Here is a 143551-nt window from a genome sequence, read left to right on the forward strand (position 1 = left end):
CACCGTTATTATTGTAACTGCAGCTTGAAATTTCCGTTCTTATTGGCAACAAGACTCAATTATTAAAAAAAACAAAAAAAAAAACCTTCTCTCTTTTAAAGTTATCTGAGAATCTAGTTATGTAGCAGTGACTCTAAACCAGTAACCCTGTTGTTTTTCTCTGCTGGTTTTGTATGTAGTTTTGTGAACAGTTAATAACTTGCTAAAACAGCTCGACTTGATTTTTAACAACCAACCAGTGACCATAACTTCCCAGGCCAGACAGCTTTAGACGTCTAATACTGTTACCAATATTATTATGTATTTTTGTCCTTTACAGTGTTGCACTTTTTAATAATGAGCTCACTCTCCTCATCATTTGTTACAATGGCGCCATAATAAAATGTTAGTGCTTTGTTTGGGGCGTCGCTTCACCCAAATCTGCCCTCTGGTGGTCATTAAAAGAAATGCAGAGTTTTAAACTGGCTTGTAAGCTGCATATTGAGTAAGAATGGACCAGATGTTTGACAAGAAGCTAAAAATATGGCAGACTTCCACAACGGCTGTACGTTCAGGTATTATATTAAACTTTTTTGTTTTTTCAATATATGTTTTTAAGAGCTGAAGCGCTTCTCAGTGTAGTTAATTTGATAGCATTCATCAGTGGAGTAAACCGAGAGAGAGAGAGAAACTGAGGGAGGTTAGCAACCATTATTTTTCTCTTCCTACTGCTGCTGCTCTATCGTTCACTCAAAGTGATCGCTAAAAGTTACAAACAGCTGGGACTCTAAGCACCATCGTATTCAATAAAGTGTCACTAAAACAAAACAAACAAAAAAACAGATCAATACAACTAATTGGTGGCAGTATGTGTTTAAAACACATGGCATACCCAGAGGAAGCACAGATATACCAGAAAAAAAAAAAAGATAATTAAAAATGAAAGATAAAACAAAAATAGGAAGATGATGTAATTCACATGATTATTTGACACATCTGATGCGCCTTTTTGATTAGCACGTCTCTTTTGTTTAGAGCCATCCGTAACTATAACACACGTCAAAAATACACCGATAACAAAACTCAATACTTTGGCTAATGTTCCACGCACCTTTCACCGACAACACTCACTCGGGCTGATAGTTCCTCTCGATAGATGCTTATATGTTTATATATTGTTACATAAAGTATACCATATGGGTGGATGCGTGTGTGTGTGTACGAGCACACACCTACTTACACGGTTTGTGTACGTTTTCAGCTCACTTTTCGTTTGTAGCTTCTAAAACGGGCTGAATCCATCCCAACCGACTCGTCTACGTCGAAGGCAGATCTCACAGTGATCAATCATTCTCGGACACAAAAATGAATAAATAATAACCGATCCAACTTCAAAAGTCGCTTTACACGGCTATATTATATACAAACGTCTGTAGTTTTGGCTTTCTTTGAGTCGCAATAAAATCTAAGAAGTGAATACTGAGTCTTTTTTTTTTATATCTACTGAATACCACGTTCATAAATATCGCTTAAATTTATAGCCTTAAAATACTCTGAGCAGCTGTTTTTAATGCAGCTTAAATTCCTATTTAGTTTCTGACGGGCATGTGGAAGCAGTGCATTAAAAGAAAAAATAAAGTCTCTCAGATCAGCTGAAGAAAATATTAAAAAAAAAATCTGAAAGTAGTGAACCTGAAGTTAGACTCTAAAAAAGAAAAACCGCTTTCATGTTTTAAAGTCAGCGAAAAAATGTTTAAACTATATTTAGCGTTAGATTTTATGCGTTGCCTTGCAAAAGTATTCACATCCCGAGATCTTTTTCTTTTCTTTTACATTGTGTTGGTTGCCGCCACAAATGGCAGAGTATTTATGGGGAATTTTATGTGATAGACCAACAAATTGTAGTGTTATGAGCAACTCTGATCGACTTTCCTGTTTCTGGAGGATATATAAGAAAAAACATCCAGAGCATGACACTGCCACTACCCTGTTCTGATATTGGGGGAGGGGGTAAATAAATAAAAAAAATCAGGATATCCGTGACGATGTGCCTCATCCATAAGGGTAGACCTATTCAGTCCATTTCCATGCTCCGGGCTCAGAGCGATGTCATGAAATACAGGGTTTCCCTCAGTGTATTATAAGCCTGGCGGGCCACCAGGCTTTCCTTATGCCCCCACCAGGCTGAGCATTGTTCATTTATTTGAGGTTTTTTTCCTTCTTTTTTTTTCTCCGAAGAGTTTTTGCGGCGCTAGTGGCTCGTATTTTTTTGACAGTAGGCAGACAGGAAGGAGGGTGAAGAGAGGGGGGAAGACATGCGGCAAAGGTCGTCGGGACCGGGAGTGGAACCCGCGACGTCCGCGACGAGGACTAAGGCCTCCAAGCGTGGGGCGTGCTAACCCCCTGCGCCACCACAGCACGCCCCATTTGAGTTTTTTTTTAATGATTGCCTTTTTTTAAAGACTTTATAGTTGGTGTTTAGGTATTAATTTTTCAGTCTTCCAATAACGCATAACTATAAAGTTATACTTTCAAATTTCCTGTCAACCACAAACATGTTTTACCCTAACAATATGCCGGGGTGACTGCAGGATGACTGCCCTAGCGCCCCGAGCGTAGCAAGTTTTCTGGGGGAAACCCTGACATATAAATATTGGCTAATATCATTTATCGGCCATAGCAGCATTATTAATATATCAGACATCAATATTGGCACAAATTTGTAAATCGGTGCATTAACACCCCAATAAAACAACATTAAATATAGTGGTTGTAATCTGACTAAACGGGAAAAGCTTCAAGGGTTGTGAATATATTGCAAAGACATGTCAACCAAGACACTCCTTAAATGTGTCTATATTTTATAGCCATTTTAGTTATTATATACTAAGCTTAATCTGCGGGGTTGGGGGGGATTATTCTGCTTCTGCCTCTCTGAAGATAATTACTTTTCATTATCATAAAAACTGCTGCGACCTCAAGCTTGTTCTGTGCCTACAAGGATTCATCTGCCAGAAATCTGGCGTGAAATGTGACGACGATCAAAATAAAAGATTCAGTAAAAATAAGAAAAGGAAAAAAAAAAGAAAACCATGAAGCTCATTTTTATATTCCTATACACTGAGGCTGTTCAGTTGAAATCACAGTGCAAGACCCCTGAAAGCGTTTGATTCCCAAGCCAAATACAGCGTAGCCCTGCTGTGAGTGATGCAGTCTTCTCTGCGGACGCGAGGCTTCGTGTCCCGCTGGACGGCCATCCGGGGAAGATTTAAACCGATCCCCAATCGAAAACAACCCAGCAAAGAAATCGCCCGGGACCATTCGGGCCCTTTCCCTGGAAGCGTCGGAGAAACCGACTTTTCTTTGCAGGATCTGATCTGAGACGCACGTTTGAATCTCCCGCGGATGGCCAGAGACGGCTAAAGTATAAAGGTTCGTCGTTATCATCATATTACACTATTAACAGCTATACGAGTGTAGAAGAGTAGGTTGGTGGTTGGAGGTAGGGTTGGGAGGTATCTCAGGGTTGGAGTTTTACACAACGTTTGGTCTTTTTGTTCACTTATAACATTCCTATAAAATCTGCTTGCATATAATGGACACCTGTTCTGACGGCTCCAGCGTGTGACGGGTTTCCCCCTCCGTCAGTCGTCATCCACGCTTTCCGTCTTGATCTGATTCCCCGCGTCCGCCTGATTGGCTGAGGCCGGGCTGCCGCGGCCGGCCGCCGTCTTCTCCGACGTCGCCGGGTCCTGCGGTTCGGAGAGCACGACGTGGAGGCCGGGGTCGTCCTGGAGGGACGGGGACGGGGGGGACCAGGACGCGCCCGTCATTCTGGATCCTTCTGCCTGAGAGCCCGCCCCCGACAGGAGGGAGCGACCGATCAGCGAGGCGCCCCGCTGGCCTCCCCTGGCCAGGGCGGAGAACCAGCTGGGCAGCTGCGGCGGAACCTGATGAAGGGGAAACGTTAGGAAGACGGTCAGCAGATGTCGGGATTGTTTGGTTACCAGGGCTGTAACTAACGATTCTTTCACTAAAGCAATTAATCGTATAAAATTTTTTTTAAAAAGCACTTTCTGCAAATTTTTTCCGCTTAGCCACTTCACAATGTTAGAAGATGCAAATAAGAAAACAATTCAACTCTTTTTTAAAATAAGAAAAACATTTTATTGCCTAAAATATAACACACATTCCTTCAGTGTACACTAGATCATTTGTAGCTAAGGATGCATCTGCAGCTACAAAAATACTTGTTACATTAACATGTGAAAAGCTCAACTTAACACCAATACAGTGTAGTGTTGCTCTGTTTATGTATTTAATCATTACAAAAAGTGCTCAATTTTATTAATTTTTTTACAGAATTGGAATCAGGCGAAGCTCACACTGTGCCACTCGAGTTCTAGGTGGAACGTATTTACAAAGATTTCTCTTTTCATCTTGAACGCAAAACATATACATTTTTGTACAGTTTTGTTGGTGGTTACTGCTCTGTGTGTTATTCTTGTAGAAAATTGCTCTTCTTTTATTTTTTTAAAGAGTCTTTATACTCCAGTTAACGATTAATCGACTACTAAATTAGTCAACAATTAATCACGACCAGTCGTTCAGCCCTAACAGTTACCTGGGTGGGAGAGGACAGGTCAGCTCGACTAAAGCCAAACTGCCTGGCCGAAGCTCTCTTGTCAAACAGGGACACGTCGCAACCCTGAAACACGCAACAGGTTAATTACACGCTGCATTAAACATGGCGGAGCCGTGGATTGTGCGTGAAGTTGACTCGCTGTGCAGGTCCAGCTCACCTGGTCAGGGAAGTCGTTGCCGTCCACCTCGTCACCGTTGGACTGGCCTCCTGGACTTTCGACCTCGATGCCATGGCTCTCTAAGATGGCTGCTTCTTCAAAAACACAAACCTTATCATAGCATATCAAAGCTGAACGAGCGGCAAGAGTAAACGGCGGGCGCGCAGGCGAGGGGAGGGCCGGCTCTAAAAGACCAACCAGGGTTTCGAGAATGTTCAGTCAGCTTCTCAAATATTACACATGCATGTAAGTTACACAAAAGATGACATTTTCCTAACTTTATAGTAGAATAAAGTTAAATACAACCTAAATTGAGGATTTCCAGCTCTGGCTTGTGACTTGAGTGTTTTTCTAGCTTTCAACACCTCCCGTCAGTATATAACGAGCTTTAGATGTTAATGGCATGTTTTAAACAACTATTGGATTTAATTGCTTACGTTCACATTTTTATAAGGGGGCAGAATTATTTCACAGGTCTGTGGGGAAGGAGGAATGTTTGAGGGGGCTAATTGCTTTGGCGTTTGGTCACAGTGTATTAGTGTAATGCCCAAAATATTCAGCACAGATCTAAATCACATCTAAACCTGATTTAAGACGGAGTACAAAAATGAACCCCGTTCATTTTTGAACGGGGTTTAAGATTTTATGACACGTGGAGTTAAGATTTTTATACTTGAGGTTTTTCTAGAATTGCGCTGGTGTTGGTGGCAGTCGTTGCACATTTGGACAATTATCCCCTCTGGTTTTGGATGCTGTGCAGCTGGAAAACCAAAGGGGATAATTGTTGTTTTTTTTTACAACTGGGAGAAGGTGATTAGCTTCTAAAAAGCTTAAATAATACCTGAACTATGACCCCAGAACCCAGGGGAGTTGAAAAGCAGGCTGCATGGATGCAGAGCAGGGCCAAAGAGATGCTCGGCTTTCTAACCAAACAGCCAGACAGAGGTTTCAAGAGGAACGGCACAAGCAAATGAGGCAGGTTAGCAGAGCTACATAACTGATGTTGTCATCCAGAACATGATACTGTGGAATATTGTCTCTGCTGCCCTGAAATTGAGCTGCTGGCATATCATGATGGTCATCAGGCTGCCATACAGGCTTCAGTCAGAGGCTTCTTCAGATTTGTTGCAAGACTGACTGCTACCAGAAATCCTTCCTGCCCACAGCATCACCATCCACAGTGACATTTTGAATATACTTAGATGATGGTTTATGTCAATATTTAATCAAATGGTATTTTTGAACTGATGTATACATTTGTTCACAGATTGCTATTTTAAAATGGATGAAGGAATTATTAAACATAAGATTTCACACATTTTATTGTCATTTGTAGAAAGTTAAAAAATGATATATGATATAACAATAATATAAAATAATATAATATTGTATAATTTTGATTAGCTTACATTTAGACCTGCTCTTGCTCCCCTCTGCTGTCATCTTGCCTCGTAGTTTGTCTATGTGTTTTCTATGTGCATTCTAGTTTTTAGTATTTTTACTAAGTGCATTGTAGTTGTTATTTTGTTTATGTAACTATGTAGTTTTACTTTTATTTCTTTAGGGTGACTTTTACCAGATGTTTGAGGACCTTCGGTGAAAAATAGCCTTCTGGCTAACTCTGGTAAATGTCAATAACATGCACTGTCTCTAAAATAACTAAATAAATTCAAATTTAAATAAAATTATTAGTATTGTTATAAAAATATTTAAATAAAAATAGTAAAATCTCAACAGTTGGACAACTAGATAACATCTAAAATGTAGTGTACTCCAGTATAAATGCATGAGCATCTAATACAAACACAGAAGTAAACATTACCTATGTTGGCACGCCTCTTGATGTCTTTACGGCGGTTGGCGAACCAGTTGTAGACCTTGAGAGACGTAACTCTCTCCAAATCAGACAGCTTCTTTCCTGCCACACACACACACACACACACACCCACACACCCACACACACACACACACAGACACGTGACCTCTGGACTGCCTGCTTCATTGTCTCCATGATTACAATACAAAGTATGATGCAGTCGAACAGTTTGTGGTAAATAAAAGTTGGCGAACATAATACCTGGTTTTTGAATGACAGCATTGCAGGCAGTGGCAATCTCCTCCCTCTTTGCTTCGTCGGGATACTGGTTATCACTGAAGTAGCTGTTTATACATAATCACATTCATTACAGGCAAGTCCTTTTACTGTACCTGCAATCAGTGAACGTTCTCGCATGTCACAGCACAGCCACAGACTTGAATATATAGACACGTTTGCATGTTAAAGTTTATAGCTGGAAACAGGCCATCCACAGCCGCGCTGCTGCAGTAGATCAATGCTGTTAACAAAATGAAACCTGGAGATGTAAGTATTATTAATTCAGTGCGGTGTGCCTCAGCAAAGCAGAAAGAAACGCAGAAAACCCTTGAATCACTCAAAACCACTCCTATTCTTTGTTTATCATGCTCTCTGCATTGGCTATGCTACACACAAACCTGTTGTCATAGCGACTGACTGACAACACCTCCACAGGATTCAACACCAAAAAACATGCAAACGTTTCCCACACAAAGAACATTCAGTGCAACATTATAGGCTCGATGTTCATTTTGTGATTATTAAGAAGAGATCATATGAACACCGCGGTGGTTGATTAGCTCATTTAAACACCTGCTCTACTGAAGATGTGTGGATCGCCTTTTTTTTTTATGAACCAAAACAAACCGAGTTCCACAGCACATCTACATGTTAAGGTTGTCAAAGTCAAGCTAGCATAGTTGACTTACCTCTCTCACCCAAGCCATTTTTCTTTTTTATTAAAACTTTTCACTGACCTGTGACATGTGATACCCTTGGTCCTTTTTATCTGGTTGTTGATATGTTGATAATTAGTAGCAATGCCCTGCGTCCTTTTTTCTTTTACATCAGCCGTACATTTAAGATTAAGCGCATTATGCTGACAACTCGACAGCTAAAACCAACGGTGGTCATCAGTGGCTAGCAGTTTTGTTGATCTTGTGTGAGTTACTTCACACTGCAACATGTCTATAGATCCATTCGATAAATTAGAATATTATTGAAAAGTTATTTTATTGCAGGAACTTTATCACTCAGTGAAACACATTACATAGAGTAATTACACACAGACGGAGCTTGATTTATTTCTGTTAATTATGATTATTTTTTGTTTAGAGTTAATAAAGACGTGACATTAAAATTAGAATATTACCAAAAGACAGTTTTAATACAAAACTGTAGCCTTCATGAAAATTAAGTTTAATACCTGCTGAACTTGACAGGTTTAAATGTGCTTCACTGGGTCCCATATTCTAATTTATTGACTATGGCTGTACGTTTATATGAACACTCAAAGTTTCCAACAGGAAGCACAAGCTACTGTAAAATCTTGTTTTTGTTGCCCACCTCTCCATGACAGCCAGACACTCCTTCCTCCAGGTGAATCTGCTGCCCCGTCTCAGCCGGAAGCCCCCAGGGGCCGAGGCGAACGGTGGGGGGGTCTGGTGCCAGTCCATCATATCCTCCAGAGCCAGCGGGGCCGCCCGCATGGCCAGAGTGGCGCCTGTTGTTACGCAGATTGTTAGCTTGCAGAAGTTTAACCCGAACCCACATTAAGGAGGTTCTTGTTCACACATGGTTACCGGGGTTCGTCTTCTCCAGCTGATACCAGCGAAAGAAGGCCCGTTTCTTCTGCTCGCTGAGGTCCGACCCCTGCTGGAGGAGCCAGTGGGAGATCCGACTCTGACTGATCCCTGGAGGATGACGACTTCGTGTCACTCGGTAGGGCTTGTCAAGCACTTTTTTTGTTTTTTGTTTTATTCTAGTGTTTCGTCAGACCAACACTCACCTGTTACCTGAGCAACCACGGCCTGGGAGATCCGTCTGTTCGCCAGGAAGGACTTGATCTCCTCTTTGATCACACTGCTGTCCCTCCTACAATACATAGCCACAAAGTACAAAACCTATCTAAATCTACAACATCAGAGGAGAACATTAGTTCACACTTATAGCATGCAGGTAGCAGAAACAGTGTCTAAAAATGTGTGTAGGTGTGAGGATGTCTGAAGGTAATGTTGTTTGCTCTGCCTCTAGTTTGAATTCATCTTCACACATTTTCAAATCAATACTACTGAGATGCTGCGGCCCGGCTGCAGACTGCAGATGAGACGCATCAGAGTACGTGTGTGTGTGTGTGTACATGTGTGTGTGTTTGTGATTCAGACTGATATGATCCTCTGACTGAATGCAGCTTTATCTACCAGGGCTGGGCGATACTGCTTAAAAATAACATCTCAAATTTTTTTTTAACCAGATCTGATTTTAATTTATTTTTTTCTCGCTTTCTTTTCTAAAAAAAAAAAAAAACAAATTCAAAAAGTGGCTTTTATTTCAATCATTGCTTTCTGTAAGTATCAGAAAGCGATGCTACGATGGAGTATCAGAGTTAGGCTCTGGATATTTTTGTGTAATTATAAAAAATTGTTTATATGATATTAGCAGATTAAGGACACCATTATACAAGTAAAATTGTCTTAAAAGTTGACCTGAATTCAAAGTCCAACAAATAGATAGAATCTGACAAACAAGATGGCTGCCCTGGGCGTGCTGACATGACTCTGAATTATGGAAACTCAAGGAGTGCATTAATGGAAAAAAAATCCAGATTTTCTAAAAATTAAATCTTCAACAATCAAAAATTCAATTAAAATCAATCAAATTAATTTATCACCCAGCCCTAATGTACTTTAAAAGTGTTCATCTCTTTCAGACTGCATTTAACCCTTTCATGCATGAATTATGATCCTTTGTGTCAGAATTTTTTTTCCATTTTTAAAAAATTTTTTCTTAAGGCATAAAAAAAGGTAGGAAAATTTTTTTGTAAAAATAATTTTTTTATTTTTTTTATTTTTATGTGATCAATTGTAATTTTGTCCAAATACAAAGTTGTTATTTGAAAAATACATCAGTAGTATTGTTCCTTAGGGGTTATCTGATGTCACAATATTTTTTTTACCTGCAAGAGTCGTCTACAGTAGAAGGAGGGACCGGGTCGGTTCTCATGCTTTTTTTGTCTGTCGGCCATATTGTATTTAACAAAAATAATTTCTTGCATTTGCAGCTGATGGCCAGTAGTTGATGGTATATTTTATGATGCATTAGTGTCCACTTCAGTGGTCTGTGTGCATTTATAACATAAAAATCCACAGGAAGCACAAGAAAATGGCTTTTAGATAGCTGTCCACTGTAGTGACCGCTATGCATGAAAGGGTTAAAAACTTTATTTTTATCAAAGACTTTTGCATTTGGTCCTTCTTAGAACAATACTATGTAAATGACTACGTTTGGTTTTCTTTTGATCTGAATCTTTTTTGATATTGGTTCATCTTCTTCTAAGTCTGGTCACATCTTACCTCATCAAGAACTCCACTTTATCATCCAGATCCAAGTCTTCCTCACTGGCCTCAAACCCAAAGGCCGGTGCAGTCACGCTGCCTCCGACCAGAGGAAACCGCGGCGGAGAAAGCTTCCCGTTGGCGACGGCGCCAAGTCCATTCTGGACAACAACCGGCGAGGCTGTCGGGACCGGCAGAGGCGGGGAGGAGGTGTCCAAGTTGTTGCCAGGTGACAGGGAGAGTCGGTTGTCCGGAAAAACCGTCTGAGTGGAGGCGCAAGTGGTGGACGAAGAGGCAGAGACGGAGTTGGAGGAAGACAAGGAAGACGAGGGCGGCAGGTAGGAAGCTTTGCGGGCCTGCTTGTGGCCATTCTGTTGGTCCAGGTGATCGAGCGTGTCCAGGGCGTGGAGGACCTCCACCTGAGTAATGCCGGTCCGTCGGAGCCTCTGGAGGAGATCGATCTGTTCGATGGTGAAGCGAGGCTCCTCACTCTGCTGGAACATCCTGGAAAACATCAAGATTAGAACGAGTTCAAAGTTGGAGTGCGCAGCAATTGCAATATTCTGTGCAATCACCAACGTTTAAAAAACCTGACCTGCCGATTCAGATATTTTTTAAACAACCTGTCATATGTTATAAGGTCACAATTAGGGATGCACGATATATCGGCAGTAACATAGTATCTGCCTATATGAGTAATTTTAACAGATCAGTATCAGCCCACAACAACTGCCAATATTAACGACCTGTATTTATTTCCATCTTGTTGCTGTCTGTTACTTTGAGTTGTTTTTTTCCCAAATGTGTCAAAACGGTGAGGAAATCTATACGATATAGGTAAATATCGGTTATGGGTCATAAAATCAGTATTAATATTGGATCTCGATACTGGCCCAAATTTTCATATTGGCCTAGTTAAATTATTGACTAGGCGCATCCCTAGTCAATAAAGACTTTCGATGTTCCATGAAACAATAAAAAAAACTTATTTTAACTGCACATGAGGCAATGCTGTCAAATGTAAATGAAAAGTTTAGAGTGTTTTTGTCCAAACTGCTAATTAGCTAAACTGGAAAAAAAAATCAATTCCTTGAAAAACAAAACTTCCACAACAAACTAACTACAGACAAACTCACAAGCTTTTCCAAAATAGCTTAAACCATTAATATAGTATACTGGGTTTTAGGTTTTCTTGTAGTGCAAAACATAAGCAGCTAAATGCAGCAGCTTTGTAGCCATTTAAATGTACATAAGATTGGTGGATAAAATCGGTTTCACATTCAAGTATCGGCCTATCGCTGAATCACCCAAAAGTATGAAAATCGGGGCCGATCGACTGGCCGACAGATCAATTGGTGCACCCCGAGGTAAAAGGTAAAAAAGGAATTAAGATCCGCGCCCATATCATAGTAAAACTAGCCGAAGCTGATCAGTGTTCCCATGTTCTCATGGCCACCTCCAGCAGCATAATGTTGAGACAACCGCTAACTTCTCAGGCAATTTGGAGCAATCAGTTAAATCTACAAGACTAACACCAGGTATGTAGGCGTGTTGGTTTATACCAGTCAACCATTAAATCCAAATAAATCCAGGAGATTAAAGATGTATTATATTAAGCTGAAAAGTTTCAACTAACTACATACAAGTATCAAGGTATTCCCTTATTGGGTCAGAGCAGAACAAATGCTGTATACAAGTGTTGGGTACATAAAGGAGGCTCCTCTCTAGAAGGTACCACAGACAGCGGATAAGGCCATCAGTAGCAGAGCATTGTGTTACAAGTAGGGCTATGTGATATATCACTAAGATATATGAAATATTAGTATCTCAAAAGACTGTCTGGAATGTATTATTTCTTATTTGTTGGCTTTTATATTTGAAGAGTCAGGAAATTGCAGCATATAGTGAATCCTTAATGTCTGATGACCTCTATTCACTGTTTAGAGTGGCGGTCAGACACTCCACCAACTGGCTGATGATATTACTGCTTTTGTGATTTGAGATGACCAAGTCAGCATTTTACTGCAGGGCTTGTTATACTATATGTTTTGCAGAAACTGACTTGTGTCGGTTTTATTTCAATTTAACAATAAAAAGTAACCAGAAAAATTCCTGGAAGAAATTTTGGCCCGAAAACTGGGAGTAGTGATGGACTCAGACCTGAACTTTCAGAGACACATAAAGAACATTTCCAGGAATAAAGGACTAATGTCTCAGTGAGATCTAGAGAAAATCATCCATGTGTTTATCTTTAGTGGCATTGATTACTGCAACAGTGTCTTCACAGATCTGCCTAAAAAAAATAAAAAAATTAAGACAGCTGCAGCTGATCCAGAACGTGGCTGCTGGCGTTCTGACTAAAACCAGGAAAATGGAGCACATCACCCCAGGTCTGAAGTCTTCCACTGCTCACTGTAGCTCAGAGGACGGATTTTAAACTACTGTAGTTAGTTTATAAATCACTGAATGATTTAGTACCAAAATACATTAAAGATTTGTTGTCATATCAGCCTTCCAGACTTGTTTGTATGTTAACATCAGTATTTGAGCTTCAAATCCTGTCAAAAATCTTGAACCTGGGGTTACAATCAATGGTCCACGAAAAAGTAAAGCTTTTATTTTGAAATGAAAAATCACAATATGATAGTATTAGCAATTTGCTATAAAGAACAACCTACTTTCCTAAATGTAGGCCTTATGCTCATATCAATGGTATTAACTAACAGTCTAACAGTATACCTTATTAGCTAAAAGTAGGCAACATTATGTCTCATGCTGACTTCAACTAATATGCTACTTTTTAGTGAAAATGCTAAAATCGGTTAACCTGCTAACTTAGCAGGTTAGACAAAAACAGCAAGTTGACAGTTGGAGGTGAAAGCACTATGATGTGGGGATACTTCTGTCAAGCTGGGAGAAAGTAGATGGTCAGAGTTGATGTAAAAAAGAAATTGATGGACAAAACACAGGACAATACTAGAAAGAAATCTGTTAAATGGTTGAAAACCAGCCCCCAAGACTCAGCCAAGGGTTTACGTCTAGCAACCCAAAACATATAGCCATAGCTGTAGTGGAATGGCTTAGATCTTTTCATGACTTACAATGGTCAGAGTCAATCTTTAGAAAAAACTTTAAAGCATATGTCCACAGACTCCCTCTGTTCAATCGGACTGAAACATAATATACAGCATGTAACGATTAAAAAACAATCTCAACTCTTGAGGAGTTAAGACTAATAAAACAAACCAAAGAATGACTGCTTTAAATTTACATGTCAGCTTCTTAACTGCAGCATTACAAACTAAAACACACACACACGCACACACAGCAGCCCCTTGAACAGCGCTCTGCAGCTGCTATCCAGATATGAAGTGCATTCCTCCAGATTCAATCAGGCTTTTATTTGAGCAGAGACGTTTTCAACCCCAGTAATCATATAACGTTATGCAAATGGCCCCAGTTCTGCGTGTGCTTATTGTGTTGTGTTCCATGATTTCAAAAGGAAAATGAACCCCGAGTTCGATGCAGCTTCAGCCTGGAAAATGTACATTCTAATCATTGGTTGTATTTTTGTTGCGCCTCGACTCTTAAAGCATACAGTCACTGAATTAAACTGAAAAAAAAGAAAAGCTGCCCTGATAATAACAACAAAGCCGGTCTGTGCTAGAGGTGGGGCGGGAGGGGGAGGGAGCAGAGTAAGATAAACAGAAATAAGAGATAACGCATCCGTCTTAATGCGTTTCTTTCTGGAGCAAAGAGAGAGACAAGAAACAGGCAACAGAAGAAAATTAAAGTCAGCAGGCAGATCGACGCATATAAAAAGAAATGGAGATAGAGGGTGTGTGAGTGTGTGCGTGTGTGCGCGTGTGTCTTAGGAAAAATGCCAAGAAAATTTTACATCTCTGGCAGCCAAGCTACATAGTTTCTCTTCCTGCTGCAGAGGATGACTCATGGTATATCAAATCAGACTGAAACAAATAACAGAGAGCTGCAGAATTACAGCAAAATGGGCTTGTGTTGGTAAATTATTTATGAGGGAATATGCACGTTGTCAATCTGCATTAAATTACTTCCAGGTCTGATTTAAAAGGTGATACGGCTCAACAGATATGCACTAAAAATAGCAGCTGCAACGTCGTGCAAAAGAACAGAGTCCTTAGAACCTCTTCGCATTGTGTCGCAGTACAATGGACAAACTTTTAAAGATTTTATTGGGATCTTATATGCCAGACTGACACAATGTAGTGCATAACTGTGAGGAGGATGGAAAATATGTTATTTTCAAACTTTTTTTTACTTTTATTTCATTTTACAAAACAAACCAATATGGCCGTTATGGAAGAGTCATAAGAAGGAAACCATTACTGAAATAAGTCCAATTCACAGTTTGCCACAAGACATATAAATGACACAGTAAAAAACTGATTATCTTAGGCAACATGTAAACATTATCACAAAACAGTGCCACAGTGTAACAAGGTGGTGGCAGCATTATGCTGTGGGGATGCTAGTCAGAGTTGATGAGAAGAGGAACTAACAGAGCTAAAAACAAGAGAATCCTGTGTTAGGGGTGAAAAAGAGTTCAGACTGCAATGTTACACTTTAACTAGGACAGCGAGTCTGAACATACAAAGTTACAATGGAGTGGTTTAGATCAAATCATATTCATGCGTTAGAATGGCCATGTCAAAGTCCAATCTTAAATCCGACTGGGAATCTGACAAGACATGAAAATTCATAGTCAACCTAACCTGCAAAAGATGGTTTTACAGAATATTCTGGGTAATTAAATAGATCCAAATGCATGCCACACTTTACAGATTTTTACATGTAAAAAAATAAATAAATAAAATCATGCATTCCTTTTCTTACTCTTCACAATACTTTCTGTTTGTCTATGGCATAGGATTCAAATAGAACACATTGTGGTTGACCTGTGACAAGCTAAAGGAGTACAAATACTTTTGAAAAGTTCTGCAACACTGGAAAGCTTATATTTTCCTTATTATAATCTTTTTTCTCTGGTTTATTCTACTGTATTTACAGCTCATCTGAGATTGATGTTTTAAAAACCACGTGTGGCTTTGTGACTTGCACGATGTAGATCTGACATTGAGAGAGAGTGTGAGGAACATGTTTCGTCATCTTCCTTTGTGCAGATGTTTCCAGGCTGCACGAGTCCGAGCCTCAGAAACCCCTCAAGACGGCGGCCTGAAACCGACTGGGAGGCTCAGATGCCAAAGCGTGCGGAGAACGACGGGGTCAATCCTATAAAGCTGACAAGACGCTGGTAGCTTCTTGTAAAGTGTGTCCAAAGCAGCGTGGGGATTACATGAAAGTGCACGCGCTGCCAGAATATTTTGACCCGGCGGCTCAAAACTCTGCATTTCAAAACGACAAGCGAGATGATCGGGAGACGAAGCTTTAGTGGTGATTCCAGTTAATGAGGTTGACCTCTGTCTGAGGATTACACAATAATCAAGACTAAAATAAAAATAAAATAAATAACTTTGTAGCACTGTCTGATAAGTTCTCAGTCCTGCACACACAAACCTTCCACACTATTCTGACCTCAGCCTTCCTACACACTTTTCCTCTCAAAATTAAGTAGTTTTCCAGACTCAATTTCCCAGCGTGCTTTCCTTTTTAGTCCATTCTTAACATAAGTGGGTCGATAAATAGATGATGGGTGGTTAGGGGTGGGCAATATGGGCTTAGAATTTTATCACAATATTTTGTGATACTATTGTAAGAATAAAAATGATAATTAAAAAAACTATTCATTGTTTTTAGGCACCTATATGGCTGTGACTGCAATAGCGCCACAAATACTTTTCTTGAAAAATGTTACCATTTGAATAGGCTTCTTTAGGATGCCACTAACTTAAAGTGTGATTTAAATTGCACAGAGACTACTTTTAATCACATTTTTTAAAGTACTGATATTTATTTCTGCTCGTTTGAAACAGTCAGTCGATAAAATAGCAAGAATAAAATTTCTGGTAACACTGTCAGTTTAGGAGAGGTTTTTATTAGACATCGTTAATTGAAATTTATCGAGACAACGATAAATCGAAATTCTCATCATGATGATTTTTTTTTTTAAAGATAAATGCTCACCGCTACACGGAACGATGGAAAAAATATAACTTTTAAAGAATTAGAAGCACAAATATTCACCATCCCATACTACATTTTACCATCTTTAATAAGCCCTGGAAAACATTTAAACCATCTTCCAGAGTTTCCCGGAGACTGTGTGGGACATTTGGATCCTGTGTGCTTTTCTCCCAAAATAACTCGATGCCCGCTGAACTCGATCTCTCCACCGAAAGAAGAGCATAAACTTGTTAAACAATAACTGTACAGCAGGGGCTGAACCCAGTGAACTGGCCGTCCAGGCTTCTTACCCAGACGTGGCATGGGGAGCGTGTTCTGCTGCACACATGTGGAAGCAAAGATCGGCTTTACGACAGGACTGGCGGCTGAAACCGCATCAAGAAAAACACCAACCGCTGCTTAAAGTGGCCAGAGGTTACACTGTGGGTGTCTCTAGGAGGTGCGGGGTTTATTATGATCAATTTCATGACCAATTGCGTAAAAGTACCCTGGGTTACAGTCCTTAAGCCTTGCTTAAACATAAACGTGTGCGCAAAAAAAAAAAAAAAAAAAAAAAAATGTCCTCGCGCATATATTTTTGTTTAATTACGCATAAAACACGCGCCTGAACGGTGTTATTAGCGTTTACCAACGGTTAGGAAAAGTTGACTTTGCGTTAGGCTACCGACAAACTGTATGTATACCGATAATAAGTCAAAATGTCCCGTTTTATTCAGCTGAAACCGTATAGGAGGCGTGAAACTAACCAGCCGAGGAAAACCCCGCGGCTCTGGGGGTTTTTTAAGGAGTTTGCAGTTATCACCTTACTGGGAGAGAGAGAAAAAAAAAGGGGGAAATGCATCGGGGCTAGCAGCCGCAGCTGGAGCGTTTGAAGACAGCAGTTGTTAGAGCTGAAACACTCACCTTATTCCAGTCCGAGAGCCTCCACAGATGTTAGTTTGAGCATATATCTGCCGCCTCGGAGCGCAGAGACTCGGGGACTGTCACAGTTTTCCCAAAATGTCTCCCCCCTGCTTCTAATTGGGTTTCAATCCGCCGTCAGACAGATTCGCCTTTTGTCCGGCAGACAGACGCCATATTGACACTGTGACGCGAAGGCCGACGGGAGTGGTAGTTCAAAGGGTTTACTGTACCAGAAGTCCATACGGCGGGTAGTTTATTATGGACAAGGTGATCAGTACCGCAAAAAAGTTTTTTGTTTTTAATATTCAGTATAGATATCTCCTGATTTTTTTTCCCTTCAGGAAGTAAAGTATGTAAATATATTTCACCGAGTTATCACTTAGCGAACTTCAGTAAAACTACACCTGCATAGTATTTGGAAAACACATAACTGAGATATTACTATCAAATTAAATTTATTTAATTTAATTTTTTTTGCCATTTAAACATCTTGTCTAATTATCTTTTTATTCAATGTCCCACCATCCGCAAGTTAAGAATAAATTATTTCATTGCCCTTACATCAAATCCATCCAACTTATATATTGGCATGAAGCGAGCATCAATACATCACACTTCAAAGATAACAATCTACTGCATCAGTGATATTGGAAGCAATGATTGCAATATAGTGTGTCGCACTATATTGTAACACTATATTGTACTCCACAATATAGTGTATGTCTATATTGTGACAATATAGACTGTATGTCTTTATTGTAAGACATACAAAAACTGAATACAGCTTTTTTTTTTGTGGTAACATGCCCATATAAAAGATCTCAATACGCTTCCTTCAAAATCAACTTAATGACAAAAAGAGTGAGTACACAGGAAATGGTGTAATTTGGAAGTAATTCAGCACAGATTTGTTAATCGTTTGCTTCTAAAGGAACCTAGCACATTTAAAATCGACTCGCTGCAGGAAAGGATAAAACGGCTGTCGAGCGTGAAACCTCACCAACAGAACCATCTGCCAACTCCATTGCCCAGTTTGTCTGGTATTCTAATTATTGCAATAAAGTCAGATGATCTGTCTGCGTTTCATTACCGTCTCCTTAACTGGGTGGTTACCCGTTTTGACTGGGACTCTCGTGAAAAAGGGAGCTGAACTCCTCTGTGTCTTCTGTTGCGGCAGCTGTTTTTAACTCCAGAATGCCACTAAGGAGGCCGGAAAACAACAACTAAGGAGAAAAGCATTAATTTCGGGGAACAACACATGGTCAAAAGAGATGATCATAAAATCTGGAGAATGCATGAAGTGTGGCTTCTACAAATGGAAAACAATGCTTTATGTAACGTAAAACTTTCAGAAGCAAAAACAACCTGAACATTCATACAATGAAATTCACCTGGATTCAGCCTCACATTAACTGGATTCTTTTTTTTAAATTTATTTAAGTAATGAAATACAATACTATATTGATATAAAATCATTACTTATGTCCTTTCAAACATAAATCTCATCACAACATTTAACAACACAACTAGGCAGTGAAAGCGGTGTAATTTATTTATTGAAAATTGTCTACAGTACAGTATAAAAATAGCTTAATTTCACTAATGGCTACAGAGTCGGCTGACAGTTTCTAAGAGGGGACCCAGATGTTGCCGTGAGTGTCCGGTTCCTGGCTGTATGGGATATTCCAGATCCATGGCTGGTCTGCAGAGAACAGAGGGAAAAGTAGATGAGAACATGTTGTGAAACAACAACTTTGACTTATAAAACCAAACGTTATCCCAAGTTGCACTGTTTGTCTTAGATTGTTTTTAATATGCTCACATATTAGTTTAATTGTATGCTGCTGTCTAGATTGAAGATAACATTCACTACAGTGAGAAAACTGAAGAGCGCAGCAATTCCTGCTTTTATTAGAGGTCTCCTCTCATGTGCATGCATACAAATTCAACATAGAGTTTGAAAACATTTGTAGTGACTACAGAGTTTGGACTATGTTTGATTAGTTTAAAGTTTATCTAAAGAAACCACAAAAAAAAAATTTTTGTGTGTGTTTTGATGAAGAAATCGCTGCTTTAGGGGTGCACCGATTGCATTTTTCTCTCTGATTACCCATCTTTAAAAAAAACACAGATTGTTTTGTCTGAAAAGTCGTAACGCTGACAACAGTGGGGTGACTATTGTTAACCACACATGTGCAGATGTCAGCTGGTGGGCGGGCCAGTAGGTGAGATCTCTCTCACGGCAGAGCAAAAACGAATAGTGAATGATTTTCAGACCTTCGTACAGATAGATATGATCAGTGAATAAAATCGGTTTCTCATATAACCGATATCGCCATCTCACAAAATGAAGCAAATTGGGGCTGATATATTGCTGCACCCCTACAATACATGTTTGCAAAGTTAAAGGATTCACAAATCTTTAATTGTGTTTTCATAAATGTACCTTAAAAAGGTCAAATAAAGCCCAGACTCTTTAAATAGAAGTAGTCCATTAATATAGAACTAAATCATGGATTTCAAATCAGACACCAACTTCAGCATCATCAACCACCTTTGACATATAATTTGTTCACCACACGGGGGCGCCCACGCCAGCTGACTGTATATGGAAAAAAGCAACAGAAAAGTCCTTCAGGGCCCAAATGACTATTTATTTTTTTAACCATTTTTGCGCCCCACCGACTCTGCCACCCTGAGTGGAAAGCCAATATGGCCAATATCAAAACCCATTAATGTTGGAATTAGAGACAGTATGTCTGTTCAAAACACTTTTCGCATGCAGTTACAAAATTTTGTTAATACACCCAGAGCAAATATCTGTACCTGTTGGCGAGTAGCTGGTAGGCGGAAGGTCAAAGGGCACCGGGAATCCAAGTGTAGATGAGGAGGAGGCAGGAAATGGATTGGTATCGATGGGGAATGTCTTCATGCTCTGTAAAAACACAACCTGGAGTTAACTCCATGTAACGTGGCTTCTCTGCACTCTATTTATCATTTGCACAGCAGGATTATCATGGTGGATTAAAGCTGTTCTTTATTCCTACTTACGAACGCTGACGGAACGTAGAGGACCCCCAGCTCATAGGAACGCACCATTATCTGCGTGTTGTTCTTCTCCATGCCTCCCCATGCCGCCTTGGACAGGTTGGCACTGCAGCACACGTCCATACGGTCACGCAAGAGGGGACAGATCGATGCAAAACGTGGATCCATGCATATCTGATCAGAGGTAATGAAAACGAGGAGCGGCGGCGGCGGCGTGAGCCTGCAGATCTGCACACGCACCTGGTGACGAGGAACCAGAGGAGCTGAGTGGAATCCGGTGAAACCCTCATGTACGTCTTGATGTGTGGCATGGCGTGAGTCCTCCCTGTCCTCCTCGCCTTCCAGCAGCTACAGAACAACACACACACACACACACACAGAATTATAAGATTTCAATGTTGGAATCAGAGAAAAGAAAGGCGCACAGCTTGTTACCAGAAATATGAGCTTTTTAAAGCACAAAAAGAATATTTAGTTTCATTTTTTTTATTTACTTGAACTTTAATTGAAATGTAGTTTGTTTGACTAGAAAGTCCAGTTTATTTAGGGGGGTGTGAATGCGCAAACAAACTCTGTTTTCGGTACGGTTGAAGTGAACTCTGGTGCGGGTTAAATGTATATGTGGACACAAAGCGGACCGGAGAGAGCTCCAAAAGGAGGAAGTGGACGGTAGAGCAGTGCATTCTGGGTGAATAGAGCCAAAAGAAGTGCATGAGTCTCAAGTTACAAGAAGAAATGACTCATGGTCTTTAAAAAAAAGAGAAATCCTACAAACGGTAACACCTGATGCCTCTCCATTTTAGTTTACATTTTGTGAAGAAGGAAGATGTGCTGTTCTTCTTTTGAGGTTTTTGTGTCGTTTCGTTTCCTTCTGTTGTTCTGGGTGCAGCGCCACCATAGGCGAGGAGGTGAACAAGCTTTTCAATTTGTTTAAATCGTTTGTTACATTTTCAGCTGCTCTGGTTTGCTTTCACACTGCACTGTGTCAAACGTCATCATTTTGATCCCCAATCGAACAGAGTCTACCGGACTATCAGGTGTGGAAACACCCTTAGTCTGATGTGAGACTGTTGTGATCACCAAAAACGGAGAATAAAAATAAAAAATGAGTCAAATCCATATTAGTTCACCAGAAATGACTGACAGCTGTGAGCTTGCACCAGGAGAAGTCGGCTTACTGGAAGTAGGAATGGAGCCAGATCTGTTTCTGAGCCGTCTGGATGCTGTAAGGAAGAGAACCTCCAGCTGGAAACAAAACATGAGGATCCGTCCGTCAGAAACCCACGTCAAACATAGACACTGAAACAATACTATTTTATGCTGCTTTGAGACCATTTTCAAGTAAAATATTGATAAAGGCATAATAACAATGCAAGTTATTAAAGACCATTAAACTTTATTATTTTTAAAGAATTCTTAATGCTGGAGGTGGAAGATATTTTAAATATCCAAAATAAAGCATGACAACCAAAAACAATAGAATCATGACGTCTCCATAAACAAAACTGTCTTTCAAAAAAAATATTAATCATGAAAAATGGAAATTATTGAGCTCATTTCAATTTATCGTGCAATTAATTGAGTCATTGCTTATTGCAACAAGCATACTGCAGTGACATCATTTATGACTAATCAAGAAATCTGACACTAATCTGTACCATGGCAAGAAATAAAATGAAAAATATCCAGAACTTCAAAGTGCGAGCAGAACATTTATTTTCTCATTTTACACAAAATGCTACATTTTTTTTTTAAAGAACGAATCTCAACTCCATCTAGTTTAAGCATCACATCAATGTTTCAACATTTCACAGGAAAGGACTCACCTGGGTAACCTTCCAAACTCGTCCTCACATCTTCTACTGACGGATAGAGCTGCAAAGTGGCATCACATCGAATTATTCCTAAAGAAATTTAAAGCTGACCTTCATGTATGTAGGATCAGATAAACTTTTTTTTTTTTTTTTTTTTTAAAGCCTTTTTAACATTAAACAGAAGAGTTAACACTTCAGGAACGAACCAAATGAACGGGAGGGTCTGATCGGAGGGAGGATTTTCCGAGTGTGGTCAGTGTGCGCTGAAATTCCCCCGACAGCCATTTGGTCTTATCCATCCCCATGGAGCCGATGCTGGAGAACTGGCCAATCACAGGCCACTGTTCCTCGTCTGGAATTGGATTTGTGTGATCATACAGCAGCTAACGGGGGGAAAAAGAAGAAGAACAAAGGAAACCAAAGGCTTGTTGGGCGAAAAAATGTGGGAGTAAACAGCTAAAAAAAGATACACTAAATCAAAGTAGGGTGGGGTGTGAGAGGAGGTTAGTGGGATGTAGCAGAAGAAAGGGAGGACAGTCTCCACCTTCCTGAGCCTCAGGTGGCCCCAGCGCTCCATGTCTGCGCCGACGTATCTCCCTGGCATGGAGGCGACCAAATAAACTCTGAAAACAGAATGAGAGAGGAACGTTTCTGCCCCGCCATCGACTGCAGCATCATCTTACAGTAAAAACCCTGCTGTGGATCAAAACATTCATCCCTCCGCGCGGCTTTACCTGGTCTCTGACAGGTCGTGCTCTTTGATCCGCTGGATCCACTCGTCCAGTTCTGGTGCGCGGTACGACGCCAGGTACTCCAGCAGGTCCCGCTTGAAGAAGGTGGGCGACTCCCCTGAACTCTCGCTGCTCCCCTCTGGTAACCGTGGAAACAGAGGACTCATCCACATCCTAAGGCCCAAAAAAACCCAACCAAACAAAAAACAAAACAGATTTAGCAGCAAACTTAATAAATGTTAACCAAGATCTTTCCTTCCCAACAACCCCTAAAACACCTACCCTTGCGTCTTCTGATACCAGTCCGCTCTGATGAGGTTGGAGGTGAGGATGATGACTCTGAAGCCTTCCTCATACCACAGCAGCATCATCTTCCTGCACGATAAAAACGCGGAAGTTTACAAAAGTTTCGTTTCAAATCTCAACCAACACCAGACCAGTGGAGTCCAAACAGCAACGGCAATGATTTGCTCCGACAGCTGCAGGAGTTGATATGGATGGGAAGGTTTTTATTTAATTTTTCAGGGTGAGATATTCACACACAGATTAAAATTCTCTCATATCGTAGGTGAAACACATAGCATGCCTCCTTTTTTTTAACCTGGTTATTTTGCCTTTAATCTTATAGCAAGTATAACCACAAACATCCCAGGATTTTGAGAAAAAAAAATCTGAAAAGAAATATATAAAAAATAAAAATATTCCTTAATTTGTTGTTGAAAATGTTGATTATTATTTTTTCCACGTGTTCAATCTGCTGCCCCATTTTACAGCACAATCCACAGCAGGAGATCCATCCTGCTCACAGCCATGACCAAGAAACTGAAACTTTTAATTCCCTGTAGAATTAGTATAGGATTTTTGTATTTACCTGAACTAAGTTTATTGTGGAGTGGGTAAAAATAACACAAAAAACACAATAAAATAAAATGTCCTATTTTTAATTTTTTTTTTTTAAATTGGTCTTCATCAAAACTTGACCTGTTTTTGGGCCAAGTTTGCAAAAAGGTTTAGAGAGAATTGGACTGGATCTATTTAAAAAAGCCATGCAGGAAGAGAGAGATTCTTACGTGTGGTGAGTTCCAAAAGCAATGTCCAGTTTAGCCTGAAACATGAACAATTTTCACCTTAAGATGAAGACGTCACTCAGAAATCTGTCTCTACGGCCGCTGGCGTCGCTGCGGGGTTCGTACCTGGCAGAAGCGAACGTGTGGGAAAGGCTGGCCCTGCTGAAGGAGCCGTGCCTTGGCCTCCCGCTTGTCTCCATGGACGATCAGAACCGGACAACGTCTGAAAACCAAAACAGAGCCGTAAAATCACAGCTGCAAATAACACATCACTTTTTACTAGATAAACAATTGCCAAAAAAAAACCCAAAAAGAAAACGGGCTAATTTTCAACCAAGAGCTTGTATTTGCTCATTAATCATATCCTAAGTAGAATGTGGGCTTCATGAAACACTCTAAAAAAAGAATTAAACCTGAATATGTTGATGAGACAAATAAGAAGTGGAAGTTACCTGAACTCTGATGGGAACTGCTTCACCATCCAGGGAATATCGAAACAGTAGTTGAACTACAAAAGACAAGAGCAGAGGTATGGTAAAGCCTGGAAATTTATTAAACAAGAAAAAGCTTTGGTGAATTAAGTAAACCAAATTTTCATTTAAAAAAAGAAAAGTCTAAATTGCATCATAAACAAATGAGTTACTCACCTGGACAGACTCTTTCAGGGTCCCGAATAATGGGGACAGGATGTCTGCAGAAAGGATGTTATATTTGTTAGATAAATAAGGGACTGTATATAGTGGAGAAATATTCAGACCCTTAAAGTTTTCCCATGTTACGACCAGATTATTGTTTTGTGATTTTATGTGATTGGCCAACAGAAAACAGCACATAAATGCAAAGTAGATGGAAAACGTTACATGGTTTTCTACATTATGTAGTTTGGTTTATTCGTTTAGTTTCAAACGTATGCACATTCACAATTCAAATAGCTTAATATAAATGTTATTTTTGTTTGAAAAGGAGGTAGGAAGAAGTATAAATTTAGTTAATCCTGCTTAATCCATATATGCTCTTTACTCACCTCATAAGGACTGATGTATTTATAGATGATAAAGAATAGTAATAATCCGTTGACAATTAATCCGTAACATATTTTGTGACAGACACGTGATAAACATCAATGGACAATAAATTTGATATAATATTCACTGAACCCAGGTCCAGAGCTGCACAGGATTCTGGGAGATGTAAGCTTGGATAGGCTTTAGCTGCTCAACCAGCTAAGCTAGGTTGGTGGCATCAACTAACTTACTTACTATTTTGTTGCATAGCAACAACCTCACAACTGCTTAATAATAATAATAATAATAATAATAATAATAATAAACAAAAAAACAGCTTGGAGAGAAAACTCGGAATAAAACAAGAAAAGCCGCGACACCGGTTTGGCGGTATTTCAGATATTGCAAACAAAAAAATCTAATAAATAATTATCGACTGATATAAAACGCTGATATCACGATAAGATTTTCACCCGTATCGTTCAGCCCTGCGACTGCAACTGGAGAGAAAAAGTTTGACCGAAGGAATAGAAACAAGGTTATAGGTTTTACTTTTCTAACTCTGATTCAGTCGAGCCAGCAGCCACACAATGAGGCAGCTAGAGGAATGATGAGTGAACTCCTTCCTGTCAGATTTGCTCTCAGCAGCCTCACCTCTGATGTGCAGCGCTCCGCTGTTGAACTTCCTGTCCAGCCCTGTGACTTTGTTCAGGTAGAATCTGTAGGTGTCATTAAGGCAGGGAAAGGACGCCTCAAAGAAGTCGTCCGGCTCGTCTGTGTAGTAGAGTCGGCCGTGGGGACTTGGCGGACGCTCGCTCTCCTTCTTCGGCTTTTTCGCCTCGCCGTTTGGCGCCGCCCGGTTCGGCAGCTTACTCCGGCTGTTCCTTTTCCCTTCTGCGTCGTCTTCGTCGTCGCTGTCTGAGAGAGCCCAGCCGGAGCCGTCCGAGGGCTCTTTCTTCCGCTTCCCGCTCAGCGACGGGCTGGTTTGGAACTTGACTGGGTTCCTCTGGTTCCTCGCTGCCGACTGTCTGGCCTCAGAACCAACAGCGAGAGCGGACACAGGGGCGCTGTCCGGTTCTGCTTTCACCTCCGGGGGAGCTGGTCCTGGTACCGGAGAGGGAGACCCGCTGGAGACGTGACTGGACTCGGCTGGTCGACGGGACTTTGGTGTTGCGGTTCCCGAAGGAGGAAGAACTTCATCGTCGTCGTCGCTGCTGGAGACGGTCCACTTGCCATGCAGACTGTCCTGAGACATCCCTGAAGAGACACAGTGAGGAGGAGAAACATTTCATTCATTTATTTTATTTTATTTCACGCTGGTTTTTAAAAACAAGTAACCAGTAGGACAAGAGAAAACATACAGTGCATACAGAACCAGGAACAAAATAATAAGCTTACCACTTTTTCATAATCTGTGTCATATGGCTGCAAATAAATAATAAAAAAAATATTTAAAAAAAAAAAGATTATAACAGTAAAATAACAATAATAATCTGGTGGTAATAGTAACATAGAAGAAAGGAAGAAACTTTTTTGTTAATTCCTTTAATTTTGTATTTATTTTTAAACTGGTTGATGCTTGTGAACACGGACTATTTATATTATTATTACTAATATATCTATAGTGTTTGCAGAAGAATAATTACTTGCATTTTTAGACATACTTTTTTTCAATTTATCCTAGACTTATTTGTATATAATGGAGGTTAATATTAATATTTCTACTTGAAATTCTCTTTTCTCTTCTTCTATATGTAATGTCCCTCTGTTTTCACTACTGTATGTTTATTGATCATATGTATTTGTTCAATATAAATAAATAAAAATCCTGCAGTAAACAAAGCGTTTGACGCAAGTAACACCAATATTATTTGCACATGAAGAACCAACAATAACAAACAAATTTCTGTCTAATTATTGCATGTAGCTTTATGTTTGAACACAAAGCTACAGTACATGCAAGCTATGGAATGGACGACGAGCAAAAACGGAAAACAACAAAAATCTAAGTAATGTTACGTTAATCTTCGGAGTTCAGTGTTTTTCTTACCAAGTCAGAAAAATGAGAACGGGCACAGGTCCACCACGCCGCACAAAAACGAACTGCTCTGCCAAACTTTGCTTTACTGTTTAAGAAGCTCTCTGCAGAAAAACGGGACGTACTTGAAACGACTCCGGTCGGAAATAGCAGTGTTTGTCTTGAGTTCCGCCTCAATTTTGAACACTAGAAGATGAAATGGAGGCGTGAATATATATATATAAAAAAACGGCTTTATTTATTTATGTATCGACTTGTTTGTTAATTTTCTTGCAATTTCAATTTAATTGATTAATGTAAGATTTCAAGGAATATGCGAGTTTACCTTGCAAAAGTGGAAAGAAAACTCTTCATATTTGGTCGTTGTGTACAGTTACAATATGATGCTGTGAGTTTAATATTTCCTTTGATATTTAAGCCAGGCTTCTTCATGAATAGGTCAAAAAGTCGAGTCTGACAGAGCCCAAACTATACAGCCTTGCAAAGCTGGTAGAGACATGCCCTAAAATACTTCAAAAGTATACCTGCAATGATTCTACGAAGCACTGTCTGAGAGCTCTGAATATAAATATATGCCACATTTTTCAGATACTTAGCTGTTATCAGTTTTGAAATGTATTTGTCATTTTCCTTTCGCTTAACTGCAACAAATTGTGAAAGAGCAAGAGGAGTCATCTCACTGGAGGCACTTGCGTATCTTCCAGTACAGCAGGGGGCAGTGTTGCCTCCACATGCACCTTGTTGTTCGTCACAGAAGAACTCTCGCTCTCGTTTTCCGGACTGTCGCGGCTGGTGCGGCGTGTGGAGAGAGGCTTCTGTGTGTCTTTTGACTTCTCTGGTTTCTGTTCATCGCTGTGAAGACTGTACAGGCTGCGCGCAGGAAGAATCCCGACAGTATGGCGTTAAACCTGACCATTGACAGCAACAACCCGCCTCTAGGTGAGCTCCAGCTGCGGTCGGTTTGTTGTCCCAGCTTCAATAAGCCCGTGAGCCTGCACGCGCCCCGGGTGACAGCTCAGCAGCTAGCAAAACAAAACGCCGCTCTAAAATTTCCTCTGTATTTATATTCGTGTTATGTTTACTTTTGCAGCGACATGAAAGTACTTAAGTCGTACAATATAAAATAAAAATAAACCCTCAAAAAGTTTCCGTCTATATCAGAAAAAAAGTGTCTAAATCGGCAGTAAGTGTCCATGATGTATCCTATTCTATCCTGCTCATCTAGTCGGTCTGCAGGAGCTCCGCCACCGCAGCTCACTTGCAGTCGTGGCGCTCTAAAAAGCCACAGATGTAGCCGGTTCCTGTCATTTTTCCCGGTTCTAAAAATAGTAATGTTACACATAATACGCACACTGGCATTGTAGCTCCACATGCCATTTTGTTATTTACTGTAATCAGCTCTTTGAACTTGAAAGTAACACATCAGTAAGCGCAGATTTCACTGGGACTCGCACCGAGGGTCGGATGTCACTCTGAGCCTTGTAGTGGCGTTGAAGTCATAGTTATTGTATATGCCGTGATATCCTGTTAAGGTAATCTGTTATCTTGATTCTACTTGATAATATTACATTTCCAGTGGTTGTTAATCCAGCGTTGCACTTGGATTATCTAATGTAGTGACTATCAAAGCCAGTAGGTCAAACAGCGCCCTCTTTTGTACCTCAGAGGGAATACAGCAGGCTGATGCAAGCACAGTGAAACGTGTGACATTTGTTGAACTTTCATTTTTTGTTTTAACTGATGCCATCTCTGTTTCTGGGAACTGGAGAAACTTGTTGTCCAGAGTTACAAAAAAATCTTTGATATGCAGAGATGACAGCAAAAGATAAAAGATAATTAGACTATTGGTAGCACTGGTTCTTTCAGCAAGAAGCTTTGAATCCCAACCTAAGGTTCTCCTTGTGTATGCGTGGGTTCTTTCCATTATATCTATGTTTTTAAACGTTTAGTTGGTTCTTTGTCCTTTGTTAGTAAGTGAAAAGAGCTGCAAGTTTGACTCCAGATCTAGATTATTGTTTCTGATATCATTTATGAAGTGAGTCTCTTGTTTTGCAGAGAGAAAATAATAAAAAAATTACTGGTTCTACAGGAGCACTTTTGACTGCAGAGCATGTGAAGAACACTGTGCAGGTGTCTGTGGAGGAAGGAAGAGACAACAGCCTTCACATCGCAGAGTAAGTGACATGTTTGGCCTGTTTTACGATTGTTCTTCATGGAAACTTGGTAACAAACACATAAAAACATTCCTACTCCTGTAGGAAAGTTTAAACTGTACGGATATCATTTTAAAGCACTCTATCCGGACATGCACGATTTGACCGAACGGACAATGAACTGATTTGATCAGCTAATGAAATTTTCTGTTTTTGAAGATTTAATTTTTGAACAATCTGGATATTTTTTTTTTCCACCAATGCAATACTTAGGTTTTCACAGTGATGACAATCGACTCTACACCGATCTTATTTGACAAGTCTGTTTTATTTCTTCTCTTTATTTCAACTTCAAATTCAGGTCAACTCACACAAGAAATTATTGAAATAAGTCATTTTAAAAAAATGATATTTTCTGTCATTTGTACCTTTAAAAAAAAAACAAAGATTGTATTTTTAAGCCTTAAAATCAATACGTTGTTTCTTTTTTTTCCCAGTTCAATCCGGTTCAACGATACCAACTCCATCAGCCGCTACCTGGCCCGGGTTGCTCCCGCCCTCGGCCTCTACGGAGCCAACACGATGGAGCAGACCGAGGTCGGTACATTCTGACTGGGTGGAGTTGTTTCACACTCACTCTGAATTGACGACCTTTTAATGTGATCGGTGACTTCAGGTTGACCATTGGCTGGAGTTCAGCGCTCGCCGGCTGTGCGATCAGCCTGACCTGACGCTGACGCTGGGCGACCTGGACAAGGCCCTGTCTTTGCGGACCTTCCTGGTGGGACACGCCCTCACCCTGGCTGATCTGTCTGTGTGGGCCGCCCTGAAAGGTAGCTGACATGCAGCCTCCATGGAAACTAATCAGATGAAAACTTTAAGAGTGTTACCCATTACAGGCAAGATGGCAATTGTTCACAACTTTCCCACAGAAACCCGATTTCAGAAATTGTGTTTCTGTAATCGCGATTACAGAAAAACCCTATATGTATATCTTTTCCCCGATATACATGTAGACTGCAGCAGCTCAGCTTGTGAATTTCTTTTCTCCATAGATCACAGCAGTTGGCCAAGTCAGGGCAAAGCTTTCCCTCACGTCTGCCGCTGGTTCTTCTTCCTGAACTCGCAGGTTCCCTTCTCTTCTGTGGGCAGCAAGTACGCCAGCAAGAAACCTGTAAAGAACAACTCCAATGTAAGACTTTAAAAAAAAATAATTTTTTAATTAACCAGGAAACCCCATTGAGATCTAGATCTCATTTTCAAGACTTAATTCTGTTCTCTCTTAACCATGAATTGGTTATGTTTTCAGGTTGTACCCTTGCACACACTGCAAAAACACACAATCTCACCAACTATTTTTGTCTTAGTACAGTTGAAATAAGACAATACTAACTTACAAGTAAACTTTTAAGGTGATATAGGAGCTTGTTTTAAGTAAATAATTTCTAAATATTGATTTTAAAAGTATTAGTTCCACAGCAAGATGTTTTCACTTTTAAAATGGGAAAAATGTCTTGTTATAAATGAAGTAGTCTGCCAGTGGATCTTAAAAAAGATCCTGCAACTTGCTGAAAAGTTACTTGTGAGTTAGTTCTGTTTTATTTAAACTGTACTAAGATATTTTCACTAGAAACCAGACTACAAATTCTTGGTAAGATTTTGTGATTTTTGCAGTGCAGAAACCAACAAAACAAACCATGACGATGCCATTTATTCTGACTGGTTCTATTGGGTAATTTACCTTTAATTAACATGTTCCAGTCAGGTGAGAAGAAGCCGGATGTTGGGAAGTTTGTGGATTTGCCTGGAGCTGAGATGGGGAAGGTGGTAGTTCGATTCCCTCCTGAGGCCAGCGGGTAGGGCTGCACTTTTAATCTGCTCTGTTCTGATGAAGGTTGATTTGCGTGTCTCCTGACTCGAACTGCCTCGGTGTGTCTCTGTGAGCAGGTACCTGCACATCGGCCACGCCAAAGCGGCCCTGCTGAACCAGCACTACCAGGTGACGTTTAAAGGCAAGCTCATCATGCGCTTCGACGACACCAACCCGGAGAAGGAGAAGGAGGACTTTGAGAAGGTCTGGTATTGTCAGAATGTGAAACGATTGAGAATTAGTGACATCGTTTCTAATCAGTTTGTACAGTACGTGGCATAGCAAAACAGAGAATTTACCTCTGTGTGCGTCACCTCAGGTTATCCTGGAAGACGTCGCCATGCTCCAGATCCATCCAGACCAGTTCACCTACACCAGCGACCATTTTCCCGTCATCATGCGGCTGGGGGAGAAGCTTCTCGCCGAGGGCAAAGCCTACATCGACGACACCCCTCCTGAGCAGATGAAGCAGGAGAGGGAGCAGCGCACCGAGTCCCGATGCAGAAACAACAGTACGGCATGCGGAGCTATCGCTGCGTTGTTTCAAATCAAAAAGCTTGCAAACTAACCGGCATGTTGATCGTCCACTCGTAGCCGTGGAGCGGAACATGGAGATGTGGGCCGAGATGAAAGCCGGGACCGAATTCGGTCAGAGGTGCTGCATGAGAGCCAAGATCGACATGAGCTCCAACAACGGCTGCTTGAGAGACCCCACCCTGTACCGCTGCAAGAACGCCCCCCACCCGCGCACCGGAACGACCTACAAGTACGAGTCTTTCGTTTGAGAAACCGGTTTGACTTTTTAGCTGCTTTTTGCACAGATTCACATCATGAATGCTAAATAATGTAGGTTGTATAAACAAGCAAACTTCAGAAGTAACTAAAAGAAGCTTATAGATGGCTTTAAAAAACAAACAAAAAAGAACAGGGTGTCCATGCATCCTTGAAAAGTCTGAAAGTCGCATATCTAAAATCAAGTTCATCTTCGCCGCTGGCTCACTTCTGTTGCTACCCATACGAGGTGAGGTGCATTCTGGGAAGGAAGAAAAAAAAAAAATTAAGTTTGGCAGTATGAGAGAGCCAAAAGCAGTGTGAGAAGCACAAAGCTTTGCTGTGCTTGTTAGTTTTTGTTTTTGGTTTATTTCAAGGTGGCATTAAATTGTCTTGCTGAAACCTCCAGATGCTCTGCTCGTATTGCGTCTTTAAGCATTTGTTTCAACATATTCATCAAGCAGTCACTCCCACTTCCCTTTTCTTCCAGAGTCTACCCAACGTACGACTTTGCCTGCCCCATTGTGGACAGTCTGGAGGGGGTCACTCATGCTCTCAGGACCACCGAGTACCATGACCGTGACGAGCAGTTCTACTGGTTTATTGAAGCTCTTGGCATCAGGAAGCCCTACATCTGGGAGTATGCCAGGCTCAACCTCAACAACACAGTGCTGTCCAAACGGAAACTCACCTGGTTTGTCGATCAGGGATATGTGGACGGGTGGTAAGCTTATTCTGGTTAATATATCAAGACCTGTGTGTTGTTTTCCCCCTCTATATCTTTAGTTGTTTTTGACCTTTGCACCATCTTGTTTTCCAGGGACGATCCTCGCTTCCCTACTGTCAGAGGAGTGTTGAGGAGAGGAATGACTGTGGACGGTCTGAAGCAGTTCATAGCAGCCCAGGTATGTCCCAGCTGTTACTGAAGGGAGAGACTGCTTCATCATAGCACGGAAGGCCAGATCATAATACATTACTGCTGCGTTTCTAAAAGTATTGGTCTTGGTTTAATAGTCACCAGTTTGTAAAGTTTTGAACTGCAGATACCAATTTTATCCCATTGCAAGTTCTCTTTCTGAACTATAATATTTAGGGGTGCACTGATTAATCCTTACTTTTAGAAACGCTGCGATTGGCCGATATTTACATGCAAAACCAATCTTATCCACTGATCTTATCTACCTCTGCAAAGGTCTGAAAGCCAGAATACAAATTACAGAAAATATCTTTAAAAAAACCTAGATTTTATTTTAATCATTCCTTCTGAGTTAGCTTGAATTCAAAGTGGAAATAAGTAGAAGCTGCAAAACATGCTTGTGGTGGGTTAACATCACTCTGAACTACGGAAACCCAGAGGAGTGCAATGGTGGGGGGGAAAAAAAAATTAAATATTTCAAAAATGAAATCAGAAAGTTTGATTAGTGAATAAAATCATTATATTATATTATATTATATTATATTATATTATATTATATTATATTATATTATATTATATTATATTATATTATATTAACAGCATTAGGTTTTGCTTTCCTAATCCATGAGCGGTCATTAATTATTCATATAGGAAGTGAGGTAATCTCATGTTGCTGTGTGAGAGAGGAAAAACTGTGAAGCCTTTTGAAAACTAGCTGTAGCATCTTATGTCAAAGATTAGAGGGAAATATTATTCACTTCACTGTTATAGAAATTGACTAATCAAAATGTTTTTCCCCATCTTTTGTCCTCTCAGGGTGGATCGAGGTCAGTGGTGAACATGGAGTGGGACAAGATCTGGTCCTTCAATAAGAAGGTATTTCTATTCATATTCATCTTATCTCAGTTTGTGTTGAAGCCTGTTCAGCTTTTCCACGTCGCCTCAAACAAATACTGAAAATAGACTCCCATAATTACACTAAGAAAGTTATTTGTCAGTCATTATTTTATGATCATGTATTAATGTTTTACATGGACTGTATGCTGCTCACTGTGTGGTTGCAGTCTGTCAGTCCTTCAGTTTGCCATTGGCTGGAATATTTGAGTAAAACTTATTATTGATATGGTGAAACCTAAACGCTTTAGCTAAATAAAAATTCAATTATTGTTCTTTTTTGAACTTGGCAACCTTTTTTGCATTATGATGAAGCAAGCTGATGTTAAAAGCTAAACTGAAACTACCACACAGCCTGTTTGCAGATCACTTATTAGCCTGTGTGTAAGGTAAAAAACTTTATTTTTAGGAGACGAACCTTCTGTCAGGTTTGTCCACCAACCATGAACGTACCTGGTTCTGACAGCCTCGGCCTTTACTCTCCATAAATCGCCCCCTGATGTTTTACAACCAGCATGGCTTCTAGCTGCTTAGCTGTGCTTTTTCTGTTTCATGCTTTCAGCGTCCTACATGTCTTTTTCTCCTGCCTGCTCTTCAGCCTCTTCCTCATCTCTTTTATGTGCAGTATCACCTGCATCATTTCACTTCACACGTCATCTTAAATATTTTTAACCCTGTTGCTCCCCTTTGTTAGCACTTGCAGCATGATCTTAAAACCGGGTAGGAAGAAAAAAGGGCGCTGTGCCTTTAAAAAATTTCGACTGATAAATTTTAAGCTCAGTTTAAATAAAATTACGTAAAAATTCTGAACGCACACCGCAAACATGAAGCTCTACTTATTGTTTAAAGATGGCGGTTCTAGCATAGATTGCTTAAAATAAACGCATACACTCGGCTAAACGCATCATGTCTGGTGCACATGCTCCACCTCTGCACTCTCCAGACATTTCATTCATTTATTTAGAAAAAAAAAGGTTGCAAAATGCAAAACACACCTTCAGAAATCTGCTTTTCTGTGGGGACTCTTCATATTTTCATGTCAGTTCCATTCATATTATTTATTAAAGTGCTAATTTGCTACAAGCTGCATCTCAAAAGACTTTACAGGAACATCAGATCCAATGCAAATCACGTCATACAATATAATCCAGTCATTTCAGATTCAGATCCATTAAAGAACAGCACAATGTAATTAAAACTTGGGAAAACTTCATTTAATCACTAACCCTGCAGGAATCCCTCATCTTAACCAAGAACATGGTGATGGTGGGAGGGAATACTCAGTTTTTTGTTGTTTTTAAAGAAAAATTTATCCCGTTGTGTAAATTTTAGAGAGTTGTGTGGTAAATATGAGATGATTGTGATCACTATTGTAGTAATGTGGCACTGTGAGGGTTCCTGTTATCATTCAGCACCAGGGCAGTCTGCCGCCTCTTGCTGGTGTGTGTTTTTTTGGAGTTGTGCATCTGTTTCTCTGGGATTTTTGCTGCTCAGCTGATATTATTTCACTCTTCACCTCAGCCGCTTTCTCTCTTTTAGTTTCTACCATACGCTCTGGCTGCTCTTGTTGGGTTTTTTTCAAATTATTTTACTTTGACAATTTGCTGTCGTGTTGCTGAAGAAAAATTAAAAGCTTCATCAACATCATAGCATGTTTTCTTCTTTTTTTTTTTAATGATGTTTGTAGAGGAGTAAAAGGCACAAAATCCAGAAAACGAAAACAGGAACCCGCAAAACCAAGTGAAAAGTACATTATGTACCAATGTGTCTGCCTCTTTTCCTTTCTCTGTTCCTCCCTCTTTGTACCTGACATTCAACAAACATCTCACTCTTCTGTTTCCAAGCTGCCCGTTAGCTGTCTGAAGGTACTCCTCCACCACGTCCTCCTCTTCCTCCTCTTCTTCCTCATTCTGACCCACCCTGCTTTTGTCATGCGCTGCAGTCGTTCACCAGCCAAGCCAGCGCTTAGGAGCATCGACAAGCAAAACTTTAGATTCATGTTATGAGCTCCTCCTAGAGATTAATAGTAACAATTATTTACAGCTTTATTGTTTGTCTCAGTTAAACTAAATGGCCTCCCAAACTACTCCTCCCTTTGTCGTTCTCCCCATCATTGTTCATCTTTCACCCTTTGTTCTCAGCTGATTTGATTTTTCTGCTTTGATTGACCCTGACCTGTGGGCAAAAAAAAAAGCTAACACGCTACACCCTAGTGGTCCTAAATTATATTGACAACGACCCTCTTCAGTGTGAAAGTTGTTACTGACTGAAGATTTCAAGATAGCCATCTTTGCTCTGACAACAGAGAGTTACAAAGGAGGCTGAATAGAGTGAAGGGCTTAGAAATGCTAACTGTGCCATTTGCTAACTGTGCTAATTGCTAATGCAAGATTCTAAGAGCAATTAACTTTTCAACTTTAAAATGACGTTTTCTTTACCGTACTTAAAAGTTTAAGTCAAAGATTTCTTTTAACTATAATAAACCATTTTTAGCATTTCTTAAATGGAAACCAAAATTGCCTAAAATTGGTCTTGGTGGGTCAAATCTTAAACACCAGAGATGAAGAATCAGTTGCAGTCTCTGATTGCTGCTTCTTTAGCGTCTTTTTCATTAAGATCACTTCAGCTTCTTTGTCACGTGGTGTGCCTGCCACATTGTTACAGCTAGATTGTTGGCTGTTTGTGTAAACTTAACCTGGCTGGTTAAATAGGAAAATTTGAACTGACTCTTAAGTGAACATGATCGACTCATAAAATCAGTTTTTCTTTATTTTTCTGTTTAGTTGCTCAGACTCTGCATTTTGTTTCTTTCTGAGCTGGGCAGGCTTTTCTTTGGGTTTATTTTACAAATAAACTTTAAGTTCCACTATTTGCTTCTTTGCCCTTTTTGTTTGTCAAATTTTCTTTTTATGTCAATATGTTCATGTTGTTCTTACTGACCGTGGATCTCTTCTCTGTGTTGCCATGTCAGGTTATTGACCCTGTAGCTCCCAGGTACACAGCTCTGTCCAGTTCCTATGTGGTTCCGGTTTCAGTCCCAGAGGCAACAGAGGAGATGAAGGAGGTGGCCAAGCATCCCAAGGTTAGTTGGTTTATTGTCCTTAATTTTCCGTAATTTTGGGAGATGAGCAATCGACCAATATATACATGAGAAACCAATCTTATCTACATCTGCAAAGGTCTTGCTTAGCAAATGTTGTTGCAAAATATAGCGACATTCACACACAAAAAAATCTGTATCGGGTGGAATTGGCAGGTTGCGTTTTATTTGATTTACTATTTGATATTTATAGTTATATAAGGGATGGGCATTTATAATTATTGCGAAAAATGTCTTGTCATAATACAAATTTTGATTTATTGTTGTCGATAAACTATAATTAATGTTTAAAAAAAAAAAACCTGACAGTATTTTTTACTATTTATTTCTACTATTTATTGAGAGCATCAACAAATATCAGTGAATTTGAAAATATGGTTAAATGTACTTTGTGCAGTTGAGTGACATAAATCACACTTTGTGGCATTTCGAAAGGAACTACTTTTCATGATCAGTACTTGCTGCACCAAACAGTTACCTAAAAAAATAAGTAATAAATAGCTTATATAATCATAATTAAGAGTATCACAAAATATCATGATACCATTCTATGTCCATATCGCCCAGTCCTAATTTGTAGTTTTTATTTATTAATTTTTTTGTAACCTTTTTGGACGGGACTTTGGCCACTTATTTTCAGTTCAGTACTTGACTATTTAAGGCGTCCACTGACTTATAGCAAACCTCACAGAGCTCAATATTAACTCTGCCTACAGAACGAAGAGGTCGGCTTGAAGGAAGTTTGGTACGGACCTCGCGTTCTGATCGAAGGAGCCGACGCCGAGACTTTTACAGAAGGAGAGACGGTCACTTTCATCAACTGGGGCAACCTCGTCATCACGAAGATCAACAAGTACGAAAGGCTGGTTCATGATAACCCCGCATATCCCTGCACGAAAACTGTGTGTCCTTGTCCTCACCTCCTCTCCCGTCACTCAGAGCATCGGACGGTAAGGTGGCGTCCATCGAGGCTCGCCTGGACCTGGACAACAAGGACTACAAGAAGACGACAAAGATCACCTGGCTGGCTGAAACCAGCAGCGCCCCTGTGCTGCCTGTCGTCTGCGTCAACTACCAGCCTCTCATCACTAAGGCCGTCATCACCAAAGACGACGACTTCAAAGAGTACATCAACAAAAACAGCAAGGTGGGTGTGCAGTGTATGGAGTTCCCCGTTTCTGTTTCCGTTTCTGCAAGCTCTTCTTCTTGACCGCCTCTCTCTCTCAGCTGGAGGAGAAGATGCTGGGAGATCCGTGTCTGAAGAGCCTGAAGAAAGGAGACATCATCCAGCTCCAGAGGCGGGGCTTCTACATCTGCGACCAGCCGTACGAGCCAATCAGGTGAAAGATCGTTACTGTGTCGCTTTGCCACCCTGCTATGACATCCTGCTGTTCTTTTGCGGAGATAACTGTGTTTCTGTATAAAGTCCCAACAGCTGCAAGGAGAGTCCCTGTGTTCTCCTCTACATCCCTGATGGACACACCAAGGAGATGCCGACGGCCGGGTCAAAGGACAAAAACAAGAGCCAGGCCTCCAGCAACACAGTGAGTGTTTTAGGAGAAGAATCTTCAGGTTCTCATTTAAACTCTGCTTGATGTGTAGGGAAGAAAAAAAACATCGCCAGGCACTAGCAGGAACTTTGTAAAACTGGACCAACCAGTTCTTCCGAGGCTGGATAAGCAGGAAAGGCTGAAACTTATAGACTTCATTCACATATCTTTGACGTCACTCTGAGTAAACATTGTGAAATGAAACTGTAGAATAGAAAATAACAAACAGCCGTTATTGGTCCACAAAGAGGAAATTCAGGTGTAACGTCACCAACGGATATAGAAAGGTTCACACAAAATGTTCGTAGTGTTTAAAGAAATAATTAAAAAAACAACATTACTGTAACAACAATAATGGTATACTGTACAAGAAATACTATGCAGTTTTTAGAAATAGGCATATTGAACATATACATGTGTATTAAAGATTTTAAAAAAGTGAGACTATTCTCACTTTTTGTTTTTCTTCACAGCCGCAGAAAAACATATGTGAAACAGTGGAAATGTTATTTTAAAACGAGTAAGAAGTGAAGCAGAAAGACGTGCATGAATAAATATAGATAAAATGCCGTGAATAAACAAATGTTGTGTATTCCTTTCCCAAGCAACCGTTCAGATCGGTCAGTGATGAAAACGTAGCCTCACTGCCACTGGCAACACTCAGAAGAAGCTCTGAACCTGTTCATGTGTCAGAAAACTGATTTTTTTTAAAAAATTCATTCATTCATCAAGCTTTTTGAGTTCAGAAAAATATGTAATTTCTGTGCTAGGCTTTTTATTTTAAACATGTCGTCTGACCAATTTGTACAAAAAAACAGAACCTCGTAATTTCTCGGAAAAAAGTATGGTGAATTAATTTCCTGTTTTATGTCTTGGTTTCTTAGCCTGCTAAGGTTACCAAAGCTCCTTCCAGCTCTGTCTCTGCTCCTTCCCCGACTCCTGCCTCAGCCTCAGCAGCTGACCTTTTGTCAAGCATCGTAACTCAAGGCGAAGCTGTCCGCAACCTAAAGGCTGCCAAAGCCTCCAAGGAGGAAGTCGATAAGGCCGTCCAGCAGCTCCTCTCTCTGAAGGTTGGAAGTTCTGCTTTGCCTGAAAGAACTGGAAATGATGGAGTCAGATAAAATGGCTACATCTCAACTTTCTAACCAACTCTGATGCAGGCTCAGTTTAAACAGCAGACAGGTGTAGACTACAAGCCAGGAATGGCTCCGCCCACCTCCGCTCCAGCCACACCCGCTGCATCTGCCCCAACAGCACCGGCGCCAGAGGCCACCTCCTGTCCGTACACCCGTGTTTCCCAGCAGGGGGAGCTGGTGAGGAAACTGAAAGCAGAGAAAGCACCGAAGGTACGAAACATTAATTATTAACCCACGATAATCTGTCTGTCTGTCACCGCTCACACCACCGATCATTTATTCCACCCAGACGGATTTGTCCTACGTTTTCCTCATTGCATGTTCAGCCGTCAAGTCACTGGTTTCATCTTTTTCTGCTCATTCCTCATCGCTTCCGCCCCCGTTCATCTCTCTGTCACGTTTGCATGAGAGTGAAGTTGAGTCGTGAACAGCCATAACTCTAAATCCCATTATCGATGGTACCAGGACCAGATTGATGCTGCAGTGAAGCAGCTCCTGGCTCTCAAGGCGGAGTTCAAAGCGATCACTGGTCAGGATTACAAACCGGGGATGGGTGCGCCCACTTCCTTCGTCACCCCAACTATGACCTCCTCTTCTTCCTCCTCTTCATCATCCTCCTCTTCATCTACTGGCCTGTATGAGCGTGTCGCACTTCAGGGGGAAGTTGTGAGGAAACTGAAGTCTGAAAAGGCCCCTAAGGTATTCAGAGAGACGGTACTGAATTTTGTATCAAAATAACATGGATGAAGCATGGTTCAGAAACGTTTCCATAGGAACAAAAACAAACATCACTTGCATCCAACGATTTTTCTTTTTTACAGGCAGAATCAACAATCCATGTATTCATGCTGTCTGAAGTTGATTCTATAACTTCTAAGATGGGATTAGAGAATAAATGTCTATCATTATAGTTTCTCATGAGAAGCGGCTTTGTTTTTAGTATGTTCAGGTTTTTGCTTCATCTTAGTAAAATCCCAGTCCCAATGGATACAAATGTGTGACACAGGGAGTCGGTGCATCCTTACATTGTCTTAAATTCATTACGGAAATGTAAGTTGGCTTTAAATACGGTAATGACAGATCCTAACCTTTGTTGTGACAGGACTATTTAATCTTAGATTCTCAGGTAAGTAGTTTTTTTCTCGCAGGACTTTTCTGTCAGGCATTGGTTTGAGTCCCATGCAAACATCTTCAGTGCGTTCTGTGAATCGAGGCAGTTAAAGCTGCCACTAACTAGCTGATAATATGCCCTTGCTAGCTAGCTTTTTGCATCGAAGTGCAAATTTATCACCAGTTAGCTGGACGACGCATGTAAATGACTTCCAATGCACATGTGTGTCTGTTGATATCACGATATTTGGTATGAATTGGTTATAGAAACTCAATTGAAATGGATAACAACTCAGTAAGGATCAGTTTCCAAATAATATCCCTGAGCCAGACACTCCGTTTGAGACAGACAAATATGTGGAACTGAGGTTTGCTCATTGGCGTTGCTGCAGGACAAGATCGATGCAGCAGTGAAACAGCTGCTCGCCCTGAAAGAAGAGTACAAACAGGCCACAGGGCAGGACTACAAGCCAGGAGCAGGCCCCGCCCCGAGCCCCTGCCAGAAGACCGCTGCCCCGACCCAGAACAGCACCAGCCCCGCTCCCGCTGCCGCCGCTGGCCTCTATGGGAAGGTAGCTGACCAAGGAGAGCTGGTCAGGAAGCTGAAGACAGAAAAAGCCCCTAAAGTAAGATTCACCCTCCTTTACTCAACGCAGACAATAACGCTTGAACTGTTTTACATTTTGTGACGTCAAAACCACAAACGCAAATCAGTGAAGATTTTGTTTGATTAGCAATGACCAAGACGAAGTGATGAGGAATTAAAGGGGAATGAGGATGATGCATGCTTTTAAAAATGTTGAGAAATAAATAAAAAAAAACCTGACACATTCTGCAGAATTCTCACGTTAAGTCTATCAGAATATTAGAAATGCATTAAAAGATACAAATAAAATAAAAATTATATTGCTTAAAGTACAATAAAAGCATTTCATTGGTGTACGCTTAATCATTTGTAGCAACAGATTCATCTGCAGCTAAAAAAATATTTAAAATCTCAGCCCTTTCTGCTTGACTTAACATCAATACAGTGAGGAGTTAATCTGTCTATTTTTTGGATTATCCAATTAATTGGATAACAAAAGGTACTTAGTAGGTGCCTTTTTTTCTTTTTACAGAATAGGAAGCATTTATTGCATTTTTTTTAGTACATCTGGTAGATGCAGATTGAAACTTTCTTCCAGTCAGGCAAAAACTAAGACCCACAAAATTAAAAACTTCTCATAAAAACATTAGAAACAACACAAAGTATTTATCTTTTAGTTCTACATACAAATAAAGAGTGACCTGAATCATGTGGGGGATGTTTTGTGAGAACAGACTAATCCCAAAATGCACAAATTTTTTTTTAAACTTTTGGATCTACACTTATTTACATAATCATTTCTTCCAAAAAAATTAATATTTTATTTGTTTAAACTAAATATTTCAGGACAAAAATTCAAATGAAAGTTTCTTGTAATTGTAGTCTTTAATGTTTTTGGCCCGCGAGAAATGTCGAGTCGACTTTGACCCAAGTTGCTAGAAGTTTGGACAGCGCTGGTAAGCCTGTAATGTTTCGTCAGGATCAGGTGGATGCTGCTGTGAAGCAGCTGCTGGCTCTGAAGGCAGAGTACAAGCAGCAGACTGGGCAGGAGTATAAGCCGGGCTTGCAGGCCCCAGCCAGCGCGGCTCAGACTCAGGCCAGTGCTGCCTCCACCCAGTCCAGCACGCCACCGCAGGCTCAGGAACTCTACACACAGGTGGCCCAGCAGGGGGAGCTGGTGAGGAAATTGAAGACGGAGAAGGCCGCTAAGGTAAGACAGCCACCGGTTGTTTTCACAACCAAATTATAGGAAATGAGAAAATGTAACGCTGCTGCCACGTTTTAGGAGCAGGTGGATGAAGCCGTGAAGACTCTACTGGACCTGAAGGGGAAGTACAAGTCTCTGACCGGAGAGGACTACAAACCAGTGGCTGCTGCTGGAGCCAGCGGAGGAGAGGACAAGAACCGCAAGGAGAGGGAGAACAAGTCGGAGAAACAGGGAGGAGGAGGAGGAGGAGGGAAGAAGGGAAAAGGAGACAGGGGAGGTCAAGGAAAGGAGTCATCAGGAGGTGGAGAGGGTGGAGGAGAGGGCCAAGGCCCCAAGAAGCAGACACGGTGAGAGGCCAAACGACGACGGGAGGAAGGCGAAGCTGTAGCAGCCGTCTTCTGTTTCAGCTTTCAAAACGCGTTTGAGATAAACCTGAACTTCACACTGGAGAGCTTTGATCTGAGTTTAGTTACAGTTTAGTTTTAAATATGTTACTTTTTAGGAAAACGAGGAACAAAATGTTCTTTTTACTTTTCATATCTGCTGGTGCTACCGCCTCGCTGTTTTCAACAGAAATCATTGTGGTTTAGGGAAATGGACATGCGCCAGACGGGTCGGCACACACTGCTAGCTCAAAGCTGCTTGTTCTTCTGGCTTGTCTGTAATTATGCGGCGGTGAAGTTGGAAGGTCTCGGCCAATAAAAAGCCTGAACGCTGAGTCACTTTGTCGGTCCTGAGTGTGGTGTTGGTATGAATGGACTCTGATGGGTTTAGAGCACTGCTGTAGAGCAGTGCTAGTGTGGAAACGATGACAAGACGGATCTGTTGAGAAAAGCGCACGCCGCTGTGAGTCAGCCACTCTGGAGGGATTTTCTGTTGGTGGTGAGTCAGAACGGTTTCAGCCCAAACCTGCATCGTCCTTGCTTGCTGTCTGCTGTCAGCCTCCAGATTACAGGCTTTGTTGTCTTCCTGCGCTACTAATTCTGGATTGTCTCAGTGCAGTTTCACCGATCAGATTTTGATTTCCCATCTTTTTTTAAGTTCCAACCTGCAGCCGGATCCAATTTCTCCTAAAGAACTACGATGGTCAACAGCAGTCAAAGCTCCATTTTTCAGCTTTCTTACCATGAGTTGTCATTATTTATATTACAAGCAGAGGCAACGTCACACTGTGTGAGAGAACACTCTGTTTCACAGTGGGTTTCACTATTATTTAAAGACAAAATTATTACAGAGGTAATATTTTTAAATTAGCGTTACCATGCTATGCTAATAATTCAGTTCCTACAGAACTTTGCAGTTTTTGTTATTTAAAAAATTCTAAATCACTGATTTTGTGGTGCTTCTTTAGAAATACTTTCAAGAAACCTAGCATGAAATCTAATGAACAAAAGAGTGTGGTGTAGGGTGGTAACGGTTTTAGGATGAAAAAACTGTTTTTAAGATGTGACAAGTAAAAAAACAACAATTTGTTCCTCAAAAACTACCAAAAAAAATGACAGACTGGTTTTATTTAGTCAGTTTGCTGTGGATGACTAACTTGCTTTGAGTGGCATTGGACTGAAAAGTGCATCATGGGGTTGCTTAATGTAATTCACATGTAAAAGTGTGTGTGTGTTTAACCCAGTAATCACAGCCTTTAATCTAACAAATAAACTATTCCTTAAAAATGTAATAATCGACAGAAAGTACTGTGTATAATTTTTTAAAAGCTTTTTTTTTTTTCCCTCTCAGGTTGGGTTTGGAAGCCAAGAAAGAGGAAAACCTTGCAGATTGGTACTCTCAGGTGAGTCATTCTCACTCCACATTACTTTCAATCTGCTTGAATAAAAGTCCAAGATATCCAAAATGAATGTCTTTATTTTCTTTTGGTTGCCCTTTCAGGTCATCACCAAGGCGGAGATGATCGAGTATTACGATGTGAGCGGCTGCTACGTGCTGCGGCCGTGGGCCTACTCCATCTGGGAGGCAATTAAAGACTTCTTTGACAGGGAAATTAAGAAGCTGGGCGTAGAGAACTGCTACTTCCCCATGTTTGTCTCCCAAGCTGCCTTGGAGAAGGAAAAGTCTCACATTGCAGATTTCGCTCCCGAGGTAAGTCAACACGCCGAGGGAACGGAAATCAGAAGCACAACCAGTATTCTTACTTGAAACGGACTCCGTGAAGATGATTGGTAAATGTAACATGGATTAGGATTGTTGGATTGTTGTAGTGTCCCTTTAGTGCAGTTATGATGTGCCTTTAATCACTGTGGTTGGTTGGTTTGTTGTCAGGTTGCCTGGGTAACCCGTTCAGGAAAAACCGAGCTGGCTGAGCCCATCGCTGTCAGACCCACCAGTGAGACAGGTTTGTCCAACCACCTTCTGTTTGACTTGTTACAGATTTTTACATTTACATTTCTTACGCTAAATTAAATAAATTCAGAATTATAGATGCAACTTAAGTAAAAAAAAAGAAAATGAAGAATATAAACACAAGTATAAAAGAAGATGAACTGGAAAAGGTGTTGCGTTAGGTGGAACTGTAGCTTGACATTTCAATAGATTGAGCCAATGAATCTTGGTAATAAGATACAAACTAGAATCGAGTGGCGTTGTTTCGAAATGTTTGATTTTTGTTCATTTCACACAAACATTCTAAATTATATCCTGTCATATATTGTTTGTTATATTTTTCTCCCAGTTACTCAAGTGTTTGAAAAATAAGTTTATCCGTAAAGTTGCAGTTTTATGTAGAATTGACTTTTTTTGCACTTTACATCATGTTATAATGTCATTTAGCCCTCTCCTGCCAGTCTCCCACTCAGCTCCTTCAGACTAGCCAGCAGTAACTAGCAACACCTGGTGGAACTGCACATCTGCTGATGTAGCTAGGAAGTAGCTCATTATAGGAGCTACTTCCTATAATAAACTCAACGTTCTCAGTGAAACGTTGGTAAAAACGTTGTTAAAGGGTTAATAGAGGAGCCATGTTGTGTTGACTTCCTGAAGGCGGAGTTTGAGAAAGAGTAGGAGCTCCTTAAAGAAACAGAGGCTCAATTTCAAGGCATTAAATTACAACGTCAAATTTCTGCATATATAGCATTTTTATTTTACTGTGCTATAAAATGACACTATGTGCCTGAAAAACACATAATAATGCCCCTTTAATTAGTTATTTTCCGATTTTGCAAATATCTACAAATTTCTACAATGCTGATTCTGAAGAAGTTCCATGTTTTTAATGAACCTGCTGCTGTGTTTATACTGGATTTATGTTTTTTTTTTCCATATCAGTGATGTATCCTGCCTACGCTAAATGGGTCCAGTCCCACAGGGATCTGCCGATCAAACTAAACCAGTGGTGTAACGTTGTGGTTAGTAAATAAAATTCACCCTCCTCCCGTTCCCCTTCTTTACATAAATATTAGAAGTTGATTAGTGCACAGATCTTTTTTTTATGTTTTTTTTTTTAACTCTTCATCATGTCTCATCATTTCAGAGGTGGGAGTTCAAACACCCGCAGCCCTTCCTCAGGACACGAGAGTTCCTGTGGCAAGAGGGACACACGGCGTTTGCTACAAAGGAGGAGGCAGCTGAGGAGGTACCACACCTGCACACCTCCTTATCCACTCCACCCTGTAGAGATTGGTTGATTGATTGTTTGTTTTTTCCTTGGTTGTCCATGCATAGGTTTTGCAGATCCTGGATCTGTATGCCAGGGTGTATGAAGAGCTGATGGCCATCCCAGTGGTGAAGGGGAGGAAGACCGAGAAGGAGAAGTTTGCCGGAGGAGATTACACCACCACGGTGGAGGCGTTCATCTCCGCCAGCCACCGAGCCATTCAGGTAGCGATAATATTAATAATACACCTATCTGATTGCCACCTTTCAAAACCGCTCTTTACATTACAGAGAAAACTCCAAATCCATGAAATACACAGCACAAATAAAAATGTAATCAAACATCAGGAAACACAGTGGGGTGTTTGTCTGACCCTTTCATTCCATCTCATTAAGAATAAAAATGTAAAATTATTCATACAAATATAAAACGACACATTTCCCAGGAAACGTCAGATTATAAATACATGACATTTTTAGTTTTATGGCAGCTGAATGAGCTTCGCGAAACCCCAGGATCAGATCATATTGATAAATACGACACATTTTGGGTGACGGGAAGGACAGAAATAAGGAGCATAAGAACAACAGTTTAAGCTGTTTATTTCCTCAGTTGCCTTGGGGAATGTCTCTGGGAAATAAATAATGATGGGAATAGACTGCTGACAGGGACACAGTGGGGAATATCAGGAGTGGATAATGCGTTTCCCAGACACACGGCTCATTCCTGTCCTACTGCGTATTTATGCATTCTGGAAACCATTTCAACTCCCCATGGTGAATCCTAAAGTATTTATCAATATTTTTCTAATCTCCACAGGGTGCTACATCCCACCATCTGGGTCAGAACTTCTCCAAGATGTTTGAGATTGAGTTCGAGGACCCCAAGAAGCCGGGCGAGAAGCAGCTGGCCTTCCAGAACTCCTGGGGCATCACAACCAGGACCATCGGAGTGCTCACCATGGTTCACGGGGACAACATGGGACTCATCCTTCCACCCAGGGTGGCCTGCCTGCAGGTACGCTCACACGGATCCAAAACGCACTCAAGACATCTACATATTTAGCAACTGTTCAGGTAAAACAAACCAAAAAAAATCTGAATCGACCTGAAAACTGCCATCAGCGACCCCCTTCGCTCACATGGACACAAAATGCACTCGAGACGTCAACTGTTTTAGACTCCTAAAATAAAATATGCTAAATGTTCTCCTGTTTTCAGGTTGTCATCATTCCATGTGGGATCACTGCGTCCATGTCGGAGCAGGATAAGGAGGCCCTGTTGGCTCAGTGCTCCAAATACCTGAGCAGGCTGCTGGACGCCGGCGTCAGGGTGAAGAGTGACACACGAGACAACTACTCTCCAGGATGGAAGTTCAACCACTGGGAGCTAAAGGTCTTCCTTCCTTCTGTGTAGATTTTAACTCGAGGGTGAACACCCCTTTCTCCCATAAAATCAAGTATACATTCTGGAAAGTGTAAATGATCGAGTCGTTGAATATTTTACAAGGTGAACCACTTCTAATTGCGTTCTGCTGGTGTTTAATTTTTTATTTTTTTCCCTGTTTGTTTCATGTAGGGAGTCCCCATCCGTCTGGAAGTGGGGCCCAAAGACATGCAGCAGAAGCAGTGTGTCGCAGTGAGGAGAGACACGGGCGCCAAGGTGACGCTCCCAGAGGCTGAGGTGGAGAAAAGACTGCTGGGCATGTTGGAGGACATCCAGAACAACCTGTTTAAGAAGTAAGCAGCACGGTGCAGCTTTCACCTGTTCATGACGGCACTGTGTTGTTGTAGTGTTAATCTGTGCTCTGGGCTCAAAAAATGAATAACTCTGCCTGCTAGGAGTGAAATATTTCAACAGTAGAAGATGATTAATATTCATAAAAATGTCTTCAATGTGACTGTCAGAGCTTCAGACGACCTGAAGTCTCACATGGTGGCTGTAGACACGATGGAGGCCTTCCAGAAAGAGTTGGACCAGGGCAAGGTCAGTTCCTCTGTTCATACCACAGGTTCTGCTTTAGCTCCACGGCTTTTAGGCTGCATGGACTAAATGAGTTCTACTTAGGCTTTTTCTAAGAAGACTGTGCATTCTCAGATATTATTTCCTGTCTATCCATCTATTCCATTCACCATCCTTCCATTTGTCTTTCCATTGTCTTTGCATTTATCCACTCCTTTTTTTTCTTCCCTTCCCACCCTAGCCTTACTTTTTCAGGTTACAAAATCAAGCATTTTAAAATCCCTTGAAAATGCTTGAATTTCCATTAGGTGTTTGAAAGCTTTGGAAAGTGCTTTTTCTGTGTAGACCTCTTGATATTCAAACTCTGCAGTTTTGTAATAAAGTGCGACCTAATGCTTGATTAAATGCCTTGATTTGGAAAACGTTTTTTAGTTGAAACCAGATATTTTCATACACCAAATAAAAATATGTCTCTTTTTTTTACTGTGTGACGTTAAATCAGACTAAACTTTTCTTCTTTTCTACATCAGTTAGAATGACGAAAATTATTTCTATTTGCTAATGCTAAATGCCAGAAAATTTAGCGAGGACATTTTTTTAGATTTAGATTTTTTTTGTAACCTCCAAGATTAATTATTATTGGAATAGACTAATTCTTTGACAACAGAAATTTCCACAACAGTGTATTGTGTTTAAGCATTTAATTTGAGCAGAAGCTCAAGATGCTTAAGATGATTTGTTTCGATTGTTTTAATATGATGAATATTTTTCATTCCTAATGTCTCAATCACTCATTAATCTGTGTAATTGAAATGAAGGTTGTCTTATTTTTTATGTGATGGTTTTTTTAGTGTTTTGTTCTTGGACCGGTCAGGTTTATACTGTATATCCCACATCAGAGCAAACAATCAGGGATGCGTCTGTTTTTTTCTGTAGATTGTTCAGATTCCTTTCTGTGGAGGAATTGAGTGTGAGGACTGGATCAAGAAGACCACTGCCAAGTACGGCCGACATATTTAAAACATTCCGTATGTATATCAAGAACTGCTGGATCATTTACTGATTATTATGAGTTATTTTTTCAACAGGGACCAGGACCTGGAGCCCGGAGCTCCGTCAATGGGAGCTAAAAGCCTGTGCATCCCCTTCTCTCCCATTAAAACCCTTCAGCCAGGTCAGATGTGCGTCAGCGGCAAGGAGCCTGCACAGTTCTACACTTTGTTCGGACGCAGCTACTAAACATCTGCTCCTTCAAAATGGCTTCCTGCTAGAAAAAGGGCTGCCCCACGTTCTCTAACATGTCTGACCTAAGTGAGGAGGCTGACTTATGTGTTTCAAATTTAAAATATGTATGTTTATTTTATTATTATTTTTTCTACATGTTGTGAGATGGTCAAAGGGAAATTAGGGGTCCAGGAATTGTTTAGTAGTAGAATTTGGTTATAATCCTTTAAGGCAAAGGCAGTCCTGGTCACGGCCCAGGCTTTCTAACAGGCAGAATGCTTGCTCTCTCTGAGGTATTTTCTAGAATTAAACTGTAATCGGTGTCATAGTTTTGATCACAACTTCTCTGTCTATTTGGTTTGGGGTTTTCGAAATCTGGAAAACACTAAAAATGGCAAGTAGCAATGAAATTATACTCTCTACATCTATCAGAGGAAAGTCTGCCAATTCTCACTCACAGATGAACTGCCTCAGGAACTTGGTGAGTATTAAGACTTGCAGTGGGTGTGTAATTCTCACAGGTGTGTCAGCTTTGCTGTTTGTCCAGTTCCATCATGTTGGCTCATTGTGATCTTCTGAAGCCTACAGAATGTGTAACTATGGTGAAATAGCGATATGGTGTAAAGTCAATGAAGTCGCTGTCTACCACTTTTATCCCACAAAATATCTTTGCAGTCTGTACAATAAACCAATTTCCACTGAAAACTGGCCTGTTGGGGTTCATTTTAGTGGGACCTATACTTGTATTAGAAAACCAAAACAGATTAAATAGCTGATTATAATAATCTAAGATTTTGAAAATATTAACTTGTACAAAATGCCATTAAATTGGGAAAGAGAAGAGTCCTGAATCTGGAAAAATACAACATCTAAATAAATGTACAATATTTGTGCTGTGTATTAAGTGGCACTGATGGTTTTTGATGTAGACAATGGCTTCTTAACCAGGGCTGCACAAAAGCAAAGTTACCAGGTGTGCACTTAAAGTAACTTCTCTATGACTTGTTGGATATGTAGAAGTGCAGTTTGAATGCCTTGTTTGCATTAGCCTACCTTCAGTTTTAGACAATATGAAAACAAATTGGCTATACATGGCAAATACTCCACCCTGATTAAGAATGCTGTATCTATCAATCAATGTCTTTAAGTCGTTAATATTAATGTCAGTGTTTTTTTGTTTTTTTTATAGAATTTTTCCATTTTTCTTTTTTACAAATTTAGTTACGTATACATATATTTTAGAAGAAAAGTGTAATTCGGCATTTAAAAATTAGCATGGTTACTGCGTCTTTTATTTTAAAAAGCCTACACCGGAAGTTATTCTCGTACAAACTTCCAGTTGGACAGCTCTCCTTTCCCTGTCGCTGTCAGTCCAATAAAGCTGCACTGAGGTCTTGGTTGTAAAGATGGGCGACACCGGTTTGTCAGACGAGGCAGCGGCCGCAGCTTGTAAAGATGGAGACCCTTTAACTAAGGTAAGCAGCCGGCGGGCCCGGTGAGCGGTAGAATGAGCCAGAAACACTGACGGCCAAACCCAAAAGGCCGAACGCTTCCTGGCAGGTTAATCTGCTGTTTTCGCTGCTCCCTTTATCGGACAGATTTCCTTTTATGACTTTTGAAGGCGGGTAATTCTCGAAGATTGAAATTGAATTTGGTTTATTTGAATATGATTGGCAAAGCTTCCAGTATCTGCTGTAAATCATCACCTGTCTAACTACTAAAGTTCCTAGCAGAGGCTGCTACAGGCTAACTCGGTGGTGAAACGGCAACATTTTTGGAAGTCTTGACATCTGTGAGCGCGTGCGCGTCAGGGGAGAAACAGCACGAGAGAGTTACCTGAGCAGCGCGACGACACAATGTTCGGTCCTGGACTGGTTTTAGTAAGCATGGAGTCCTGCTGAAGAGAGTAGACTTGACTCTGCACAAGAACAAGTCTGTACACGCTGAATCACTGGCGTGGAGGCTGCACTTTATTCACCCCTCCATTTTAATCCGTGGAAGTAGTGTTGCATATTTAAAATATCTTCAAAACCAATGAGTGGAAACACTAGCAATTGCACAATTTTGAGGTGTCACTTATTTTCAAAATGAAACTTTCCCTTTAGCTTAGCTCATTCTATTCTAAACTTTGAGCTGTCTGAATAAGATGCAGCTGTAAATAGTTACTTTACCCATTAAAAGTATTTCATTTTGTCGCATTGCAGCCATGCATTTTATATGATTGGTCCACACACAGTGGCGCATAATTATAAAGAAGAGTGCAACATTTTAAAATAGTTTTGCAAAGAAAAATCTGAAGTGTGATGGGTAAGTATTTTGAGAATTGTCTCCACCAATTTTGTTCATGTAGCTTTTATTATTTTATTGATATAATCTGTGAATGACATTTCTAACGTCTTGCCTACAATCCCTAATTGAATTTAGGTCTGTACTTTGACTGGGCCATTCAAACAAGTGAGATTTTCAAACATTGGAATATTGCTTTATAACCAAGAGGCTGAAAACAAATTAAAGTCACACTTGCAGAGGGGAAAAAAGGAAAATCCTTTAACCTTGGTGTTTGGTCTATCACTGACAGATTATATTTAATTTTATTAGGCTTTGGTACATTTATGACCAAGTCTGGCTTATGTGTATCTGAAGCGTGCTCATTTATCCAGAGGACTTTGATCTGCAACACAAGCAGCATTCGTGTGGTGGTATTATCTGTTGATGGCCAGAAGGTGGCTTTAGCCACTTGACCACTTACCACCGTCCAAACCAGAATTTGGACACAAATTGTTACCCTGAAGGCAGTCAGTGCCTGAAAAAGCAACATATAAACTTATATTATCTCCGGATCTTAAAAACCGTTTGATAGAGTAAATTTTTATAATATATTTTATTAGAGGTGGAGAAAAAAAATCTATTCTATAAAGAATCACAATTCCCAGGCCTGGGAATTCCGAATTGACTCAAAATTAAAATGTTATTTTTTTATTTAAGAAAAAGCCAGGCAGCTAACCTAACCTAATCCAGGTAATTTAAATTGCAGAATTTTATGCACCTATTATTATAAACTGATGGACTTTGATACAGTATGGAGCCTAAGATAATTGTTTTAAATAAATGTTTTATTTATTTACATTGTCTTCTCCTTTTGTCTGTCACATAATTTGAACAGAATCTCTAGACCGTTTGAATTAAAAATTGTTTTTGAATCGAATCACTAGACACTGAAAGACTCACATCTCTAATTTTTATTCAGATTGATGTCCAGTGATTATAGCAGACATTTAAAAAAAGGAAATAAATTTAAAAATTGAATGTTAGCCAAATAGTGCAGTGTTGATATTCCTTGTATTTGTCTTGCATTTTGTCACTCTAAAAGCACAAACAGTGCATTTTATTGCCGTTTGTAGTTGTTGCAGTGATGTATTTCTGTGTTTAAAGTTGTGTTGTTTTGTGTCTGTGTTCAGGACTTTATGATGCAGCAAACCATGTTGAGGGTGAAGGATCCGGCTAAATCCCTGGCTTTCTACACCAGGATCCTAGGCATGACGTGAGTTTGAGTTTGTAAGCTGCTGAATTTGAACGTTACAGAAAGTGAATGATAAAACTACTCTGCAAAGAGAAAACAGATGATCCTCACTGAACTTTGCTAAAAGCTTAGTAGTTTTGGGTTTTTTTGTACCGGTTTTGGTTTATGAACTGTGACTACCAGACATGAAGCTCTGAAAAGTTTCCCTCTGCTGTGCCGTATGTTGCAGGCTACTGCAGAAGTTTGACTTTCCCTCCATGCGTTTCACTCTCTTCTTCCTGGGCTACGAGGACAAGAAGGAGATTCCTGCCGACGTGAAGGAAAGGACAGCCTGGACTTTTTCAAGGAGAGCCACCATCGAGCTGACACAGTAAGGAAGGACGCTGTGCAGGTGATGCCTGTCAGCAGCCATCAACACTGGCTCCTGGTTCACTGCCCTCTAATATGTGGCTCTTATTATACTGTTTTAGTTTTTTTTCATACTTTGGCAAATTTTTAAGTGCAGAATTCAAAAAGGTCTAAATTCAAAACGGTCTAAGTGTCATATTGTGATTATGTATACTTGATTGGGTAATGAAAACTCAACAGAAGATTATTTTTGACCAACCAACTGACTCTGGTGTTTTCTCCCAGCTTTTGCTGTCGCCATTTTGTGGATTAATGTAAATGGAGGGCCGTAAATTGACGACAGCTAAACACAGAAACTAAGAATATTATATCTACAATTTAAGTATTTTTTAGTTCGTTTTTAGGAATGTGCGAGATAGTTGCAATTAATTATACATTTTTTCTCATTACCGTTTTTATTTATTTCAGTTAACAAAAATGTTTCTCAATTTCAGTTTTCGTCAGTTTTTGTTAACTATAATGACCTTGGTCTGTCAGTCAGCTGTCTCTCCTGGCACAAAGGGAATTGACTAATTTTTCAGACCCTTGTTGAGATAGATTGCATCGGTTTCACATCCACGTCTGTAAATTTGCATATTGCAAATTTGTAAAAAAAAAAAAAAAAAAAAAAAAAAAAACTGTTGACAACCAGGTATTATTTTCCTTTCACTTCCCAATTCTGCACTTACAAAATCTTACCAAGTATTTTTTGGTCTAGTTTCTAGTGCAAACATCTTAGTCCACTTGAAATAAGACAAAAGTAATTTATAAGTAACTTCAGCAGGACATAGCAGCTTGTTTTAAGTTAGTAATTCCTTAACATTCCTTAAAAGTCCAGTTCCATTGGCAGATAAATTCTCTTATAGCAAAACATTTTTCCCATGTTATCTTGTTGAAACGTTAATTATAAGTTAATTTAGTCTTATTTCATGTGTACTAATATACTTCTACTAGAAACTAGAGCATAAATACTTGGTAGTTGGTTTACTTGTGGTGTATTTTCTCTCTCTTGTCTTCCCTCATGGACTTGTCCTCTTGTCCTCTTATGTCTCTCAGTAACTGGGGTTCAGAGTCTGATGACAGCCAGTCTTATCACAATGGAAACTCTGACCCACGTGGATATGGTAAATTTATTTCCTGTTTTTACAAGAAGTGTAGTATTAATTAAATATATGCATTCCTGTCAGTTCACTTTTATTAAGGCAGCTATATTTCTATTAGTTATTAGCTAAGATTTGCATACATTTCTAACTTCCCTGTACATTAGAAATGAATGGTCTCTCTTTGAATTGCTAATAGGACACATTGGCATCGCAGTTCCTGATGTTCATGCAGCTTGTAAGATGTTTGAGGAGCAAGGAGTAACATTTGTCAAGAAGCCAGATGACGGTAAGATGGGTTGGGAGGAAGAAAAATCTGTGTAGTCTTCATGGACCTACAGTAAATATTTAAAGCTTTCATTCATTTTTTTCTGAGGTGCAGATTTTTGAAGTCAACTCCCTGCTCCCCATGTTTCTCCCTCAGGTAAAATGAAAGGCTTGGCCTTCATCCAGGACCCTGACGGATACTGGATTGAGATCCTGAGTCCCAACAACATGGTGTCCATCACCTCCTAAAAGCCCAACCGCATCCCTCCTGCTGCGCTGCATAAGGCCTGGCCTGCTGTGGCTTCACTAGGAGAGCACAATGCCATTAAGCAACAGAGGTGGAAGAGCTGTGAGCCAGTGGGAACATTTGCTCTTTGTCAATAAGAATAAGGGTATCCTAGCATGGCCTGGGCTAATAATGGACACCTGACATGCAGACACACAACTTACTGCAACAAATAGTTCTCTACTTTGTATAGTTGTTGCTTTTGTTTGTCACCATCATTATGTCTGATGCTGAAACAGTTGATTTACTGTGAAATAAATTTGAAAGCCACAGCTTAAACCATAGATTTCTACAATTATGTCTGTGATTTAGAAGCCAAAAAGTAATGTGTGTGTGTCCTAGTCTTACGTCACACTAAAATTACTTTTTGTTGAGCTTCAACATGTTGAGAAATGACATGTAGCTCATACTCAAGGGCATTCATAATTAAGAAAAAAAGTATAGTTGGGTAATGTAAATTATTTCACTTCTCAAAACCACATACACAAAAAAAACTCGTAAAAACACACACAGGGTCAGCGAGGCCCCGCCAGACCGCGGACAGAGTAAAAAGATGAGAAAAGTTCAGAAATTGATTAGAAATTGATGCTAATTTTGTGCATTCTGAGCTTTGAAGATTAAAATACTACACTTCACTAGACATCAGTACAAACCTCAGAAGATGAACTTTTCTTTTTGATGAAACCATTGATGTTTTCCAGTTTCTACTGAAGTAGAGCAAACTTGATTCTTCCCACAGTTCCAGACGTTACACGGTTTAATCTTCATTTTAAGGTAATTCTTTAAAAACAAAGGGTTTTGCTCAAAAACTGCATCTTTCTCCACCTCTATGCCACTAGAGGGTGCTCTTAACCAGGTTGTGGCTCAGTAAACCGTGATCAGCCAAAGTTTTATCCATCCATCCTTTTACACTGATTGTTGCAGGTTTTCTATTTAAAGCCTGTAGAAATATCTGCGGTATCTATAGATCCCAAATGGTTTAAGAGCTCTGGATAATAAGAACATTTTGCAGAAGGAACCCTGATTACCTGACTGCTGATAATTGTATCAAATTGGAACATGCACCAGGCCATTTCCTTTTCTTGAGACCTCTTGTCTCACAAGAACCTTCATCTTGTCAGCAGCATCACTGGCTAGTTAAAATTAAAACTATTGGCATTCACATGAGCTATAGTTGTTCTAGTCAGCAGTTCACAGCTCATCAGCATTCTGAGCTAAAGTGACTCAGCACTGCTAACTCAGCTGCAGGCTAGATTACTAAGTGGGTTTGGAACTGCAGGATTATGCGCTTCTTGACATTAAGTCAAGCAAACAGTGAAACGGGACAAAAGGTGAAAGTAATTCCATTGAAACCATTGAAAGATGAAGTGAGTATAATTGCTTACCTTGTTACAAAAGTGATGTTCTGATCCTAGTTTATGTCAACGTTCTCTCAAAGGAACCGTATAGCTAAACCAGGTTAGCTTTATTGGAAGTTGGGGCAAAACTGCATGGAAATGGAGAACTCTGATTGCAATCTGTGTAATTATCAGAGAGAACGCCTGAGGGCAGAAATGCTCTGCAGTGCCTGCCTGGAGGTAAACGTTTGAACAGACTGCACCCTGGATCTGTGGGGCCTGCCGAGATGTTAGCCGCATTTTTCTTGATCCTGGATGTGTACAGATCCCACATGGAGGGCAGGTCAGCACCGCTGACCTTTTCTGACCAACATCTCCTACAACATCTTGAACTGCCGTAGGAAATATGTCCGCACGCATCCGCTCACATCCGGGAAGCAAACTGCAGGGGGCCCAGCAGGGGGCTGTGATGTCCTTCACGAGGCTCAACACCATTCAAGCAAGGGATTTCAATATCACAGCCATCAGGACAGGGGTCAAGATCAACCAAAAGTAAAAACGAGTTGTCAGATGAATCTCTGATACTTCTCTGATAAATAGTTCTGATATTTACATACCTTGTGTTAAAAGAGGCATCACACTGAATATTTCCTGTTTCGGGTCAGTCAGGATTTTCAAAATTACTATTTGATAAATGCAGTCTGATCCTCAGTTCTTTCCGTAGGTTTCTAGCGCAGTTTGACTTTTGTTCTCTGAAACCAGTGAAGAGTTTCCTTGGTTGTGTTTTTGGGACTGTCTCATCAGCACACGTCTCATCTTAAGAGATACATTTCTCTGCCAGAACCATGTGCAGCATGGCGTGATGTTTTTGGAAGATGAACCATTTTTCAATGGTATACACCAGGGGTCTCAAACTCCAGTCCTCGAGGGCCACAGACCTACAGTTTTTAGATGTGCCACAGGTACAAAACACTGGAATGAAATGGCTTAATGACCTCCTCCTTGTGTAGATCAGTTCTCCAGAGCCTTGCTAATGACCTAATTATTCTATTCAGGTGTGGTGCAGCAGAGGCACATCTAAAAGTTGCAGGACTGCGGCCCTCGAGGACTGGAGTTTGACACCCCTGGTATACACACTTTAAACAAGCTTAAAGTGACCTTTTCTTCAGCAGTACAGTGCTGTGCAGTGAATGCATGCAGAGGCAAATGCGGTTGAGAGTGTTTCTCATTGTTTTCATGGGAAAACTACTTTCTACTTCCAGGATTTTTTTTTGAAACTCTCTGAGTGTTCCTTGGTTCTTGCTCAAGTCTTTTGATTATTCTTTTGTCAGGAATCTAACATAGGGATGCCTGGCTGTGGCTTGTCTTTGGTCAAATTATGTGCCTTACACTTCTGGACTCCAGGGGTCTTTACTGAAACATTCAGAAGGTTAGATATGCAGCTATTACCAGTATTATTATTTTGCAACACTAGGATGCACCCCACTGCTTTACACTTAGTTTGTGGACTAATTTGTGGTTTGCTTCGATTGTTACTGACGTCTCTGGTGTGAATTTCATGTCAACTGAAATATATCTACATAGAAAAACTAAACTAAAGCTTGTTTAATACTTATTTATGCAAGCGTTTGTAAAATATTCCCTGCATGACAGAATGTAAGAATTTTATTTCTAAGACTGAACATTGCATTACTCCTCTTTTCATTTTTACACTATGCTTTCCATTGCCTTACTTGCACTGCGGTGGCCTGGTTCTGCTTTTAGATTAAGATTTCTGATGGAAAAGGGACCATGACTGACCATGACCAGGATCCTGGCATAACTGGACTACGGTGTAATTGAACTGACAACACAGAGGGAAACAAAAAGTGGAGCCAAATAGCAAGTGTCAGCACTGTATCACTTTCTCTCCTCCTCTGGCTTATGATGGAGCCGCTGCCTGGCCAAGGATCAACAACATTCGTCACTCATGCCAGGGCTGACTTTGTTGTGTCACAGGCCTGGATGGCTAAATGAAGAGGTGGACCAAGGCTTCAAACATGGTGACTCATCTGTGACATTAACCATCCAGCTCAGCTTTGAGTTTCCTGCCTAAGAGAGAGCAGAGGAGCTCAGTCGGGCAGAACTGCTCCCTTCCTCCGAGCCCAGACGGAACATGAGCATCGACTCCCTGGAGACCAAAGTGTTACGCGTTATTCACCCTCCTCACTGGAACGTGGAACGATTTTTTTTTACGTGAGACAGTTCTTTATGGAAGCCCATTTCTGCCACGAATGAAGAAAAATAAGAGCTCAACAGTAAGTCATAATTATAAGCTTTAAAGTCATAATTATGAGAATAAAAGTCATAGATTTAAGTTTTAAAGTCACAATTACAAAAATAAGTCATAATTTGAGCTTTAAAGTCATAATTAGAGGAATGTCATGATTTTAAGATAGAAAATCACGTTGTCTTTCTTGCTCCGCTATCTTGTAGTTATGACTTCGAATGTCAAAATTCTAACTTTGTATCTCAAAATTATGACTATATGTTGATTTTTTATTTTTATTTTCATTATGCAAATGGTCTTCCATAGTTCTTTTTGGGGGGGGGGGGTTTCTCCAGTAAAATGTAATTAGTCTTATTACATCAAGCAGACCTTCTCTTCAGTGATGGTTCAGATTCTTGTGTGATTTATTGGACCTACAATTTTATTTCGCTTTCGAAACGTTCCATAAACACTGTGACCCCTTCATGTTGTGCAAACTGCATTCTGCGTCTTCACTCCCTGGCCTTTACAGCTCCGCACAATCAAATGGCAGCCATTAATTTGCAGGATGCTGCAGTTGCCGGGTTTTGCATTTTGTATGACAATTTGCGATTTCATCTGCACGACTTTCTCTCCAATGACCTTTTCCATCAGAGCTGCAAAAAGATCCACTCCACTAAGCACCGCCGTTGCTTTATGCCGATTTCAATCCACAATGTCGCAGAACGAACACGACGGTTTCCTTGTTGCCTGTTTCCATGTAGATGCATTAAGTCGATTTCTAATGGCTTTTCAGTATTGAAACATTTTCTGCAACCTGTTTCAATTCAGACTTGACAGGTAATGGTAAACAAAAGTTTCAATATGTGATCCAGAATGTAAATAATGTAGATTAAAAATGCAGCTCCCTCTAGTTTTTATTGATAAAGACCGGAGAAGATGGGATGAATATTTTCTGATGTTGACGATGTTTATGGTCTAGTCTTCTTAAAAGCTGGCTTCATGTTCAGTAGGTTTCAACATATTAACTCATCTAACCTGCTCGTCCTTATTTGTTCTCTCAGTTTTTGTTTGTTTTTGTTAAAAACACAAATTTCAATGTATTTTGTTGCGATTTCATGTGGTACACATGCCAAAACGAACTTAAGCAAGTAAGCGGAAGGACTTTATTTTGCCCCGTTTTCCCACCAATCTTTAAAAAAATCTACTAAGTGTTATATGTATTTGATTCAGTAAATCAAAATTAAATTTAGCTCACCTGAATAAGGCACTCAGGTCAGATCAGACCAAAATAGAATATAATATTTTGCCCAACATGCAATCATGCGATTTGAAGGGATTTATTGATACTTTCATTCACCTGTCACTGAAAACAAGTGAGGACGTTCTCCTGTCAGCCAGGCCTGTCACCATCACAAATTTTTCTGGACAAAAGAAATTATCCCAGAATTTATTGCGATAAACGATAATATTGCTGTTTTAAAACTTGGTCTTAAATTAATGAACTTAAATATCCAATAGAAAACATGACAACCAAAAAAACAATAAATACGAAGGAAATAAAATTTTAAAAAAATTACACACACAACCGAAAACATAAATAAAATGGACTGTGAAGTTTCTGTAAACGAAATTGCTCTTCAAAAAATATTTAATCATCACAATAGAAATTATGGAGCGATTAATTGATTACTGAGACAGGATTACTATAAGCCCAACAACACCACCAGAGATTTAGCAAAGAGCTACAATGGTATCAGTAAGATCAAAGCATATCCATATATCACAATGACCCAGTCAAAGCCCAGGCAGAAGAATTAAAAGCAATGTTTACAGACCCCCTGTGTAATCTGGCAAAGGTTTAGATTTGCAACACAGGTATAGATTTATCAAATAAAAATTGTTTTCCTTCTACTTCATCATTATACATCGTTCTGTTTTGGTCCATTATTGAAAATCCCAGTGAAATTCATTGAAGTTTGTGATTATAATGTGATAAAATGTGATGAAATGAAGGGATGACTGCTTAGCAAGCTAACTCATACAATGATATCATCCTATGTCCCTTTGACTTTGTGTTGTGACTCAACTGACTCATTTTCGTGTTACAAACATGCCAACAAAGCACAAACGAAAGCAACATTTTAATACATGTATCCTCATCTTCACTGTACATGTCGCTGCCACTCCGAAGTGTCTGTTTTTGGTACCGTCACGTATCGCATGCTAATTTTAATCAACATTGTGGCCTCCTGTGCCCGCCGGCGGAGACAGGAAAACAAAATCCTCTCCTTGGAGAGTCTTCTTGTGCTCCAGGCTTTGGTCTAATCCTTTTCCATGTGAAAGTGAGCCTGTTTACGCTTGCAGTTAGGAGTGTGTGTGAATTATTTCTGCCACTCTGCATCCCGGGGCAATTGCAGTGACGGGTGACAAGCTTAGGTCTTTCCTTGGAGACGAAATGTGACCGACTGCACATGGTAGCTGCAGAGGCAGAGCCGAGGTCAATCGATTAGCCAGACGAGGCAGAATGCTCTGATGAGTGACTCTCAGACTTCTACTAGTTTACATGGGCGATCAGTGCAAACTAAATTAAAAGTCCTTTCACTTATTCCCTTTTTTTACAGCTTTTTTGTTCATATATACAGGCATAAATCATGTGTACTTTGGCAACACAAAAAATGTTGTTTAACTTATGAGGCAGCAGAATGAACACAGGTTTATCCCAACTCCACAGGGGTGTGATGTAAACGATGTAGGTCATACAATGTTTGTGCTGAACTCAGCATTATTTTTTTTTATTCACATTGTTTCTCAGCAATATTTAAACATTATTTGCACAACTAAAGCTGTGAAAGCAATGTGGCGTTCCAGGTGAGCTGAACTGAAACAGACAAAAGCAGTTTTAGTTTGGATTTGATCTAACAGCCTGGCCTAGTTAAAGCCTGAACTCCCAACTCTGTTTTTGACACAGTGAACTGTGTCCTTATCGACATGTGTCTGCGAGTTTTCATTGCAAGTGTGCACAAAACTTTGTTGATATTCAGCTACTGTGGAAAAAACTATTTCACAATCACAGTATGTCCATTTAATAAGAAATGCAATTAAAATCACATGTGAATAAGTTTGCTCACCAAAAAATACACCGCGCCATCGTCTTAATACCACATCCCGTCGTCGTCTTCTTCTTCTTCTCCGCCAGTAGTAACACTCGGTTGTTGATCACAACTCTTGTAATGCAAAAAAAGTGTTTCCATTGCAGTTTTGAAAAACGTTCTAATTTTGACTCAGCTAAAAACCCGTCTCATCCTAGCGCTAAAACTTTTGATCAAAAAACATGAGTTTTTTTTCCCCAAAATTGCTTGAAAGAATTCCCATCAAGCAAATTTATTTTCATAATTCCAAACTGCGCAATCATATGGCAGCATCATGACAAACACAAAAGATTATTTTACCATTTAATAAATACTTTTTCTCATAAACAGCAGCACTAACAACAGTTCTAAGACCCAAAATAATATCAATAAAACTTTGGCAGGTCCAATACTAAAAATTGGACCTGCCAATACCAGCTAAAAAAAAAGAAGCTTCCTTTTTTCTTTGTGTGGATCCAACATTCTTCTTTTTTTCAGGAAGCTTAAGAAAGAGGAATTCTTTGATTCCCTTTATTCTAAAGTCAGGAAAAATTAAATAAAGATTAGAGTTTAATCCCTAAACGGGAATGTTTTTCATTTATGCCGTTGTCCATGTTTGTCCCTAATAATTGTTCAACTAAAAAAAAGCTTCGGACAAGCGAGTTTGCATATGTTAAAGTCACCAGAAAGAGCAGACAAGTCGGATTAGCCTGATCGATGCATCTCCACTTAAGATCATGTTATTTTCCGATGAACTAATTTCATTTTTCTGACCCTGCCAGCTGAAGGGGAACCTCCTGCCCATGTCTACTGGAACACTGGCATCGTCCCCAAAGTGAGCAGAGAGGGATCACTTACTAATTCCCTCTGCCGTTGTATTTCTCCTGCTTTAGATGAAATATATGAGGCATATTTGGAGAATAAATAATTAAACACATTTCTTCTAAGTCAGTGGGTGGCCATATCTGTTGATGCCAGAGGTCCTTGGTGCTTAATGCGCTGATTCTAGCCTGGAGGCTTTACATGAATGACACACAGTCAGGCTGAGCTGGGCATTAGGAAAAGAAGGTCACTCCACTTATTTTTAGCAGACGTACGCTAGAGATACAGAAGTCAAAGTTTTTTAAAGCTGAGACTTGAACTTATCATTCTGAGCTGCTCATGGAGATGTTTTTATAAACGTACAGTTGCCTTAATAACCTACAAACTTTCTCACATGACGCCATGTTGGAACCACAAACACCTAGACCCGTCGCAACAAATTCTACCGGATGGAAGTCGTTGCAATACACTTTGATATTGTTGTTTTGAGACTATTTTAAAGTAATATATACTGTAGGCAATGGCATAATGATGCAAGAACAAATTCTCAATCAATAAAACTATTGATTGAGAATCAATAAACTTTATTTTCTAATGAACATTCAACGCCGGAGCTGGAAGTCATTTTAAATATCCAAAAATAAATAAACAAAACAACAGAAACAACAAATAAAATGAATTTTAATAGTCTTTGTAAGCAAAAATGTCCTTCAATAGATGGGGCTAGTTGAGACCAAAACACCAGACTGAAGACTTTAGTCATCCAGTGTTTGGTAGAAACGGAGAAAAAAAAAAAAGGAGAACTAAATGATGCAAACGGAAATTATTGAGCTTGTTTTGATTTATCATGTGATTAATTGAGTTATTGCAACAGGCCTACAAGCACCAACATATATTTAATGGGATTTAATGTACGATTCTTCCTACAGAGGAATTGCGTGTAAATGCGTGTTATGAATTTTAAGGCTCCGACCCTTAACGTAAGGAGAAGTGGGTCATAACCTAAAGAGCAAAATCCTGACACCTAACATATTTTATTGACTCTTTGCAAAAGATGCTTCATTCGACGGTGAGCACTCTGAGACAACCACATTGTTGCAGGTTCTTTTTTTTTAATGTTTTCCTCAAACTGTTAAATTGGGCAGAATATGTGTGACATTAAAAGGTCATCATCTGGTCTTGTCATCATGCTACCCCAAGACGCTCCGCAATGATTCGCTCTGGCCTCTGCGTGACACATCGCTCTATTCTTTACAGCTCTACTGTAGGTGTGTGTCTAGAATCAGGTTTTAGCTGCAGGGTGAATCTGCCACAGTTCACATCCTGTCTGATGGAATCAAACGTTTATGGCTCGGCGATACGGCTTGTTTGTTTGATTATGAGAATATCGTCATAATATTAGCAGAATAAAGACAAAAAGTCTAACAGAAGAAAGCGTTAAATTTACGAGAAAAAAGCTTCTAAAGTGACCATCTCTGTCCGTGTAGTTTTCCTTGAAATAGATTCATCCGTTTACATAACTGTTGTGAAGTCCTGCTGCTGATGATAGTCTGATGCTAATGTGTTAAATGATGAAGTATTACCTTATTTGTATAACTAGTACCAAAGTATAACTTCACAAGGCGCTCATCATTCCTCACATTGTTTTATGTCTTTGTGCTGGAGTTCTCATAGGATCAATATTTCACCAAGTCGTAATATTAAGACTTTATTCTTAACGCTTTATTCTCACGTTATCTCAACTTCATTCTCGTATTTCTGAGACCGTATTCTTATAACATGACTGGCTTTATCAGTTAAAAAATTTAGCCTGGCCCAATAACACTCAGTCATAAAGTTGACCTGAATTAAAAGTCCAGATATGAAGAAGCTGTAAAACACACTTGTCAAACAAGATGGCGGCACTATGAACTATGGAAACCAGATGAGAGCACTGATGAAAATAAATCCAGATTTCCCAACAATTAAATCTACAAAAACCAAAACTTTGATTAATCAATAAAATTCAGTTATTGACCCATTTCCCTTCCTGCATACTCTAGGGAGGAAGAACTGATTCAAAGAGGCAGAAATGTTGGATAACTGAAGAAGAGGAGGGAATCCACCTGGATTTACATCTTAAATCTATAAATAACCCTTACTGTTGCAGTTAATTAAAGTTGAGATGACATGTTGGAGAAGTAAATAGTTAGCATGGTGCTTGGACTGACGCCCGGCATCTCATATCTGCGCAGACCAACAGCCAGCAACATTTGGCGGCTCTGAACGGCCACTAATCCGTCCTCTCGTCTGCAAGACACGCCAACATCATATCAGTTGTTCTCGTTGTTTGGCGACAACGCAGCGTCCGTCCGCTGATTAAAAACTCTTTCACATAATCACCTGCCGCTTTTAATTACAGCTCTCAATATGCGAGAGACAAAACGGTCAATCTGAAAATGAAATTTATTCCGCGGTTTCCTTCTTTCTTCCTCTGATCTGTTGGAACAAACAGACGAAGGCTGAATGGCAGCCGGCGTGGAGCTCTGTATTCAACCCAAATCAGGCCCGGCGTACATCTCCGCTGTTTGATCTGGAGTCTTTCAGCTCGGTCTGCTGCAGGGGACGAGATGTTATTCTCCTCTCGTTAAAACTACATCCCCCCGTTATGTCGTCAAGGCGATTATCGTGTAGTGAAAAAAGACGGAGAGCAACGGCTCAGTGGTCCCGTCCGCCCATGTTTGGTTCCTGTTAACAGCCTTTCTCGTCTTCTGGTCCACTTCCTGCTCTGCACTCGTATGCAGATCTTTCAAGATTTATGTGGATTTACCTTCAATTCTTGTGTTTATTTCTTATTTTGTCTCAACAGACAACTTAAGGGATAGAGACTCGCGTTGCAATTTTAAATATACATTTGAATAGTGTGGAGTGCATTTATATTCAGCCCCAAAATGTGTGTAGATCCAGTAGTCCAGATTATTTCTACTGAGCTGATAGAGATTAACTCTATTTACTATCTAAAATTAGGGAAATTCTATTGATTCACATTGGATTCTATTTACGGGTATCGGAGTAAAGAGAGATTAATAAAATGTATGGAAAATTTTGGGGATTTCTTTTGTTTGTTTTCTTAAATGTTGAAAAACACCTTTTGTTTTACTTCACAATACTGAACTACTACAACCCAAATGAAATACATTGAAATTAGTGTTTGTAATGTGAACAAAAATTAAATATTAAATATTTTAGAAGTTCCAAAGATTTACATTCTTCCCCTCACGTACATTTAATAAGCAAAGAAAATAGTTCCAGAATAATTTCCTCAATAATTTGCATGTGGTGTAGAAGAACGGAAAACAATAAAGACACGTCTATTGACTACTACTGCTGCTCTGAATAACCCGGGCTGTTCAGGGCCGGTTCTCCTTCACAAATTCACAGGCCGGTGAACAAATCAGAGTTAAAGTGGAGTTCAGTGTTTTGTCCAAGAGCACCTTGACGTGGAAAGCCATGGGTCAAAGCACCAACCTGTCCAATGACAGACGACCTCTAGCTGTCCTTCCTCTGGAGATTCATCTCAGGTTCGCTGAGTGGACGGGTTTCTGCTGTGGGATCCGCACATGGGCTAAGGAATAAGACGGAAATTGTATGATTTATGGCTCCAATATATTTATTTCAATGTACAAATAGTCTGCGTTATGTAATGTATGCCTTAAGATAATATAATAAATTGCTTACGTATTTATTTTTATATTTATTGTAGATACTATATAACTTGGGAGGCACAGTAGTGCAGTTGGTAGCACTGGTGCACTGCAGCAAAAAGGTTGAAATCCCAGCCTGGGGTCTTTCTGCATGCAGTTTAAATGTTCTCCCTGTTCACCCCAGATTCAAAAGTCCAAAACCACGACTGTCCGTCTCCCCGACTTGTCCTGTCTGCATATAGTGGATCACTGGCTGTGTACGGATTCACATGTGCTCATATTTACCACAGCGTATTAGGCCCGTTATAACCCTAATACACTAACATTTTCTATTTTATAGACAGAAAGAAAGTAGAAAAAAGTTTTTTCTAGAACAAACGTGGAAATTTCTGAGCTTGAAAGGTCAAAAATTTGCCAGAGAAACTGTCAGAAATTTTGAGATTAATCTCAGGACTTTTCTAGAAAAAGAAAAATTCAAAAATTGAAAATCTTCAACTTTATAATCTCAGAAATGTTCCAGTTTCTTTCTGGAAAACTTCTGAGTTTTTCCAAGCAAATTTGCCACACTAGAAATTCAGAAATGTCCAAGTTTGTTCAAGAAAATCTCTGAGATTAATCTCAAAATTTCTACGTTTTTTTCTATCTGCAATCGTGCCAATACGTGCGGCGCTTCCACTGTACATGGTTGTTTGTCCGTTGTGTCTCCATGTTACTCTGTAGAACGCCGACCTGTCCTGGTTGACCCCCGACTCACACAGCCGGAGACAACCAGCAGCCCCGCTGCAACGTTGAAACATAAAAATATAAAATGTAATGGATGCTGTGGGATTAGGCCATCAGTTTTACAGTACGTTGGGAAAATACACCCTGCAAATACACTGCATCTTCTCAGTTAAATCTCCCAGGAGCTAGCAAATGCATGCCGCATTATTTTTGTGCCTCCTCTCAGCTGGAGATGGAGCTTTATTTGTGCCTCTCGCAGGAAAGAAGAAAAAAAAAGAAAATGTAATTTTCAGGTATGTCCTGCACACACAGCTACATAAGCTGCTTTGTTTCATCTCTTAATTGCTAAAAAGAAATGCTCAGTGAAACACACCAAATGCGTTCATGTGAGACGGTTCACATTTTCACCTAATTGTCTTCTTGGGAAATCTTTTTGGTACTTTCCCCATGTGATGATCTGAGGCTTTAGAGGAAAGCCAAATTAGTTTTTTTTCCCCATAAGACGATAAAGAGAAACAGAAGGTTTTTTTCTGTATTTCAATGGATCTTGAGGCTGTTGGAAGTTCATTATCTTTGTTTTGTTCCCCCCAAAAAATCACAAAATAGACAAAACATTTTGTGTGGTTCCATTCAGCAATCTGCTGAATCATCAGATTCAGACTGCTGTCTGATTTCTTTGTCTGACTCTCATGCAAACGAATAACAATTTGGTATTTTTGTCTGTTTAAATGGACCGGAATCTCTTTGTTGATTGTGAATCTGCTTTCATGTAGAGAGACCGGATGTAACTTTTTCCCAGAAGCCCTTGGTGCTTAGATAAACAGCCTCAGTCACAGGAGAAAATGGTGCAAATAGAAATTAATGTGTTAAACAAACAGAAGAGGGGAAGAAAGGAAGAACTGTGTGGAACGTGCTTACATTGTGAATGTCTGCAGAAGTTTACCTATGCTAATCATTGGTAGAGGTTATGTAACTTTTGGGCTTTCATCGATTGATTGATTGATTATATGACTGCTCTTATTGGCTTTCTATACGAATCGTCTATAAACAATCAATCTCATTGAGGACAGTTTCCTTTCTATCCTGTTAAAACATCTTATTTGGTTTAAGTGTCAACCATGACTGTACTCGGTACCTCGGTACCTCCTGGGTTGTTCTTGAAACATTCAACCAAATTTCCTTTAATCCGCTGTGATCATTTGGGTCAGACGGTTGAAAGTGGAAACAGTTGGGTGTTCCAAGTGGACAGTGCTTTGTTTCTCCAGCTCTACCTCAGACCAAAGTTTGCTCCTTCTGGAACTTTCGTTTTCATCCTTATAACGAAAAGAACAATTTTGCATCCCAAGTGGTAAAGAAAGTGCAGCTTGATGCTTAAGTACAAGCTCATTTGGAACAGCGTGTGCACACCAAAACAAACGTTTTATGACTGTGGGAAGAAGCTCAGTGAAATCCCACACGGATACAGAGAGGAAGTGCAATCTCTACTTACATTACGTCTCCAGCCAAGATTCATATTTCCACTCATATCATGGAGCGCACAGTGGAAGCCAACCCATCATGCAGCTGTAAACGTAAAGAAAAAAAAAAACATAATGGAAAACTGTTTCTGTTTTCTTACAATTCGTATCCTTATTTGTTTGTGCTGTGGAATTGGGTCTTCTTGGAAATAACATCTTTTTCGGTTTGGATGGGGAGGCAGTGGAATACCAATGCAGATCAGGGGAAGGGCTTGTTAATAAAACCTCTTCCAACTATCCTCAGCGACCAGTTTCTCTGTTCTTCTTATAAAGAATATCCAAGTTTAAACATGAAATGCTTCAGCTTAATTATAGGGGTGGTTCTTACAAACAATAAGCGCTAGCTGTGGGTGCTACCCCGGATGGCACATTTGTTAAGTGAAGGTGCTTAAAGGTTATATAAGTAAATATAGTTCCTTGGGTACAGAAAGCAATCTTTGTTCTTCCCTTGTGGACACATTTGGAAACCAGTAGCATAAAATAACTAACAAACAACAAAAGTTTGAAGGCCATATAGGCCATTGTTGTTCAAATGTCTTTAGGCCTGACAAAAATCAAAATTCAGACTCAGAGCAAAAAGTATCAACTCCCCTCTGAATCCTCCTCTCATTACCTCGTCACGACCCGGTTCGGTTCGGTTCGGTCTCGACTCGACGGCAGAGATGCTAATGGGCTGAGGAGACCAATTACACTTTTTTTTTACGCGGGGTTAAAATTAGAAACTTCGCTGTGACGCTCGAGCTCCATTGAACCGACCGACGCTCGCGGGATGCGGAAAAGCTCGTGCGCGCGCACTGATAAAGCCTCTCACACGTGCGCGGCGGAGGGAGAGAGAAAGAAAAAGGGACTCCAAGGGGCGCAGGGACACAGCTGCGTGGGGAGACCTCGGGACTTTCTGTAGTTTAACAGAATATATTGAAAGAAACACGCGGGACGGATCCGCAGCCGCGCCCGGAACAGCATTTACTTTGGATTTGATTTAATTTTGTCTTGTCTCTCTGCAGTTTTCCAACACCGGGGGACTAATGTGAGTATGTTGACATTAATATTGTTTCTATTAGTTTAGGCGTTCGTTTACTTTCTCTATCAATGCTTTGAGTAGCTTGGTCATATCTGTTGGTAAAATAAAATCAGCAACATAGATATTATTTGACCATAACACAGGTCACAACCATTAGAAATGAAGTGGCTGGTGCACAATACAATGTTTTTATAGGTGCTGTTATGATTGTGAAAATTTCTGCCCAGGTTTGACCAGTTTGCTGAGGTTTACCTGTTTTTTTCTAAAAATCTGTTGCGACAAAAGCCTGGAAAATGCTCTTTTAGTGGTCAATTAAAGGTGATAAACCGATGATAAACTGTAGCTTTAGGTTAAAAAATATTTTAAAAAGTAAGGACAACTACAAATATTGCTGAAACTGCTGGATAATTTCAGTCAGTGGAAGATGTAGTCCGTCTTCCTTTAATGAAAACCATTGAGATCGATCTATTTCACTGACTAGTGTTCTGAATCACAAACCAAATAAAGCATCCTCCCTCAGCCATATTTTTACTCTTTGAACAACACCAGACTCAATAATTGCAGATGGCCATAAGCAACAGAAAACAGGTTGAAATGTTTCAAGACCGACAAACGACAGACACCTTTAAAATGTCCTGGTGTTGCCAATGACAGGTTGACGCCCTTTGCTATGAATTTGAAATATTGTTTTTTTTTTTTTTAAAGTAATTATACCAAAAATCTGTTGAATTGTACATTAGCTGAAATATCCAATCAGCTGACTGAATATTTTAGTTCAGGCGTTATTTTTAGCCCCAACTCTTCCATTCTTGGTATTTCTATAATCCCATAGCTCTGGTGATATTCAGACTAGATGCTTGTGTAAAAACTCGTTTGAATTAGCTTTGTCATAAAACATAATTTTGCAAACATATACCTTTTTTGTGCTGTTGATTGAATAATGAGGTTGTTTATGGACCAGACCCAAGTAGCAGATCTTTAAAGAGGAACTCGTCAAACATAAATACTCAATAACTTTATGACTAAATACTCTTCAAAGCTCAGAGCGAGTCTTTTACTTTCTTGGTTCATAATTGTAAAAAAAAAAAAAAGTATCATGCATATAACACTTTCTGGCTTAAGGTGGGAAGCTGTAGTGATGGGAGCTACATTTATAAGTCACTCAAAAATCTTGGCAGGTTTCTTCTGAGCAGTGAGATTCTGTTGAGCTCATTTTCCCTCCTAAAAGTGCCAAGCAGCACATTGTCTTGATTGGTTTCCAGGTGGTGCTGCAGGAAGTGCTGAAAACTCAATGCTCCCCCCTTTGCACCTAATGTGATTTGTTAGAGCCGAGTGTCTTTCCACCTCAGTGAGCATCAGATGACTGCTCCCTCCCTGACAGCCTCTCTGTTACGCACGCAGCTAATTTCTAACTTCTCCTCTTGCAAATGCAAATCCATGCAGATAAATCTTTGGCTTAAACTTCATGAATATGACTGCGTCCCGTTTGCTCTCTTTCCCTTCGGCAAGTCTCCGCGCCGCCCACCAAAATGCTGACTCCATGCTGAGGGGTCGGAAAATGAACGCCTCGTCCTGCTGCGCCGCCCCCGTCGCCATGTATCAGCAGAGCTCACGCTCTGACCTCAATGCCAGCTGCGACCTCTTGGCTCCTCGCTGCAACTGGACGGCCGTGGACGGGACCCCGCAGCTGCCCACGTTTTCCACGGCGGCGAAAGTCAGAGTGATCGTCACCTTCATCCTGTGTGGCGTGTCCACCCTCTGCAATGTGGCAGTGCTCTGGGCGGCCAGCGGCCACCGACGCAGGTCTCACGTGCGCGTGCTGATCGTGAACTTGACCGCAGCCGATCTCTTGGTCACCCTCATCGTGATGCCCGTGGACGCCGCGTGGAACATCACCGTTCAGTGGCTGGCCGGCGACCTGGCCTGCAGGTTCTTGATGTTCCTCAAGCTGCAGGCCATGTACTCCTGCGCTTTTGTCACCGTGGTGATAAGTCTGGACAGGCAGTCGGCGATCCTCGACCCCCTGCAGATCAGCATGGCTCCGAAGAGGAACAGGGTCATGCTGACGGTGGCGTGGATAATGAGCGCTCTTCTCTCCATCCCTCAGGTGAGGATGCACGAAGTTATCAGCCGATGAAATCGAAAAACATAGTTCAAACTGCAAAAACACAAAATCTTTGCTGAATAATTTTGATCTAGTTTCTAGTGCAAATATCTTGGTTCACTTGATATAAGACAAAACTAACTTACAGGTAACTTTGCAGCAAGAAATGGGAGCTGGTCTCAAGTCAATTATTCCTTAATAGTCATGAAAAAGTACTAGTTTAAAGTGAAATAATCTGCCAGCTGGACAAATTATTTTTAACTTATAATATCGCCACCTTCCTAAAATAATGGCCCAGGTCATTTTCTTTCTGCCAAAAGTAATTTTTTTTGCCTATATCACCTTTTGACAATAAAATGGGGTTGATTTGTTTGTTTTCTTTTGTAAAAATCACTTGGCAGAAAATGACTTAGGCCATTATTTTAGGAAGGTGATGGTATGGGAATCCATTGTTCCACTGGGAGAGTATTTCACTTGTAAATAGAACTTTTTCATCAATATTAAGGAATCGTTGACTTAAAACAAGCCCCTATTTCTGAAAGTTATTTGTATGTTAGTGTCATCTTATTTCAAGCTAACTCAGATGTTTGCACTAGGAACTAAACCAAAAGTACTTCATAAGGTTTTGTGTTTTTGCAGTGCAAAGGGAAATGCAGGGTTATAGCACAAGACAAATATCAAAAGCTTGTGTTCAGTTGCCCTTGGCTGAAACACTGAATTACATTTTCTGCAATTACAGTACAGTCTACTAGGGTTGTCCCAGTACAACTTTTTCATTTCTGATATCGATACCGCAGCTTTGAGAATTAGCCAATACCAATTTTAACCCGAAACGATATCAGCATGAATCATACATAATTTTACGACTTATTTTGAAGTGTAGAATGTTAGAAAAGCCTTGATCAAGTCATATTACCGAAACAGAGAACAATAGTCAACAACAAAAATGTATGAGAACAACTGGGCCATTTATAATTACCCAGTTGGTCTGCTTACTGGATACAAGCACTGCTGGGAAGAAATCCTGGGGTGGACTAAGTGCTGGAGTGGAGTGCCTCTATTGATGTGCTTAAATCAGAGATTTTAGATGCAGGCTGATATAATCCAGTGCTTGTTTTTTCCCTGACATTGGACCGATTTCCGATATCAGTATTACATCGGGACAACCCTGGTTTCACGTTTTGATCTCTGTTATGGTTTAGACTACCACCAAGGTCATCCAGTAGAGGACCCACTGCTAAAAGTGTCTCTAAAAGACACGTAACGTTTGGATGTATTTGGTTTATTCGTTTAAGTTGAGCTTTTATTTAGCATGAATTTGCTTAGATTATCTATCAGGATTGTTTTGTAGCTTTGGCCTGCATTAAACAAAAACATCGGAACCGGCAGGTCGGGATTTTTAAAGATTGGTGATCGGCCTAAAATCTGAAGTCGGTGCAACCCTAATTCATAATGAGCCTTCATATAAATTAACGTGATGGAAACTCCTTTATTTCCTATCTTTGACTGCTGGAATCTGATGGATTCAAAATTATGCTTTCAAACTTAAAAATACTGCATTATCTGCCAAGCATGTTGATGTTGAGGTTTTGTACAAATTCACTTGGAAAGATTTAAACTTCTAGGTCTAATAAAGATTTTTTTTTTCTTGTCCAGAGACATTTTGTCTGAAATAATAGTGAGCAGACATAACATTTTAGCTTCAAGCTAAGAAATGACTTGATTACTCTCGTTGTCAAAGTTAGAATCTAACGTTCATTCTCACCTGCTTCCACAGGTCTTCATTTTCCACAACGTGACGATTACCTATCCAGCAAACTTCACTCAGTGCACCACTAGGGGGAGCTTCGTCACTCACTGGCAGGAAACTGCCTACAACATGTTCACCTTCTCCTGGCTCTTCCTGCTGCCTCTGGCCATCATGATCACCTGCTACAGCCGGATCTTCATCCACATCTCCAAGCAGATGACAAAAAAGAATGGTAACCACGCAAACCAAACAGCGTTCACTTCCTGGGACCTAGTCCTAAATAAAGACAAGAAAGAGGACATAGATAATATATCAATGTAGAACCAAGGAAATACTTATTGAGATTTGTTTTGTACTCATGTTTACTAAGTCTAATATTTTATCTTTTTCTGGTTTGCTAACTTGCTAACATGCAATATAGAAGACAAAAGAAAATGTTGTCATTAGGAAGAATCCTCATTTTTCCTGATCAAGATATATATTTTTTTTCTTGATACCATTTAAGAATAGGCACTTACAGATAAAGTGATACATTATGAAACTCAACTCCATGTATTTATTTGAAAACTCTCTGCTTTCGTGCAGCAGATAAATCTGTGACTGTAGAACAACAACACGTATCTAGAGTGGAGTCTGGTCTTATTTCCGCTTTCTCAAAAGTGTACAAGCCCCTGTTAATGTAAAGCTGTGTGGCTTTTTGTAACCTTGTCCTGACTGATACCTTTGTCCAAAGAGCTCATTTTATCCCTATGTTTTGGATTTGGATAAACAATAAAACTGAGACAGTCTTAGAGGATAGCTGAACTTTTTTCCCATGTTTTTTCAGGTTCACTAAGGTAGGTGTTTTCAACAGCGTATTAGGGTCACGTTAAGAAATTACAAAAGATATATATTTATATATAATTATGAGAATAAAGTCAAAACAATATAAGAATAAAGGTGTTGTATTACAAGAATAAAGTCATATTACATCTTTATTTATGAAATATCATGCCTTTATCTTCATATTATTTTGATTTTGTTCTTGTACAACTTTATTTTCATATTATTATGACTTTATTCTTGAATTTTATGACTATTCTCATAAATTTATTACTTTATTCTCATAAATGTATTCTTTTATTATTTTATTTGTTCTTATTATGGCCATAATACTCCGTTTTAGGTGTTAACTTAAGAAGCCTGAATGCTGAAACTAAATCAGAACATGCTTTAGCCAAGCCTAATTTTAACAGCCTGCAAACGTACTTTATAACAGTTTAATTGGACAGGATGAATATAATGTTATAAGTGTAAAAAAAAAAAGTTTTGTGTCGTAGTGTCTTCCTTTACACAATGAAACCTGGCATTTTAGCAGGAGTGTTCACTTTTAAAAGCCATTATTCAGTGAGTTTACTGCAACCTACAAGGACAATAATTTCCCGATTTTCCCCTTTAGTGTCCTCTGATGAACCGCGTCTCCGCTGCTCAAAGAACAACATCCCAAAAGCTCGGATGAGAACTCTGAAGATGAGCGTCGTCATCGTGGTCTCCTTCATCGTCTGCTGGACTCCGTACTACCTGCTGGGACTCTGGTACTGGTTCTTCCCCGACGACCTGGAGGGGAAAGTCTCGCACTCCCTCACCCACATCCTGTTTATCTTCGGGCTTTTCAACACCTGCCTCGACCCGATCATCTACGGCCTCTTCACCGTGCGCTTCAGCAGGAGGCCGAGGAGCCGCAGGGCCACCGTGATCTCCAGGCTGGACGCCAAGCCGGCGACGGCGGAGTCCGTGAAATGCACTCTGCCTGGAGGATCCGCGAAGGGTGGAAGGGACGGCAGCTGTGAACCAAATGAGCAAAAATCCACCGACAGCAGGCTCTGAATGCGTGCATCCACTGACGATGGGGGGGCACAGAAAGCAATATATGAAGAGAAACAAAAGCAAGAAATGTAACTTTTATTTGTCATTGTTACTGGACTCACACTAACTCCCATATGCATGTGTGAAAGGATCTTTATCACTCATTAGAATCCAGATTTGAAGGTGGGTAATGAGTTTATTGTTCTCACTGTACATCTTATGTACAGGCTGTGTCTTCAAATGGCTTCAGCGTTTGGTCATTAAAGAGCTTAAAGAACTGCTCGGGGTACATAAAGGGGCAGTATGATGTGTTTTCCAAACACATGGTATCGTTTTATAGCATAATCAAGTAACTATGTTACCTTCAGTTGTTATAAAGATGCGATGTATATCAAATATGACTTAAAAACAATTTTACTTCCTAATTTAACGCCTTGAAATTGGGCCTCTGTCTCTTTTAAAACTCCTCTTCCTTCTGAAGCTGTGCCTTCAGGAAGTCATCACAACATGTTTCCTCTATTAACCCTTTAACAATGTTTTTACCAGCGTTGCACTGAGAAGCAGCTCCTACAATGAGCTCAGCAGATGTGCCGTTCCAGTAGGTGTTTGCTAATTGCCGCTGGCTAGTCTGAAGGAGTTGTGAGGGGAAGTCGCTTCTCTGTGAGGTGGACACTTGGAAACTGCAGCCCTGAGGAGGAGCTGCGTCCCTGAAGGCGGGGCTAGCTCCACTCAGCGGTTTTGCACAGCTGAATGGTTGCCGTGGGAGGATTTCTCAAACATGCATGAAAGAATCAAAGCAACGCTAAAGGAATGTTTTTGATTAGGGAATAAGATTGTAACATGATGCAAAGTTAAAAAAGTAGATTTTTGATAATACTGCCCCTTTAACTCACATGGTCTGGTTTTTTATTAGATTATCTAAACTGAGTTCTTTGAAAAAGTATTCACCCCCATATGTACTTTTTCCTGTACATTTGCAACCCTAATGTGCATTTTATTTAGATTTTATGTGAGTTGATAGAGTGTTGATAGATCAACACTCGCTATGCAATCTGTCATTGCATAATGAGTGATTTGTTTTCATTATTTTTGCGAATAAAAATATGGAACTGTTTTAGTGATGAATACTTTGTAGAACCACGTCCGTCTTCTTTGTGTCATCCAGCTTTGCACATCCGGAGGATGCCTCTATTAGTCATCCAATCAGATTTGATTGTGAAAAAAATTAAAAATAGCAAAAACTGAACCAGTTCGTTATTCTACTTATGCTTTCAGAAATAAAACTAAACTACCAGAAATGAAAGGGATTTGTAGCTAGCTCCAACTAAGCTAACCTCTTCATGACCCACATTTTGACTCATGCAAGGACATGGACACAGCTGGAGGCTCGTTTGGTCCAAACAGTTGTGGGCCGATGCCGGGCCGTGTGAGATCTGGGGAGACAGTGGCTTTTAGAGGCCAGTGACTGGCAACAATTAATTTTTAATTCAAGTTTAAGTCAAGTGAAGTTTACTTATCCAGCACATTTTAGCACCAAGGTGGTTCAAAGTGTTTTACATGATAGAAACATAATACAGTCACTTACTGTATGTCGCTTAAGGAACGGGCAATAAACCTTGTACTTTGTCAAATGCCATCATCAAGAATAATCAACATCAAATATCCTGATCAATGTTCCAGTAATTATGAATCAAAAGCAACTCCAAACTGGTGGGTTTTTAGTCTTGATTTAAAGGAACAGTGTTTCAGATATTTTTCCAGTTTTCTGGGAAGTTGGTTCCCAGATTTGTGGTGCTTAGAAGCTGAATGCTGCCTCTCCATGTTTGGCTCTGGTTCTGGTTCTGGGGATACAGAGCAGAACCAGAAGACCTGAGAGGTCTGGAAGGTTGATACAACAATAGTAGATCTTTAATGTATTGTTGTGGTGCTAAGCCGTTCAGTGATTCATAGTCTATTCTCTGAGCTACAGGGAGCCAATGTGTAAGGACTTCAGAACTGGGGTGATGTGCTCCATCTTCCTGGTTTTAGTCAGAACAGGAGCGTCAGGGTTCTGGCTCAGCTGCAGCTGAAAAAGCTGCTTTAACCACACAGTTAAACTCTACTTTGTGTTCTTTCGCAACAAAATACACTGAGGCAATCTGTAAAAAAACACAAAAAAATCAAGAGGTCTGATTACTTTTCCAACTCTTTGTACCTCTCCTCTAAAAGAATGTCAGCTAACCTTTAGCTTTTCACTCCTGTGTACACATTGGAATAGTGACATATCCAGAGCGGTCTGACCAGTCCAGTCAGCAGTTCCGGTCAAGGACAAACAAGACGACAGGACATCCTCTGGCCTAATGGAGGAGCAGGGGGAAGGAGGGAGGATTACAGAGAGCTGTAGTGACCCATGACTGAGCTGCTGTTTTACTGTGTGGGGTCACCTGCTAGGGCCTATATCAGTCACGCTTGAGCTGCAGCTCATTTTTGGCTAGGATTAAGCGTCCCGAGTTTGCCGACAGAGCTCTGATTTAAAACCAGATGTTGGGTTTTCTGCCTTGGAACCACGGCTTCTCCCCGTCGGCTGGGTGATGCCCAGAGTCTGACAGCTCAGTGATCCGTCCCAGGTCTGTCCACCTCCATCATGTCCCGTCTGGTGAGTGGGCGGCGCATCGCATTCTCCCAGTTACGTCAGCAAACAGATGTGGTTCGCTGTAGCTCACCGAGCAACAGCTGCTTTGTTCAACAGCCATGCTAATGTAGGAATAATGTGTGCTGATCACAACAACTGGCTGCTTCTGGCTCACAGTGAAAATGATTCCACTCTTTTTCTGTATCAGAATAATCCACGCTGAAAGGAAAATATTTATCTAATTTAATTTAATGAAAGTTTTTTATTGACAAATATGAATACTTAATGTGACAACTAAAGGAAATCATGAGTGAAATGTAGCAGGAAGAAGAATTTGCACACTGAGGAGGGAGTGGATAATCAAAAGAGCTAATTAGAGGTGAGTAGATGAAGCTGGAGAAGAGAGCAGGTAGAGATAAAACAAGGGAATAAGAAGCAGCTGCGAAAGGGAAGAAAGTGGCAGGCTGAGGGAGAGGTGAAAGACAAAAACAGCGGAGGAAACCAAAGGGAAGGAGACTGAAAATGACATAAACAATGAATAAAAATAATAATGAATCTAAACAAGAACCAATGACAAAAGAATCTAATCTAATCTATCACCAGGGAATAAATTAAAATGGAACATCTAAAATAATAGAAGTAATAAACCAGAAACACAAATGAAACTAAAACTCTAAACACCTACAGATCACACTGGTGTTCAAACTTTTTGCCCGTAAGCCAAAATAGTCAGACAGAAAGTATGCAAAGGCCGCAAAATTGGATTCTTATTTAAATTAAAAACATAAAAAACAATGTTATTATGATTTCTTTCATTTGTACTTGCTCAACAAAAAACTAAACATGCAAGATTTTAATTTTTTAAATCAAAACATAGAAAAAGATTTAACCGAAAAATCAATCTGGAAAACATTTGCCTTTCGCAAAACAAAATCAAAACATTACTCATTTTTTTAAAGATCAATTCTGTTTACTATTTTCTTTTTTCAGTCTACAACAGAAACTGAACATAACTGGATATGAGTCAGTGTGTCTTGAATAGAAACTAACCAAGTTAACAGAATACGTGCGCCCAAGTTTGTCTTAAGTCTCAATACAATTTATTTTTGCAAATTTCTTTATTTTATTTTATCTTTTAAAAATGCCAGAGCGAGCATGTAACTTTATACTATTGTGTGTTTGATTATATCATTTTTTAAAAATATAATCAGATGTTACAATCAAACAGTTAGTCAGTACTTGAGTACCACTTTTTTTTTTCCAAAAAATTATTATACTCTTATGTGGGTAATTTGTTGGATCACTGTTTTTTATTTCACTGAAGTAGTCCCGCCTTTTGAGTAGAGTTGCCAAAAAATTCTTGCCTAACTTCCTGTTATTTCTGCTTAAATAAGTAGAATAAAATTTGATCTTCTAAAAAAAAAAAAAGGACTACTCTTTCTGTAGGTTAAATCTTTGCTCACTCCCATTTAACGTAACAAGGATGATCTGTGTTGCCAAGCCATTATTATCCATATTTGACCTTTTTATTTCTTGAAACGGTGACACAAAAATCTGAAGGCCTTCTGTCATTTTGACAGCTAGCAACTCACACTCCTGACCACTTGGTGGAGACGTGCCGACATTTACAACCTTACACACACACCCACACGCACACACCCACACACACACACACACAGTACAGGTAACCTAAGAGCTCAGACCTGAACTCTGTGCTCGCCGCTGACAGTTATGGACGGGAGGCTTTGGAGCGCTGCTGTGAGAGCTGGAGGTCGCAGCTGAACCTCTGGTGCAGAACGACTGGAGTTGACTCAGGCGTCACTGAGAAGAATGAGGTCTGAGTTTATAGTGTGAGTTGACAACAAATGTCCTCTCAGGGCTCTTCACAACACCAAACAGGTCCCAACTAATGAGCAGAAACGGGCCGCTTTAGATTTAAGGCAGCGCAATTGATTCAGCTAATCAGGTGAGCTTCCACACTGCAAAAGAAAAACACAAAATCTTGCCAAGTATTTTTGGTGTAGTTTCTAGTGCAAACACTTGAATGAAGACGAAACTAGCCTGCAAGTGACTTTTCAGCAACATTTACGAGCTTGTTTGAAGTCAATCGTTTCTTAATATCGATTAAAAAGTACTAGTTTTACTGTTTATTTCCCTTGTCCAGTTATAAGTGAAACAATCTGCCAGTGTAACTGTTACCTTTTAAAATCAGCACTCAAGAATTATTTACTTAAAACAGGTTCTTATATCTTCCTGGAAAACTACTTGTAAGTCAGCTTTGTGTTACTGCAAGTGCAATAAGTTATTTGCACCAAAGTCGAGACGTAAAATACTTCATATTTGTGTGTTTTTGCAGCAAACAGCCTACAGACGTAACAGCACTTGGCAAAGCTCTACGTTTTTAAGAACTAGCTGGAGAAATCCGAAGAAATCTAATTCATTGAGAAAGTTCACATTTTAGACAACGTATTTTTTTTTAAAAAAAAAGATGTGATGGATTTATTTATTTATTTATTTTCAGGTTCTGCTGAGAACATCCAATAGCATTTGCTCATAATCTCTAAGATGAGTGTGGTTTATGTTATTGTGACAATCTTTGGCTCCAGACGGCACCCAGTTTATCTTTTAAAATTCTAGCCTAATGTTTGAAGCAAATAAATCAACAGAATGCTAATTACATTTTGCCTGGATATGCGTTTACCTCTCAGAAGGAAATGCCAGGTTTGCGTTGCTCACACGTTTATTTCAGTCAATGTTAAATGTGTTGGGCTGTGTAGGCTCTGCGCTCCAGCAGCCAGGTTTGTTACTGAGGTCAATGCATTGTTCAGTCACCTACAGATAAAGTGCAAAGATAGCAGTCATTAGAGCTGGCCACAGACAGAGCAGCCACTTTGGACACTCACCGAGATGTAATCTCTGCTAACTGGCTCTGCCATTTCAAAGTGGCATTTAACGCAGCGTGACCTTTTCAAATGTTTCGTCTCGCTCAGCAATGTGACTGATCACTGTGAGCTTAACCTAGAAACAGCAAGAGCTCTGTTTTGTTTTTTTTTAATGAATGTAAGATTTTATGCTTTTATTTCTTACAAAATTCCTTAGATTTGTCAGAAATTAATCATTAAAGGGGAAGCTTTTCATGTAAAATCAACTTTTTCAAGATTGTCATTATGTTATAATGTTATCCCCTCATTAAAAACATACATGGAGCGTTACCTTGATTCTGTCATGTATGTTTGAGAAATCCTTTAATCTCCCGTGGCAACCATTCGGCTGTGCTGAACACCTGGGTGGATCTAGCTCCGCCTTTCAGACGAAGCTCCTCCTCAGAGATGCAGATTCCAAGTTTCTGAGCTTCCACTTCACAGAGTAACTCTCCCCTGTGACTCCCCACTCAACCCCTTCAGACTAGCCAGCAGCAATTTGCAAACACCTGATGGAACTGCACATCTGCTGAGCTCATTATACGTATAAGCTACCTATCAGTGAAACGCTGGTAAAAAAAAAAAAAATTGTTAAAAGGTTAATAGAGGAGCCATGTTGTGATGACTTCCTGAAGGCGGAGTTTAAGAAAGAGTGGGAGCTTCTTAAAGAGACGGAGGCAGGATTTTAAGGTGTTAAATTACAAAGTCAAATTTCTTTTAAGTCAAGTTAACATAGTTCCTCTATTGTGCGTTAAAATGGCACTATGTGCCTGGAAAATACACAATATTGCCCCTTTAAATTTAAATGACGCAAGATTGTCAGGTGCATCTGTCAGTATGCAGTTTGTGCAATTTGACCAGATACACTTTATTGTTTGTCTGGTCAAAGGCTACCAGATTGGTTCCAATGTCTTTAAAGTGGAGGTGTTCAAGTGAACAGGGCTGAGCACAAATGCACACCACACTTTTAAGAATGTTTTTATTTGATCCAGTAAAGTATATCAGGGCTTATGCTTAAGCCCTGATTACAAGAGAAAAAGTTCAACGGGTGCAAATGACATACCAGCCTGTACATTCAACACTCATGCCTATGGTTTGCATGGTTAAACAATGCTTGACATTTACCAGGTTGGAAGTGTGGAGACTCCACACGTAGAACTAATTACACTAGACCAAAAATGAATAGTTTCATGCAGTCCTGTTGTAAACAAAGAGCCTCCACAGTTCACAGGAAGTAATATTAATGACTGCTCCCGGCTGTAAGCTAATTTTACTATCCTACATCTGGCAAAGGTTCTTTCCTCTTGTGTGCTTCCTCCTCTGAATCTTGCATTATCTACTTGCATTGCTTTTCTCTCTTCACTGTTTTCTTTCTGTTGCCGTTAAGCTTATTCAGGGGTTAAAATGACCGAAGAAATTTCAAAAGAAACTAGGTCAGACTGAAAAAAAATGTCTCCGACTGACTTCGCTATTTCATTGGAGCAGGGCTCTAATTGGACATGATTAGTTCGACATGATTTTGTGTATCGAGCTAACGCTTATTTATTCATTTTTGTTTTTTTGTTTTTTTTTAACCAAAAGTACATGTGCTTATTTTTGTTTTGTTTTTCTTGAGTTTGAAACATCACAACTGCATATTTTAGTTATGTTCTGTTGGGTTTTGATGTGGTAATACCAATCTAAGCAGCGTGTAACTCTGATGTCAAAGGAAATGTAATCTTCAGAATTGTTTGCAAATAAGAATGTGTGAAAAAAGCACTGAATATAACAATTACACTAAACAGAAAACACTTGAGCATTACGTTGCCATTAACAAAAATGACAGGAAGGATGTGAATATATTTAAAGTAAGTAAGAATTCGAAAGAAAAACAAAAGTCAAATGTAATGTGCTTGGTCGTGTCTGAATATGTGAAAAGGGATCATGCTCGGATAAACTGAATACAGTGAAAACTGACTCGGGACCTAGTGACAAACGACACACATATTATTTATGGTGTGCTTATCTGGAAGATTCGAATTATTATTTTTTTGCATTCTTGCACAAAATGTGCCGCTTTCTTTCTCCAAGTAGGCTATCACATGTAACGCATATCAACTTAACTTTCAGTGATGTAGGCAGAAATTCATAAACTTTAATTAAATAAAGCTTTGACAGTCAGATTTATTGGCACGCTCGGTATCTACATTATTGCAGTGGTATAATCTCACACAGAAAATGTTTTAGAAAAATAGATCCATTAATTGGGCTGTCAACACTTTCCACAAACCCTTGGTATCTTTGTTTCAGCCCAAGGCCTTTCCCCTGGGTCTCTCTAACATCTTTGCGCTTCTAATTGGTGCTGATCAGAACTGGAGGCAGCTGGCCAGTGTCTCCAGAAGAACTTTGCCTCCTGGCCCTGTCTTCTCTATTGATTTTGGTCATATAAGTCTAATTTTGAGTTATCCCATTCATTGATTTCCTTTATTTGTCATGGTCCTGGAGCCAAGCCATAACAAAGTGGGGGCTCATCCAGGATTTGAACTCTGGACCTCAGGAGTCAGCCCTGAGTTGGGAAGACCCAGGGCCGTGCAGAGACCTTTGTAGGGGCAGGGGCTCAAATTTAAAAAAGGGCCACATTGAACAAAAACTCCGTACAACAACATAGCAACAACCCATATTAATCAAGAATCTAATTGGATCCTACTGTATCATTGCCATCATGTGGGGAAATGCAAAGCAAATATAATCTATATTTTCCCCATCAGGTAAAAAGTTTCTGTTTCTGCTGCTGACAGTCCTGGAGGGCTGAGCTGATCTGAGACTGTAGCTGTTAAACAGACCAGAGGAGAGAAGGTCAAAGGTCATGAAGTTATGAAATAAGCAAATTTGCTGCCATTTTACTAATTAATCCCTAATAATATCTATTTAACCTCTAGAACAACCTGGCTGCAGACTGATTTATAGATCAAAAACTCAAAGGGGTTAAATCTATATAATAGTTTGATGTTAAACTTCTAGATCTAGAATTATAAGACTGGCATATCAAGGGAAAGAAAACACAGTAGCTTCTGGTAGGGGCCATTCAGGGGCCTCCAGACACTCAGGGGCCTCCAGACATTCAGGGGCCTCCAGCCATTCAGGGGCCTCCAGATATTCAGGGCCCCCTAGAAATGGTTTAATTGTAACACAGACCATAGATCTAAACCTGTAGCATCATTTATAGAGAATAACAATGTTATTACATTTTATTTAATGCATTCAGCTGAGAAAAATAAAAAGTACATTTAGGATTTAATTAGGACGTTTACTTTGTAAAAGCTTAAAGAATCATCTTGATAGTTTGATTGTTGTGTTACCATGGCTACAATATGGTGTAATCTTTGTGTTTGAATTGGGTTTGTTCACAAATACATCACAGCAAATAACCAATAATCAGTGATTGATTTTAAACTCTGCCAATAAACCTGGTCTCCCTCTCACAGATTCACCTGATCAATATTTAAACATGTTAGTGATGCTGAGGTTCTTAGTAGGACGGAGGGAGGGGGGGGGGATTCTGTCTAAGGCCCCATATTACCTTGGGCCGGCCCTGCATGAACAGCCGCTGCGATGCGCATCTCTGGAATCTACCTGGAATCTACCTGGAATCTACCTGGAATCTACCTGGAATCCCCCGGTGGCCCCTGTCAGTCCGCCGATGCTTTGGAGACATTTTGATTCATTTCATTGTGGCATGTTTGGCTTTTTGCTGCGGTTCTAATTATTGCTACAATATTTTCTCAGATGTTTATTTTATGACTCTAAATGGGCCAAATCTTCCTTTAACACTTGAGGTTCTGCAGTAACTTCTATTTACAGCCCAGAACCTCCAGCCCAGATCCCGTCAGCAGCGGCTTTAAACCGCCTGGTAGAAACGTTAAGGAGAAGCAGAGCGAACAGAGAGCAGGTGGTACCAGGTGGTACCAGGTGATACCGGGTGGTACCAGGTGGTACCAGGTGGTACCAGGTGGTACCGGGTGGTATCGGGGTTTTGAGCTGAGTTGCGACTTGCGGTGACAGTCGGTACCGTGTCTAATATCAGGATGTCTGATAAAGACAGACATTCAGTGGGACCGACTCAAGCTGCTTTTACCAGAATGATTTATGTTAAAGTCAGAAGTTTCTCTGCAGCCGAAACATTTCTGAGTTTAGTGGCGAGGCGGGTTTGTTGCAAGAACGATTATGAAAATATAAATAGAAACAGTTTTTCTAACATCAGACCTACGTTTTTATTCACAAACCAGTGTATGAAAAAATATTCTTGCCCATAATTTGATAGTTAGAAGGCAGATCCTCCTCCTCCTCACCATGGACCCGGAGTCTGAACAACATGGAGGCTCTGAGAGTCATTATTAGACTGAGGGCAGCCAGACTAGTTTATTTTTACTAAATTATTATATTTAGCCAAATATTATTTCTGAGGGGCACAAACAGGCCTTCTGACATACAGATTAAAAATAAAAAATTCAAAAAAATATAAATAAAAAATCTCAAAAAGGGCACTAGGGGCATCAAGGATAAAAGGGGCAGGGGTTCAAGCCCCCTTCGCCCCCCCCTCTGCACGTGCCTGGGAAGACCACATGCCCATCACAGTTGATCAACGCTCCAGATGTACTGGTTAAGTGAGACTCCTGGAGTTTCAACCAGTGAACTTCTTGCTGTGATGCCACAGTGAGCACCATCCTATAGTCCGGTTAGATCCAGTAGCAACTACCAGGGACTAACGTTAGTTTAACATTCACTCTCGTCCCTGAGAGTGAAGAGAATACCAACATTAAAATATGTTTGGAATCTTTGAAGAGCACAGATTTATACTAAAGTGGGATATTTGATTTTATACACAGTTACACCAGTAGAACAAACTTAATAGCTTAGGTGAGAGGTTATAAAGGACCTATGACTAAAATTCACATTTTGCTCATTTTTATACGTCCATTTTGGGTCTCTATTGCTTCTAGAAACAGTCCAAATGCTAAATGAAAATAATAAATAACAGAAATCCCAAGGAGAAAAACAGCTTAAAATTTGTAGAGGAATTATTTTATAGCAGGTCCTGAGGTACCAACTGCCTGCACAGTGCTAAAAAATAAAGCAAATGCACAAATCAGAGTGACAACAACTTTGGATTCTGAAAGGGAGTTGAGGATAGCTGTTCAAAAAGATTTTTGCTGCCATCTGCTGACACAAACCCTCAAACGTCAGGATGTGGAGCGATATGAAAGTATTTGAACCATTACTGATTTCTTGTGTGTTTTTGCCTTTTGTCACCCTTACATGCTTCAGGTCATCAAGGATTTTGTTACTATCAGACACAAATAAGCAGAGTAAAAGGAAAAAGCAGCTTTCAAATGATAGCTTCATTTACTAAAGTAAAAACCAGTTTGCTTTGCTGGCAGCTACTGACATTACGGATGTGTGAGACCCTCAGTCTGTCTGTCGTTTCTAAAATATAAAAATATATAATACGCTATGGCAAATTGAATTGAAGCACAGTATTATATATTATCTTCTATAGATCTCTTACAAAAGCAATACTGGTAATTACTAGTCTTTGCTGTGTGCAGAATTGAGGCAAATAAAGTCCAGAGTTAGAAATATCTTCCTCTTGTTTAATGAAGGGCATGGCAGAGTGTGCAGGAAATGTTTCCTGGAGAGGACAAAAACACAAAAGGCTGCATTAAGTAGAGCCTTCAACCATTCAAAGATAATAACACCCAGTCTGGTATCTATAAGGCAGACATTTTATAGCAGGAGATGAAAACACCACCATCCCCCTACCCTCATTTTCACACCCCTGCTGGGCTTTAGGATCTGAACACCTGTTTCACTGAGGAGCTGCAAACAGACATGTTCCATCGCTTTGTTCAAACCAAACAAACACACTTATACGGAGCATTTCTGGGTCCTTCTGAGCTTTTATATTTATACACGTAACAACTGACACTAGTACTGTTGAATGGAAATCGTTCTTTTTTTTATTATTTCATTGTCAGTAATGTGAATCCCATGTTACTGGTCTGTTTTTTTGTTTACCATTTAATTAACATGGGATTAATTTTATGTTTTTGGAAGTTTCTGATTTGTAGTTATCAGAAGTGTCCTTTTTTTTAATGCCACTCCGTATGATTCTTAACAGGGTCGTATGGAAAATGCTTTGGGGGGATAAAACAGCGTATTGTCCTTTTAAAATTTCTCAAAAATGGGACCAAACTACATATTGTAAGAAAGATGATCAATTAAAAAAAACAAATCAGTTTTCCTTTCACCTCAGTCACAAAATAAAGAAATATATATACAGTATACTCACTGGTGTCAAACAACTTCTTAAGAACTGGTGTGCAATCTTTTCTATACTAGAATATATTTTCTTTTTTCATCTGATCTTAAATTTCCTTTGGTACATAAAGTGTTTCTTTTTGAGAGCTGTTCACCTGCTTTGCGTTTTTAGGCAGATTCTTCATGTCAATTCTATTCAGGCCTGGTTCTTGAGATCTACTATGGTTAATCTCAATGGCAGCGGTGCCACACCACCAATCTGTCATCAAGAATCAATGGTAGATCTTGTTGATGCTCATAATTTTTTGGAGAATACAATTTGACACCCAGCCTAATATCAGTTCGGGAGATGTTGAATACTTCTGGTACCAAACAAAAAACACAAATCCCTAATAAGTACTTTTACATTTCCTTTATTTAAGTAAGTCCATCGAGACCGGCATGAGGTCTCGATGGACTGCCTCTCATGGCAGGTGAACTCTCGACCAATCACATAAGGAACCACTACATAGCCATTGGAGGCTTTGCTCCACAGGCAGCTGTTGTACCAGCACGTCATGGCGTTTCTGTTTTTAGGAAGCACTATGTCTCCTTCCAGCAGCATTTCGTCTGAGCCGTTGTTGGCGGTCAGAGTCTTGGTGGTGATGTCCACAGATACTTCTCCTTCTTTCTTCTCTTCCTGCTCTCCTCCCTCCTCTAGAGGAAGAGCCTGAGAGAGGCCGAGCAGCAGCAGCAGCAGGAGGCTGGTGGAGGGAGTCATCTTCAGGGTTGATGTGGAAACTCAGGAGCTTCTGGAGAGAACTGCTGTGGAGAGACTCCTTGAAGCTTGATGTCTGCTTCTGTTCAGTCCAGGACATTTATACCGTCCTCTACAGGTGTGTCTGCAGGAGGATTATGGGTGGTGGTCTGCTCTGCTAGGCCTACAGTGAACCTTTAAAGGGAGGACTCCTCAGACAAACCTGGTCTTTAAACAAGGTTTGTGATCACTGGCTACTGAATGGATAAAAAAGCATTATAGGATGGGTCTCCTTGCCCTGAACTTATTTGTTCAGTCAACAGTTCAAAAGGTAAACTCTATGTACGTAGAGCTTCAAAACGCAAAGAAAAACACCTAAAGAGGTAGTCATTTGAAAACTACATTTAAATTCAAACAAGCTTTTCACTTTAACTGCAACGTATCTCCCTTATCTTAGAAGAAAGACCAAATTGGCTGTTTAGAAATATTTTTAGTCATAACGTAAAAACAAAAGGAGCACCAACCACACTCTTGCTACAGGGTGTCTTTTGAAGAAAGGGTTTGTGAAAATATTATGGCTTCCTTAAAAATCTGTAGTAGAAAGATTTTGTGTTACTTTGAGTTTGGTGGAAAAGTAAAATAAATTCTCAGAGTGGTGAGAGCTAACAACATCTGATGTGAGCTGTAAAAAAACGATTTGGTTAAGGAACATATTGCCAACGCTGTTGCACAGCTAGAGCTCTGATCTTAAATGTATCGTTTGCTAGCTATCATTAAATTATAGTGTATGCAATTTGTTCTGAGTTTGTAGTATTTGACTGAATTGACTATGAGTTCCTGTAATATACAGTATAAAACGGATCAAATGTAATCTGAGAGCACTTAAGAATATAGCTGAATTGAAATGAAGAGTCACAGTGAATCTGCTGGACTGATTCCACCAGTTCATTTAAACAAGATAATGTCCAATAGAAACAAGGATGTCATTGTGATGAACAATGTAGTCTCTTAGTCAGACATAACATCTGTCTACTACTGTTACTATTACTAAACTATTACCACTAAGGATGAGGTAATGGTCATTAGTGGTTCTTTAACGGTTTTAAATGACCGTCCTTTTAAACATAATGACCTAACGCTCTAAGATAATGCTATTTTTAGGTGACAAGCTTTCCTTACTTTATACAGAGCGGAATAGCGCAAAGGTATAATAAGGTGCAACAAGCACTTGAAAAGTATTAATTAGTATTAATACTAAATATTTACTCAAATCTATAAATCTAACATAACATTCTACAGAATTAACAATACTAATAGGTTTTTTTTTGTGCAAATAACCTTATTAGAGCTCACCACTACAGGAAACCCGTTCATCTGCCATCATCACTTGGTTGACAGTGTTAAGACTCCATCCTGCCTTTGATTGGTTGTTTCTAACCAGAACTGGCACAGGAGCTCGAATTATTTTTCATTATTTATTTTTCTCATTCTATGCTGTCCAGACATTGTGACAATGTAAACGTCTATGTAAAAAAAAAAAAAACCCAGCAACTTTTTATATATATATATATAATATAAAAGTCACATACAGCAGCTTCAAACATTTTCTGGCTAATTCATATCACAGAAAAGCGAACATCCAGCATTCTGTCTTCAGGGGCCGCGACATTACTTAACTTCATCCGCGTTTGATTATTTTGTGGTTTTTAAAGCATAAGTGCATTATGACCCTCTTCTCTTGTGATTATGAGGCGTCCTAAAATAACGTCCTCAGTGGGCTTGCTCTGCTGCAGCAGGCACCGCGCTGGAGCCTAAATCACCGGAACAACTCCGAGAGACGCAGTGAGAAATGGACGCCCTGTCTGCTGAGTCCACACTTCACTTGATGGATCGTCCCTCCCTCAGATGCTATCGAATCAGTCCTGATCGGGCATCTTAATTGTTCGAGGATTATTGCAAGAAAAAAAACCAACAAAAAAAACCCCCAACAACAACAACAAAAAACAACCTGCATGGTGGTGATGGTATTTGATCTCGGCACTCACATCCTTTAGGTATTTTTTATTACTCCATATTTTTATTTCTACTTTTTGATAAACAGTAGACTGAATGACTGAATTCGTTCATTTATTTATTTCAAGTGGATTTGTAATATTTTTGGATTAAAAAAAAGTTTTAAAAAAATGTAGGTTACTCACCCCGCTGTCTATGCACTAAACCAGGCCTGAGTGTCAACATAGCCTAAAGTTCATTTATAGACCTTACTTAAGATATAAAGGTTATATTCCTAAGAGATATTAGAAAAGGGACAAAAAATGATTTGGTTGTCCAAGGTCAACAGTTTATTCATTGTGTATTTCTTCATTTGTTGTGATTAGTCGATGCATTTGGAAGCAAAATAATTGCCAGTTAGATCAAATTACAGGGTCTCCAATGAGTCAGGAAAAAAATAAAACATGTGTGAAGTTTTTGAGGGAATAAACACACTTCAAAAACCCCAAAATCTTACCAAGTATTTTTGGTCCTCGTTTCTAGTGCAAATATCTTAGTACGCTTCAAATAAGACAAAAACTAACTTGCAATGAACTTTACAGCAAGATGTCGTGGCTTGTTTTAAGCCAATAATCCCTTAATATTCACGAAAACGTACTAGTTCCAGTAGCAGGGTATTTCACTTATAACAAGACATTTTTTCCCATTTTATGGGTGAAATAATTTTATGAGTGATAAACTCAGAGGTAGCTCAGTAATTCAGCGTACGAGTCGGCTGGAAGTGAGGGAGCTACAGCACCCCCTTGTGGATATCATAAAAAAAACATGTTAAAAGTGTGCAACAAAAATCAAGAAATGGAAAAAACAGCTTAGCCAATATTCTATGTACTTATAAAAGCAATTTGATAAACAGATGGTCAAAAAAATATTTCCCCATCAATTTTGTTTATGCAATGAAAAGAACTGTAGAAAAACATAGATCTGTAGAGTTCCTTCCTACTGCATTATGAGAGAACATTTTGTGAATGTATTATGAAGGCATGGAAACAATCTGGTGGTTCTCTTTTTGATGTTGACGTATTTTTTTTTGACAACAAACAACAGCTTTTATTTTTTGTGTCTAAGGCTGTCATAAATAAAAATGTTAAGAAAATAAATCATATGAGTTACATCCAAGTAGCCCACGAGGGGGCAGCAGGGCTCCGACCAGCAGGTGCTTTCTGCATAACAGCCATTTTCAGCGGGTCCCTCCTTCAGGCATCAATTCATTTCAATTCAGGTTACCTACATAGCACCAATTCATACCACATGTCATCTCAAGGCACTTCACAAAAATAAATAAAAATAAATAAATAAATAACTGACGCCATTGACGACCACTGCAGGTCTGAAGAGATCAAAACAAGTACCATGATGCTTCTGTAGGCCTATTTCCAGAAGTGTTATAAATACAGTAAACACATGTAAATATTTGAAACAAACATATCGAACATAGAAAATTGCAAAAATTCTTTGAATCGGAATTGAAAACTGAGATCACATTTATAACCTCCAATCGCCGATAAAGCAATCGGAAGTTACGTGACTCAACATTATATTGAGTCGCATAATGTTCGTTACATTATGCGACTCAAAGTTCGCATACGAATAAATGCAATAAATAAGATGTCTGTGAACCTTATTTAAAAAAAAAAAAATTCTGCTCACAATTAAATAAAATACAACAATAAAGATTAAAATATACTGGCCAATAAAAAAAATAATAAAAAAATACAGGAATGTGGTCTTAGTGAAAAGTATGTTTAATACTTGCTTAATTTTCCAAAAGGTGCTATTAATCTGAAAAACAAAAACAAAAAAAAACCGAAATATGAGAGCGCAGCTAATGCAGCATCCCGGATGTAGGGAAGCGACATCCAGTCGTCGTACGTGCTGGAAGCCGTCATCCATACACGCGCAGCTACGTAGGCTGACATCCACCGAGAGGACTGGTGAGGAGGAGGAGGAAGAAGAAGAGGAGAAGGAAGAGGAGATGTCTGTGACGGTCTCTGTGTTTGTGTTCTCCTGGGCGGACCGTGCTCCTCTCCGCGTCCCCGGCCCCAGAGACGCTCCGTTCGGAAGAGACGCCTTTAGTCCGGCTTCTTCTCGCGGCGTCGCGCGGCTTCACCGGCCGTCCTAACCAGATGCCCTCCTCCGCCGGACCGGACCCGCTCAGTTTCACGCCGACCGACCCCAGCGGAGCCTGAGCTCGAAGGATGCAGGTGAAAAGCCAGATCTGCACCGAGAGGAGCAGCACGGACGACCCGGAGCAGGATGACAACCAGAAGAAGACCTCCTGCTTTTCCAACATCAAGATTTTCCTGGTGGCGGAATGCGCGCTCATGCTGGCACAGGGCACCGTGGGCGCCTATCTGGTGAGTTCAGACATGTCCGTCTGATGACGGAGGGTCACGGGCAGAACGATGCGGCGCCTCATCCGGTGCCATATTATTCCCCATCCCATTACCATAATGGCATCCTTCAGTAAACACGGCTATTGATTGATGGCTTGCTGCTTCACCCATCAGGGCCTGCTTGTGTGTGTGTGTGGGGGTGGGTGTGTGTGTGTGTGTCTACGAGACCAGACAGCGTCACAGCGCCAATGTGCTCCACGTTGTTTGGGGAACATATGCGTCTATGCGTCTGTGGACAGTGTGGAAGCAGGTTATGAAATTGGGGGGTCCATTCCTACCGGCTCTTGCTGCTCTCTGCACAGAAATGCCTCGGTATCTAATGCAGGAGGCCTTTCACACACACAAAGGCCCAGGAGATGACGTGATCTCCACAACACAAGGCACAAGAAATTTTTCTTTTCCCCATTAACACCACATTTCCTTTGACAGAGCCTCTCCCCAGCCCGTCTCATTGCTCTGGTGTTAATAGATCAGCAGCAGCTGGTTCCAAGTAGTGAAGAAAATGGTAAAACAAAAAAAAAAAGAGAGAGAGAGTTTACGACCTCTGGCAGAATTCATATTTCATCCCATGTAATCCAAAATCTCTGATTTCATTTTAAGTCCAATGGATCATCTAACCACTTCCTGGAAGTGGCTATAGTTATCTGTTTTTTTTTTTTTTTTTTGGTTTGTCCTCTGATAGCTTTTGACATAGTCTGATTACTGTACTGCCTGTTCGGTGCAAGATTTTATTGAGGAAAAGGACATTATTTTAAATTTTTTTTTTTTAGCTGTGTTTCAGTGCATCCTGCAGTACAAGCTATTAGAACTGAGTCAGGCATGTTCACCATGACAACAGGGCAGGGCTGTCCAAACCTTTTGAAATGTGACCCTAAATTGTTAAAAGTAGTTCTGAGCCACAGAAACTGTGTCTGTTTTGTTATGAAAAATGCAACAAAGGTTCTTTTGTAAAAACAAACTAAATACACAATATCTTTTTTAGATGTACTTTAGGCTACAAGAACATGATATGAGTCCCTCTTTTTTTGTTGTTGTTTTTCTTTTTTAGCCCAGTTAATACTAGCCCAGTAAAGGTTCCTGGATGTTTGAGGGGCTGTGTACTATCATGTTACAAGACATGAAAAGAAGAATGTGGTTATTAAAAGATATGTAGATTGTGTGTTGCTTAAGTTTTCTAGTTTTCACTTTAGTTTGTTTTAGGCATATCACCATCAACAGTCTGCAATGAAGCTCTAAGCTAACCCACCTAAACCGGTTTAATTTCATCGTTGTGCAATAACTGGAATGACTTAAGGTAACGGGTTTCCACGCAATTTTCTAGTAAAGTCAACTATTTTAGGTTACTAGTGTGGTGAAATAAATCTGTGCCATGAATTTTGGATAAGGGCCGCAAATGGTCCCTGGGATGCACTTTGGAGACCCCTGATTTATGATGTTTTATTCCAGAACGCTGGTGTGTATTTCAGTAAAATGACATCCTATCACACGTGTTCTTTCTGTAGTGTAATGTATGTCCAGGGCTGACACGATAACTCATTTTGCTAGATGATAAATGGTCCCAGATTACTGATAATGTTGTTGTTTTGAGACCATTTTCCAGTAATAAGTAATATAATTGTAGCGGCACAATAACACAAGAGCACATTCTCAAAGACCAACAAACTTTAAATTCTATTGAATATTTAACACTGGAACTGGAAAACATTTTAGATATCCAAAAAAAAGTAGACACAACAAAAGGAGGAACAAATAAAATTAATTTTGAAGTCTCTGAAAGACAAAATTGTCCTTCCAAAACAAGAGTTGATTGAGACCAATGGACCAGATTTAAGACTTCAGTTATACAGTTTTTGGCAGAAAGAGAGAGAGAGAAAAATGAAAAATCATGCAAATGGAACTTATTGTGGTTGTTTTAATTGATCAGGAATGCTGCCCAGACCACCATACTACCACCACTATGTTTGAGGCTTGACGTGATGTTCTAGGCAGCGCGGTGTTAGTGTTATACCATAATGGGACACCATTAGCAAAAAGGTCCACTTCTATCTCATCAATCCATAGAGATTTTTCCCCCCGAATGTGTTTGCGATCATCAATATGTTTTTTGACAAATATGAGACAAGCCATTGTGTTCTTTTTGGTCAGTAGTGGATTTGCTGTTTGAACTCTTTCATTGAGGCAGGTTCAGTGGAACGAGCCTCAAACGATTCAGTTTCTGATTGCTGAATCGTGAACACCAATCTAGGCTTGAAGGAGATTTCTGAGTGACCTCCTGGATGAATTATTGATGGATTTTAGCAGCAATTTTGGTAGACTTGTCACTCCTAGGAGGGTTCACCACTGTTCTCTGGATAATGGCTCTCACTGTGTTTCATTGTAATCCCAAAGCCTTAGAAATGGCTTTTCTCATCCTTTCTTTTCTGTCTGATTTTCTCGGTTAAATCGTGGTTAAGTCTTATTCAAGACTTGGGTCTAATCTTTTATCTTCTGATTGAACTAATATTAAAAACAACTCCTGACCTGCCATGAAACCTGAGGGTTACCAAGCTACATACTACACACTTACTGCATCCACTTAGCAATTTTACTGCATGTCACAAAATATGTTCTTATTGAAAAGCATTCAATTCGACTTGAAAATGCATTCTATGAACAATTACTAATTAACAATTACTATGGTTAAGTACACAGAGACTGTGTGCGATAAAGTCACAAGAATGTTCTGGCTAACACCTGTAACACTCATTGTTTTTCTGTTTTCCTGCTAGGTAAGTGTTCTGACGACTCTCGAGAGACGTTTTAACCTCCAGAGTGCCGATGTGGGCGTCATTGCCAGCAGCTTTGAAATCGGCAACCTGGCCCTGATCCTGTTTGTCAGCTACTTCGGCGCCAAGGCCCACCGGCCCCGGCTGATTGGCTGTGGGGGGATCGTCATGGCATTGGGGGCGCTGCTCTCAGCTCTGCCAGAGTTTTTGACTCATCAGTATGAGTATGAGGCAGGGGACTCGTGGCATGCCGAGGACGGCAGGGTCATCTGCTCCAACAAAACCAGGTCAGAGAATCGGGACTCTGGTTTTAACTGCGGCAACCGAGCCAACACCAACATGATGTACCTTCTGCTCATCGGAGCTCAGGTTCTGCTCGGCATCGGGGCCACTCCCGTCCAACCTCTGGGAGTGTCATACATCGATGACCATGTCCACAAAAAGGACTCTTCATTGTATATAGGTGAGTCACTCTAAGGATGCAAAATGATAGTCAAGTGTTTGTTTTGGTACACGATGGGAGTGTAAGGTACATAAAAACATTAGTCTAAAACTGGATAAAAGTTTTTTTTCTGGTGGGTCTTGTATTTTTGACATCTGTCCTTTCATCCTCCTCCTCCGTCGTAAACACATTGTGAGGAATTCCAAGGCATTTCCTTGACATATATAGGGGTAAACTGCATCCAACCTCCCAAACGACATATCTCCACTCCCTCTATAAAGCTATTCACAGCTGCCAGATCAGGTGAGGGTCAGAGCATATAGAACAGCACCTATATGACTTTAGGCAAGGTCCCAACCCATTTAATCAATTTATATCCTATCATTTCTCGTGATTGAGACCACAAGGTACTTGAACACTTCCAATTAAGGTAAAGACTGACTCCATTGGTTCATTGGTCAGCTGTTAAGACTGACTCCATTGGTTCATTGGTCAGCTGTTAAGACTGACTCCATTGGTTCATTGGTCAGCTGTTAAGTTGTCAGCTAGAAGGACTCAACCTTTCACCAGTTGAGAACCTTGGCTTCAGACTCAGAGTCTCTGGGTGTGTTGCACATTGATGACCACATCCACAATAAGTATTCTTCATTGTATATGGGTGAGTTACTCAAAGGGTACGAAATGAAAGTCGAGTCTGCTTCGGCACACCATGGAATTGCAAGATACACAAAAAATATTAGCCCAAAAATGGATGCAACCTTTTTTTTTCTTGTGAGTCTTTTGACACCCATCCTTTCATCCCCCAACAACATCCTAAACACATTGTGATTGTAATTAGTCCCCTCCACCTCCCTAATTAAATACCTCCCCATCCTCTCTATAAAGCTGTGCCTAGCCACCTGGTCATTTGAGGGTCAGAACAAATATGAACTAGTAAAACAAGAGCCTTGGTCTTTGGCTAAGTATTTTTCCACCACAGAAGAGAACAGTACCTATGACTGTAGAGTAGGCCCTAATCCGTTTAATCCATTTCGGGGTCCACCCCATCATTACTCATGATTAAGACTGCAAGGTACTTGAACTCTTCCAACTGACGTAAAGACTGACCCCTGACTCACAGGAAGGACTCAACTAGGGCTAAACAATTATTTTAGTAAATGATTGAGTAATTGTAGTGGCTGTTTCCCGCTGAGATGTTTGAGGACGTGGCATTGTGAAGTGTAAATTCGGTTTTGCAGTACACGCACCAAGCTGTGTTATCTTTTCTTTTTAGCTTAAAGAGATTCCACACTTTTGACCCTTTTTGTCTATTTCTTGGTGATGCTTCTTTCTGTACATTGCTGTCTAGCTACTAATAGCACTTAGCCTTCATCATCAGCTCGCTGGCAGAAGTGAGAGAGATAATTATCCATCCGGAACACAAGGGGCTAAATGTTAAAACGCAATTTAACGAAGCCCAGAGGAATTTTGAAAATCAAGGGTCCTCCGATGAATCGCTACAGCCTTAGACTCAACCTCTGACCTGTTGGGAACCTCGATTTCAGACCCAGGGGAGCTGACGCTCATCCTGCCTATGTGCACTGATTGTGGAGAATTGATTATTACAACCTTGTTGCTTCATGGTTATATGGAAGCAAAAGAAGAAAAAAAAAGAAAGAAATTCCTCATTAAATTCTGAGTAGTGTTTTATGCCTGTCTTGTTCTGGAGAAGAACTGTGTTTTTAATAGTCCCAAGAACTAGACGCAGCAGCGCCTGATGGGTCCCTTTAGGTGCTTTTACGGTTTGACACAGACGCCGTGTGATGCTGCCAGCATCGGATGCTGATTGCACACCTGCAGCTTTATGACTTAAAAGGTCGTGTGACAAGCTGCATCATCATCGCCGTGCCGGACGTAGCCATTAGCAAATCGTTGCACATTATCAGAAACTGCTCAGGTAGACTTTGGCCTTCCTGCTTCCTTTTTAGGAGCATAAATTTTGTAAAAGAAATCTGCATCGCCGCACCGGCTGCGGCAGTCAGGACTGATGTGTCAGGGCAGGTTGGTTTTATAACGTTGGCGCCCGATTCTAAGTTTACCATCTGCTGTGTGTGCAAAATGAGGAAAATTGTTTCCTAGCCTTTGGACTGCATTTTGTTTATTTGGCAACCACAGCTAAAGCTAAACATGTCCTGCTCATAGTAGGTATCAGTGATCAGCATGGAGCTGCCTCAAAGTTGGATGTTTTTGCCTCCAGTAGCAAAACGGGGTTACACGAGGTTTTCAAACACTGCTCATGTTGCGTTTTCTTTTCTGCTTTTTTTTATTCAAGCCTCTTTACTCCGATACCACAAAAGGAAATCCTTTGCATCCAACTGCTTTCAGAAGTCAGCTAATTAGTAAATTATAGATTTAGTGATGCACGATATATCGGTGCTAACATCGGTATCGGCTGATATTGGTCATTTTTTAACATATTGGTATCGGCCCAAGACATAAACTGGGCAGATATTTGCAACCAATATTTACTTTCATCTTGTTGCTGTTTGTTTCTGCAGGTGAAGAGGAGGAGGATGGTCATGTGATATTTCTTTGGTTATGCGAAAGTGATGCGGTACTATTGTGATAACGATATAAGGGACGATAAAAATAATTTATTACATCCTTTTTAGGTAACTGTATAACTGTGACTGTGTCACGGTAATCATAACCCCACAAACACAAATTATCCTCTTAGAAAAAAAATTCTCATTTGTGAAGCGCTTCTTTATGACACCAGTCATATAAAGATGTATGATTTTCATCACGGTATTTTTTTGGTATTTATTTATGCTTTCATTGAACAAACAGTGGAGAAAATAGTAAAACTATCAATCTTGACAATAAGGGCAGTTTGGGAGGGTTTTAAACACCATTAGCTGGAATTTATTGTGATGACGATAAATGAAAATTTATCATGATACACGATAATCGATACTATAAATGTCCACCCCACACTATGCTTTTTAGAACTATTTTGAGAAAAATCATTCGGAGCAATATGTTCTTTTCCTTCCAGCTCATTTGCGTTAACCAGAAAGGTGGTTCCACGAGGCACGGAGTCCGGAAGTCTAACGATATAACTGTAAAAGTTGTTGAAAACCATGTTATGGTTTTCTTTTATTGCACAATTATGGGAGGTACTGTAAGTTGAAAAAAAAAAAACAAGTGGAATTCTGCACAGGCAAAGTTAGGAAGAATATTGTGTCTTGTACTTTGCTTGCAGTCATATAGTTTAGGTTCCCAGGAGGAAAGCACTTTCTGCAAACATCAGCAAACTTTCCCAGGCTGGCAGTAGCGCACTGACTTACAGTAACAACTAGGAGGCTGACATAACGTGCATAATAGGCTGTCTGTCAACGTTACCTAGGTAACAGTCGACAGACAGCGCTGTGTGCCGTTCCCGTTCTTCATGCAGCTCAGCAGCCTGCCATTAGCGGATAGCCATCAGAGTAAGTAGAGAGAAGGAGAAAGAAAGAAAAAGAGGGGGTAAAAATCCAAAGTTGTTTCTCCATTCTTTAAATAAAACTGTATCGTAGAAGCCAGAAGTTTCAGACAGACTCCTTCTAGTATGTCAGTCTAACAAATCAAGTTCTGGGAACCAGTCTCTAGATTTTAATTTGCTCTCTCAGCATCTGTTACACAATATTTTTAGCTTGTTTCCGTCAGGTTCGCCATCAGATCACACAAATATATGAGCCTATGTATTCCTGGATCTAGTCCCATTAAAAATATAAAAATAAAAAAACGGGAAGGCAATACAGAACTGACTAGGGTTTCCTTATATGAAGATGCATAATAAAGAAAATATTTAAGACTTCACCACTCAGCAGAAGACACTGAACACCGCATGCACCTGGTGGAGTTTATTTAGCGACACATATTTAATTCCTGTTGGCATCTGATTTGCACCGTTAAGTACGGATGTACAGTTAGCCCCAAAATTATTCATGCCACTCTCTGATGCTGATTTAGAACTATTTTCATTCGACTAAACAATTTGTTTTTGACAGACAATGAGACTAAAACAATGTAAAAATAGGGATTAAAAATGTCATGTCAAAAAATACTTTAACACCTTCCTAAAATAACAGACTAAGTCATGTTTTTGCCAAAAATAATTTCTTCTTTGGCCTAAATGATCCCTAGGCAAAATAGAGGTGCTAATTTTATTGCCAAATTCACTTTTGGCAAAATATAACTTTGGCCACATTTTCAGGAAGATGGTTTATAAGTGGGAAAAAAATCTTTATCAATACTAGGACTCAAACCCTTCCCATAACTGATGAAGTCCAAGTCTTTGTTGCCATCACCCTAATCTTTAGCTTCTGCCACCAATTATTTATCAGACTCAAGTCAGGATTGTGGCCAGTTCACATTCTAAAATACTTAAAATAATTATTAATATATATTTTTTATCTTTACATCATGCTATACATCGTATATCATATATCATATCATATATCAAGGCATTGTTGCCTTGATTCTTTCACCCATGTTTGAGAAATCCTCCCGTGGCAACATGTGGGACCTAGATGCAACTCCTCCTCTGAGCTGAAGCTCCCAAGCTTCCGTCTCATAACACAGCCCTGCACCGCGATTACCCCAATTAGTTCCTTCAGACAAGCACACAGCAGTCAGCAAACACTGGGTGGAACTGTGTATCTGCTGAGATCATTATATGAGCCACTTCTCAGTGCATCACTAGTAAAAACATTGTTAAAAGGTTAATAGAGGAGAGATGTTGTGGTGACTTCCTGAAGGTGGAATTTCATAACCAGCAGGAGTTTTTAAAAAGACAGAGACCCAATTCCAAGAGGTTAAATAATGAAATCAAATTTCTTTTAAGTCATATTTGATATACAGTACATATACTGTATATAGCATTGCTTTAACAACTGCATCTAACATAGTTACTTGATTCTGGTGGGAAAATGGAAAATACATGATACTGCTCCTTTAAAGAACTGAAAACAAGGCTAAAAAGCACCTGATTGCCATTTTCTCACTTCTGTCCTGGCTGTAATCTCCTCAATCTCTCCCTTCAACACATAAATATAACAAACATCAATCCATTCTCACCACCACCCGCACTCCGTTCCATGTTTTTGTGTGTTATCCGATCCACCAGGCACGTCGATCGCCGTGGCTACGTCTTGCGGCGGTGCTGCTGTTGAGGTGCCAAAATTGCGCTGTCGTCTAGAAAGTCGTATGTGCATGCTCTGTTTTTTCTGCCACCACCGTTTAAAGACGGTGTTGTTTGACGAGCTCGATGAACCATTTTCTGGCTACACAATTCGAAGTGCTTGAGGATAAGGTCAGGAACTGATGGCTGGTAGAGCAGATCTCAAGTATTCTACGTCTGAAGCAGCAGAGCAACCCCACACCGTCACACTGCTGCCCCCATGTTTGACAGTAACTGTGTTTCTATCAATGGTTTTTTATGTGCATTTTGAAGTGTTGCGTTAGAAAAGGTTTATGGAAGCAGCAAAATTCAAAGTTTTTGAAAAATATGTTTATACTCTTTTGACATGGATTTTAACTTTTCTGAAAAGAGTTAATGCACCAAAGGGGAGATGGAAGCACATTTGCCGAATTACTTTTGATGTAGTAAACTTTCCCACCCACTGGTGGTATCTGTGCCTCACTAGATACCAAACTAGAGGCACCAAACTAGGAAAGATTTTAAAGTCCAACCCTTGAGCGCATAGGGAGAAACTGTCAGCCTGAAGTGGCCGGTGAAAGGCACTCCAGGCTGGGATAATTCCCAGATCCACTGGCGGGTCTGTCCAACTCGGAGACATGTGTGGTCCATGTTTGTCACCTCTACATCTGGTTTATTACAGCCATAAGTAGCATCAATATCTGACGAAATGACACTTTGAGTGGCCTGGTTGTAACCGATAGATGGAAGCACTCCTAATTCACCTCATATTTTTTTGCAACATTCAATATTCAACATGTAATGATGTTCTTTCCCTGAAATACTAACGCAGCATGTCATGAGATGTAACAGGATACACACCTTCCAGAAAATCCTAACCCGTCTCATTAGCTGCACTTCTATTAACCTAAAAATGGTTCAATTTGACATTTCAAAAATAAATTTGCTTTATGAAAACCCACTTATTTAAAAAAAAACTCTTGTAAAAGGTTTTGCCGCTGGAATGAGGTCGTTGTTTTAGCTGTATCAAAATTAGAATATTTTGCAAAACTTGGAAACCCTTTCTGATCCCACAAGTCATGTGATCAGCAGCCAGATGCTGCTACTGCCGGAAAAAACGAAGACGGCAACAGGAAGTGGTTGGAGGATGATGGTCCGACATGTTTTTGAAATGACTTTTTGTGTGAACAAATTTATTCACATGTGATTTAAATTGCATTTCTTGCTTAATGGAAATGCCACAATTGCAAAGTTGTGTTTTATTTTACTTTAGCGGACTATCAACAAAGGTTTGCGCACATTTTTAATGGATAGCTATAGATCTGTACAGTGTATTCCCAACAAGTCTTGTTGATTGTAGGGTTAGCTTTTCTAGCATACATTAAATCACCACCTGACAAACTTTCGTCGTAGAAATTAGTATTATGATCTGAAAGCATCTGGAAGGAGCCAAATACTTACCCAGAGCCCTGTAATTGGATTGGATCTGTCAGAACAGCTTTTAAAATCTTACCCACGTCCCATGTGTGTTTTTCTGATTGCCTCTCTCTTTCCTAACGTTTTTCTTTTTTTTTTTTTTGTCATTCGGTGGCCGGTGCATCAGATCATTGTGCCTGCTGGCAGATTAAAGTGAAGTAAAAATAGATTTAGAGCTTCAAAGTAAGCCACATTGTCCTGGGTAGAAAATGGCTGCTTGTAGAAAGACTAAAGACTTTAGCAGTGTAGACTCTAATGTCAGAGCCAAATTGTAATTGGATTATTGATTGCTGTCCCTCTCTTGACTGATAGGTTGAGGTAAGTAAGCTTCAACAGGCAACAAGCGTCCCGCTGGTTGTTCACCACACTAAGGGTCTGAACAAAGAAGCGTCCGTTAATGATGGGTTTTATGGCTTGTAACAGCAAGGCAGACCCCAAACAGCTCCAGCTCTACATGCAAGTAGAGCGCAGCGTGTGTGTGCTACTCTTGTTAGCCAGACAGCAACACTGTGGGACACTCACAGGCCTCCAGCTTTTAATGGGTCTCCAGCGTCAGGTTGTTCAGGTTAAAATGAAGATTAACAGCAACGCATGCAGGCGATACGCTTCTGTTTTTAGGTGATGACCTCCCTGACGTTTTCACTCTTGCTACATTGAAAAAAAAACAGAATCTGGCCTAAGTCTGGTACAATAAGCAATGAATCAATTAATTGCAATAATTTCCATTTTGATGACTTAATATTTTTTGAAGGGCAGTTTTGTTTACAGAGGATTTATAATCCATTTGATTCGTGGTTTTGGTTCCAAGTAGTTTTTTATTTCCGTTTTTGTTTGTCGTTTATGTTTCGGAGATTTGGAAAATCTTCCAGTTCCAGCGTGAGGTGTTCTTCACAGAACTAAAGTTTATCAGTGTTTGAGAAGACAAACTTCCATTATAATTCCATTATCAATGTATTACTTGAAACTGATCTCAAAACAACATTATTGTTCCTGTAAAAATTTATCGTCCAGCAAAATTTTTTATACTGGACAAGTATTTTTATCTAGTTTCTAGAGCAAATACTGAAACTCACTTGAACTAAGACAAAACTAATTTACAAGTAATTTTTTTCAGCAGTTTATAGGAGCTTGTTTTGAGTAAATAATTTCTTAATATTGATTTTAAAAAGTTCTAGTTCCAATGGCAGATTATTTCACTTATAACATGAGAAAAATGACTTGTTATAAGTGAAATAATCCGCCAGTGGAACTAGTACATTTTTCATCAATATTAAGGAATTATTGACTTCTTTCAAATGTGCCAAGTTATTTGTGCTAGAAACTACACCAAACGCATTTGGTAAGATGTTTGCAGTGTTATTGATTCTCGTGTTGTAGATTTAAATATATGAATGCAGCTACAACTGAAGCTCTGTGTCTGGAAGAACAAAAAAACCAGCGTGATGCCAGTCATCTGTTTGCGTGCGATTGTTTAGGACTGGAAACTGGCATGTTGCCACCTGTGGTTTAGATGCAGTGCAATGGAGGCCCTGGCCGTAGCCACTTGATATGCAGACTGTTGTGCCGTAGTGCTGTGCCAAAGAACACAAACACTCAACATTGTTGTTCTAAAATTGGACTCACAGTCCCTCAAACGCCATGTATTCGCACACCGTGAACGTCCCCTCTGTGCGTTTCATTGGGATTTTACGTGACAGACCAGCAGAAGGTAGTGCGTTAGCATCAAAGTGTAAAATAACACCTGAGTTGAAAATATTTGAAAAATAAAAATCTGGAAAGTGTGGCGTTTAGCACCTCTGGTTCAGCCTGATGAAGAGCCGCCTTTACAGCTGCAGGCCGTTTTGGGCTGTGTCTCAAACACATTTTCACATCTAGACACTAAATGATTTGGCCATTCATCTTAGCAAAATAGCTCAAGTTCAGTCAGATTGGATGGAGGACATCTGTGAACATAATGTTTTATTTATTTCATAAGTCTCGCCACCAATTCTCAACTGGATTTGGGTCAGCATAGCACTGTTATTATATCCAATAGATTAGTCACATTAAGTCCATCTTTCCTAAAAGTACCACATTGAACAAACCTTTAACCTATTTGTTTTTTTTGCAAAAAGAAAACATGGCGGAAACAGAGTGCAAATCTGCAACGGTGCAGCCGATTGTGATAAGGAACCGTAACGCCATGCGACCCTCCATATATTGAAACGCAGCCAGAGCGGTCTGCAGAAAGTCCGCTGATCTTCCCCTTCATCATACCTCAGCCTCTGTTTTGTCTCGGTAATACGTCAAACGAAGCGGCGTGGGGCTGCGAGTTGAGAGTCCACTGCAGCAAAAATGTTTTTACTCCGCCGGGGTTATTACTCTTCCACTGTAGGACAGCGGGGGAAGGAATGGACACTGACTCAGCACACCCGGTCCGTTCGGTCTGGGCCCGGGTTGTTTTATGTGAGCACCTTTGCCAAGAAACGAAGGGCCAGCGATTGAACTGTGCTTTAATGTGAGTCTGAGTGTGAAATTATTCATGTGCAGGGAGCGTGACCAGGTAGAGCAGCCCTGTCCCACACAGTGTGACCTCTCTGCTGCTCTATTTACGACTGCTGAGCACAGAGGACTTATTATGGCTCTGGAACTACTATCATCTCCAGAATGATTCCCGTCACTTGTGGATACGTCATATTTTATTTGGACCTTTTGAAGAGGAAGCACCGGATTTATCGCCTGGTATTCTGCAAATTACATTGATAAAAAACATGCATGCACCCATTGAATCTGTCAAACTGCAATGTGTTTCATTGGGGTCATATACAGTGGCTTACAAAAGTATTCATACCCCTTGAACTTTTCCATTATTTTGCCACTTTACAACCACAAACGTAAATGCATTTTATTGGACTTTTATATGAAAGACCAAAACGAAGTGCTATGCAATTGTGAAGTAGAAAGCAAATTATACATGATTCAAAACACCAGACAGGTCAGGGATAAAGTTGCGGAGACGTTTAAAGCAGGCTTAGGCTGTAAAAAGATTTCCCCAACCTCTGAACACCTCACTGAGCATTGTTCAAGCCATGGTCCAGAAATGGAAAGAGTGTGGCACAACTGTAAACCTACCGAGATGAGGCCGTCCACCTAAAATTACTAGGGGAGCACTGATCAGAGATGCAGCCAAAATTCCCATGGTATTCTGTACCTAATGTACAGAGTGTACAGAACCGTCCCCTAGACTCTTTGGTTTACTGAAGTCACACTCCATCACTTCCTATGTTTCTAGTCACATTAATTAAAGCCAAGCGAAACTACTCTGAAGCTCAGCTGAAGATGTGAACAACAGTCTGCAGTCTTAGGTTCACTGCATTTGAACTGCAGCAAGTTCTCAGTGCTGTGCTTACTGCATATAATGAGCAATGTCAGGGTCTAATAAAATAAAGTGTGCACATAGCATTTTACGACTGCCTTACAAACTGAAAAAAACCAACAACTATTACTGTAACCGCTGATGTTTCTGAACTGAAGGGGTGGTCTGTTTTCAGTGGTCAGTTCGTGTATCGACATGTGAACAAAAAAAGTTCTAGTGACTGTCAGTAAATGTGTTGATTAGAACATCCTTGGTACTTCCCTGTGATGGAAGAATTACTGTGTAAGTCGCAACCAGACAGTACTAACCCAATGTACTTGATTGACCTTAACAAAGTTTGGATACATGTATGAAGGAGGCACACTGCATCTGTTAACACATACTTCATCCGAATTGCCAGAATCATCTCTCATTGACATAGAGCTCTGTGCAAAGTATTGTGTGACTGGTCAGAAGTTTGTTGCCATGTTTTCAGAAGGCAATATTAATATTTCTCTTTAACTGGTCCACTTCCAGGTTTTGTATCTGCAGGATATGTGGATACTTTTGAGGAACATGTATTTGACGTGGTGAGGAATTATGTATATTTGTACCATTCTTCACTAAATAGCTACTGTAGTAAGACTGGAAAGTGGTTAATATCTCCTGGAAGGAAATTGTAACGGAGGACGCTGTCTGCGGAAAAGTGCGGGACTAGTTCTGAGACCGTGTCGTCATAGGGTAGCGGTGTGGAGGTCTGTCCCCAAGGTGGTCTGTGCCGTTGTATGAAAGATGCATGTGAATACAAACGTGCCGAAACCACGTGACTGCGCATCGACTGTTCAGCTTCTAGAGACCAGTGCTGCTGTCCGTCAATCTGGGCAGGGTTATAAGATCACGCCCTGTCAATTTGAAGTACATCCCGTAACAGCCTGATAGGTTACCCACAAGTGGAAAACATTTAAGACACTTCTCAGTCTTCGTAAGGATGGGAAGAATCTTTCTAAAAAGAATATGACAGGCCAACAAGAGGTGTGTACAAGATTGTATTACACTGCTAAGTTGCTAAGTCGAGGCCTAAGGCAACATTCTGGCCAAAGGCAACTCAGAGTGCTTCTCAAAGTATATTGATGTTAATGTTTGTTGTAAACCTGTAAATAAATAACTTTTTTTTTCAAAAATAAAGAAATTGATTAGACATTAACATTTGAACCTGTCTTCTACAATAACTAAAGGTTCAATGCTGTTATGGACTGGAGGACCAGACCAGGATGTACACCGCCTCTCGCCCAGTGACTGCAGTAGTTAGCCACCAGTGACTCGGCAAGGATAAGCTGGTTTAGATGTATGGATGCATGTTTAATGGAATGCATCTAATGAGCTTTAAGGGTTTGGGTTGACTGAGTTAGTCAATCTCTCCAGCAGAAGACAACCTAACATTTGATCACCAAAGCGGCGGCGTACATCATCAAAGGCTCGGTGCCTCAACAGGCAACGACTGCAGTGATTTCTCTAACCGCAGCAGCAACTCACGACAGACTTCCATCCTTTCTGAACCCACTTCCTACATTTTCTTTCTCTAATTCATTGCCGTTGCATAACGCTTCCCTGCACATCTGTGTCAATATTATTGCTGTTGTTATCATCAGCCGTTTCCCTTTGAAAGTTGCTCCAGGCACTTGGCTTTGGATCACTTTTTTATTGAGGCTGGTTTGGATCCATTAAAGATAAGAGCATTGGTGTGCTGTTGATCTGATCATCTGCTGGGTGTGTGTTTGCCCGCCACACTGCATCACATACTGTACATCAACTGACTAAAGGGGATTTTCATTATGTTATGTGCTGTGAAATGCTAAGTCGAGGTATATTTTTGATTTGCTCATCAAAAATATACCTGCTTTGATTCTTTCATGCACGTGTGCTAAACTCTTTAATCTCCCATGGCAACCATTCAGCTGTGCAAAATGCCTGGTGAGACCGAGCACCAGCCTTTGAGGAGCCATGTTGTGATGACGTCCTGAAGGCGGAGCTTCAGAACAAGCAGGAGCTTCTTAAAGAGACAGAGACTTTCTTTAAGAGAGGCCCAATTTAAAGGTGTTAAACTACAAAGTCACTTCGTTTTTTAAGTTATATTTGATATACACTGCATTTTTATAACAACTGAAGGTAATATAGCTATTTGACTGTGCTATAAAATGGCACTATGTGACTGAAAAATACATAACCCTGCCCCTTTAAGCACCATGTGTTGCCCGTTTGGCCCCTGGTGGAGGGCAGATGAAGATATAGGAGTGCATCTATTGGTCAGCTGTTGAGTTGTCAGACGTGCTGGCTGAGGTTGCTAATGGTCGGGGTCACGTTTGACTGCAGACTGAATCAACTGTAATGGAAATCAGTGACATATAGATGGACCTCCTGATTTCTCCCAGGGCTGGATCTGTGACAGTTCCAATAGAAATTATTGAACCTTTTCAACCATTTCTATAAGTGTTATGTCTGAAATCATGTACAAAAGCTTTTACAGGGCGTGTACCTCATTCAACAAATGTAATTGTTGGATAAAATGTGCAATAAGCAAAGCACAGCACTTTATCGAAGGCATTAAAGCAGAAATAAGCTGAAACAATCACCTAAGCACAGAAACACATCATATTTATGAAGGTCTCAGTTGCCTTAGAGCTTAGCTATGTGTTTCAGGTTAGGTTCAATGCAATAACTAGTGTAATAGATACAGTGTGTGTTAGAAGTTTAAATACACATACTGTGTGGATGAAAGTTATATAATTTTGGGGCTTTTTGAATTGTTCTGTTTTCAGGCTACAGCACAAAGCATGAAAAAAGTAAATTAAAATTCAACGGCATGAGCTTGAAGTAATTGTAGATTTTTTCTACTTATGGTGGACAAAAAAAATAAATGGATGGTGTGATGATCTGAAATATTTAAGAAAAAATCTGACATACACATCATATGTCATCATTTTAACTTGAAAAGAGATCGGTTCAAATTCACCAACTAATGACTCATTTTCTTCTGACATTTGATAATGAGTTGACGGAAACCTCTGACCGGCACTACACTTGTGATTCCTAGACCTTTCTTTCATCTACTTGAGGTTTTAGTCTTTAATATAATTACTTTTTTTTTTAAATAACTCAAAATTCAGCTGCTTGAATGGAAAACCTGGCCTCGCCCAAAGCCCCACGTTTCAAGCTCTTTACTTAAATGTCTATTGACAAACTAGTAGACAACGCTCTCCAGCAGTTCAAACGTGTGCATCCTCTTCTAGTTTTAGACGCCTGTATTCAGTTCCTCTAATAGTTGCTGGAGTCATTTCATAAACTCTTGTGGGTTTCATGGGGATCTCGCTTTCACATCCAATGCTCTTTGGCTGAGATAATTGAATGTTTTCCATTCTTTGACAGACGATTTCTGGAAGGCCTTCAAATTGTCCTCCAGACACTTTTGCTGCGTTCATTTTACCTTCTAGCCTTCCTGCCGAGAAGCATGATGCAGCTACCGCCATGCCTAACGGCGACGGTGTGTTTGTGGTGATGTACAGTGCTTGGTGTCCGCCAAACAGCGTTTATTTTGGTCCCATCAGTTTTCCTCAAATCTTCATGGTGACAAACAAAACGTTAGCCAAATGTTTCCCCTTTTGGCTAACGCTACAGTAGTTTGGGAAATTACTGTAGAGTAATTATACGCTTATCTATATAGTTCTTGTAAACGTTTTGTTTTATTGGATGTGATTGATGAAACACTTAGAACTGCTTTTTATTTAAGAGATTATTCCACCAGTGGAATGTTTTTTGCTCCATGAAGGTCTGTGACTGAAATATGCATATTCAAATCTGTCAAGTTGAAGTGCTGGAGTTCCCCTTCTTTAGATTAAGTTTTTTTTTTTAAGACAGACAAAATGTGTGCGTGAATAACTTTGCCAGTAGTAACTAACTTTTAATAGCTTGAAGACGTTCTTTTTTTCTCTCTGAGATTTTCAGTAGATTCAGACCTCTGTAAAAAAATAATCCCTGATAATAGATATAAGAGTGATCATAAAATCATTTCTATAGGGTTTTAATGATCAATTTGTTGTACCAGGAGTAAGCAGCACTTTCTCTACTTTGGGCTCATTATTAGCAGACAGCCCATCACTTCCTATTGTTGCACTTACCGTTCCCATTCACTGTAACATATTAGTTGCTCCAAACACAAACACAATTTTGCCTGGTCTGATACCTCTTGGGAAGCTCTTAGCCCCGGCGGCGCCAAAGTGAGGCGGCTGCTGCATGAGTGTACTCATACGCAAAGAAGCCATTTCCTGCTTGATCAGTCCTGATGCCACTGCATTATCTCGTCTTAGATCGATACGTCTGTGCAACGTGTTGACTGTGCATTACTGTGCCCTTGGGAGGTATAAATTTTGGAACTGGGCAAAGAAGAAGTGGTCTGCCTCAGGTTCCTTTTAAAAGCAGCTGGCCTTAATGCAATGCTGCCCTCTGCTGGCAGATGAGGTGAAGTGAGCTGTTTTACCTCGTCTGTCATGGTGCAGGAGTGAAATTTAGCTCTCGCTTTTGTCTCGTCTAACTTATCTGATATCTAATATTCATTTGTCCTTTTCTTTTTTTTTTTTTTTGCAGGTATCTTATTTTCAACACTAGTTTTCGGCCCAGCTTGTGGCTTCATCCTAGGCTCCATCTGTACCAAAGTCTACGTTGATGCTGTTTTCATCGACACCAGTAAGTAGCCATTTGGTTAACGCCGCAAAACTTCCAGAACAAATAGATGGAAACGCTTTTACAACAAATAGCTATTTGTTGTAAAAGCTCAGAGTGAGGTCTGTAGTTTACTTAAATTGTTTTTTTTTTTAAATTTATTTCATTCAAATTCACACTTTATTTTTCTTCTTTCTAGTCATTTTCCCAGGAGTAAACCAGTAGAAATGTAGGGGTCTGTTTTAGCCGCAATTCTGAAAACCGAGCCATGTTTCACAACACACTGTAAATAGCTGAACTATCCACATACTTTGCCAAATGAAAAAACTTTTTGTGTGCAAAATTAACACACTGGTTTAAAAAAACACTTACATTTTGTCGTCCCATCAAACACACATAATTAATCATTTCTAACACCTTCCATTTAACAGTAAAGTATGAAAATGTATGGCGTGTTTCATAAAAGAGGCCCCAAAAGGCAGAAAAATTAGGAGGCCTAAGAGTCCTGGGGAACACCACTGACAACTTGTTATCCAACATGTCTTAGCTCTCCATACTGATCGTAGACTGACATGTACGATTTAAATCAGGCATGTGAAGAGCCAACCATATCAGCTGTTATAAATGAAAAATCATGAGAAATTGAGCTCAGATCGAACAGCATCATTGCATGCCAGAATCGGATGGTATTAGTGGATTATTTGCAACTTGAACTATTCAAACCGTTGGCTAATAGAAAGGTTAAAGTAGATCTGTGCAGCAGCAGTTTTTTAATCTTTATTTGTATCCGTGTGATTTTTAAGAAGCGATGACAGGTTCTCAGTGGGGTTAGGACAGATCGGAGTCACTTGTCACCGAAGCTTTTAATAAAGATTGCTGTAAATTTTTCTCCCACCTTTTTTGCCCAGGTAAGCTGGACATCACCCCGGATGACCCTCGCTGGATCGGGGCGTGGTGGGGCGGCTTCCTCCTCTGCAGTGCCTTACTCTTCCTGTCGGCCCTCTTCATGTTCGGCTTCCCCCAGGCGCTGGACGAGCAGGACATGGACGCTCGAGGGGAGAGTGAGCAGGCCATGCTGCCCACCTCCTTGAGCCTGGAGAGCCAGGACTCTAAACCCAACGGAGACTTTCGTGGCTTCGACATGAACAGCGGACTCTCGGTCTGGGAGCATCTGAGAGGTGAGAAGATATAGTAGGAGGAGGTTGAATAAAGGCAACACTACTTTTATACTTGCATCTTTTTTTTTTTTTCTTCCTTCCAGTGATCCCCCGGGTAACCAGGCATCTTCTGTCCAACCCGGTGTTCAGCTGCATCACGCTGGCTGCCTGCATGGAGATAGCTGTGGTTGCTGGTTTTGCTGCTTTCCTTGGGAAATACCTGGAGCAGCAGTTCAACCTCACCACTTCCTCAGCTAATCAGCTGCTAGGTACTGCGACCATTTTCCTGACTCAATGTTGGACTAGTGATTGTAGACTATTATTTGAATTCCTCTCAAGCCACCACATGGCCAAGGTGGCACATGCATACCACCAGTGATGGTCGATGCATTTTCAACACAAACCAAGCGTCATTTTGTACTAACTTCACTTATAGTGGTCAGAAATGTGTCTAATTATGCTTGAATCACCTAATTTTCATACTAAACAATTACATTTTCTATAAGTTATAGTTATATAAAAAATATTAACATACAAAACACAAATATTTCATCGTTCATAAAGTTTTATGAATGATGAAATATGTGTGTGTTTCAACAGGGTAGAAAGGGGATAAACGTTTAGAAAGAAGGTAAATTAATGGATTAATAATCAGTTTGTAAAAAAAAACGTAGTGACTAATTAAAAAAATATTCTTTGTTTATATTGACTGTTATATAATACATTTTGATTCTTTTATTCATTTTTTATATTTTTCTGGATTATTTTCTTATTCAATTAGCCTTTTTCATAACAAAGTTCCTTCTTATGAACCTTCATAAGAAGGAGTCAAAATTTAGCAATGACCCGGATGTAAACAACAATTACTAGCTTAGCAACCCCAGCTACTCAACATATCCTCCTGTACTGGGTTATAGCAGATTATGCTTGTTTATTGGGTGACTTGAATAAAATGAAATCTTCAAAGTAACTGAGGAACAGCGATCGAGCAAAGACATCCACACTGGAGATAATATGCTAAACTAGCACAGAGCTATGCTAACACATGGTGATTGATAAACAGACTGAATTTATGTAGCGCCTTAGCAGTCATTATGACCGCCCAAATCGCTACACACTACACACTCACCCCCTCAAACACACACATTTATACACTGATGTGCAGATATGAGCAGTTTATTATGACAAGCCTTTTACAAGGTAAAGAAATGTTTTGTTTTGTTTAAAAAAAAACCCTGCATTCTGTTCCTTCATTTACTTCTAATTCTTCCTTTTCCCTCACATTTATTTTCCATCGTCACCGTTATTAAAAGTTGTAAACATTAACAGCAGTGTCTGTGTAGAAACCTCTGCGTGGAAGGAAATGATTCAGTCGACATCTTCTGCTTCTCCAGGTATGACCGCCATCCCCTGTGCCTGTCTGGGTATCTTCCTTGGGGGGCTCCTGGTTAAGAAGCTGAACCTCTCAGCTCTCGGAGCGGTCCGCATGGCCATGCTGGTCAACCTGGTGTCCACGGCCTGCTACGTCTCTTTCCTCTTCTTGGGCTGTGACACGGGGCCTGTTGCTGGGGTTACGGTGGCCTACAACAATGAGTAAGACCATTAAGTTACTAAGATGTGAGAGACTCAATTCCTATTCAACTAGTTTTCCTGCCGAAGTGAACGTCATGTAAGGCACTACAGAAAACCTTCTAAAAAAGCTTAATACTTGTGTTAGTATTTAGTAATCACCAAAAGGTTGTGGTATCAACCATCCAGACCATTCAGGTCTTCTCGTTCTAGTCTGTTCTACATCTCCAGAACCAGAACCAATCTTAGAGAAGCAGTATTCAGGTCCCTCTTGAAATTGAGATCTAGATCTCAACGGGGTTTGCCTGGTTAAATAAAGGAATATATTCAGTTTCTATGCTCCTTAAAACTGGAACAAACTTCCAGAAAACTACAAAACTGGAGCACAGAATTCCTTTAAATCAAGGCTAAGCCCCCACTTGTTCAGAGTTGCCTTTGATTAATAATAACTGGAACACTGATCAATGTTTGATGCATATTTGCTTGATCACGGCAACTGACAAAATGTCATGTTTATTGGTTCTTTCAGAATCGGTTACTGTGTAAAGTTTCTTGCTTGACGCGTACATTCGGGGTAATCACTGATACGCTCTTCCTCTGCCTCTGTAGGACGCTGCAGTCGAAGAAGCAACCTGAGTCAGGCTGCAACAGTAACTGCAACTGCTACACTGCCTCAGTGAGTCCTGTCTGTGGCTCCAACGGAGTCACCTACATCTCAGCCTGCTTCGCTGGCTGCACCAAACCAGTAAGTGGAGACAAAAAAGACTTTCCTGGACAGCGAGGAAGGAGAAACGCTCACCGTCTGGTTCTTGTCTTTGCGTCAGAACCTGAGCAGCTGTGGGTGTATACCCAGCATTGGCGGCGAGAACGAGGCCTCACCGGGGAAGTGCTCCAGCCCCCGCTGTCAGCATGCGTTCCTTACCTTCCTGTGTGTCATCTGTGTATGCAGCATGATCGGAGCCATGGCCCAGACGCCCTCCGTCATCATCCTTATCAGGTACGGCCCCAGTTAGCCCACAAGAGGGAGCCAGGGACATTGGGAGCTGTCAGAGGGGATGACGTGAGTTGGAGCATCCTGAAAGGAACGTTGTACGAGTGAATCATCAGAATAGGTGTCATAGATAGAAATATAGACACACACGGGAATGTTATGTCACACGTTCATGAGAATGATCAAAGTACCAAAAATAACCCATACCACTTGCATAATTGACTACAACAGTTTTAATCATTTCTGAGACATTTATTTTTTGCTAATTTGACTCTGATGAGCAGTAGTCAGACTATTTAAAATGAGAATCATGTATCACTTTACAAAAGTTAGCTGCAGATCATCTATATTCTAGCGCATGTACAGAGCTAGCCCATTCGAGCTTCCTAGCGTGTCTGCTATTGTTTTTATAAAAAAAAACACATTAGCTTAATAACAGTAATAGATGGTTTTTCCAACCTACAAAACATCTTTCTTGTAAAGAAGTGAAACATTTTGAGGACTATACGTGTGCTTGAACAGCTAAGAGAGAGGAAAATACAGAGTGGTTCTTTGAAGCTTTCTCTGGAATATAATTAATACAAATGTATGTCAGTGGTTTAAACATTTTAATGATGACTCTTTTTACATTAGCCATGTCAATACCACCACTGGCGAAGTTTAGTTTTTACATCTTGAAACAGTTTCTCTCTGGCGGCAGCATGGAGCTCAAGTTTCTGTTTCAATCAGTTTCTCAGTAGTTCCTTGATCACATATTGATCCTCATATTGAAATGAAATTAAACGTTCATTTATTTCATTAACTCACTTCATTAAGATAAACAAAGTAAAGTGAGTGGGGTGTGGACGACACATAGTGACCGACTAACATAAGAAGCATCTTTTTGGACTATGAGTGTCATTGTCAATAGACTGCTATGTTAACAACAGGTTAACATGACAGCAACAGGTTAACGGAAGAGTCCAGCCGCCAGCGACGGTTTTGTTTTGTGACCGTGCTACAGCTAACATTTAACTTGATGCAACTTTGGATCAAGCAGTACCTTATGGAGATTACTTTTGCACATTAATCTGTTTTCTTGCTGTGTTGTTCTCGTTTTTCTTCTCAGAACTGTAAGTCCTGAGCTTAAATCATATGCTCTTGGAGTTCTCTTCCTCCTCTTGAGGCTGATAGGTAAGATAAATCCATATTTGTTCACTTTAACTGTGTCAAAACACGCCCACTGTTGTTTGGCTTCAATTTCCGCTGTAAGTTCTCCCTGCTGTAGGCTGAGATGTCAGAGTGGTTTTTCACCTACTTTAAGCATTTCATCAGTCTGTCAGCTCAGACCCAGCTGGAACGTGAGCTCAAACCTGTGCTCCTACTGGCCTTTTGACCTGCCGTCTGTCCACAACCCCTCCTTCCCTCCTGCTCCAGGCTTCATCCCTCCCCCTCTGATCTTTGGTATGGGCATCGACTCCACCTGTCTGTCCTGGAGCTCGGTCTGCGGCGAGAAGGGCGCCTGCATGCTGTACGACAACGTGGCCTACAGGCATCTGTACGTCAGCATCGCCATCGTGCTCAAGTCCTCGGCGTTCCTCCTGTACGCCACCACGTGGCAGTGCCTGAAAAGCAACTACAGGAGGTACATCAAGAACAACGAGGGCTACCTCACGCCCACCGAACTTTTCGCCTCCAATGTGACTCTGGACAATTTGGGTAAGGAGATTACCCAGAACCCAAGTAACAGGACAAAGTTTATATACAACCTGGAGGACCAGGAGACGAGTGACAACATGGAGTCGGTTTTATAGTGGCGATTTACACGAGGCCAGCAGGATCTGTTAGTGTGCATCTGATGTGCAGTCTCTCTCTCTTTCTCTCTCTCTCTCTTGGTGTTGTGCAACATGTAGAGCGTTGTTCATCCAAAACATTAGATCTGTTAAAAACAGTAACAGGACTTCCAAAAAACAGAAAGAAAAAAAAACATTCAAAATCACAAACTGACTTAGTAACGCATTTAGTCATTTGTGGTATTTTTTTTCACCTTTCAGTCTGAAAGCAATGAAGGGTCAAATAAAATGCAGCAGTGTTGGAAACCAAAAGGATGGTGCTGGTTAGAGATTCGCATTCACTCCTCGTTGTCATGAACGTTAATGTTGGGTTTTTAGTGAGGCGCAACACCAAAAACTACATTCTCTTTGAAGTCATAAAAAAGCTTCTGGCATAACTCTGCCAGCATATTCCACTCTTTCTACAAGAATTGATTGATAGATTTAGCATAGCATTATGCTAATGCCATTAGCACACCAACTTTCTTTGATCTATCCCGGTGGGCAGCTGCAAGTTTCAGTCGAGTTTGAAGGCATCAGTGTTGGTGAGATGGTTTCAGGTGAACTGAAACATATCCAAACTAGTTTTGGTTTGAGTGATGAAGGCTGGCTTTAAGTTTCGGGAACGGCTCTGACCTCAGCCATATTGAAAATGTAAAAACTATTTCTGAAGTCTGCTCTGTGGCAAGAAACCAACATATTTCAATGAGCTCCACTATCTTCGATGAGCAGAATGGTCAGATATCAAGCTTGTGTGTATTATTGTGCATACAGATCCAAATATTTAAAATAACTGTATAAAATAATGTAAGATAACATGTATTTACCCCACATCGTAGTGTTACGATAACTCTACCGTGACACAGGTGATTTAAAAGAAACAAAAACAAAATGAATAGGACTTTCTTGTCAGTGATGAACGTATGTAAATTTCTGACCAGCACTGTTGATTTATATTAGGGTCATGCCTACTTTTTAGATCCGAGTAAAAAAAACTGTTGAGTGTTTCTCAGGTGAGTTTAGAGTAGAGATGAAAATAACTACAGTTTTTAAGCCTGAGCTACTTGGAAGCCAAACCAGAAGGATTTTTAAAACTAACATTTGTTAATACTCTCCAAAACTCGTACTCAGTTTATTTCTTATGTTGAAAAAACAAACAAACCTTATCTTAGGTATTAAATCAAAAGAAAAATATTTAAAAGAAACAAAACATGTATCTTCAAATTAAAAAAAAATCAAATTTTATTTGTACAGCACATTTCAGCAGCAAGGCATTTCAAAGTGCTTTACATCATTACAAACACAGAAACACAATGCAACATAGAATCAACAATCAAAACACGACATTAAGTCAAGTTCCATCAATAAATTTGTAATTGATTACGTTTCAAATACAATCCTAAAATCTTCTCGTTTTTGCGCCAGCAGCCACCTCAAGGGACTTATTATTCAAATATTTTATATTCTCTAAATATTTCTCAGATATCTAGGGCGGGGGGGAGATACTCAACCAATTTTATTTATTGAATTTTCAGACATACCTAAAACACATGAATGTGAACGAGAAATAATCACATCCTATGATAACGCCTTGGTACATGCTGGATCAGACCAATTTTCCTGAACAGTGAGCTCTTTCCTTCCACTTCAACAGAAAGCGTACAGATTACAAAAATAAAAAAAACTTTAAACATGCACTTATAAATGTGCATGTTTAAACGTAACTGTCTTTGTAGCGTTAAAGAGAAATACCTGAGTCAGATAAACCAACAACATAATTCTATCAGGACTGACAGAGACATGCAGATTAACTGAGTGGTCTAATCCTACTTGTGGGGATGCGCCCTGCAGCAGTAATGCATGGATTTAAAAAAAAAACGACATAAATAACACAAGAGACTTTGTGAATATGTTTCTTTCGCGTTACGGGAAAACGAGTTGAACACGAGAGCAATGCAACGAGACCTTTTGAGTCGCAGAAAAAACGGCTGTTAGCATTATGCTAGAGTTAGCTACAGTCAAACGCATGCTGGTAACGCATGCATTTAAACATGAAGACAAACATTCAGTATAAAGTCACCGAGTTTTACAGTTTTTTGCCGGCAGGTCCTTAGCTGAACATATGGTATATTAAACATAAGAGTCCTCCAAACTGTGTGTTGGACTGTGGAAGAGCTTTATGATGCATAATGCTTTGCGATGTTGCCATTTTAAAAAAAATATTTCATCTATGCCGAGTCATAATCACTTAAGTGATCGAAGTGTTTTTTTGTGTGTGTGTGATTTAAATGTTGTTGTTTTTTTAAAACTGATCTAAAGAGATGTCTTGCATACATTATGTTTATTGAAAGCGTGTGAAACTTTAAAACAAAATCAGCCTTTTATTTTCAACAATTACTGCACCACCGCTAAGTTCTCCGTAGGATTATTTCTGGGGACCGCGGTGGCCGTGGACGAAGGTTTTGTTTTTATGTTTCTGTGTTGATTTGGCTAAACGTTTTCACTTCTCTGCCGGAAAACCAAATCATCGACCCACGTTTCAGCTTAGAGGCAGAGTTTAAAAGACATTCATTCAAAATTTGCTGGGATTTCAAAGAGTTTATGATGCCCCGCATTTTACCAAGGATTTGATTACCTTTGGAAGAGAAACAGGCCCACTGGCTTTTACGCACCTTTCTCAGAAGTCCCAGTAAATATGGCCAGCACTGTACTGTACACAGTTCAGCACAGTATAGTGCCACTTTCTGGCTATTTCAGTATTATGTTTGTTTTGCATCACAAATTCTCTATTGCTCTCAATTCTGTTTAAATATGTAAACTATATGTGATGTGGTAGGGAACTCAAGTGGAATACTGGAAACAGAAGCAGTTTAGCTAGCTTGAAAATTAGGAAACGACATGAGTGGCTAGAGTGAATGGGTAGCTAGCTAGTTAGCTAGCTAACTGTTTTTTTAGCTATAGGAACAGGATTTGTGGTCGAGTAAACAAGGGTTTAGTTGTTTGCCAACCGCCAATTAGATGAAGAAAATGGAGAACAAAAGGCGGTATGCGTTAGGTCTAAGGTGACTTTTGTTGAGCCTGCCAGCATGGAGCCGTGGTAGCTGCTTTTGACGTCTACTTGTGCTCCAGATGTGTTTAGTTTTCTTATTAGAATAAAGGTTTTTAAAATAAAGGCATGTAAGGACAATCCCAAAGATTATTAATTCATCTTTGAACTCGTAAAAGTCCACTTTTGCTTTCTGTTGATCCGATTTATGGGGGAATTATGCCACATATTGTGTTTCAAAAACTATATTTGCTGGTTATTTTCGAAGCACACGACCCATTGAAGATCATTTGTACCTACTTTAATAAAGTATTTAGATAGCAGAGGATTTAAATACTATATTGATGCTTCTGTAGCATCAGAAACAGATTATTATATAAATTAAAAGTGATGTGGGATAGCTTTAATATATTGAATATAGCTCTATGTTGGAAATCAACCCTCAATGGACCTAAAATTGTGATTTTGCTTTGAATTGTGGGTATGATATCCTTAAAAACTACTTTTTTGCTTGTTTTTTTTTTTTTTTTTTTATCAGATATTGCCTCAAAATCTCCAAAAATTAGGTGGTAACACAGACATCCAGTCGGAGCTCCAGGACAACTGGCTTTAATGTTAAAAATCAGACTACTTACTGAAAGGGAAGGTTTGCGGGTTTCTTACTAACAACAACCTCCGACGGTGGCTTTGTCTTGGACATCGGTATCATCCAGTCTGTCATTGCACCAACTCTACTGTCTATACAAGTGCCAAAAGTGACACCATAGAAGTGTTGTGTGACGTTCTGAGGAGAATATAGTCTTAACGCGCTGCGGTGCGGAGCAGTTCCTTCAGCGTTTTGTAGCCTCTCTGTGATGACCTCGGTTTATTTGAACCATATCATGCATAAGTGTTCCCAAAAGATTATAAAGCTGTTGTATATTGATCTAGAGAACAGTAATATTTAAGATGTAGTCACTGTTCATATGTAGGACTTTTCTACTAGTAAAGGTCTTGTCTAATATAGATTAATGTCTTTCCATCTGTGGCAAAATTGACTAAATTTGTGTTGCTTTTAGTCCGTATGAGAACAACACGTTGCTTGTGCTAAGGGTCTCTAATGTTGAGCCACAGCTTGGCGTCGTACGATTAACACTACAGAGAGCAGAAAAACAGCCAAACGTCACAGATTGCATCCTTCCAACTGCGCCCTCGCGTCGGGCTCCCTGCTGACGAGAGCCAGTTGCGGCCATATCAACCTGTGCACTGTAACATTTGCGACAAAAAAAACAAACAAACAAAAAAAAAAGCAACAGCAAAAGAAAAAACAAGAACATATTGTAGGTGTGTCCAACAAGTTGGCAAGTGAGGCAACACTTGCTTGACTGTGTTTTCACCCGTGGCAATAGGACTGTTTCTTTTCGCACCTAAATGTGCTTGAGATGTTTTTTGCCTTGTGATGAGAAACTAACTTGAGAGCCTAAATGTTTTTTTTAAATTCTATTTTCTCATTATTCCTTCTTTGATGGCCTTGCGTTGTGATTGACTTCAATAGAGGAACTTTAATGAACGGATTATCAACATATGAAGAGTTTACTGTCCAAACACAACACCTCGTGCAAAAGTGTTATACCTGAAGTGTTTTTGCGAGATATTTTAGAAAATGAAGGACTATATGTTCTGCAAATATGGCCATAATGAAAATTCGGATCAACTCTAGCAGTCAGAAAACTCTTCATATATTCATAGTATCCTTTGGTTTGAGCCTTAGCATGTTGCCTTTAAGTGAAACCTTGTGCTAAACCTTGTGTTAGTGATGGTTTAGAATGATATATAAACTTATATTGCGGATGGTATTCAGTGTCTGAATTTCAGGCTCTTTTGCAGGAGACCTTTATGAAGGAAAAGGACACTGAAATGAAAGAATATAACCTCTATTTTCAAAGGCGCTCTTAAGAGTTTGAAATGTGCCCTTTTGCTTCTCAAGATATTTTTTCTTTAAGTCTTCTGAGTTTGTATTTCAAGGCTTTAAGTTTTGTGTATTTCTTGGAGATGAAACCATGATTGTATGTTTATTGTAAATATATTAAATATGCTATTTTTGTTTTCAATTTTGGGGAGTTTTGGCTTGATTATTTTTTAACAAAGTAGTGATAAACTCATTTGAATTTTTATATGTATGTATATACTGTATATGTTATCGGTGACGTGCGGTGAGGTTCATAGCCGGTGAGGCACTGACTTAATCATAATCATATTTACAAATGCATGTTATTGTTTACGTGAGGAAATTTCGCGCATGCGGACAACGCCGGAGGGCAAAAACTATTCTTTAACATGTAATCCGAAGCTGCGCTGCCGCCGTAGAATAATTCCATTAACTCAATCAAACTTGGACATGTAGATATTAATTTCGTGCTGTGCTCCACAGCAATGGGAAAAACCGTTGAAGTACAACTCAAAACCACTTGTTTCTCGCTCTCTGTATCAGCGCAGCTAAGCTCAGACTCGTTGCCATAGCAACTGACAACGCCACAAAAAAACACTCAAGTATTTCCCACACAAAGAGCAGGACATTCAGTCTGTTGCAGTAATATGGTTTTAGGATTAATGTTTATTTTGCGATTATTAATAAGTTTTTGCTGTGGTAAGAGGAAAAAACTATAAATATATCGCTGCACTTTACTGTATAGCTAGCTCCATGGCTAGCTCGTTGTTACAGTCGCTTACTCTGCAGTTGTGGAGTCACAATGTCTGGGGTCATGAGCGCCCCCTGCCACGAGGCAAGAGAACTGCCTGCCTCACCTCGAATCTGTTCTCTGGTTTCTGATCGCTCCTCAGCACAAGAAACACGTTACACACAGTTGGTGACCAAAAACACTGTACACTGCATAAATAAGCTAAATTATGGAAAATAAGTTTATACATTAAATGTTTTTTTACCATTTCATTGGAGACGTACAGACAGGAGGAGCATGCTCCCATAGAATGGCAGCCAGTGCAGGTAGTGAGAGGTTGATCAATCCCAGGTGAGGCTCAGCTCACTGCTGCCTCACCGGCTTCGCTTTCAAGCATTTGAATGGGGAAATGCGAAGATTCAGCGATTTTGAAGAAAAAATAATCAGAATTGGTTAAGCTAAATGAAAAATAGGTACTTTGCAGTACAAACCACAGGGTGAAAATAGCAATATAAACTATTTTATCATTATATATTATTTTTTCATGATGACAGGTGAGGCAGAGCCAGGGTCTCCCCTGACCGCATGTCACTGGTTGTTATGCTGATGATGCTCAGCTTTGTTCATCTGTAAATCCTGAAGAATCCAATCAATTAGGTAGACTACTGATGTGTCTTGAAGACATAAAAGCCTGGATGAATTATTTTTTTATTTTTACATTCAGACAAGATGGAAGTTGTCATTTTTGGATCAGAGGCCCTAAAGACCAGCCTCTAATAATCATGTAAAGAACAGTGGACATGTCATTCAAATCCAATATTAAGCAGGTTTAGTAACAAGGTTTCCTTCTTTCACCTCCACAGAAGTAACAAAAATAATTAAAAAAAATTATATCCCCGAATGAGAAAAAAAAAAGAAAGGTACAAAGACAATCACAACTGAAAGTCAGCAGAAGTAAGTTGTGTTGTGGCATTTAAACCTGCAAATATGAAAGATATTAATATAACATACACTGGTGTACATGTACTAAGATTGGAATCCAGTGCTACAACACATAGATATTGATCTGTAAACGGTGAAAGACTAAACCACAACATGTTCCAATAATGTGACATCAGAGGATGGTCCCCAAAGCCTAATTAAGGCCTTTCACATAGCAAAGTGTCTGAATTTAATTGGGTACCAAACCTAGCTTCCACTGCGGGAGGTCAAATGTCTTAGTGGAACAACCCTGAGGAAGAAAGGAATTAGATGGTTGGGGAGAGTATAGTACAGTATAGAAAAGGATACGATTGCAGCCTGTGCATGTGAGGAGGAGTAGGAAAGAGAATAGGCAAGGCTTCTTACAAAACTGTGATGCCCTAATGGAGGCACTAATGACAGACATGGCTAAAATAAAAGTCTGGAAGTTGTTAGGTATGGATGGTAATGTCCAGTGTAACTGTGTAAGCCTGTTATGGTGCACACTCCATATACATGAGTGTGTGTTTCTTGAGTCACTTATTCACACGTGAAACAACAGTTCTTGCCTTTCCTGGTTCATCAGCAGACCTTGAAGGGACCCTTCCATCTTGAAGCAAGCTTGTTAAATCTGCTGTGCAAAGTCATCCAAAACAACAACGTGACCAGGTTCATCAGGGTAAATCACCTTTTTTGACATTCCGAGGCTTCAGGTGTTCTTTGCAATACATCACAGCAGGTCCACAGTTTAACACTTCAGTGAACTACTGCCTATTCACGGTCCAGTATTCACAGACTGACCTATTTGCACGTTTTTCTGTGGAATGTAACTCTAAATTATTCACCAAAAATCCACCTATTTGCAAGTTTCACATAAAGTACATCTAAAAAAATTGTAAACAAAATGCAGCTTCAGAAGCTGAAATATTTGGGTGCAATGCTACTTGACATGGTATTGGCTGATATGTGCAAAGTACACAATCCAGGAACACCATTTATTTTCTTTGATGTTGACTGGCTGTGCACCCAAGAGTGGAAATAAGAAACAGTGAATCAGCTTCTGCAGTAGTGCTAAGACGGTTTCAATTGTGCGCATTAATGCACATCAAGGTATACTTGGTGTTTGAACTATTAAAATAGACAGCTGTAAGCCTTTTTGGAGGGGGTCTTAAGTATTTGTGGGTTTTCTTCCCTGTTGCCCATGAGCCCTGCGAATACTGGTGCTTCATTTTACATCAGTCTGGGAGAAGTATTGACTGGGCACAATATGGTGAGGTACAAGTGAATACAAATCTTTCCTGGCTTTCAATTTAAGGCCAACTGTGCAAAACCACTTAAACCTTTCAGATAGGTTCTGCAGCAACTAAAGACAAAGATGTCATCAAGATATTTCACAAATCCCTCTATTTGAAATGTTGGGGGTACATTTGTTACCGATATGCTTGACCTTGAATTGGTATAATCTGTTATCAGTGTTGTACTGAACCAGCAGGCACAGCGAAAACGGTTGTCATGTGATACTGCAGGGCATGGCGGAAAAAATTGTTTTCAAAAGAGGCCTCCATCTTTCTTTCTCACAAAAACAATAGAGGAAGACTATAGGCTACAGCTCTCCTCAATTATATCTGCTGCACCTTCCTGTCTATGTCTGCTCAGATGTTGAGTAAAGGTCTGTATGCTCTTTGCTTGATGGGAGGAGCCTCATCTGTCTGAACACAATGTCTGACCACATCTGTGCGTCCATAGTCTTAGTCGTGGACACTGAACATGTCACTGCAAGTTAGTAATAGAGCTTCAAGTTGTCCGCATTGGTCATTGCCGAGTCCTGAGTGGTGAAGATCAACGTCAGGTAAGCCTGGTGTAGGAGGAGGAATAGCTGTTGTTTCATCTGCTGCTACAGTACTCTTCACTACATTGTAGTAATCTATCACTAACTTACCCTAGGGGGATGAAAATCACCTAGTCCGGTGTCAGAAGGCACTTGGATGTCAGCTGTAGTTGGATTCATTACTCTGACATATGTCAACCCTGCCTGTACCAGTGCAAACATGTTTGCTGCTAACAGACCATGATAACTTGGTGGACAGGGCTCTAAAACAGGTGTGCAGTCAGTTTTAAGATCAAGTACTTCAATAGCGAGCTCAACTTTAGCTAACACAATCATCTGTGACCTAGGACAAGTTATTACATGCTGTCATTTATCACATCAAGCGTTAAAGTGAAAATAAGTTGCCTATATGGTAGATAAAAGAGTTATGGTAATGTGATTTTCTACTTTGAAAATGCCTTGTCTCAGATCCAGAACCACTTAGTAGGAGAGCAGAAAGGATTGAACAACTACGGTATGGTAGGAGAGGATAACTGGGTATGTGATACTTCTAAATTCCTGAACTGGATGAGTGAATACTTTGTTATCCATTCTAATAGTATCTCCAGGTTATCTAAACAGTCACTAGTAATAGATCTGGGGTAATGTTTTCAGCTAGCTTATAAAGTGCGGTTGAATTATATTGGGGTGACAAACGCGGTTGGTCATCCGAACTAGTAACAGACACTTGGCCTTCACTTCTTGCTACCATTCTTGCCCCTAACCATAGAAGTCTTTATTAAAGAACATTATAGCTCTGTTTGTGTTTGGGGTGTCTGTCCCTAGCAGCATAGTAAATGATAAATGGCATATAGCGTTCTATCAAGTTCAGTGGACCCCTTCACACTACATTCAGTTATTCACCCATTCACACACACTCACTACTGAAGAGTAGCCACAGCTGCCCTTTGGCAGTCTGACAGAGGTGAGGCCGCAGTGCACAGGTGCCAGAAGGCCCTCTGACCCCCACCAGCAGGCAAGGTGGGTGAAGTGAACTTGAAGGTAACATAGTTATTTGATTGTGCTATAAAATTACACTATTTGCCTGAAAAATACATAATACTGTCCCTTTAAAAAAATCTTTTGTACTTTATAAAAAAGCAGTGGTTTGTAATCATTTTTGTTGACATTCAGTGACAGCTGCGGGTGGAAAGGTCCCTGAAATTATACTTCATGTATAGAAGCATATATAATGATAGACTGTCACCTCATTATATAGCAACCACATACAGGTCAAATGACATTCAAGACTGATAGTTATTGTTATTAGTTCCTAGTTTCCAGGTGTTTCCCTGACAAATACATGTGTGTGTCCAGGTTTGTTAATACTTGCTAATTATTAGTCTTGTTCCTTTGGAACACAGCTGTAAGCTGCTCTGTAAGAGGCAAATTCCCAACAACAGTGTATGAAAATATCTGGTTTCAACTGTACATGAAGTTGTATTCTTGTCACAAAAAGCTTTTCATTTGGTCAGGTCATGGGTTAGACAGAAGAAAAGGCAGCATTTCCCCCCCCCATCCCAACACACTGATGGACGATGACAACTCCTGACATCAGCCCAATCGAAATGTGCCTGCGCTTTGCCATGATCTAATTTCCTCCCATCCAAGCCCTCTGGTTATCTGCGGCCTCCCCACTGTGCCACACCAGCCAGTGGAGATAATAGCTAAGGTTATGGATTGACCGGTGAGTCATCGTGTGCCCCTGCTTTGGGGTGGGAGTGAGGGTGGAGGGTGGAGGGGGGCGACGGCTACGTGTTCGAGGCCAAGTCGAGGCATTGCTTTTATGCGAGCGCCTGGCATGAGAGCTCTCCTGTTTCTCAAGTGCAGACGGGGTCTCGCCGGGGCCACAGTGCAGTGAAATGGAAAGCATGCCATTCCATGTTCCGCTTGATGCCGAGTGACTGTTAGAGGTTGTGTCATGTTCCTTGGCTATTGACTCAATGACTTGGGACTTCACGACAAAAGCCTTAACCCGTGCGGGCTTTCTGCGCGCTGACAGAGAAATGTGTCTTCCACTTGTCTTCACATTGACCCGACGACTCTGCTGGACTGATGTGTTCACATCCCCAAAAGTCTCACCTTCTGAACCCAGAAGTAACCTTTGGACAACCTTGCATGTCTCTCATGCTCTGTCAAACTTCAGTCTGGCTTCTATCAGAGCCACTTTCTCTACAGCTATGTATGTGTGTGTAATTTAAATATCACTAAAGGTTGCCTGTCAAACTCTCCAGCAATTGTAATCTGGTTGACGCAGATCAGGCTTCCTCCATACATACATGCAGCATCTTGACTCAATGTCAAGGCAGAGGAATAAGTCCAGAATTACCCGCATCTGCCTTCGACTCATTCCGGGATCAAACCATCACACAACGCATTACAAAGTATTCACACCGCTTGAGGTTTTCCACTTTTCACCACATTACAACCATGAACTTAAGGAAATGATAGATGGTTTTTACATTCCTTACCAAATAAAAAATTGAAAAATGTTGCATAAAAAGTGACAGATGCTCTTCTTTCTGGGTATGTCTCTATCTGGTTTTGTTCCTAAACTCTTCCCCATTCCGCTTTTCAAAATATCTCACTCTCAAAAAAACTGGACAAAGAGTAGGGTTGGGCAATATGGACCTAAAGTTTTATCACAATATTTTGCGGTACTATGGTGATAATGAAGCATAGAATCTATGTATTACCTCCTTCTTAGGTAATACAGACAGTAATAGTGACGTCAAGCGTCAACTATTCTGCATCCTGATACGCGGAAGTGGGAATAAAAACTACGACCACTGCGGACAATAACGTGGATTAAGTTGTTGATGTACTGGCTCCAGTTGGACAACGACTTTATGGTGGATACGCTCCACCATTAGCGTCTACGTTTACTTCAACAAGCACTGAGCATGGTTGGTACGTGTGACGTTACTGTGTCCTCTACTGCGCATGAAGGACACTTTTAGGCTGTTTCCCGTTCACACAGGAGATCGCATACAAGTCAGAAATATTTGGAAATGTGAACAACCACGCAAAAAAGAAAATAAAACAACAGAACTTGTGATGTAATTTCACAATTCCATCAGAGTGGAGCATTAACGCCTGCAGTGTGAACATAGCATTCGTTTTCCTCCTTAAGGAACGTTAATTTGAGTCATGTCGGACCGGAGCGCCAACATGTTGAACGGCCCCCCACACGAGTCGTGTTAAACGTTAAATGACTTTTCATTAAATGTTAAAAGGTTTGATTTGTAGCAGAGGTGGGGACTCGAGTCACATGACTTGGACTCGAGTCAGACTCGAGTCGTTAAAACCAGGACTTGAGACTTGACTTGAAAAAATGCTCAAAGACTCAGACTTGACTTTGACTTTCATGCCATTGACTTGGGACTTGACTCGACTTGAAGCTGTTTACTTGAAAAGACTTGATATTTTTTACTCAAAGTCTTAAAATTTAAAACACATTATTTATAAAGTGGCGTCATTAATTAATTTCACTCATTCCGTATCAATATGCGCAGACCGTCACTATGGTTTTCCTCTCTCCTTATGTATGTATGTGTACGTAGCTGCAGCACAACCAATCAAATTAACAGGATTTGGACGTTTAAAAAAACGCAGCAAAGCTACAGAGCTCAGGGAACGAAATACGAAATAACCGCTCGAATATGCTTCCGCGAGTAATTTCTTTTGGCTACGTAGGTTATGAACTTTCGACTAAAAAACGAACTGCAACTTGTAAAACATGCAAGAAGAGAATATCGGATGGAGATGCCACGACGTCCAACTTTGTCCGGCATTTGAAGCTTCACAAAGATCGGTAGGTGGCACTTTTCTTTTGCTGTAAGATAGTTGACTTTAGCTAACTTCGTGTTAGCATGTGTACTCCGGGTTAAATTGGTGATGATTTACCATAAATCCGGTCCTTCAAATGCCTCCACAAATAATGTGCACCGTGTTAGCTCAGGAAGCCGGTGGATAGTGAGCGGGGCTCCGGAACAGAAAGCAGATTCTGGACCTGAACACAGGGAACAGAGTCTCTCTGTCCCATCATGATGATGAGCCGGGTCTAGTATCATCTAAGGATGGTTGGTGTATTTGAAGACATCTACGTTGGGAAATTATATTGACAATATATTGTTTTGACAGGTCAGAGAAAAGAGGAAAAAACTGCTGTTATAGTTATTTGTATTGTGCTGTGGAAATATCAGCATTTTCGTCTTTTTTTACTGAATATCAAGTTTAACAGAACTGCGCAATAAAGTGGTCCAATTTAAAAATGTTTTTTATACTTTGTGTTCAGCTACACATGTTCTATCATTTGAGATAAATACATATTTTAAAACGAACAAATGGTCTATTATTTGAATTTTATGTATAATTGCAAATTATAAAAAATAAAATAAAAACGACTCGAAATGACTTGAAATTAAAGGTTCCTGACTTGAGACTTGACTCGACTTTTGCCTGTCTTTACTTGAGACTTGACTCGGACTTGAGGACAGAGACTTGAGACTTACTTGAGACTTGCAACACAGTGACTTGGTCACACCTCTGATTTGTAGAGTGCGCCACAAACTGTTGCGCAGCATCGCTCGGAAAGGCCCAGAATAACCTCCACGTCACAATTATCAGATTGATTCAACGTTTATTCATAGAGCACATTTAGAACAACCTCGGCTGACCAAAGTGCTTCACAATGATTGCAACGTCATTGATGTTAAATGATAAAATAAGAAATAAAATTAAGTTTGATTAAAAACAAGTACTATATAAAAATAAAAATAAAAAATAACACAAATAAAAATCAAGTCAAACTTCATGTCAGTTGCAGCAATTTCCCCAAAACTCGAATCAATTAAACTACAAATTTATTTTTTCCTTACTGACATTTTAAGTCAGTAAAGTCGGCTACACGTAGAAATCTACTGACGCTCCAAAACGGTTCGATGGGTATGAATACTTTGCACCTCGTTTCTTGGTTTCATATCTGTACCAAGAGATTGTGTGCTTTCCATCTCTGCATATCCGAGTATGATTTTTTTTTTTCTTCCTGTGACGTGTTTCAGACAGCTGACCCGATTTACTGCAATGTTCCACACTTTGTTAAAAACAAAGGAAGAAAAAACCAGCTAAGTGACACAAGGCCCAATTATGCCGTTTCTTTTCATGCAGAGTAGGTCCGTATTCAAAAGAGGATGTGAATTGCAAATCCAGCTGCTAGTGTTCCCCTGCTCTTCTTTAATCTAATAATGTGATCCATCATTTCTGCAAGGACAGCCCAGCAGCTCAGGCATGGAAACGAATCCCACAGAGGATTACCATCAGGATTTTTGCATAACCATGTATGCAGACCTAAAAGACTCCAAAGGATGGGGGTTTAAAAAAAAAGAAGAAAATAAAACACATGCAGAATAATGTTGAACTTCTTTAACGCATAGCAACAATAGCTATGAGTAACCTCCAAACATACACTTGACATCCATAACCTCATAGATTCAAGACAGCTGGATTCTCTCTTTCTCAAGAGAGGAAAAAAAATAAATTAAAATCACCTACAGAAATGTTTCCTGCTCAGTCGTAGTGCTGTTGGTTAAGGAATGGCCCTGCTTCACAATCATCTATTACCCTGATGAGCTTGCAGCACCAGAGCTTTGACAGCACAGCCACGCGACGAGCGAGACAGCCGACTGCCACTATTTGTTCTGCTGAGGCATTCATCACGCTAATTACCCAGGGTGCCAAGCAGCTCCTCCCGCAGCCCGACGAAGCTTCGGCTGCTCGTTTTCAAACAAGGAAGAGGTGGGGAAAAAAATTCTCACATGAACCTAAAGAGAGGGTGTCCCTTTTTTTTTTTGGCTCCCCTGCACATAATTAACTAGGCACTCCGGAAACTTGACAAATTGGAATGATGAATCTGGCCTCTATGAATAGACACAAATACATAATCAATCACCAGACTGGAGCGGTTTTTTTTGGGAATGAGGAACTGTGCCACGTTGTGAGGGACAGAAGCGGCGTCGCTCTGAAGGAGAGAATTTTGAGTCTTTGTTGTGTTCGTCTTGTGAAAATGTCGAAGCAAGGACGTGTTAAGTGGGTGGTGCAGAGTGAGGCGCTTCCAAAACCTCCACATTTCATCGCTGAAAGAGGCAGAGTTGTGTGTTTCACAGGCACACAGTGCCATTTTATGGCACAGTCAACTAACTATGCTACCTTCGGTTTCTATAAAACTGCTATGTAGACCAAATATGACTTAAAAGGGATTTGACTATGTAATTTAGCATCTTGAAATTGAGCCTCTGTGTCTTTAAAAACTCCTGCTCTTTCTGAAACTCCACCTTCAGGAAGTCATCACAACATGGCTCCTCTATTAGCCCGTTAGCAATGTTTTTACCACTAAGTAGTCGCTCATATAATGAGTCCAGCATATTCCCCAAGGTGTTTGTTAAATGCTGCTGGCTAGTCTGAAGGAGCTGGGTGTGGGAGGGGTTTTCTGTGAGGCAGTTGCATGGAAATTGCAGCTCCAAGGAAGAGCTACGTCTTGAAGGTGGAGCCAGGTCCATCCATGCGTTTTGCACAGCTAAATTGTTGCCATGGGAAATGAAAGGATTGCTCAAACATGCGTGAAAGAATCAAAGCAACACTCCAGGTGTGTTTTTGACGAGGTGATAACATGACATGATGTAGAGCTTTAAAAAAAAAAAAAGAACTTTGCATGATACCGCCCCTTTAAAAGGGCCAAATAAAAACAGTGAGGTGAGTTTCGAATGCATAATGCCTCTACAGAGAGCGCTGCACAGACAACCTGCTTCACATTACTTTTCCTTCAGTGCAGACTGAAGGGCAGTCTCTCTGCGTTAAAGTCATGTTTGCCACCTGACCCTGAGAAGCACCATGTCAGATTCAGGTTTTCGTTAAGTTTCCATGTCATTCACAACAATTTGAACAAGCCTCAGACTGTCCCTCCCGGCCCTGACACAACCGTCTGAACTAATGTAACACCCAGTACGTCACCGCGTGCCTGCATCACCCTCCGGCGGCGGCCAGAGATCAACAGATCAGTTACAAAGAAACCTCCCGGAGACGCCAAATCCTCCAAACCGGCCCGCTGGTCATAGCCTCAGAGTAACGGCGCTGCTCACCAACAAGGCCAGAGAAACGTGCATGGATGCAAGAAAACTTTTTTTAAAATGTAGATGCAAACTCAACCGGCGTGCAAACGGAAAATATTGATGTACATATTTCAATAAAATGGGCTGACTACATTAAAAACACTTTGTGTTGGGAGGTTGCTGAGCCAGTGCTAAATCACAAAATCTAACGCAGTATTTTTGGTTTAGTTTCTTGTGCAAATATCTTAGTACATTTGAAATAAGACAAAAATAACTTACCAGTATCTTAGCGAGTCACAGGAGGTTGTTTTGAGTCAATAATTCCTTCATTTTTTTCTTTTCAAAATTACTGATACATCTGGCAGATTATTTCACTTATAACATTGGAAAAATGTCTTTGTCATAAGTAAATAATCTGCAAGTGGAACTGGCACTTTTACATTTTAGGAATTATTGACTTAGAACAAGCTCCTATATCTTATTCCAAGAGTACTAAGATATTTGCAGTAGAAACTAGACCAAAAATACATTAAGATTTTGTTTTTGCAGCACACTGATACATTTTGTGCAAAAACACTTTGTTTTTTTAGGTTGTTTTTTTTGTTTTTTGTATGAAACTGAGCTGATGTCCTGCAACATAACTGCAGATGTAGATGCTTGAGAAGAAAGCTGAAGACAGTGAAATAAAATATGTAAAATTAGTATTCCAGAAACATACATTTTAATTACTTTTACATTCTGGTAACTTCATTGGGAAGGTTGTGTCTCCGTGTAATGCTTAGTTTGTATTTAGATTATTTACTAAGCTATGTGGGTTAATCCTGTGCCAGATAATGAGTTCTAGCCTGAATGAGGTCAAAGGTTAAGTAGGACTTTGTACAAGTCCTAGAGAGGATCCTAACATTTCACCAGGATGAATGAGCTCATAACAGGGATTACCATTGGTCTTCCTGTTGCGTTATTATTGCACACTGACCTGTAGCGCGGCGTGTCTCCCAAGCATGAAATTTGCCCCGCAAAGTCTCTGACAGAGTCACAGGCCGGCTGTCCAGGGTGAGAGACGCTCCAGCGGGCACAGGTGAAGAAGCAGTGGATGGGGATGAGCTAATCTAACTGACAAACTATTGTTGCTCCCTGACCAGGACCTGACCCTGCTTAACAGCCTAAAACGTTCCTGTTTGTTTATCTGGCTGCGTTAGCAGCAGGAAGCCGATCTGTGGGCTCTGAGTAAAGAATGAAACCGGCCGCCATGGCTGCGTTTGTTTCCATCACAAATGTACGCAAAACCTTGTCGATATGCCACAGTGATATATATATATATATACTGTATGTATATATACAGTATATATATATATATATATATATATATATATATATATATATATATATATATATATATATATATATATATATATATAAAGTAATTTTGTAATTGTGGTGTTTCCGTTAATTTTCGCACGTGAATAAGTTCGTTCACAAAAAGCCTTTTTATTTTTCTACATAAAAAAAACCAGCAGATTGCATCAGCATTGCATCAACTAGCAACAATTCACTCCTCCTGGACGAGCATGTAGCGACATTTTGACTTTAAAGCAATCTCTCATACCGAGCGTGCATAGTGACAGCAAAAAATTTTATTATGGGATGCAGTTGCTGTGATATTGTCATAACGCGTTGATCGATTTTTTTTTCTCTCTCTCTTTTCTCCAAAGAGGTCTTGTGACAAAGCGTTTGGCCCTGGGTGAAGTCTTCTACTGCACATCCCAACAACTCGACATGGACTGGACTTTGTAGTGGTCAATCCATCTGTAAAAATTATGTCTCATGCTCTCTGAACCACTGGCTCACAGTTTGAGCCAGATGGATTCTGACATTGTCTACTTGGGATTTGTCCGTGTCGTCAGGGAGTAAAAACAATCTATTGACGGAAAAAAAAAAACCCTGATCCTTCGGTGTATTCAGGTGGCTAACTAACACAGTCTGCTAGGCGTGTAATGTTACCAGCATTACAGTGCCAAAAGTATTCATACGCTTTGAAATGTTTCACATTTGTCCACTTTGATGTGACACACAGGTAACAAGTGGGAATTGGAAAGGTACATACTTTTCAAACTTTTCTTGCAAATTAAAGTCTTAAAAGTGTGGTGTGCAAATGTCCCATTTACTCTGACATCCATATGTAAAATGTATGTGTATAACATTCATCACATCTTTTTTTTATATGAAGAAGAATGAGCCATGTTAGGGTGTCTTGTCACTTTAAATCCAAATTAAGTTGCTGCTGGCCACACTCCCCCAACTGAACGTTTACACTCTTACATGAAAATGGCTACAAACAGATGCGCAACTATACGAAATTATACTTCTGCTTTGAAAAGCAGAAGTGGAGCCTCCAGCACAACCAGCAACGATGCAAGCAACTAGTTTCTGGTGTCCACAACAAATGATGTCCACAACAAAACATATTGTGGTAAAACTAGCGCTCGACTGGGGTTGCTAGGTAACATGCGGTGCTCTGGATTGTGACTTAACAATAATGAGGCTTTTGAAACAGCTCATTTTCCAGACACCAAAAAACATGAACATTGCACCAAAAAGACTTCTGAGTGTTTTTTTTATGCTTAGACTGTTTTTAAAAGCCTTAGAGACCCAAATGGAAGTACAAAAATGTGCTAAATGTGAATTTTTAGTAATATGGCCCACTTAACAAAGGTAGAAACAGTATGGCTCAGCCCCAAATTGATCAAAACATGGCTGTCCATCTAAACCAGAGGTCCAGAGGCGCTTGTGGCCATTTGGCTCCTACACCATGGCTCTTACAGAACCAAACTTTTTATTCTAAAGGCAGTTCTTTTGTGTGTTTTTATGTAATAACCATGCAAAACTACAACACAGAAATGGCAGTGATATGTGGGTTTTAATAGTAATTTAATCGTTTTATTTTTTTGGCTTCAAACTATGTGATTTCTATTTTTAAGCAGGCTACATAAAGACATCAGGGACTAAACTAAGCAAATAAAATAAACAATTTTTCCTATCTAAAACATATATGATTATATATATATATTTTTCCAAATTCTAACAATAAAAATTCATTTTGGTTTAATTTCACTAGGTTTAAAAAAAATAATAACACGCTTTTAAAAATTTGATCTGTTTACAGTTATTTTCTGGCAGCGGGATAAATCGAAATCATTGCTGCCGTCTGATCTAAACATTTTTTTTTTTCATTTGAAACTTATAAATAGTGATGTAGGAGAGAGAAAATTAATTCTGGTCAGAGGAGAAAAAAGTTGAATATTTCAGCCTTTATGCAAACAGCCATGTGCTGTTTAAAAACTAACACTCCCTTGTTTTTCTTCCCCAAGCAGAGGGAAGCTGGTATGGACATTTTCATAAGATATATCACATCAGATCATTGTAAAATAGACCAAAAGTATTTCACTACTGATTAAGCATTGGTCATGCTTAATCACAAATTGATTTTTTAAAATTTTTTTCTGAATTCTGAATGAGTTTTTCCCCCCAAAGATGACGGTTGGCCACAATCCCATCATGTTTGTTTCTCTTTCAGAAATTAGTCATTTAAATTAGTAATTTGGGGGACTGAGAACCACAGAATGTGTCTTCTGAGGCTTTATTTCACTTTTTGTAAAAAAAAAAAAAACAAGTAGGCCTGTCGCCATAAACAATAAATCGATTAATTGTACGATAAATTAAAACTACCGACGTCATTTCAATTATCGGCATTATCGTCTCTTCCGGCCTTTTCCTCTTTCTGTTAATGACACTGAATGAAAAAAAGCTCAACTCCGATGCTCTCCACTGACCCTCCTTCCTCATTTCCTTAGTGTAAAGCCCAGCGCACACGACACGATCTTAGAGCTGTCGGCCGATTGTCGGCCCATTTTCAAAACCTGACAGATCACACATCACACAGAAATCCTAGGTATAACGGTTCGATCGGGTTCGGTCCTGCCGTGTGGTGTCCAACAATGGGCACAAAATAATGGCTACAAGTCCAGTGAACTAATTTTAAAACCAGGCATTAATCAATGCTTTACTACAATCTACCTGCAATGCATGTGGCTAGTGTCAGCGTAAAGTCCTGACTGAATGAAAATCATTAGAACCTATTTACATCAGAACAGCTGAAAATTTACCGGTTTCGCTCCAACTCCTCCCCTTGTCATTTCTATATTCTTTGCATGTTGAATAAACATTAATGTTGTTTCCACATATTGTGTCAGCTGTTTGGGATTCCCCTCTGTAATTTCCCCTCAGAAAACACGAAGGAGAATCTGCGCTTTCTGATTGGCTGCCTGTCACATTCAACAGGCTGCGTTAAGATCCCAGTCAGAGAAAATTCCTGATTTAGATCAGAGCGGCAACGATGATCTACCGTAACACACCACACAATCTTAGGAAGACCAACGTTTTAAGATTGTTGTAAGGGGAAAAATAGGAGCAAAAAATCATGTAGTGTGAACTATTGCATCAGGTAGTCGATGTGCCCATCTTCTCTATTTAAATCTAATTATTATTGAAGGGCAACATAATATACAGACTTCATAATCTGCCCTCTTTTGGTTGAATGCAGTATTTATTTACACTTTGGCTTTATGTTGTTTAGTTTTTATTCAAGTACATTTTTTATTAATGAGACTGAGAATCCATTTTATTTTTGTTTTTGGTTGTTTTGTTGATTTTGTTTACCAGTGTTTAGTGTTCTTTTGAAAATAAAGTGTATCTAACTTTGGCAAGAAATCGCATGCCTTATTACATCATTTTCAGTGTAAAAAGGTCTTCAAACAATATTATCGTTTATCGCAATAATTTTTGAGACAATTAATCGTTCAGCAAAATTTGCTATCGTGACAGGCCTACTTATTATTAACACTGGATTCATATTGCAGGCTTTTGTATAGTTTTGAGATCATGCCTTTTGTTGATTCACCTTTTGCTATTGATAATAAAATTTCTTCAGTCTTGGTCATATCTGTTGAGATTTTTTGCCATTCACTATGATTCTGGAGATAATGTCTAAGTTGCAAGTATCTGTAAAAATCTGTTTTTTGTGGATTAAATTCCCTTTGGATTTGTTCAAAAGATTTCATTATTGATCCATTAAAAAGCTGTGCTATAAATACCAGTCCCCCTTTTGTCCATCTCTCAAACCCTGTATACATAGTAGCTGGGGTAAAATCTGGAATCTTTGCTATTTTTACAATTTTTGATATAGAGTCAGGGAAATTAAATTTCTTTTTTATTCTTGACCAAATGTTAATCGTTTCCTTAATCCAGCAATTTTGAATTTTGAGATTTCTTTGAACCCTCCTTGTTGTAAAGGGCAGTGACTCTAGGGACAGATTTGGGCAGGCTCTTTGCTCCATATATACCCATATTGTCTCTTGATCCTTTGCTAACCATAGAGCTATGGCTCTCAGTTGAGCAGCTAAATAATAATTCTTTAATTCCAGTAAACCTAACCCTCCATTACTCTTTGAGGACTGAAGTATTTTAAATTTGATTCTTGCCTTTTTATTTGCCATACAAACCTTGATATTCTTTTATCCATCTCTTTAAAAAAGGAGTTAGGAAAGGAAACTGGGAGTGATTGGAATACAAACAGTAGTCTTGGTAATACATTCATTCTGACTGTTTCTACCCTCCCCCCGAGGGTCAGTGGTAGGATCTCCCATCTTTCTAGGTCTTTTATAATTCCCTTCTTCAGTTTCTCATAATTTGCTTTGAATAATTGTGAAGTTCGAGGTGTGATAATTATGCCCAAGTATCTAAATCCTTTATCGGTCCATTTGAACTTTATTTTATCTTTTAGCTGTGCTGGGCATTCCCCTGATACCATCATTGCTACTGATTTACTTTCGTTACTCGCATACCCACAGATATTCCCATATTCTTTAAGGCTTTCTAGTAGAGCTGGTACTGACCGGAGTGGTTCTGTTAGGAGTACTAATAGATCGTCGGCAAACAGTGATATTTTATGTTCCACCCCTCCCTCGTCTCTTATTCCCTGGATTTGTTTATTCTGTCTTATTGCTTCTGCCATCGGTTCAATATTAACCGCGAATAGTAGAGGAGTTAGACAGTCCCCCTGTCTAACTCCTCTCTTGAGATCAAAAAATTCTGAACAGTACCCATTAATTCGAATTCGGGATTTTGGATTTTTATAGATTACTTTCACCCATTCAACAAACTGCTGTGAAAATCCAAATCTCAATAATGTCTGGTATAGAAAACTCCATTTTACCCTGTCAAAAGCCTTTTGGGCATCTAAACTAATTAAAAGGGAGGATAATGACTTAAATTTTGTATTTGACATTACATTTAATATTCTTCTAATATTGTTTGCTCCCTGCCTCCCCAGAATAAATTGCGTTTGGTCTGGTTTAATCAATTTAGCTATATATTTTTGCATTCTTTTTGCCATTATACTTAGTATTTTAGTTAGTATTTTTAAATCGTTGCATAAGCTCACGGGTCTGTAGCCTTCACACATAGTTGGGTCTTTACCTTCTTTATAGATTACCGATATAATGGCTTCAGACCGTGATTTAGGGGTCCCCCTCTGTTAGTGCATAGTTGAATACCTTACATATTGCTGGCGTTAGTTCTTGGCTAAATGTTTTGTAGAATTCCCCTGGCAGTCCATCTGTCCCCTGGGATTTGTTGTTTTTGAGGTTTTTAATAACGATCATAATTTCCTGTGAAGTTATAGGTCGGGTCATTTCCAGCGACTCTTCTTCTGACAAAGTTGGGAGATTAATCTTTTTGAAAAAACAGGATGTTACATCTTCCTGAGTGTTTTTGTCCGTATTATCATATAGTTTTTTATAGTATTCTGCGAATGCTTCAGCTGTTTCTTTGGGTTGTGTTTTAGTCTGCATTGTTGAGGGGTGTTTTATTTTGGGGACATGTCTATTTATTTGGGCTTTCCTAAGTTGAAATGCAAAAAGGCGACTCGCCCTATTGCCCGACTCAGAGGTCAGTCCTGACTCGGAGGCCGGTCCCAACTCGGCCCCGAGTCAGAGGCCGGTCCCGAGTCAGAGGCTGGCCCCGAGTCAGAGGCCGGCCCCGAGTCAGAGGCCGGTCCCGACTCAGAGGCCGGTCTCGACTCAGAGGCCGGACCCGAGTCAGAGGCCGGTCCCGACTCAGAGGCAGGTCCCGAGCCAGGAGCCGGTCCCGAGTCAGGGGCCGGACTGGACTCAAAGGCCGGTCCCGACTCAGAGGCTGGTCCCGACTCAGAGGCCGGTCCTGAGCCAGGGGCCGGACCGGACTCAGAGGCCGGTCCCGAGTCAGAGGCCGGCCCCGAGTCAGAGGCCGGTCCCGAGTCAGAGGCCGGTCCCGACTCAGAGGCCGGTCCCGAGTCAGAGGCGGGTCCCGACTCAGAGGCCGGTCCCGAGCCAGGGGCCGGTCCTGAGCCAGGGGCCGGACCCGAGTCACGGGCCGGTCCCGACTCAGAGGCCAGACCCGACTCAGAGGCCGGACAGGACTGAGAGGCCGGTTCCGACTCAGAGGCCGGTTCCGAGTCAGAGGCCGGTCCCGAGTCAGAGGCCGGTCCCGATACAGGAGCAGGTCCCGACTCAGAGGCCGGACCGGACTCAGAGGCCGGTCCCGACTCAGAGGCTGGCCCCGACTCAGAGGCCAGACCCGACTCAGAGGCCGGTTCCGAGTCAGAGGTCGGTCCCGAGTCAAAAGCCGGTCCCAAGCCAGGGGCCGGTCCTGTCTCAGAGGCCGGACCGGACTCAGAGGCCGGTTCCGAGTCAGAGGCCGGTCCCGAGTCAGAGGCCGGTCCCGATACAGGAGCAGGTCCCGACTCAGAGGCCGGTACCGAGTCAGCGGCAGGGCGAGGCTCAACATTTGGTCCATTGTTAAAAACATCTTGACTTTCTTCTAAATCTTCTCCACAGCAGATTGCCTGTTTAATCCACTTCCACGCCTTTCTAATATAACTTTTCTTCAAATGAATTTTCCTTGGACGTGCCAGGGTTCTTCTGAAGCATTCAGTGAGTTTATAAATGACCAGCGGGTTTTCACTTTTTATCATTTTAAATAATAACTCTTGTACTACATCATCATTTCCGCTCAGAAGTTGAAAGATGTCCTGGCCGAGTTTTGTCTCCATCTCCTCAAAAAATATAAAATCTATATCTTTTACCGCTTCCCAAAGTTTTGGACCAAGCTTCTTGTGGACGGGGTCGGTGTCCTTCATTTTATAATGACCATAGCTGGATCTGTAACTTGATATATAAATTAGTCTCCAAAATATTCTTTCCACCATATTTTTTCTTTGGGCTTCAGTTCCCCGTTTAAATCCCATTTCATTTGCGTCCTTTAAAAACTGATCTGGATCCATTTCTGCCTGAGTGTAAGACTCACTCAGGCAATTTTCATCACTATACAAATCTTCATTGGGAAAAAATGTCCTCCTGATCTTCATTTTTGTAGTCGTAAACATTTTTCTTTTTGGAACCGGATCCTCCAAGTGGTGTTTGAACTTTCTTACAATAAATGCATGTCCTTCTGGGTAGTCAAGTAGGGCAATTAAACTAAGTCCTGAAGCAAAGTGGAACGCGTCCCTCGCAATGCTTTGAAAAATTCGTTCGCTCAGTTCTTCTGCTACGTCTGAAAGTACGTCCACGTTTATTTCCCCCGTTTGTCTCAGCAGTAAGGCCAAAAGTTTTTTGTGCTGTTCCGAAAAGATTTCTCTGACGAGATGCATAGTGGGGCCGTCTGCCACTTTCTCTATTATTTTCCAAAGAAGCTCGCTGAGAAATTTCTTCTTCCTATAATCTGGGGTGGTTTGCCCAGGATGAACTCTGTTAGAACAACAAGTCTTTCTGAGTTTGCTCCAAAAGGAGACCTTGGGTCTCACATAAACGTCGCTTTCGTTGCTCATCTTTATTCCGTCAGCTAAAGTGTCCAAATGAATTTTATGTTGACTGACCGGAGATTCAACTGATCGGTTGGTGACGTCATGGACTATGACATCACAGAGGCATCCTTAGAAGGGCCTCGTGACACTGACATAATTTGAAATCAGGCTGATGACATCATTGTCAGCAGCATGGCAACTGTTGCTGGGGTACTAATAGCTCACAGTGAGCATGCGCTATGAAAATAAATAATCTGTGGGCACTAAATACATTATTCCCACAAGTCTGAACTGGAAGTGACCTGCGCAGCTTCGCCAGAACAGGTTGGGCCAGGGAACCATTGGTCCCTCCACTTTACCCCCCTACACATTTTTATTAGTGTGAATGCTGTAGGCATTCATTCACACTATTGAGTTCTACTTTCCTGGTTGCTCCGTAAATTTCGCCACGCTTCTTCTCCTGCATACTTTGTGCTATTTTCACCATTCAACTTTTATACTACTCAGCTTGCTCTCCTAATGCCGGCTGTATCTCTTGACTCCTCCCTTCCTCATTTCCTTAGTGTAAAGCCCAGCGCACATGACACGATCTTAGAGCTGTCAGCCGATTGTCGGCCCATTTTCAAAACCTGACAGATCACACATTAGCCGACAGAAATCCTAGGTATAACGGTTCGATCGGGTTCGGTCCTGCCGTGTGGTGTCCAACAATGGGCACAAAATAATGGCTACAAGTCCAGTGAACTAATTTTAAAACCAGGCATTAATCAATGCTTTACTACAATCTACCTGCAATGCATGTGGCTGGTGTCAGCGTAAAGTCCTGACTGAATGAAAATCATCAGAACCTATTTACGTCACGTTAACGAAGAACAGCTGAAAAGTTACCGGTTTCGCTCCAACTCCTCCCCTTGTCATTTCTATATTCTTTGCATGTTGAATAAACATTAATGTTGTTTCCACATATCATCTCCAATGTCCGCTGGACTTCGGGTTGCGCCGTGTCAGCTGTTTGGGATTCCCCTCCGTAATTTCCCCTCAGAAAGCATAGAGGAGAATCCGAGCTTTCTGATTGGCTGCCTGTCACATTCAACAGGCTGCGTTAAGATCCCAGTCGGGGAAAATCCCTGATTTAGATCAGAGCGGCAACGATGATCTACCGTAACACACCACACAATCTTAGAAAGACCAACGTTTTAAGATTGTTGTAAGGGGGAAAATAGGAGCAAAAAATCATGTAGTGTGAATTATTGCATCAGGTAGTCGATGTGCCCATCTTCTCTATTTAAATCTAATTATTACTGAAGGGCAACATAATATACAGACTTCATAATCTGCCCTCTTTTGGTTGAATGCAGTATTTATTTACACTTTGGCTTTATGTTTAGTTTTTTTCCAGTACATTTCTTGTTAATGGAGACTGAGAATCCATTTTATTTTTGTTTTTGGTTGTTTTGTTTATTTTGTTTACCAGTTCCAGTGTTTAGTGTTCTTTTGAAAATAAAGTGTATCTAACTTTGGCAGGAAATCACATGCGTTATTACATCATTTTCAGTGTAAAAAGGTCTTCAAACAATATTATCGTTTATCGCAATAATTTTTGAGACAATTAATCATTCAGCAAAATTTGCTATCGTGACAGGCCTATAAACAAGTGACATAAAGCAGGTGTGAAAAATGCTCCCACTCTGCGAGCAGTGAGCCAGCAGTGGCTGCTTCCTGCCACACTATAAAACAGCCCCATCCCTTTTGGCGGCGCACACACAGCAGGGCTGTCCCAGTCAAACTCTCCCTCGGTTTGTCTCCAATTAGCATGGCTTGCAGTTTTCCCCGCCGGCAAAGAGTCTCGAAAAGGGCAAAAAAATATTTCAGTATTTACCGTTCAATTGCTAAAACTGTGGCTAATGATACGCAAACAGATAAAGAGGGGATTTATTACCGCAGTAAACAAAATAAGGGTTTCTCCTCTCTACCCAGCGAGGTGAAAACACGAAAGCTTGTTGTGAAGAACGTGGCAGAATGGTCAGCCTTAGGAGCCAACGTGGCGATGACCATTGAGACAGCTTGAAGCTGCAGTATGTAACCTTTACAAAAATATGTTTTTCCATGTTTACTAAAACTGTCACCACATCATGACAGTATGGTGACATGATGTGGTAATCTCTCTCTCTCTCTCTCTTTATTCTCTCTTTTAAAAACCAAGCTCCTTCACTTCCTCCCAGTGCTACTATTATAATCTGCTCCCAGTCAAAAAAACAACAATCAGAGCAAGGAGGAGGGTCTTAGCGGTGTCAATCAACTTCCTGCACGCTGCTCGCTAATGGAGGAAAATAAAATATACCGTTACAAGAAGGCTGTTTATCCATCATCATCTGTGGCTAAGCTAACTAGCCTTAGAATTCGTGGCAGGCTACGTTGTGGTGAACCAGCTGTAGCTTAGCAAAGAACAAGCGGGAGGGGGCTGAGCACAAGCGTGATTGACATCGCTAAGACCCTCCTCCAGGCTCTGATTGGTTGTTTCTGACCGAGTGGTTGAGGAGTTTGATTTTTTCAAGAGTTATCTGCCTTAAATTATACTGTCACAACATAATAATAATTTTAAGAAATATGTAAACAAAAAAAATTAACTTAAAAAAAAAAAAAGTTACATACTGCAGCTTTAACTGAAACTGTCTTTCTATGCTTCAGTGGACAGTGGAAGGATTTTATTTCACTTAAAAAAGCAAACCACAGAATGAGCTGCTCTGTTGTAAGAAATAAACAAAAGCCAACATTATAAAGGGGTGCAGCAAAGAAAATATGTCAATATCATTTAAATAAAATGCAAAGTATCGGACATATTGTGTGTCCTTTAGTGGAATAATGTCTTGGTTCTCTGAGAAGCAGTTTTATTAGTTGGTCCTGTCCTGATACAGTCATTCCTGTCTCCAGGTGTCAAAAGGTGAGATATGGACCCATAAACAAACACCTGAGGCCAACTCTGACCAATCAACTAACTTGAGATGCAAATTTTGGAATTTGGAAAAACTTGCATGTTTGAGTCTTCTTGATCCAAAAGCAAAAGGACTCACAACTCAACCAATTATCCGACCATTATGTTATTAAAATTGCAGACATCTACTGTGTTTCTGACAACTGAGAAAGAATAACAGAGGTAAGAATACAGAGGCATGTGTTTGTTGCCATGGTTTCTCAGGGGTTTTTTTTCTTCTCTTTCTGCAGGTATAGAAGCAGATTTCTAGGGCGTTGACTTGTGTTCCCTCAAAGCTTCCTTCTCTCCTTCTTTCCCTTTAAACATTTCCCCCACTGTTCTTCCTTTGTTTTCTCCTTCCTTTTCCATCCTTTACATTTGAAATAAACCCAAAGCAATTCCTAATATAATTTCACATATCAAGTAGAGCATCATAGTAAAAGCTGAAATGTCCCATTCGTGAAAGCAAATGTTTAGGGCCTCACCTTGACAACTAGACAACAATACGGCGTGCCACACAGGACACACTTGAAACAGGACATATAAAATGTCTTTGAATGATGGGTTTCTTCTCCGAGGCCTTTTCTTCCAGTACAACTACCTGATCTGTACACAAGAGGGGACATACTGAGTGACCAGAAGAGAAAATCACGTGAATCATACATCTGGCTCAAGATCTTTGAGATGTAGTACTGATGTGGGAAGCATCACAGATTGTAGAAAATTTCAGCTTGATTCGTAAACAATTAGGAGACATATTGTATATACAAACGTAAAACTGTTGGCACATCTCATATAAATGTGTGAAAAGTCTTTAAATGATTAGATCTTTTCTAGAAGTAGCATAACATCAGTGAAAA

General features: G+C 40.1%; 6 protein-coding genes across 12 annotated transcripts; 4 read left to right on the forward strand and 2 right to left on the reverse strand.

The window, feature by feature from the left end:
- Window positions 1-2645: 2645 nt before the first annotated feature.
- On the reverse strand, window positions 2646-17387 carry LOC116719187 (homeobox-containing protein 1-like). Of its 3 annotated transcripts, none has more exons than XM_032561623.1 (10): window positions 17214-17387; window positions 10209-10694; window positions 8645-8730; window positions 8439-8549; window positions 8203-8359; window positions 6859-6941; window positions 6604-6699; window positions 4782-4870; window positions 4604-4687; window positions 2646-3929 (listed from the first exon to the last, which is right to left on the reverse strand). In XM_032561623.1, the coding sequence occupies exons 2-10, from the start codon at window positions 10691-10693 to the stop codon at window positions 3624-3626; spliced, it is 1497 nt and encodes a 498-aa protein (XP_032417514.1). In that variant the 5' UTR covers window position 10694; window positions 17214-17387; the 3' UTR covers window positions 2646-3623. The 3 variants fall into 3 exon arrangements, with proteins under 3 accessions (XP_032417514.1, XP_032417513.1, XP_032417512.1); XM_032561622.1 differs by having other exon boundaries at window positions 4782-4873; XM_032561621.1 differs by having other exon boundaries at window positions 4782-4876.
- A 1356-nt stretch (window positions 17388-18743) lies between these two features.
- tdp1 (tyrosyl-DNA phosphodiesterase 1) lies at window positions 18744-27068 on the reverse strand. Of its 2 annotated transcripts, none has more exons than XM_032561619.1 (16): window positions 26928-27068; window positions 25532-26134; window positions 24521-24564; window positions 24326-24381; window positions 24000-24096; window positions 23877-23911; window positions 23089-23181; window positions 22810-22980; window positions 22620-22698; window positions 22282-22458; window positions 22088-22136; window positions 21440-21506; window positions 20502-20609; window positions 20310-20367; window positions 20040-20148; window positions 18744-18915 (listed from the first exon to the last, which is right to left on the reverse strand). In XM_032561619.1, the coding sequence occupies exons 2-16, from the start codon at window positions 26130-26132 to the stop codon at window positions 18842-18844; spliced, it is 1818 nt and encodes a 605-aa protein (XP_032417510.1). In that variant the 5' UTR covers window positions 26133-26134; window positions 26928-27068; the 3' UTR covers window positions 18744-18841. The 2 variants fall into 2 exon arrangements, with proteins under 2 accessions (XP_032417510.1, XP_032417509.1); XM_032561618.1 differs by having other exon boundaries at window positions 20265-20367.
- A 604-nt stretch (window positions 27069-27672) lies between these two features.
- On the forward strand, window positions 27673-49702 carry eprs1 (glutamyl-prolyl-tRNA synthetase 1). 3 transcript variants are annotated; one of them, XM_032560365.1, is made up of 36 exons: window positions 27673-27854; window positions 29005-29089; window positions 29566-29665; window positions 29745-29901; window positions 30124-30260; window positions 30830-30924; window positions 31016-31142; window positions 31258-31450; window positions 31533-31704; window positions 32200-32433; window positions 32530-32614; window positions 33442-33501; window positions 35364-35384; window positions 36491-36601; window positions 37336-37472; window positions 37559-37766; window positions 37847-37959; window positions 38046-38163; window positions 39054-39239; window positions 39330-39515; window positions 39771-40004; window positions 40808-41041; window positions 41981-42211; window positions 42287-42555; window positions 43943-43994; window positions 44093-44302; window positions 44483-44555; window positions 45485-45564; window positions 45690-45791; window positions 45881-46036; window positions 46632-46829; window positions 47033-47206; window positions 47390-47550; window positions 47719-47797; window positions 48710-48774; window positions 48862-49702. In XM_032560365.1, the coding sequence occupies exons 1-36, from the start codon at window positions 27812-27814 to the stop codon at window positions 49010-49012; spliced, it is 5037 nt and encodes a 1678-aa protein (XP_032416256.1). In that variant the 5' UTR covers window positions 27673-27811; the 3' UTR covers window positions 49013-49702. The 3 variants fall into 3 exon arrangements, with proteins under 3 accessions (XP_032416256.1, XP_032416258.1, XP_032416257.1); XM_032560367.1 differs by lacking the exon at window positions 39771-40004 and having other exon boundaries at window positions 27674-27854; XM_032560366.1 differs by lacking the exon at window positions 35364-35384 and having other exon boundaries at window positions 27674-27854.
- Window positions 49703-50361: 659 nt separating this feature from the next.
- Window positions 50362-54841, forward strand: glo1 (glyoxalase 1). Its single transcript, XM_032561524.1, has 6 exons — window positions 50362-50472; window positions 52456-52538; window positions 52747-52887; window positions 53961-54028; window positions 54204-54293; window positions 54429-54841. The coding sequence occupies exons 1-6, from the start codon at window positions 50404-50406 to the stop codon at window positions 54518-54520; spliced, it is 543 nt and encodes a 180-aa protein (XP_032417415.1). The 5' UTR covers window positions 50362-50403; the 3' UTR covers window positions 54521-54841.
- Window positions 54842-68871: 14030 nt separating this feature from the next.
- LOC116718126 (putative gonadotropin-releasing hormone II receptor) lies at window positions 68872-74857 on the forward strand. 2 transcript variants are annotated; one of them, XM_032559809.1, is made up of 4 exons: window positions 68872-69045; window positions 70549-71146; window positions 72921-73125; window positions 74332-74857. In XM_032559809.1, exons 2-4 carry the CDS (start codon window positions 70580-70582, stop codon window positions 74757-74759), a joined length of 1200 nt encoding a protein of 399 aa, XP_032415700.1. In that variant the 5' UTR covers window positions 68872-69045; window positions 70549-70579; the 3' UTR covers window positions 74760-74857. The 2 variants fall into 2 exon arrangements, with proteins under 2 accessions (XP_032415700.1, XP_032415699.1); XM_032559808.1 differs by lacking the exon at window positions 68872-69045 and having other exon boundaries at window positions 70405-71146.
- Window positions 74858-91105: 16248 nt separating this feature from the next.
- Window positions 91106-116205, forward strand: LOC116719169 (solute carrier organic anion transporter family member 3A1-like). The gene is made up of 10 exons (XM_032561580.1): window positions 91106-91709; window positions 94517-94976; window positions 109586-109684; window positions 110569-110838; window positions 110922-111086; window positions 112212-112410; window positions 112996-113131; window positions 113211-113383; window positions 114486-114550; window positions 114794-116205. Exons 1-10 carry the CDS (start codon window positions 91551-91553, stop codon window positions 115168-115170), a joined length of 2103 nt encoding a protein of 700 aa, XP_032417471.1. The 5' UTR covers window positions 91106-91550; the 3' UTR covers window positions 115171-116205.
- The last annotated feature ends 27346 nt before the right edge of the window (window positions 116206-143551 follow it).

Source organism: Xiphophorus hellerii, chromosome 4, assembly GCF_003331165.1.
Source record: "Xiphophorus hellerii strain 12219 chromosome 4, Xiphophorus_hellerii-4.1, whole genome shotgun sequence".
NCBI lineage: Eukaryota > Metazoa > Chordata > Actinopteri > Cyprinodontiformes > Poeciliidae > Xiphophorus > Xiphophorus hellerii.

What these genes read in the sequence shown, in the direction of transcription:
- LOC116719187 (XM_032561621.1), bottom strand. Translation starts at nt 10,693, where the DNA reads ATGTTCCAGCAGAGTGAGGAGCCTCGCTTCACCATCGAACAGATCGAT. An exon ending in GCAACGACTTCCCTGACCAG is followed by an intron (nt 4,688 to 4,781) that starts GTGAGCTGGACC and finishes TGCGTGTTTCAG; the next exon opens with GGTTGCGACGTGTCCCTGTT. An exon ending in ACCTGTCCTCTCCCACCCAG is followed by an intron (nt 3,930 to 4,603) that starts GTAACTGTTAGG and finishes CCCCTTCATCAG; the next exon opens with GTTCCGCCGCAGCTGCCCAG.
- tdp1 (XM_032561618.1), bottom strand. Translation starts at nt 26,132, where the DNA reads ATGTCTCAGGACAGTCTGCATGGCAAGTGGACCGTCTCCAGCAGCGAC. An exon ending in CACACGTTCGCTTCTGCCAG is followed by an intron (nt 23,912 to 23,999) that starts GTACGAACCCCG and finishes TTCATGTTTCAG; the next exon opens with GCTAAACTGGACATTGCTTT. An exon ending in CAGACCCTCCCGTTCATTTG is followed by an intron (nt 22,137 to 22,281) that starts GTTCGTTCCTGA and finishes GCCACTTTGCAG; the next exon opens with CTCTATCCGTCAGTAGAAGA.
- eprs1 (XM_032560365.1), top strand. Translation starts at nt 27,812, where the DNA reads ATGGCGTTAAACCTGACCATTGACAGCAACAACCCGCCTCTAG. An exon ending in GTCATCACGAAGATCAACAA is followed by an intron (nt 37,473 to 37,558) that starts GTACGAAAGGCT and finishes CCCGTCACTCAG; the next exon opens with AGCATCGGACGGTAAGGTGG. An exon ending in AAGAGTTGGACCAGGGCAAG is followed by an intron (nt 47,798 to 48,709) that starts GTCAGTTCCTCT and finishes TTTTTTCTGTAG; the next exon opens with ATTGTTCAGATTCCTTTCTG.
- glo1 (XM_032561524.1), top strand. Translation starts at nt 50,404, where the DNA reads ATGGGCGACACCGGTTTGTCAGACGAGGCAGCGGCCGCAGCTTGTAAA. An exon ending in GCCACCATCGAGCTGACACA is followed by an intron (nt 52,888 to 53,960) that starts GTAAGGAAGGAC and finishes TATGTCTCTCAG; the next exon opens with TAACTGGGGTTCAGAGTCTG. An exon ending in CTCTGACCCACGTGGATATG is followed by an intron (nt 54,029 to 54,203) that starts GTAAATTTATTT and finishes AATTGCTAATAG; the next exon opens with GACACATTGGCATCGCAGTT.
- LOC116718126 (XM_032559808.1), top strand. Translation starts at nt 70,505, where the DNA reads ATGAATATGACTGCGTCCCGTTTGCTCTCTTTCCCTTCGGCAAGTCTC. An exon ending in CTCTTCTCTCCATCCCTCAG is followed by an intron (nt 71,147 to 72,920) that starts GTGAGGATGCAC and finishes CTGCTTCCACAG; the next exon opens with GTCTTCATTTTCCACAACGT. An exon ending in GCAGATGACAAAAAAGAATG is followed by an intron (nt 73,126 to 74,331) that starts GTAACCACGCAA and finishes TTTCCCCTTTAG; the next exon opens with TGTCCTCTGATGAACCGCGT.
- LOC116719169 (XM_032561580.1), top strand. Translation starts at nt 91,551, where the DNA reads ATGCAGGTGAAAAGCCAGATCTGCACCGAGAGGAGCAGCACGGACGAC. An exon ending in GGACTCTTCATTGTATATAG is followed by an intron (nt 94,977 to 109,585) that starts GTGAGTCACTCT and finishes TTTTTTTTGCAG; the next exon opens with GTATCTTATTTTCAACACTA. An exon ending in TCGCTGGCTGCACCAAACCA is followed by an intron (nt 113,132 to 113,210) that starts GTAAGTGGAGAC and finishes TCTTTGCGTCAG; the next exon opens with AACCTGAGCAGCTGTGGGTG.